Genomic DNA, 144,179 nt, shown 5'->3' on the forward strand with positions numbered 1-144,179 from the left:
GGACCTCCTTTGCTGGGGCTCCCACTGGCCGCCAGGGGTACCATTTCCTTGAGCCCCTCTAGATCTTCTCCCTGGCTGTTTCTCTTGCTGGCATCGAGGGGGGCCATCCTTTGGGATCTTTTTCGACTTTCTTTCTGCCTGGGGCCCCCACTGGCCCCCAGGGGTACCATTTCCTGGGCCCTCTCTGGATCTTTTTCCTGGCTGTTGCTCCTGCTGGCATCAAGGGGGGCCATACCTTGAGGTCTTTTTGGACTTTCTTCCTGCCTGTGACTCCCACTGGCCCCTAGGTGTACCATCTCCTGGGGACTCTCCTGATCTTCTTCCAGGGTGGGACCAAGGGTAACCACCTCCTGGGATCTCTCTGAACCTTCTTCTTGGTCGAGGTTCCAGCTATCCCCAAGGGGGACAACCCACTGGGGATTCTCTTGACCTTCTTCCTGACTCTGGGTCCAGCTATCTCTGAGTGGTACCTCCCCCTGGTGCCTCTGTGGATCTCCTTCATGGCTGTGGGTCCAGCTATCCCCAAGGGGAACCATCCCCTGAGGCCTCTCTAGACCTTCCTGGCTAAGGTTTCCGATGTTCCCCAGGGAGACTGTACTCTGGAGGATCGGAGGACCTCCCTCCTGGCTGTAACTTCTTTGGTTCCACAGCGGGGCCACTTCTTCCTGGAAACCCACTGTAGCACACGGAACAGGTGGGTAGATCCCCAGAGGAGGCAACTGAAGTGGGACTACTGTAGCTTCTGCATCCATGGCTAATGCTGATGGCAGAGGTGGCAAGAAAGGGACCCCCATTGGGAGTGGTGCATGGAATGGGATTGGGTATGGCACCAGCATTGGCAGAGGGGTTTGTATGGTCTGAGCCCAGGGACTTGGGGGTCCTGGCATGTAGAGAACAGCTGGGGCTGGTACCTGGGCCTCAAAATATCGCCTCCCAGGCAATCCCATGGCAACCATATCTCTCTGTGGCTCTGCATTCAGGGGCCATGCCATAGCACCAAGCTGCTCGGCTTGAGGTCCAGTTACTATTTCATGGGCCAGTGGGATGCACTGGGCCGACCTCTCCGCCTGGAGCAGCCGCCCGCGAAGCACATCACACTCCATGAGCGCCTGCTGCAGGGTGATGCGTGTGAAGCGCAACTGTGTGGCCACGTCCTCTCGAGCCTCACGCATCCGCTGTAGCTCGGAGGCCAGGGCCCAGGCGGCGGTCTCCCGCTCCTCCATCTGTTCCTGCAGCCTCCGGATCCGGCGCCCCTGCTGCTCCCGCTGCCTTGCGGCCCCGCGCACGCCCAAGGCCAGCGCGCTCCAGGCGCAGGCTCTCTGGTGGGCGCGCGGCACCCGCGGGTCGGCCAGGACCCCCCGAAGCCGGTCCTCCACCTCACTCCACGGCCGTGAGCGCAAGGCCGCGTAGAACTCCGGGCCGCCGCCGTTCAGGAGGACTTCGTTGTTGATGAACCTGACCACCTCGGCGTGACGGAACCCGCTGGCGTGGTCCCCGAAGTCCACTGCCATGGCCGCCGCGGCCTAGCTGACCCCCGCCTCACGGACTCCGCCGCCCCTGCCGCCGCCAGTGAAGGTAGGTCCGCCCTTCACCTCCACACTCAGCCCTACTGAAGTCCTTTCCCAGTCCTGGCCTCCCTTTGGGCCTCTTTCCGCTGACGACCTTGCTTTCCTCACAAAGAGTAAAGCACACGCCCTCACCACACCAACCCCTACCAGGCAACGGTGGTAGACGTCACAGAGACAACCTCTGAGTCACCACGCAAGGCCTCCTGGGATTTACTCCCCTCTGCAGGGCGCCCCCTACAGAGCGAACAGGCTGGATGGCTGCACTGTGGGCACTGCCGTGAGCTTCCAGAAGAATTTGTTTCTAGGAACTTCGAAAGGACAATACCCAGCATCGTGAAATGAATTCCTAGTTGGGTGGTAGAGTTGCATACATGGGTACAGTTCTATCCTTATCCCAGTTCCCTCTCCCATAACTCTTAGGTACAACTTCAAACCTTCAATACACTCAGTCACACTGTCTATACACTTACCTTGTCATCCTGTACAGATGATCTTGGAGTCCCTTTCATTAAGAAAATCCAAGGGGACCTGGGTGGCTCAATGGTTGAGGGTCTACCTTTGGCTCAGGTCGTGATCCCCGGGGTCCCGAGAGCAAGTCCCACATTGGGCTCCCTACATGGAGCCTGCTTCTCCCTCTGCCTATGTCCCTGCCTCTCTCTGTGTTTCTTATGAATAAATAAATAAAATCTTTAAAAAACAGAAAAGAAATCCAGTGATTGAGCCATGAATGCCCTGAACTCTCCTTATAAATTCATGTTTACTTGATCAATTATTCTCAGAAGGTGTTTCTCTTCTTCTTTTAGAGTAGATGTTCCCCTCATAATCTGGGTTTTCCCTATAAGAAATGCTGGAAAAGTGCTTTAAGCTGCGCTAAATAATAATTGGTATCTACATGAAGGAATAAAGCTACATACTAAAGGTAACTACATAGATGAATACAAAAAAATAGTACTCGTGCATTTTATGACTCCTCTTTTTGTAATATATGATTTAAAGGATGACTACATAAAACAATACAAATCCGTCTTTATGGGTACACAATGTATAAAGATGTATTTTGTGGCAATAACAATGTAAACTGTATAGGATGAAAGATTTTGTACACTAATTGAAATTAAGTTTGTATTAATCTAAAATTTGCTGTCATGAAATAACATGTTAATTGTAATCCCTAGAACAAACACTAAGAAAATAACTAAAAAATATGCAGAAAAGGAAAGGAGAAGGAAATAAAAATTGTTACCAAAAAAAGGAATCAATGAAACATAAAAGAAGGCAGTAGTGGAGGAATTTGGGTAGAGGGAGATATAATATAATTTTATTTTTTGAAATATTTATTTATTTATTTGAGAGAGAGATTGGGGGGGAGGGGCAGAAGGAGAGGGAGAGAGAGAATCTCAAGCCCACTTCCTGCTGAGCAGGGTCAGCCTTGGGGTTTGATCTCATGAACATGACATCATGACCTCAGCAGAAATCAAGAATCAGACACTTAATGGAGTGAGCCATCCAGGCCCCCCTGATATAAGACATTTTTTTTAGAAAACAAATGGCAAAATGCCAGAAGTCCTTTGCTATCACTACTTATATTAAATGCAAATAGATTACAATTTATAGGCAGAGATGAATAGAATAGATAATTTTTTTAAAAACGTAATCCAAATATATGTTGCACTGGTTGAAAGTAAAAAGATGGAAAAGACTATTATTTGATGCAAACAGTAGCCAACTGAGAGCTCGAGTGGCTCTTTCTTCAAATATCAGACAAAGATTTAAAATGTAAAAAGGAGGGGAATCCCTGGGTGGCTCAGCAGTTTGGGGCCTGCCTTCAGCCCAGGGCATGATCCTGGAGTCCTGGGATGGAGTCCTGCAACCAGTTCCCTGCGTGGAGCCTGCTTCTCCCTCTGCCTGTGTCTCTGCCTCTCTCTCTGTCTCTCATGAATAAATGGATAAAATCATTTTAAAAAAGATCTTGCTTTCAATTCTTTAAAAAATAAAATATAAAAAGGGATAGATCATATAATGTTAAAAAAAGGTCGATTCCCCAGATGGAATTTATCTTAGGAAAACAAAAGTGGCTCAATAAATGAAAATCAATTAATATAATATACCACATTACTAGAATGAAGGAAAAAACCCATGTGGTCATCTAGTAGATACCAAAAAAGAAAAAAAGCATCCAAAAACATGCAACACATGTTCATGAAAAAAATATCTCAAGAACTAAAATAGAAAGGAACTTCCTCAACCTGGAAACAAGCATTTATGAAAATCCAACAGCTAACATTATGATCAAGGGTGAAAGACTCAAAGTTTTCCCCACTAAACAGGTGCAGACAAGAATGTCAGTTTCACCATTGCTGTTCAACAGTGTCCTGGCACTTCTGGCCAGAGCAGTTAGTCAAGAAAAGGAATAAAAGACATCCATATTGGAAAGGAGTAAGTAAAACTCTCTATCTATCTCTGTATAGAGACACATGAGAGGACATGATCCTTTACATAAAATTTTGCCAGGAATCCACAAGAAAGTCACTAAAACTAATAAATCCAGCAAAGTAGTGACATACAAGACCAACATGTCAAAATTATACCAGCAATTCCATCTCCAGAAAAATTAAGAAAATAAGTCCATTTTCAATAGCATCAAAAGACAAATATTTAGGAATACACTTAACCAAAGAGGTACAAGACTTACACACTGAAAACTACAAAACACTGTTGAAAGTAGTTAAAGGAAATCTAAAAAATAGATAGACATCTTGTGCTCATGAATCGGAAGATATATTATTAAGATGGCAACACTCACCAAAAGTGATCCACAGATTCTATGAAATCTCCATTAAAGCCCCAGTAGCCTTTTGCTTTTGCAGAAATGTAAAAGCTGATCCCAAAATAACATGAGCAAGGGACCCTAATAGGCAAGATAATCTTTGAAAAAAAAAATAAAGTTGGAGAATTCACACTTTCTGATTTCAAAACTTACTACACAAGGCTACAGGATCAAAGCAGAGTGGTACTAGCATAAAGACAAGCAGATCAATGTGATAGAATTGAGAGTCCATGAATAAACCCATGCATCTATGGTCAATTGATTTCCCACAAGGTGCCCAAACCTTTCAATGAGGAGGCAATAGTCTCCAACGAATTGCTCTGATATAACTGGAGATCCACATGTAAAAAAAAAAAAAAAAAAAAAAAGAAGGTAGACTATTACCTCACCCCATATACAAAAATTAGCTCAGTGTTTGTTTTGCTTGTTGTTGCTGCTTGTTTGAAGTCATTGCTTTAGTTACTTCTCTAAATGATTTTTGTAAAGTTTCTAATTTTTTTATCATATATGGCCACTGAAGTCTGTGTTTCATTAGCTCAGTGGTCAGCTAATGTATTGACAGAGTATCTATAAACACCTGAAGCCCCCAAATATTTTTTTACAGAAATTTTAAAAGCTCCCCACTCTTTGAAATTTGCCTCTATGTTGGGACACTCCTGCAATGCATAGACAGGCCCTTTACGACACTGATTTCACCTTTACTTCCTGCTTGTGCAGAGCCCGAGGGTCTAGTGGTGAAAGTTTGGGATCTTCTCTGAAGATTAGGCCTTTTCTGACCATGCCTCCAGTCTTGGGTACATGCTCTTAAAAGCCCTCATTTCTGGGGCATCTGGGTGGCTCAGTCGGTTAAGTACGGGACTCTATCTCGGCACAGGTCCTGAGCTCAGGGTTGCGAGATCGTGTTCTGCATTGGGCTCTGCACTCAGCGTGGAGTCTGCTTGTCCCTCTCTCTCTGCTCCCCACCTCCCTCTCAAGTAAAAATAAATAAATAAATAAATGCATACATACACACATAATTTCTCCTTAACAAAAAAAAGCCCTCCTATCCCCCACATGCCTTCTTTCTCACTCTCTCTTCCCAGCCTTTTTGATCTGTCTCTTGTTTGTCCTGTTAGCCCTTTCCCCAGGCTGCTATGGCCAATTCTTTTGCTTTTAAGTGTTTTTTGGCAAATGCCATCTGGGCAGCTGCCCCAGACCTGGAAACACTCTGTGCTGAGCAAAACAAAGGCAAGCCCTTGTACACCAGTCCTTCAGAAAGCCACCAGACAGATGGAAATGCACAATCATGGTTCTTTGAGAATGAAGTCGGTATTGCTCCCTTGGGTACTTTGCAACCTCTAGGGGTACAGGCTGTTGGGTTCATGGCCACCTCCAATCTGGTATGTGGACAAGGGTAAGCAAATTATTGAAAACATCAGGAAAAATAATTTTTTAAAATAAAACATCAGAAACCTCTCTTGCTGCAAAGCACCTGCTTCTTTCATTAAGCTTTGTACTGGTTGTTGGAAATTTTCAACTGGACTCCAGAGTTCTGTAAAAGTTGACTCTGACAGGTTTTGCCACATCATTGATGGAGGGATGGAGCCCTGGGGTTACTGATTTTACCCTTTTTTGTATAAAGAAAGTTATCATAGCCCAAAAAAGCCATCAATATTCCAAATAAGATGAATTTTATCTCCTTGTCATCTCTCACCCATCCTTGCTGCTCAGCTGTCACCTCCTCCAGGAAGACTTTCCTGACCACTCCACAACTAATACCATAGTTAGTTTTTTTAATTCTTCTTTCTCATCAACTAGACTTAATCTCTTGAGAACAAACACTGTATACTTCCATTTCTGGATCCCTAGCACTTAACACAGTTCCAGGTACATGCCAGTGCTTATAAATGCCAAAGAGAGGAGACAACGGAATCATGAAAGATGGGGAAAGGGAGAGAAAGGAGGAGAAATGGAAACTATTCCATGATTCTTATAATCCTGGTTAAAATTCAGACTAAAACCTATAAGGCAATATCCTTGTCATGCTTTTAATCCAAAGAAAAGTAATTTTTTAAAAGAGACACACACATCCCAAAAGAAAAAAAAATCACCATATCCAAACCAATGCATCTATTTTTAGGGGAAGTGCTCTCATACAATGTTAAACTTCATAACACCTTCAAGCTATTCCTAAATTAATGCAACATTTCATAAATGCCAAGATGTTTTAAAATTATTAAATCTAAGATACTTTTGACCTTCAAGACCTTTATGGAATCAATTTCCATTGTTAAAACAGGAAGGTGATATACAATGACCTATAGAGTGAGATTTTAAAAGTAACCTGAGTTATCATTCTTGATGAAACAATGATAATACGCAAATACCACCACATTTTACTTTGCAGGTGTGCAAGTTTGCAAAGTGTGAATATATGTTTACAAGAGAGCAGAACAATTCAATTGCATAAATTAATCAATCTGAGAAACCACATTAAAAACATAGCTAATTTTTACATGATTTTCAGTAAGTTCATATACTTTCAATTTTAGTATAACCTCTGTCACAAAGGTTTCATAACAACTTTAAATGATAATCATTGATGATAAAGGAAGGAAAATAACATTTTAAAATTCATCATTTTAGTATGTATCTACGCTTGTGGAGATTTAATCTCCCAAGAATCAAAGGTGGTAAATAGAAAAGAGAAAAAGCATATACAGTAAATATAAGCTATATATGCTGAGTACTGAGGAACAGTTTTATACTGCTTTAGGAAAATTTACACCTTTTATTACATTTGCTTTCTTTTCTGGTACTATGCACCCACAGTGACCTCAGCAATATAGCTGCCCAGCAGATGCCAAAAGAAAAAAAAGGAGGCACCTGGGCAGTTAATCTCAGAAATACTAGAGTCACATTCCCTGAATTTTTTCCCCCACGTGAGCAGAATACACCAGTCGGAAACCATAGTAGATAATCAACACAGTGTGAGCATAGCTGAACACAATGTCACATTGTAAGTAAATATAACTTACAATCGATTTCATCTAACCCATATTGACAACACACATAGTTATTATTGGGCATATGGTAAAATTAGCCATGAAGAGAAAGTGGATCTCATAAATTCATTTTATGCAGACAAACTGGATTTTTGTATTTCCTTTCCCCTTGTTAGTTCTCAAGTATCTGTAAGCAACATCACCACTGAACATTTTCACTGGAGTCATTCACAACTCTAAGTCTTTCCAGCCCCATTTCCGCCACAAACACACTCATACACACAATCTCTTACATCTGCTCACATTCCAGGATGCCCTGGAGAACTTGAGGAAGTGAAATGGAGACTGGGACATTGAGCTTCAGCAGACTGGCAAGTCATGCTTGGATTGCTGCACTTGGCAGGGAGTGCAAGGACGGACGAGTCATTGGCCAAGTGTCTTGGTGTGAAACAAAGAGGAATGGACTATGGTCAATTGATTTTCCACAAGGTGCCAAAACCATTCAATGGGGAGGCAATAGTCTCCAACGGATTGCTCTAATATAACTGGAGATCCACATGTAAAAGAATCCCCTAGGATCTGAGAGTCTGAAAGTTGGGGCAGAAAGTTGGGGCTGAAGCAGAAGGGCAGGAACCAACTGGGTAGCAGATCTGTGAGCAGCTGTTTCTTTCAGGCCAAGCACAAGCTGAGTAGCCCAGAAAAACTGGGGGCACAGTCTTTGAGAAAAATCACTGGGCTAGACTTGGAAGAAACAGAATGATCCTTTTGCCCCAGCCATTCTTAGAAATAGCTTACCAATAGCACCACCTCTGAAATACATTTATATCATTAATATAAATTAATGTATACTATCATGCAAAAGGACTACTGTTCTGGTTTTTTTGCTGTTGTTGTTGGTTTTGTTTTGGGGGTTTTTTTGTATATTTTTTATTGGAGTTCAATTTGCCAACATATAGCATAACACCCAGTGCTCATCCCATCAAGTGCCCCCTCAATGCCCATCACCCAGTCACCTCAATCCCCCGCCCACCTCCCCTTCCACTACACTTGTTCGTTTCCCAGAGTTAGGAGTCTCTCATTCTCTGTCACCCTCACTGATATTTCCCACTCATTTTCTCTCCTTTCCTCTTTATTCCCTTCCACTATTTTTATATTCCCCAAATGAATGAGACCATATAATGTTTGTCCTTCTCCGATTGACTTATTTCACTGAGCATAATACCCTCCAGTTCCATCCACGGTGAAGCAAATGGTGGGTATTCATCGTTTCTAACGGCTGAGGAATATTCCATTGTATACATAGACCACAGCTTCTTTATCCATTCATCTTTCGATGGACACCGAGGCTCCTTCCACAGTTTTGATCTGATGGCAGGGAGGAGACTTTTGAGGACACTGGGTACCTAAAGGTCAATAGGTGATAGCTAACGATGGAATACACAGGAAGAGGTAAGGTCATATTCTGTTTTTCACAAGTGAGGGCGAGATGGATGAGCCCAACCCCACACCATCTCACAGCCTCTTTTGAAATGCCACTTAAGGTATCCATTTTCCACAACCTTTGTTAGTCTTGCTCAAGTGAACTACATTTTGCTATTAGAAAGGAATGGGGGGACGCCTGGGTGGCTCAGCAGTAGAGCATCTGCCTTCAGCTCAGGTTGTGATCCCGGGATCCGGGATTGAATCCCACATCGGGCTCCCCATGGGAAACCTGTTTCTCCTTCTGCCTGTGTCTCTGCATCTCTGTGTGTGTGTGTCTCTCATGAATAAATAAATCTTAAAAAAAAAAAAAGAATGGGCAACAAGGAGAGCTAGTAGGACTTTTTCCAAATCTTCCTAATTTGAAAAGGACAGGCCCATAAAGAGATTGATAGAAGAAATAAGTTATCCTTCCAGACTTGCCTCAAGTCTGAGAAGAGAGGGTGGTGACTTCTTCACAAACTCTGCCAATGCCTGGATTCCACACCCCACTGCTGTCCTGTTTTCCACGAGGTAGTGGCAAGGAAGACAACTGACCACTTTCTGGAGGTGTCACCCCATTCTCTGGAAATTTGGGACTAGAGTTTAGAAGAACTCAGATCATACAGTGCTTTGTGCCAGGTGACAGCACTCATTACCCACTAACCTAATAAGCACAAACTCACACAAACTCTGCAGGGGAGATGGACCCCATACCCATCAGAGCAGCTGTAAAGGCCACATTTCTGCCCAGTTCTCTCTGCCCAAGTGCACACTCAGCACTGAGCCCTCACCAGAGATGTGAAGGAGAGGAAGAAAATTTCCTCTGTCCAGGATTCTTTTGGCTGGCTGAAGAATTAAATCGATATGCAACAGTTACAGGGGAAAGAAAAAACCCAAAGTTTCATTACCTGCACATGGAGACCCAATAATGAAATTGAGACCCAAGGAATTGAGACCCAAAGAAATGACCAAGGCAGGCAGGTTTTATACATTTTAGACAAAGAGACAATAAATTTGTGAGGAATTGACAGGACAAAGAAAACTTGTGTTTGGGAGCTTCAATTAGTAATGAATTTTAAGCAAAATTTGGGCTAAGGTAATAAATTAGTAAAAAGTAACAAGGTTTGTTTATACAGACGTCTTGGCTCTAGATTCCCCCTCTGTGGTGATAAAAATGTCTCTCTACCTCCTGGTACAGGGAGGGGGGGACCTTTCACATGAGAGATTTATGTCCTGCTTTCAGGGAGACAGAGGAGGTCCTGAGTGTTTCTTGCATAGGCTCTTTTTAAAGTAAACTTAATTCAAAATAATCATTATGTCATTGTAGTACATTTGGGGGCAGCCTGCCCTGGGCCCCTATGGATGCTTCTGCTCTGAAACACCACATGTCATCTCTCTCTGGAATGCACCTGTTTCCAATGCTGTTGATACTTTTCTTGATGGTCACTCATAGTAACAGCTATGATTTAAGGAGTGCTTACATGGTGACTATGCAAAAAAAATGTATGTATCACCTCATTTAATCCTCAAAATAACTCCATGAATTATAGGTACAATTATTATCTCCTTTTACAAATAAAGAAATTGGGGCTCATAAAGGTTAAGTAATTTGTCCAAGCTCACACAGCTGGGAAGTGGTAGATTTAAAATTTTTATCAACACTTTGCACACTTGCTTTAGATCCTTTTAAGAAATTTAATGTTAGTGATACAACTAAAGCTCCCCTATATCACCTTTTCTCCCTCTTTTGCCTCCTCCTTCTCTTTCCAAGTTTGTGTATATACTCCTGTGTATGCTTTTATGAATATATATTTATTCATAAACAAGATAGTATTATCTGCAGTAAATAGTATCAACTTTTTTCAAACTTGCATTTTCCACTTTCCATGATGTTTTCTATATCTTTCCATGTTAATAACTATAAACTAGTTCATCCATTTTAATAGTTTAAGAGTCTGCTGGTATTTATCTGTATGTGCTTTGAAGTAGAATTTTCCCCATGCATGCACCTCCAGCATTATTATATATTGCTAAATTGTTCTCTAGAATGGTCTTATTTACCAGTTTACATTTCAGTCTTATTACAAGTACAGAATTCCTGCATTCCAGAATTTACTGAACAGAGTCATCTTAAAAATAATAGCATAGTTGAAATAATCAATGCTTAAGAGATAGGACAAGATAGCATTCCCAAGCCTAAATATCCTACAAAATCACCCAATAGACTTATAAAATACATATTTCCAGGACTGGCCCCAGACCAAATGCTCTCTAGGTGATCCTGATGAGGTTGATCTGTGAACAAGCATTTGTAGACCACTGGTCTCAGCTACATTCTGACCATATATTATTCCAGATTCTTTTCATCTTTAACCTACACGTTAGACTATTAGAAAGCAACACACATGGCTGCACTGGCTGCTCCTCCTTGTACATTACCATAAAATATAGGTTTGGCTTTTATAAGGTATATCATAGAAGAACTGTATAAGATTGGGCTGGCTCAGTCAGAGGAACATGAGGCTCTTGATCTTAGGTCATGAGTTTGAGCCCCATGTTGGGTGTAGAGATTACTTAAATAAATAAATAAACTTAAAAAAAAGAACTGGGAGGAAGGAGGGTTGAAATTATGTAATTCTGTTTTATTCTGCTATATTCTGTGCTAAGATCTGTAACTAAATTAAGAAAAAAAATAGTCTTGTTTTAGTTACCCCAAATTTACCAACAGCAACCAGACAAGGAAAGGGGAACAACCTTACACTGTAACCTTTCAAAAGAAAGAACCAAAGAAAAAGAATTCTGGTGCTCCCAAACCTACCTCCCTTCCTATACCTAATACTGAAGAAAGGAGGAGTGTTTACAAAAACCTTACAGCTTCCACAAATTTTCTTCAATTTGTAAAGACAAGGCCTAAAAGGGTGAGTAGGAATAAAATTGCTTAATTTTTCTTGAATCACTTTTAATAAGTCATATTTTTCTAAGAATTTTCCAACTTGATCAAAGGTGCCTATTTGGGTATTTATAATATATCTCTTTAATGGTTGCAGCATATGTATGATGTATAATTTTTCATTTCTAACATGAATTATTTAGATCTTTTCTTTTTTTCTTGATCAGTCTTGCTAGAGATTTGTGTTTTATCAGTCTTTTTGAAGGAGCAACTTTGATGTTGTTGGTCCACTTTTGTATTACTATTTTTATTCTATTTCAATAACTTATGTTCTTATTGACAATGTTAAACATCTGAACCCTGTACTCTCTCTCTCACTTGTGGACCACTCTGCCTCATGTATGCCAAGAGTAGACCCACCTCTACCCTTCCTCAATGCCTCAGAAAAGATTCATTTCCATCCTTCCTCATGACTCCCATAAGATTTACCCACATTTCCCTTGTTTACTTGACTCTACAAAACCCCAGACCCTCTTCCTTTTCTTAGAGACATTCCTCATTAAGGGACACTCACCTGATTGCAATAGCATGAATAAAATTATCTCTTAATTGTCCAACATATTTTGTCTCTCACATCAGCTTTATTGTTTTCTTCCTTTTACAATATTTAGACTATTTTTTAATTTTTTAAGAATTTTTAAAAGATTTTATATATTTATTCATGACAGACACAGAGAAGAGGCAGAGACATAGGCAGAGGGAGAAGCAGGTTCCATGCAGGGAGCCCGATGTGGGACTTAATCCCAGGACTCCAGGATCACACCCTGAGCTGAAGGCAGACACTTTCACTGAGCCACCCAGGTGTTCCTGGACAATTTTTTTAATGTAATGAGCCTAACTCTTTAAATTTCAATCTTTCTTCTTAATATAGACATTTGAGACTAACTTTCCTTCCAAAAAAAAAAAGACTAACTTTCCTTCCAGGTACCACTTTAGCTGCATCTCATAAGTTTTGATATGATTATATATGGAGAGATAGAGTTGTATATATACACAGTTGTATATTAAAACATATATATATATCAGAGTTATATATATGTATCAGCTATATATAGTAGCTGTGAAGTTCAAAGTATCTCCTAACTTCCATTATGATATCTTCTTTGATCCAAGGATTATTCCAAAATCTAACTCTTAATTGCCCAAATATGGGGATTTTCTAGATGTATTTTTATTATTGATATCTAATCTAGTTGCATCAAGATTGGAAACTACATTCTTTATGATTTCAATTATTTGAAATGTGTTAGGAGTATCATTATGGCCCAGCTCATGATGATATCTGATAAATGTTTCCTGTATACTTGAAAACAATTTTTTCTGCAGTTTTTGATATAGTACTATAGATATTTCATTTGCTGAAATTTGTTCACTGTACAATTTGAAAAAAAATAGATAACATTAGATTATAACTCAGAGAATAAAATAAATACACATGAGTACATACTGATATGAATAAATGAATAAATATATAAATGGGGGAGAAGGAACAAATCTCACATGCAAAAGATTTTGAAATAAATTATGTAAATATTCCACTCTAAAGGAAGGGGAGCATAAGTCCCCACTTCTTGAGTGTGGACTTTGACTTAATGGCTCAATTCCAAAGAATAGAGTGTAGAAAGGGGAAAATAGTACCTTGACAGTGAAAAAACCTGGCAGACACTATCTAACCCAAGCAATTAGAATTAACATCACCAGAGGAAAGTCATATTGAAATCACATAACCTTTAGTATGATGCAATGAGATGGGTACTTCACTTCTATGGAATTCTTTCCAAAAACGCAGAACCTCAGGGAAATTGAGATTTCAATCATGAGAAAACATCACATCAAAAAAATCCAAACTGAGGGATATTCTACAAAATACCTGGCCATTTAAAATTAGCAAGGTCATGAAATACAAAGGAAGACTGACAAATTGCGACATTTTGAAGGAAACTAAGGAGACATGACAAATGAAGGTGTTATTCTGGATTGGATACTGCAAACAAAAAAGAACATTCGCGGAAAACTTGGTGAAATGTGTTTAAGTTCTGTACATTAATTAACAGTCAATGTACCAATGTTAATTTCTAAGTTCTTACAAATGTACTAGTTAGTTAAGATGTTCATATTTGGGGTACCTTGGTGAGGAGGACATGAGAACTCTCTATCCTATCTTTGCAACTTTTTTATATAAAGTGATTCCAGAATTAAAATTTACTAAAAACACATTTATTCTTTTTTGTCTAAATTATATTTATGCATATACATACACATGGACAGAGAGACAGAGTTTTTGTTCTGCCTATATTGTCAATTATTGAGAGAAGTATGTTGAAATCTACCACTATGATTGTGGGTTTGGTTCTCCTTATAGTACTCTCAATATTTGCTTTTAAATTATGAGGCTGTGTTATTGTGAACATAAACATTTTTAATTGTTATATCTCTTGGTGAATTGAAACATTTATTTGTAAGAAGTTTCCCTTTTTATCTCTAGTAATTATTTTTACCTTAAATTCTATATTGTCTATTAATAATAGTTAGCTTCCATGCTCTTTACCATTTTTCCCTTCATTTTTTTTAAAGATTTACTTATTTACCCATGAGAGAGAGAGAGGCAGAGACATAGACAGAGGGAAAAGCAGGCTCCTCGCAGGGAGCCTGATGTGGGACTCGATCCCGGATCCTGGGATCAGGCCCTGAGCCGAAGGCAGACACTCAACCGCTGAGCCACTCAGGTGTCTCTTCCCTTTATTTTAAAAAATTGTTTAACTCAATTAATTAACATATAATGTATTATTGGTTTGAGAGGTAGAGGTCAGCAATTCATCAGTCTTATATAATACCCAGTGCTCGTTACATCACATATCATCCTCCTTAATGTTCATCACCCAGTTATGCTGTCCCTCACCCCCTTCTCTCCAGCGACCCTCAGCTTATTTCCTATGATTAAGAGTCTCTTATGGTTTGTCTCCCTCTCTGATTTTGTCTTGTTTTATTTTTTCCTCTCTTCCCCTATGATCCTCTGTTCTGTTTCTTAAATTCCACATGAGTGGAATCATAAAATTGTCTTTCTCTGATTGACTTATTTTGCTTAGCATAATATCCTCTGGTTCCATCCACATCATTGCAAATGGCAAGATTTCTTTTTTTTTTTTTTTTGATGGCTGGTAGTAGTACATTGTATATCTATACCATGTCTTCTTTATCCATTCATCTGTTGAAAGACATCTGGATTCTTTCCATATTTTGGCCATTCTGGACATTCCTGCTATAAACATTGGGATGCAAGTGCCCCTTTGGATCACTACATTTGTAACTTTGGGGTAAGTACCTAATAGTGCAATTGTTGGGTCATAAAGTAACTCTATTTTCAATTTTTTGAGGACCCTCCATACTGTTTTCTAGAGTGGCTGTACCAGCTTGCATTCCCACCAATAGCGTACGAGGGTTTCCTTTTCTCCGCATCCTCTCCAACATCCGTCATTTCCTGATTTGTTAATTTTAGCCATTCTGACTGGTGTGAGGTAGTATCTCATTGTGGTTTTGATTTGCATTTCCCTGATGCAAAGTGATATTGAGCATTTTTTCCCATGTCTGTTAGCTATTTCTATGTCTTCTTTGGAGAAATGTCTGTTCATGTCTTCTGTCCATTTCTTGATTGGATTATTCTTTGGGTGTTGAGTTTGATGAGTTCTTTATAGCTTTTGGATACTAGCCCTTTATCTGATGTGTCATTGCAAACATCTTCCATTCTTTAGGTTGCCTTTTGGTTTTGTCGACTGTTTCCTTTGCTGTGCAAAAGCTTTTTATCTTGATGAAGACCCAATAGTTCATTTTTGCCTTTGGAGACATGTCTAGCAAGAACTTGCTGTGGCCACGGTCAAAGAGGTTACTGCCTGTGTTCTCCTCTAGGATTTTGATGGATTCCTATCTCACATTTAGGTATTTCATCCATTTTGAATTTATTTTTGTGTATGCTGTAAGGAAGTGGTCTAGTTTCATTCTTCTGAATGTTTCTGTCCAGTATTCCCAGCACCATTTGTTGAAGAGACTGTCTTTTTTCCATTGGATATTCTTTCCTGCTGTCAAAGATTAGTTGACCATAGAGTTGAGGGTCCATTTCTGGGTTCTCTATTCTGTTCCATTGATCTATGTGTCTGTTTTTGTGCCAATACCCTACTGTCTTGATGATTACAGCTTTGTAATACAACTTGAAGTCTGGACTTGTGATACCTCCACCTTTGGTTTTCTTTTTCAACATTACTTTAGCTATTTGGAGTCTTTTCTGGTTTCACGCAAATGTTAGGGTTATTTGTTCCAGCTCTGTAAAAAATGCTGGTGGCATTTTGATAGGGATTACATTGAATGTGTAGATTGCTCTGGATAGCATACACATTTTAACAATATTTGTTCTTCCATTTCATTAGCATGGCATGTTTTTCCATTTCTTGGTGTCTTCCTCAATTTTTTTCATAAGTGTCCTATACTTTTCTGGTGCAGCCACTCTGGAATCAGTATGGTGGTTCCTCAAAAAGTTAAAAACAGGGATCCCTGGGTGGCTCAGCGGTTTGGCGTCTGCCTTTGGCCCAGGGCATGATCCTGGAGTCCCGGGATCGAGTCCCGCATCGGGCTCCCTGCATGGAGCCTGCTTCTCCCTCTGCCTGTGTCTCTGCCTCCGCCTCTGTCTCTCTCTGTGTCTATCATAAATAAATAAATCTTAAAAGAAAAAGAGACATACCTATTTAAAAAAAGTTAAAAACAGGACTATCCTATGACCCAGCAATTGAACTACTAGGTATTTATACAAAATATACAAAAATAGTGATCCAAAGGGGCACATGCTCTCCAGTGTTTATAGCAGCAACGTCCACAATAGCCAAAATATGGAAAGAGCCCAGATGTCCATCAACAGATGAATGGATAACGAAGATGAGATATATATATATTGTTGAATAATATATATATATTAAAAGAACAATCTACTGATTGGAGAAAGCATGATTGGAGGCACTTCAGTGGCTCAGTCAGTTAAGTGTCCAGCCCCTGGTTTCAGTTCAGGTCATGCTGTCATGGTGCTGAGATCAAGCCCCATGTCAGGCTCCATGCTTAGTGGGGAGTCAGCTTAAAGATTCTCTCCTTCTTCCTCTACTCCATGTGTCTCTCTCTCTCAAATAAATAAATTAATCTTTAAACAAATAGTTGAATTTCATACACATAATGCTGAACAAAAGAAGCCAGAGTACTTTCCTATAAATGATTCCATTTACATGAAGTTCAAGACAAGCAATGTTCTTATGGTAATGTGGTGAAAATTTGCAGCTCCTACCATCAGGAGGTAGAGTTTATTTCTCCACCCATGGAATCTGGGATGGCCTTGTGACTTGTTTTGACCCAAAGAATATAGTGGAGGTAACATTATACAGTTTCTGAGCAATTTGCTGTTGCCTTCTGACTGCCCTGAGATGTCCATGAAAAGCAGCCCAGTCTAACCTCTTAGAGGGTTAAATACCCATATGGAGAGAGAGGGGCCCAGCTGACAGCCAGCACCAAGCACAAGACATGTGTATGAAACCATTTTGGAGTATCCAGCCCTCGTCAAGCTGCCAAATGACTGCAATCACATGAGTGACCACAGGTGAGACAAGCAGAATTGCCCAGCTGAGCTCAGCCTAAATTCCTGACCCACAAAATTATGAGCAAATAAAATGGTTGTTAAGGTGCTAAATTTTAGAGTGGTTTGCAATAGAAAAAAACTGATACAGTGTTTGAAGTCAGATTACTGGTTATCTTTGGTGGGTGGGTATTGACAGAAAGAGCATATGACAGCCTTCATCACATCCACCAAAAAAGTCCTAATCCTTGGAACCTAATATGGAATGTGATAGGTCACCTGGAAAGGGACAATTAATGTTGCAGATGAAATTAACATTACTAATCAGCAAACAGGGAGATTATCCTGGACTATCCAGGTGGGCCCCACATCCTTATGAGTGGAAGTGGGAGGCAAAAGATTAGAGTCAGTGGGAAAGGTGACTACAGAGGTATGATCAGAAAAATGCAATATCTCTGGCATTGAAGATGGACAAAGGGAACCACAAGGTAAGGAAGGCAGGCAACCTCTAGAAGCTGGGAAAGGCAAGGAAATAGATTCTCCCCTACAGGGTTCAGAAGAAACAAGCCCTGCCAATACCTTGATTTTAGCCCTGTGAGAGCCATTTCAAACTTCTGATAACAAATTTGTGTTGTTTTAAGCCACTAAATTCGTGGCAATTTGTAACAGTAGCCATAGAAAGTAAAGAAGCTAATCTGAATCTCCTTACAGCTCTTAGGGACCAGCAATTTCATTTCACAGCCAATGACTTCCTCAGGTGGTAAGACAGTCCTAGTCCCTGCACGCTCATTCTACACTGGCTGCTACAAGCTCATTGTTAGTCCTGCCACCATCGCATTCATTCTTCTCCATTCAGCACCAGGGCCAGAGCACCAGACCAGCCTCTCTTTAAATTGTTGCTAACTTTATTTCATGAGTCCAATTACCTTTCCTGGCATTAGGCCTTGAAGAGGGCCACTCTTCTCTACCTTGATAGATCCTCCTAACTCTAAATCTCAGGACAGAGGGGTTGGTCGTGTAAGTGTATTCCATCCTTGGACTTCTGCTCCAGACTTCTGTACATCTGTCATGAACATCTTCATAACTGACATGGCCACTTGAAGACCTGCTGCAGGATACCTTTCTGACTGCCTGCATGGAGAGTGACTGACACATCATTTCTCTGAAGAGGAAAAAATATAATTATCTCAGAACACCCTACTACATATAGAACACTAGTGCCTGGGGATATTAATAAGTGTTACAAGAAAGAGGAGCTATATAGCCAAGGATCTTTGTCAAACTGAGTTTAAAAAATTAAATTTTTTCTGAGGGATTTCTTAACTCACTTAATGTGCTAAAGGACATTACAACTCTCCAAGGTGGGGGCTGAAGAAAAGGTAAAGTATACAGTACTTCACAAACCTATTTGACAAGGGACCTCTTTTCTCCTAGGGATCTTGCAGGACTAATTTTCCACAGAAAGTTTTGGAAGCTGTTCTCCTAAACCAATGAATCCCATACCAAGCTGAACCTTAAGTTTATCTCCTTTTCCATTGAAACATAACCATACAAGCAAGCACACACCTAGGTGACAAGACTTCCTTTGTCTAATTCTTCCCTTCCTCTGCTCACATACATGTTCTATACAGAAGGACAGGAACCTAGGGAGTACTATTCAAATCCATGCTCATGAGGAGGGATGATGATGATGGTGATGACGATGATGATAGCTAACATTTATCAAACACTTGCTCTGTGCCAATAAGCACTGTTCTAAGCACTTGTCACATATCATTTTATTAAATACAATGGCTACTTTAAAGAATATCTGGCATTTGTAATGCAAGGATTCTCAATTTATAGTTGATAAATCTCAGTGGACACAGCTGATGGTAAACTTGGCATTTTTTGTCCCAGGCTAGCAGCATTTACAGTGGCACATATCCACCCAAGCACCCAAGGGATTAAAGAATTCCTTTTATACACATAACAAACAAACCAAAAAAAAAAAAAAAAAAACCACCTTTCTAAACCAACAGTGAACAATTGACAGCTTGAATGTAAATCTGTTGGGGATGAAGTTGAAACACCTGGCACTTTTTCCATTCAAATATACATCAGCAAGTGACTGATGATACTGCTGTTCAAGAAAACTGAGATTTGTTCTAGAAGCTAGGAACTGACTGCTCGAGTGAGCTCTAAAGCAAATGCTGGGGGAAGTATGCTCTCAGCCTTTGAAGTTATTCTCAGGTCATAAAATATTTCTGTAAACACATGTAGAGGATCTTCAAGTAATGGAACACTGAACAAAAAAAGGGGAGTTCACTAAGTTTTTTATCTCTTAGCTTAAAAAGTAATAATAAAAGCCAATATGATTGCTCTCACTCCCACATAAATTGCTTCAGAAACCAAATTTCTTCAGGCCTCTTTAGCTTGTGGATACTAGAGGTCCTATTAAACATAATCACCAAACTTTGCTGGTTCTTCCATTCAGTGCACCCAACACCCCAGTTTCTTTGGTTTAAGGGCCCTCCAGAGTGTTTCTAGATGTGCCTGAGGAGTAAGCATCATCTATTAGCACCAACAACTCTAACCAGCTGTCTAATCAGCTACCAAGTGTTTTCTGTTCTCTTGTTTCCACCTCCCCTGCTCACCCTCTCTGCTGGGCATCATGGCATCAGCCAGGCACCACTGTCCTCCACCAGGTATCTTCTGCCATTTCTTACTGAAAGAGGACTTCAACTACCTCTATTTTGACCTTAAACTTTCTAATCGATTAAGTTCATTCCAGCTTATCTCTTAACTCAAGCAAAAGACCCTGCAGAAAAGCATCTCATAATAGGAACTAAAATTGCTCCCTCAAGCAATAAGGATGGCCCTGAGCGAGCAAGACCCTGAGTGACTGATCCCAAGACAATGATCGACCTGACGTTTCCTGCCCCCCTGCACGTATCCATCAATCTTTGTCCCACATTTTTTTTATGTAAACCTGGAGGGATTTTCATCGCTTTGGAGACAGTCTTTGAGACTTTAGTCCACTGCCTTCCTGGTGGTGGCCTCTCTGAAATAAATCCCTTTCTTGTTTCACCACCATTCATTTCTCTCTGCCTTTGGATTTTGGAATGGCTGGGCCTGGTTTATTTAGGACTCCCAGAGCCAGGTGCTCTTGTACCCCTCAGCCCCAATTACACTACCAGGCTCCTTGATGTCTCACTAAAGCTGAAGCACCGGAATCTAGAAATGTCACCTCTATAGGATGTTCTGAGGACAAATGGAGAAGGAGGCTGCTTTTGCTCTATAATCTTTTTTAGTGGAAGGAGGAAGAGTGGGTAGTATAAGTGAACTAAATCTTCATTATTCTTTTTTTAAAGATTTTATTTATTTATTCATGAAAGACAGAGAGAGACAGAGAGAGAGGCAGAGACACAGGTAGGCTTCCCGCAAGGAGCCCAATGTGGGACTCGATCCCAGATCCCAGGATCACACCCTGAGCTGAAGACAGACACTCAACCGCTGAGCCACCCAGGCATCCCAAAGCTTCTTTATTCTTATTGGAAGCATGCAGATATCACTTTCATCATAGACTCCTGAATGGGAGCAGATTTTGCCACTCCAAAATATGCCTCTTTGGCATAAGGATTATTTTCTCCTGGTTATTTTTAAGAAACAGCAGACACAGGAAAAGCTGGGCAAATGGAGTAGAAGTTACCCTTTTGTGAGGGAAATTTACATTTATAAAGGAAATCATTCTTTGTAAGAATATCTCCTTCTGTACCAAGAAGAGGAGAGTTACTTAATCTCTAGAAACTCTTAACAGTGGAGAAGGCAAGGAGTTAAATTGGCATAACAACCACACTCTCATTTACTGTGATTTTCCTGGTAACCTCCCAAAACTGGTCTCCTCAACAACCCCAAAATCTACTTTTGTCTTTAGCTGGTGATGGTATTTAAAATGTTGGCTTGGGGGGATCCCTGGGTGGCCCAGTGGTTTAGCGCCAGCCTTTGGCCCAGGGCATGGTCGTTGGGTCCCGGGATCGAGTCCCATGTCAGGCTCCCTGCATGAAGCCTGCTTCTCCCTCTGCCCGTGTCTCTGCCTCTCTTTCTCTCTCTCTCTCTCTCTCTCTCTCTCTCTCTCTGCATCTCTCATGAATAAATAAATAAAATCTTTACAAAAATAAAAAATAAAAATAAAATGTTGGCTTGGGCCATTTTGGGGAGTTATTCAATATACCTGAGTATGTACCATGTACACAAGAGGTACATATATTATTAAGCTTATGTTTGTTTTTCTCCTGTTAATCTGTCTTTTATTACAGTGTTGTGTTAGCCAGGAACCTAGAAAGGTTCTTTTTCTACCCCTGCACTGCTCAGTCTCACATGTAAATGGACAGGAACACAAATTTGGGTGATTTTTCCTTAAACAGGAGTTCCTGACCTTTCTGTGTGCCATGCACACCTTTGGTGGTCTATTGAACTCCATGAATTCTTTCTCAGAATAATATTCTTAAATGTATCAAATAAAATACATCAGATTACAAAGGAAACCAATTACATTGAAATTGTTATAAAACTATTTTAACACAAATTTTATATGGTAATGCAGCTTTTTATTAACACATTAAATAGATGATCTAGCAGCAAGTATAACAGCACAATAATTCAAAATAGTGCATGAGTAAATAATATTTTGAGACATCTGAATAAAATTGCAATGTGATATAAAAACATCTGTGATTCCTATCCATGACAGAGTCACAGATACTGCTACTACCATGGTGGTTTGTTGTCTATGCTCATAATTAGGAGAAATGTTAAATTTCAAAGATGTAACTGTTTTCCTTTCCAAGTTCACAGACCCTGTGAATTCTATTCCTGAACCCCAGGTTAAGAATCATAGCCTTGGGGTACCTGGCTTCTTCAGTCAGTAGAACATGCCACTCTTGATCTCAGGGTCGTGAGTTCAGGCCCCACATTGGGCATAAAACTTACTACAAGAAAAAAAAATCACTGCCTTAGAGTAAGTTCTCTTCAAGGAGTCTGAAGGGAAGGAAAAATTCTTCTGTACCCTCAAGGTCTTCCAACCAGAATAAGAATTCAATTAACATGAGACAGATTAACAGGAGAAAAAAAACCCAAAGTTTTATTACATGTGTACAGAGATCCAAATATGAAACTGAGACCTAAAGAAATGACCAAGGCAGACAGTTTTTATCCTTTCTAGATGAAGTAATCATACATCTGTGAGGATTTGACAGGACAAAGAAAACTATGGAAGCTTCAATTAGTAAGGACTTCTAAATAGAATCTGGGCTGGGGTAGTAAATTAGTAAAAAGCAACTAGGGTTCTTTATATAGCCTCCTAGGCTCTAAATTTCCCATTTCTGGTGATAAGGATGTCTCTACCTCCTGGTATAGGAAGGGTACCTTTCACATGAGAGATTTATTTCCTGCTTTCAGGGGGACAGAGGAGGGTCTGTGTGTCCTTCTTGCACAGGTTGTCTGTTAATGTTGCCAGGTGAACTGGGGATTCCCTGGGACCTCTCGACACAGCCCATCTCAAAGATGTTGCTGAAGGTTCTTGGTTTTGTCATGAGAAAGAATTCAAGGATGGATATAACACAATGGATGAGCAACACAAGTGGGAAAGTTTGTTAAAGCAAAAGTACACTCTTGAGATGTGAAAGTTGGTGAACTCGAGAGAGGAGTGAGCCCTGGGGTTTGGGTTTCTATGTCTTATTGATAGTTGTTAACTAGAAGGTGGAATATTCATTACTCGGGGCATGGATTTCTTGGAAGCAAGGTTTCACACCTTTTCTTCCTTATTTGGTCAGGGATTTCCTGTCAGGGTACCTGCCATCTTGGGCCTGTCTGGTTTGATCTGGCTTCTTACAGTGTGCTGCCAGGACAGGCCTTTGACTTTCGCAATAGCTGGCCATGACTTCATCTTTGCTGGCCTCCAGGTATCCTGTTAGAACCTAACTAACTGCCTCTAACATTAAGTAATTTTTATTTAAAATAATCAATATGCCAAAGTGGTCCATCTGGGGCTGCCTGTCTTGGCCCCTACAAGTCCTTGCAGGGCCCCATACTAAAAGACTTATAGCTACCCATCCCTGCAGCTCATTGCATAAGCCCAGACAAATTCAGATCCCAGCCAGGACTCAAGCTGGGAACCTACTCTATGTAGACAAAATGTTTTTTAAAATAGATGAGTCTAGGGGCAGCCCCGGTGGCACAGTGGTTTGGCGCCGCCTGCAGCCCAGGGTGTGATCTTGGAGACCTGGTATCGAGTCCCACATCGGGCTCCTTGCATGGAGCCTGCTTCTCCCTCTGCCTGTGTCTCTCATGAATGAATAAATAAATAAAATCTTTAAAAAAAAATAAAATAGATGAGTCTATTATTAAATTATTTCTAGATAATCAAGAGATCTTATTGACTCAATTTTAACTTGGCATTGCTTCCCAGGCCCCACAATCCCCACCAATCCACCTACCACACTGTGACAAGAGTGATCTTTTAAAATGCAAATATGATCCTGTGACTCTCCTGCTTAAAATACCAGGCTCTTCTGGCCCTGTCACTTTAAAAAAAAAAAAAAAGGCATTTCATAAGCAGATTCCTAAATGTTACCCTATCTCCCTCCCTTATCCAGCTGTGATTTATACTACAGTGATTCAGAATCACTGAACTACATGTACTTACCCATATATACCTACATTTGTACACACTATTCCCTTTTCCTGGAATGTCCTCTCACCACACCCTTACCTGGCAAATTCCTTCTTGGTTTTTAAAATCCAGTTCAAGCACTAACTCCACTGAGAAAAGGTGTCAGGCCTTTCCTGGCCTCCCTGGGAAGAGTTTATTGCTTTCTCCTATGTGGTACCACTCACTGAACCTTGACTATACATATAGTGTGGCACTTATATAAACTAGTTTATTGAATGAGCTAGACACAGTAGGGTGTAAGCAGAAAGCAATATAATTCTTTCACACCACTGCTTCACACCACAAGCTCTGTGGAATCATTTTTCCCCACCCCTGCATGAAATTTCAGACAGAGCTCATACCTTTTTCAGTCACTCTCAGATATTAAAAAATAGTTTTGTTTTTTAGGCATTAAAAATTCCAGTCCAGTCTGATATATCACAGCTTTAATCCATCACTTATTTCCAAGTTTCTCTCCTTTCTCAGTTCCACCAGGAAACTTGTAGTGGGGAAAGGATAGCGAGCATGGGTGGCTTTCCCCCTCATCCATTTTCTCTTCTATCCTTTCTCCACCAATCACTGTGCTGCTTCAATCCCTGCCTCTAGGGTTGGAGAACAGGGAAGGACTATAAGGAAGAGCCAAAACAAGCTTTCCGTTACTGGTTCTGTTTTCACCTGGCATTGGAGAGTGCCACAGATGTCCAAAGCTGTTATTTTCTCTGGACAGTTACTTGGAACTCCCCTGTCACTGAGGTTCTCTCACCTGCAGTTCCCTTGATGTGAGTAACATCTACTCTGGCTGGCCTCTTTCAACACCTCTGTCCCTGGTTTCTATCAGTCCCTTCTGTTGGGGTCATTTCATACCTCTGAGTAACCTTCCTAGAGGATATCCCTTATAACATGACCCAACTCTAAATTCCTACCATGCTGACTCTTTATGGCCCCTGGGAAACAGACAGCTTTGCCCATATGTTGGAGAAGTACAGCTTCCTGCATACGCAGTACTCTCTTTCCTCTGTTGTCACAGGCTGATTTAGCCATAACCTCTCTCTTAAGACTTTGTTTTCAGATGTAAGTCAGTTGCCAATTCATGCAAATGTCAGTCTCCAGGAGATACACATCAAGCCTTTAGTGGTTCTCTTGTAGCTTCATTTTCACTTAAGGGAGTGGGAAGTGTCTCCTTCACGCTCCCAAGAGCAGAAGAAACTCCAAGGCATTCTCACAACTCTCTTCAAAACCATCCTCTCTACCACCTTCCTCCCAATCAATATCCTAGCTTCTCTTTACATGTCTTTGGAGTAAGTAATACCCTAAGGGGTGACATCATATTTTGGAAGTTGTCCTTTAGCAAATTCTATAAAGATGGTGTATCACCTCTCTTTAGAAAATGTGACTCCCTTGTTTTCAGCTTTGAATTCTTATCTAAAACTGAAACAGGAAAAGTCCTATTTTAATATCTATTGCATAAGACTGCATCCACTACTACACTATGAGTTTCTTGACACCGGGAAATAAGTTTCATTCATTTTTCCACCATTAGCACCTAGCATAGTACCTGGGACAGGAAAGGTGTTCAAAACTATTTGTTGACTCCGGTTCAAGATGTTAGACAAGGTACATCCTCACAATCCCTCCTAGAGTCCATTAAAATAAAAGCACAGGGATCCCTGGGTGGCGCAGCGGTTTGGCGCCTGCCTTTGGCCCAGGGCGCGATCCTGGAGACCCGGGATCGAATCCCACGTCGGGCTCCCGGTGCATGGAGCCTGCTTCTCCCTCTGCCTGTGTCTCTGCCTCTCTCTCTCTCTCTGTGACTATCATAAATAAATAAAAATTAAAAAAAATAAAATAAAATAAAATAAAATAAAATAAAAGCACAGCAGTATATAAAGGAATAAACCTCTAACAGGAAAAAGAATGAGATAAAGGTGAAGATATTGCCAATAAGAGATCCCAACACATTTCTGGGAGAAGAAAAGTGGATGTGAGTAAGTTGGCAGGTGAAACAGACGGATAAAACCACAGTCTAGAATATGTTATGAGGAAGCTACGGAGGAAATGGAAGCCAGCCTGCCAGGCAGAACCCTGGAGATACTCTGGGCTCTGAGTCAGCAAGTACAGAAGGGAGCAAAAATGAGAGGTGGGGATTTAAACTGGGGAATTAATTGAATATTTGTAAGACAAAACAGCTGCATCAGTCTCCACCACTATCTTCCTCCCCAAATCCTTTGCCCAGAGTAGTAGTTACTAGCATTTGTCAATAAGCAAAAAAACATTTTTTTTAAATTAGAGGGTTTTTAGGGGCACCTGGGTGGCTCAGTCGGTTAATCATCTGCCTTCAGTTCAGGTCATGATCCCAGGGCTTCAGTTCAGCCTGATCCCACATCAGGCTCCCTGCTCAGTAGGGAGTCTACTTCTCCCTCTGTCTCCACCTCTCCACCCGGCTTGTGTGCTCTCTCTCTTTCTCTCAAATAAATAAATAAAATCTTTTTTAAAAATGTGTAGAAGATACACACACACTCTCTCTTGCTCGGTCTCTCAAATGAATCAATAAAAATCTTTAAAAAATAAAATAGAGGGCTTTTAACTGAAAAAAAAATTGAATGCCATGGAAAGAGTTAAGACTTTTAGTTTGGATATTGGCTTCTCAAAGAAATATCCTTTCTCACTGGGCATTTAGAGGGCCCATTGCCAGATAGCTAATTCTCAGCTTACCCACTGTAAAACAAGCCTTGCCGAGCAACCAGTCCTTCCTGTCATCATAAAGACTTCCCTGTCAGAATTCCCAGTCAGCCATTAGAGGAAAGCTACCGGGAAAACAGACCTCCTTTACACAGAAAGTAGATCTGCTTTCCAAAACAGCAAAGGAAAAACTCACATCTGCTACTTAATAATTTTTCTTTAAAAACAAATGAACAGGATAGTGACATCACCAAAAATGGTGAACTATAATAGGGAACTACATCGCTCCATCCCTCCACAAAAGCAACTAATGAGCTAGCAAAAACAGAATCAACTTTTGCAGAACTCTGGAATCTACTCAAAAACATAAAACATCCAGGGAAGGCTTGGCAAAAAAGAAGTAGCTGCTATATGCTGAGAGATAGATGTAGCATTTTAAATTGCCTGCCTATCATCCCCCACCTCCAGATTGGCAGCAGCTCTGAGACTGGTAGCCCACATTACTGCAGCAAATTGTTAATAACAGAAGGAGCAACCAAACCTACTCTCAAAGACTTGTTATTGGCTATTTCTACCTGTCTGATGGCTCCCTGAAGAACAGACACAAGGGCTTGCCTTTGTTTCACATGATTCATTGTATTCTCAGGACTGGAACAACTGTTTAGGCCCAAGTATTGCCACAGCAGACTGTGTCAAGGGACAACAGGTAAGACAAGTAATAGACATGCCAAGACATATGGGAAGGAAGGGGTTATAAAAAGGGCTATATGTGGGTATAATGGATTTTTTAAAGCTCCAAAATATTCCAGGAAATTGAGAAAGTCACACACATTTCCAGTCCTGAGTACATGCACAGATATTGAAGACCATAAACTTTCACTTCTGACTCACCTTCAGGTTCTGCATAAGTATGAAGTGAAGACTAAGGCAGAATTGTAAACAATGTGGCTAAGCTTTAAAGGAGTGCCCAGGACAAAGCCAGTGTATCCAGAATGGCAAGGATTTTTTTTCTTTCTCTGGCTACAGGCAGTTAAAGAAACTGTCAAAACACTGACTGACCCTTGGACTTCATTGGCCACACACAACAAGGAATAGAGTACTTACAAAAATTGTTTAGAAAAATCACTTAACAAACAACTATAACTTATAACTTCAGTAGTAACAAATGAGAAGGGGCAGGGGAAGGAAGAGGCAGGGGAAGGAGAGGGGGGAAAGAGAGGGGGGATCAGATCTTCACGTGTACCACATTAATATTCAAAATGTTTTCAAAGTTTTCAGCAAAAAATTTCAAGGCATGAAAAGAAGTATGGCCCAATCCCAGGAAAAGATAAAATCAATAGAAATTGTCCTAAGGAAGCTGAGATTTGGACTTACTAAACAAAGACTTTAAATCAAGTATCTTAAATGTGCTCAAAAAGCTAAAGAAAAATCATGAACAAAGAACTAAAGGAAACCAAAAAAGCACTGTATTATCAAATAGAGAATATAAAATAAAGCAAAAAAAAGGATTAAAAAGAAACAAAATAGAAAATCTGGAACTTAAAGGTACAATTAGTAAAAAAACAAAAACAACTTCACTAGAGCAGTTCAACAGTAGATTTCAGCAGGCATCAGAACAAATGACAGAACTTGAAGATAAGTGAATTGAAATGATCCAGTCTGAGGAACAGAAAGAAAAGGAATAAAGAAAAATGAACACAGACTAAGGGGCATGTAGTATACCCATTAAGTATACCAACATAAGGACAACAAGAGTCCCAGAAAAAGAAAAGAGAGAGAAATGAACAGAATGAATATTTGAAGAAATAATGGCCCCAAAATTCCCAAATTAGGGGTGCCTGGCTGTCTTAGTCACTGAAGAATGCAACTCTTGATCTGAGGTCATGAGTTCAAGTCCCATGTTAGGCATAGATCTTACTTAAAACAAATTTTTTAAACTCCCAAATTAGATAAAATACATGAATCTGAACATCTAAGAAACTCAACAAACACAAGTAGGATAAACTCAAAAGAGACTCACACTAAAACATATGATCAAATTGTTGAAAGACACACAAAAAGAGAATCTTGAATCAGAAAGAGAAGTGACTCATTATGTATAAGGGATCCTCATAAGATCAACAGCCAATTTCTCATCAGAAACTATGGAGACCAGAAAGCAGTGCTATAAAATATTTAAAGTGCTGAAAGAGGAAAAACTTTTTCAATCAAGAATTCTATATTTGGCAAAACCATCCTTCAAAAATGAAGTCAAAATTAAGATATTCACAGATAAAAGCTGAAGGAGTTCATTGATAGTACATCTGCCCTACAAGAAATACTAAAAGGTGTCTCACAGGCTGAAATGAAAGCACACTAGACAGTAACTTGAAGCCCTATGAAGAAATAAATAACACTGGTAAATGTTCTTTACATACAGAGGTAAATATAAAATCTAGTATTCTGAGTGAGCACTTCCTCCTTTTTCCTATATGATTTAAAAAAATAAAAACTACTAGAACTCATAAATGAATTCAGTAGTCACAAAATACAAAATCAATGCACAGAAATCTGTTCCGTTCCTATACACAAATAATGAAGCAGCAGAAAGTGAAATTAAGAAAGCAATCCCAATGACAATTATGCCAAAAACAATAAAATATCTAGGAATAAACTTAAACAAAGAGGTGAAAGACTTGTCCTCTGAAAACTATAAAACACTGCTGAAAAAAATTAAAAATGACATAAAGAAATGGAAACATTTCATACTCATGGATTGGAAGAGCAAATATTGTTAAATGTCTATACTACCCAAAACAATCTACCCATTTAATGAAATCCTTATCAAAATACCAATAGCATTTTTCACAGAACTAGAACAAACAATCCTAGGATTTATATGGAACCACAACAGACCTTGACTAGCCAAAGCAATCTTAAAAAAGAAAAGCAAAACTGGAGGTATCACAATTCCAGATTTCAAGTTATATTACAAAGCAGTAGAAATTAAAACTGTATGGTATTCGTAGAAAGTAGACACCTAGATCAATGGAATAGAACAGAAAACCCAGAAATAAACCCACTATATACCCCATATATACAATTTTTGTACACAATTGAAGCCAAGTTAGTATTAATTCATACTGGTTTGTTATGTGTTTAACATGTAACCACTAAGAAAATAACTAAAAAATATACAGAAAAAAATGAGAAAGGAATCAAAATGGTACACTAAAAAAATCAATTAAACACAAAAGAAAGCAGTAATGGAGGAACTAGGGAGAAAAAGATATAAGACATATAGAAAACAAGTAGTAAAATGGCAGAAGTCCTTCTTATTCAATAATTGCATTAGATATAAAAGAATTAAACTCAGCAATTAAAACATGGAGATTGTCATAATGGATTAAAACACATGGTCTAGCAATATGCAATCTATAAAAGACTTACTTTATATCCAAAGACACAATTGATTTGAAATTGAAAGGTTGGGAAAAGATACTCCTTGTAAATATTAACCAAGAATGCTGGGGTGGCCAAAATAGTCTTTAAGTCAAAAATATTTATGAGACAAAGTACTCTATACATTGATAAAAGAGTCAATCCATCAAGAAGATATAATTATTATAAACATAGACACATCTAACATCAGAGACCCAAAATATAAGAAGAAAAACTGACAGGAATGAAGTGAGAACTAGTGCTACAATGATAGTTGAAATCTTCAATATCCCTTTCAATAACGGATAGAAAAACTAGACAAAATATCAATAAAGAAACACTAAATACCAACTAGACCTAACAGATGCATACAGAACATTCCATGCAAAAAGAACAGAATATATAGTCTTCCCAAGTACACATGAATATTCTCCCAGATAAACCATATGTTGGGCCACAAAAATAAGTCTCAATAAATTTGAAAAGATTAAAATCATATAAAATATTCTCTCTGACTGTAATGAAATGAACCTAGAGATTAGTAACAGAAGGAACATAGGGAAATGTACACAGCTGTGGAAATTAAACAATATGCCCTCAAATAATCCATGGGTCAGAGAAGAAATCTCAGGAAAAATTTGAAAATATTTTAAGATGAATGAAGATGAAATAACAACACACCACAACTTAGGAGATGCAGTGAAAGGAGTGTTCAGTGGGAAATTTATATATGTAAATACCTACATTAGAAAAGAAGGAAGATCTCAAATTAATAACAAAGCTTTCCACCTTAAGGAATAAGGGGGGAAAAGAACAAACTAAACCCAAAGCCAGAAGAAAATAACAAATTTTACAGCAGATATAAATTAGAGAATATAAAAACGATGGAGTAAATTGATGAAATCAAAGTTGGTTCTTTGAAAAGATCAACAAAATGGATAAACCTGGAGTGCCCAGGTGGTGCAGTTAGCTGGGCACCTGACTCTTGATTTCAGCTTGGCTAATAATCTCGTGGTCATGGGATTGAGTCCCACATCAGGCTCCACACTCAGCATGGAGTCTGCTTAGGTTTCTCTCTCCCTCTCCCACTGCCCCTCCCACTGCTGTCTCTCTCTTTCAAAAAAATAAATATATCTTTTAAAAAATGAATAAACCTTTAGCTAGACTAAGGAAAAAGAGAGAAGATGGAAATTACTAAAATCAGAAGTGAGAGTAGGAACATTACTACCAACCATACAGAAAAGATGCTCAACATCAGTAGTCATTAGGGAAATGCAAATCAAAACCATGAGATACCACTTCACACTAGGACGGCTGCAATCAAGAGAGAAAATAGCAAGTTGTAGCAAAGATGTACAGAGATTAGCATCCTCACACATTTCTGATGGGACTGAAAATTGTGCAACCAGTATAGAAAACAGTTTGGTAAGTCCTCAATGATGTTAAACATGGAATTACTCTATGACCCAGTAACTCTCCTCCTAGAAATATACCCTGAAAAACTGAAAATGTATGTTCACATAGAAACTTATAACAAATCTTCATAGCAGCATTATTCAAAATAGCCAAAAAGTGGAAACAACTTAAATGTCCATCAACTGATAAATGATGAACCACACAATGGAATATTGTTCAACCATAAATAGAAATGAAGTCATGATACCTGCTACAACGTAGATGAACTTTGGAATCAAATGCTGAGAGAAAGAAGCCTGATACATAAGGCCCCATATTATATGATTCCAGTTATATGAAATATCTGGAATAAGCAAATCCATAGAGACAGAAAACAGATTAGTATTTGCCTGAAGCTTGGGAGAGGGGAAATAGGTAGTTACTGGATAATGGTATGAGTTTTCCTTTTGGGTAACAAAAATGTTCTAGAACTAGCTAGAAGTGATAGTTGCACATTTTAAATGTACTAAATATCAATGGATTATATAATCGAATGGTAAATTTTATGTCAAGTGTATTCTTACCACAATAAAAAAAATGGGCAACTAAATCAAATGAGCAAAACTAATATTACCATGGATACAATATAGAAATAAAAATAAACTATGGTATTCACAACCATTTGGTGAACTGCACAAACATCATTTGAAATAAAAGAAACCAGACACAAAAGAATACATGCTGTATGATTTCTTTTATATAAAGTCCAAGAAGAAGCAAAATAACTTCAATGTTGGAAGTCAGGACTGATTATTTTGAAGGAAGATGAAGAGTAGGAATTGGGAAGAGATATGATGGAAACATTTGGGATGCTAGTAATGTCTTATTTTTTGACCTGGTGGTAGTTATGTGGGTATATCAATTTTGTGACAAATTTATAATCATTTTACTTTTTTTCTGTCTGCTATATTTTAATAAGTCTTTAAAAAAATTTTAAAAACCTAACATTACTGGGACACCTGGGTGGCTCAGTGGTTGAGTGTCTGCCTTTGGCTCAGGTTGTGATCCTAGGGTCCTGGGATCGAGTCCTGCATCAGGTTCCCCATAGGGAGCCTGTTTCTCCCTCTGCCTATGTCTCTGCCTCTCTCTGTGTGTCTCTCACGAAAAAATAAAATCTTTTTAAAAAACCAACATTACTGGTAATGGGACAAGACATCATGTGCCCCCTGATATAATGCACTGAGGACACATAATTTCTATGTTATTTCCACAAAAAAATGCATAACTTGAATTTAATCATAAGGAAATACCAGACAAACCAAAATTGAAAGAAATTCTGTAAAATACCTGGTTGATACTCTTAAAAAATGAACTGTCGTATGATCCAGCAATTCCATTTCTGGGTGTTTATCCAAAGGCAATTAAAACACTAACTTGAAGGGCACCTGGGTGTCTCAGTCAGTTAGTTAAGCATCCAACTCATGCTCAAGTCATGATCTCATGGGTAGTGGAATGGAGCCCTGTGAGGGACTCTGTTCTCATTGGGGAATCTGCTTAAAAATTCTCTCCTTTGGGGATCCCTGGGTGGCTCAGCAGTTTAATGCCTGCCTTTGGCCCAGGGCATGATCCTGGAGATCCGGGATCAAGTCCCACATCGGAATCCCTGCATGGAGCCTGCTTCTCCCTCTGCCTGTGTCTCTGTCTCTGTCTCTCTCTCTCTGCCTCTCATGAATAAATAAATAAAATCTTGTAAAAAAATTATCTCCCTCTGCCACTCCCCCCATTCACTTTCTCTGTCTGAAATAAATAAATCTTTTTAGAAAAACACGAACCGTGTTTATTTCAGAATTATTTACACTATCCATGATATGGAAGCACCCTAAGTGTCCATCAATGAAATGGATGTGGTATGTGTACACATGCGCGTATGCATGCACGCGCACACACACACGAATTCAGGCATAAAAAAGAAGGAAATCTTGCCATTTGGGACAACAAAGATGGACCTTGTGGGTATTTCACTACATAAAATAACTGACAAAGAAAGACAAATACTGTATGATCTCACTTATATGAGGAATCTAAGAAAAAAAATCCAAACTCATAGATACAGAGAATAAATTGGTAGTTGCCAGAGGCAAGGAGTTGGGGGCGGTAGGCAAAATGGGTGAAAGAAGTCAAAAGGTACAAATTTCCAGTTTTAAATAAATCATATGTATGTTAGATAAGCTTTATTCAGGCATGAGTTATATTACTGTTGGCTGTGAATTCAATGTTAATGAATCAATAATATAAATTAAAGTGCCTTTGAACAGAGACACACATAAAACAAGGTTATGTATTGATCAGTTGATGAAAATACTGTGGCCAGAGGCTCACAGGAACTTACCCCTGTATTTCCCAAGAGCAATGGTTCAGAAGTCACTAATTCAGTGTTCGCAGTGATTTTATACAGTATAACTACTGCAAATAATAGCAATTATTCCATTACAGCATTGATCACAAGTTATAAGTATAAAGTATATGCTTATTTATGTAATTTTTAAGTGTCTGTTTTTAAGGAAAGTCATGGGATGTAATTTATAGCATGGTAACTATATTTAGTAATATTGTATTATATATTTGAAAATTGCTGAGAGTAAATCTTACAAGTTCTCATCAAAACAAAAGGTTTATAACTATGTGTGATGGGTGTTAACTAGACTTATTGTGATCATTGCACAATATATACAAATACCAAATCATTATGTTGTACACCTGAAACTCATATAATGTTATATGTCAATTATATCTCAATTTTTAAAAGTGTCAGCTCATAAAAGGCAAAAAAAAAAAAAAAAGACTGAGGAACTATCACGGATTACAGGAAACTAAGGACACTTGACAACTAAATACTTCATTTAGCTCCAGGATTATATCCTGGACCTGGAAAATGACATTAGTGAGCAATTGATGAAATTTGAATGAATTATGTCAATGAGATTATTTTATCAATATTAATTCCCTGATTTTGATCATTGTACAATTGATATGCAAGACAATTACAAATATACAAAAATGTATAGTACTATTGTTACATTTTTTAAGTTAGAAATTATTTCAAAAAGAAGTGCTTTAAAATTTTTCAAATTAAACAATATGAAAAAGCAACCAAGAATCCTAGTCAGGAATCTAGGCTTCTTTTATCTTGTTGCCTCATCCTTTCCTGGGTGCTTATCTCATATTCCAAGTTGGTGCCCTATCACATACATCCATGTTGCAGGCATTGGAATGGGTGAGTGTAAAGATGGAGAAAGGAAGGGTATGAAGGGTGCAAACTGGAACTTCCAGGTATCACTTTCACTTATTTCCCATTGACTAGAACTTAGCTATATAGTCACAGCTACCTGCAAAAGGGCCGTGGAATATCCTTAGTTGCCCATCTAAAACTTAGGGGGCTTATTACTGTTTTAGTAGAGATGAATGGAAATTGAAGGGAACTAGCAGTCTTGGTCATGGCCTGATCCAGAAAATAGTGCACTTGTCTTATGAGAGCTGGAAAAAAAGTTTAGTATTATGGCTGTGCAGCAGGCCTTGGGAACAACTAGTCTAGATCAGAGCAGAAAAACAGGCATGGCAGGAAAAAATGTGGCCTCAATTTAACAAATGGCATAATGAAAAATTTGGAAAAAAATTGTTACAAAGGTAAATAGAATTAAAAGAAAATTGCAATGCTACTTTCTTGGTGTAATTGAAGGTGACTTTTATGCAAAAAAAAAAGCTATTATTAAATGGGTTTAATTTCGATTGGTTACAGTTAGAATTTTAAAACAGGTTTCTCTTGATTTTTTCATTTCAATTTACAAAGTTATTCTACTTATTAATCAGTCCAATTTATAACTTGATTAACTAAATGCCCTTAAACATTTAAATTGCATTTTCAAGTGTATTTAATTTTCTTTTAAATATTTTAAATGTCCCTAGCAAGCACTAAACAATTAAACAAGTTAATTAGAACAGTACTTAAACAATTCTAGTAAATATAAGAAATGAAATGTATTAATATGGGTGAATCTTAAGTCTGCATAAATGTTCTAACATATATCTTCCTCAGTTTATGATGGGGTTTGGGTCTTGATAAACCCATAATAAGTTGAAAGTACTGTAAGTTGAGGGGCACCTGCGTGGCTCAGTTGGTTAAGCATCTGCCTTCCGCTTGGGTCATGATCTCTGAGTCTTGGGATCAAGCCCCCACATAGGGCTCTGCACCCAGCAGGCAGCCTGCTTCTCCTTCTGCCCCTCCCCCTGCTCGTGTTCTCTCTCTCTCTCTCTCTCAAATAAATAAATAAAAATATTTTTAAAAGTATTGTAAGTTGAAATGCATGTAATACATATAACCTACCAAACATCATACTTTAGCCTAGCATACCTTAAATGTGCTCAGAACACTTACAGTAGCCTACAGTTGGGCAAAATCATCTAACACAAAGCTTATTTTATAATAAAGTATTGAATATCATGTAATTGACCAAATACTGTACTAGAAGTGAAAAATAGAATGATGGTGTGGGTATGGAATGGTTGTCATTGTTTCATTTGTTGATCCTCATGATCATGAGGCTGACTGGCAGCTGCAGCTTGCTACCACTGCCCAGCATCAGGAGAGTATAATACTGCATATCACTAGCCCAGGGAAAGATCAAAAGTCAAATCTTGAACTACAATTACTACTGAAGGCATATTGCTTTTGTACCATCATGAAGTTGAAAAATCTCGAATAAAAAATAAAAATAAAAGAGAAAGTAAATTTAGTAATTGTGAATGAGCTACTAAAGCACTTGATGAGGTGGACAGGAGAAAGCACAACCTGTAACCTAGCAATACCATTGTTAGTTTAAAAACCCTAGAGAATCGGGGCAGCCAGGGTGGCTCAGCAGTTTAGCGCCCCCTTCAGCCCAGGGTGTGATCCCGGAGACCCAGGATCGAGTCCCACGTCGGGCTCTCTGCCCGACGGAGCCTGCTTCTCCCTCTGCCTGTGTCTCTGCCCCTCTCTCTCCATGTCTCTCATGAATAAGTAAATAAATTAATTAATTTTAAAAAAAACCCTAGGGAATCTCTTGCATTTGCACATAAAGAGACTAGTATTTCATTGCTGGAGTGCCTAGGTGGCTCAGTCAGTTAACTGTCTGCCTTCAGCTCAGGTCATGATCTCTGGGTCCTGGGACTGGAGCCCACCCCAGGGCTCCCTCCTCAGCAGGAAGGGGGAGCCTGGTTCTCTCTCTTCCTCTGTGCACCCCATCATGCACATTCTCTCTCTCTCTCTCTCTCTCTCTCTCTCTCTCAAATAAACAAATAAATAAAATCTTTAAAAAAAGAATGCTCATTGCTCTACTTCTTATAATAACAAAATTTAAGGGGCACCTGGGTGGCTCAGTCAGTTAAGCATCTGCTTTCATCTCAGATCATGGTTCCATGGTCCTGGGATTGAGCCCCATATCCCATATCAGGCTCCCTTCTCAGTGGGGAGCCTACTTCTCCCTCTCCCTCTGCCTGCTGTTCTGCCTGCTTGTGTTCTCTATCAAATAAATAAAATCTTTTTAAAAAATAATAAAATTTAAGAGCCACCTAAGTGACCACCAGCAGGAGAATGGGTGAATAAATTGTGATACATTCATTCAGTTGAATACTACAGAGAAGTTATTACTAGAGCTACATGTATCAAAATGGAAAATTTCACAAACAACATTAAGCAAAACAAGCAAATTGCAAAATAATAAATACAAGATGATGCTGCTTGCATCATTTTATTTTATTTTATTTTATTTTTTTTTTTGCTTGCATCATTTTAAAAAGGAAAAGCAATATAGATATATATATAGGGGCACATGGGTAGCACAGTCAGTTAGCATGTAACTCTTGGTTTTGACTCAGGTCATGATCTCAGGATCTTGAGATCGAGCCCCATACATGCCCAGCATGGAGTCTGCTTAAGATTCTCTCTCTCCCTCTCCCTCTGCCCCCCCACTCTAAAATAAATAAATCTTTTCTTAAGTATATATATAAGTATATATATATACATATATGCATGGAAATGTTAAATATATGTAAAAGTATATATATATATATATATATATATATATGCATGGAACGTTAAATATCAAGTTCAAGTTCAGAATAGCAGTTATCACTGGGGAAGAAAGAGGGAGGGCAATAAGACCTTGGAAGGGTATAGAAGATGCTTCAGCGGTAGTTATTTTTTGAAAAAATTAGAACAAACAAAATTAAATGTTTGTTGCATGAATTCATAAATGTGCACATCCAATATGCTGATATTTGGTATATTTTGAGTTTTATCTTGAGGTTTATATTCACAAAGATTTCATGGCTAATTATTCAAGGTTATCTTCAGTCATGTCCTGTTTATTCATCAAAATTTCTAACCTGAATGTCTAGGAATGGCAAACAGGCATTTATTTCTCCTACTAATAAGGTTTCCAAATACAATCAATTAATTAGGATATATGATTTGCATCTTATAGACCTATAAAAGCTATAACTAAATAGCACTGTCATTAGGAACTAGTACCTCAAATGATGAAGCAAGTATTGCTAGGGTCGTAACTGTTCTGCATCCATTGTAGACTGATGATTTGTCTATGGTGACAATGGATGATAAATGATAAAGGTGATAGGGATGTGGAAGAAATCCAAGCTAAAGATAATAAAGTGAGTGGAACAGAAAGGCAACTTACTCTAAAAAAACAGCTAACTATAATCAAAAGTTGGATTGGCTCAGTGATTTCTAGGTTTTATAACTAAGCATTTATCATTATTTTTTAAACTCCACTTTTACTTAAAATTCCTATAGGAAACAACCCCAAAACATCCAGGAAAATAGATAGACAACAGGAAAATGGATAAACAAATTGCCATTTATTTATAAAATGAAATACCACATGCCAAAAAAAAGAATACACTATTGATATGCAAAAAACATGAATGAATCTCAAAAACATGCCCAGTGAAAGAATCCAGACATAGAAGAGTACATACTGTTTGATTCCATTTAAATGAAGTTCCATAACAGGCAAAACTAAACTATGGTGGCATAAATTAGAGCAGCAGCTGTGGGCCAGGAAGGATTTACTAGAAAGTTGCAAAGAAATGTTATTCATTTTGATTGAGGTAGTGGTTACACCCGTGTATACATTTAAACCAGATGCATTTTATTCTATGGAAATTATCCTTCAATGAAGCCAATTTTATTAAAAATCTCTACAGGAAAATAGCATTGTAATTATGAGTCTGAAAACTCTTTAGTGCCTAGATCACAAACTGGCAGCCCACAGATGTGTTTTGTTTAGACTCAATTATTTCTTAACTGAATTAGCTGCCAACCTTTGGAAGTTGACATTACAGTCCAGCTTCTCCTGAAAAACCTTGACATGTTTCAATACTAGACCAACATTTTTGTATGACCATAGTTTGCTCATAAGCTGTCCACATTATACAAAGCATGTACTATCCATTCTCCACCACTCCCACAAGTGGACATTGTCTTACATTAGGCCAATTTCATTCAATCTGTATTATCTGCCTAGTGCCTATGCACATTTAAGTTAGGTACCTCTGCTCTAGCCCCACTCTACTTCCATTTTGCCATTGGAAAACCTGTTTTGGGGATGCCTGGGTGGCTCAGCGGTTGAGCACCTGCCCCTGGCTCAGGGCGTGATCCGCAGTCTCAGGATCGAGTCCCACATCAGGCTCCCTGCCTGGAGCCTGCTTCTCCCTCTGCCTACATCTCTGCCTTTCTCTCTCTGTGTCTTTCGTGAATAAATAAATAGAATCTTAAAAAAAAAAAGGAAAACCTGTTTTGTGCAATGAGACTTTTTTTTATAGCATGATGTTTCTCTGGAATGAAACTATTAAGTTATGGCCAAGCAAATTATTACAAGAAATAGAAATAAGGAAATTGAAGAGAAGGAAATGGGAGTAGGGAAATTGGGGAGAACACACAGTGTATTTGTAGTGTTAAAAGGATGCCTCAATGAAAAGATTTGATAGCCAGTTGGAAACTCAAAACTGGGGTTCAGGAGTGGTCAAGTCTAGACATAGGGACTTGAAGTTCAAATTGAAGTAACATTTCTTGAGCACCTATCATGTCATAGTTACTGTACCAGGAACTTTCACAGATGTCACCTACATAGTTCAAGACACAGAAGTGAACTCAATTACTAAGAATGGACACAGAAATGAGCAAAGGCTGAAGACAATCTGGTGGAAGGAATGTTCAAATGTAAAGAAAGGGTTTTAGAAAAGATGAGAATTGAGGGAACATTAGACAGTAGTGGTTAGAGATGGGAGAGCAAGAAAAAGCAGTGCACAGTGCCAGATGCCAAGAGAAGAGAGAATTTAAAGATAACAATGCAATTATTACATAGAGAACAAGGAAAATGAGAAACAAGGGAAGGTCATTTGGGCAATTAAAAGGTCGCTGGTGAGAACAGACTTGAATGGTTTCAGTAGAGTGCTGAGAATGGAGATAAGACTAGAAGAGGTTAAGGAGTAAAGGGATGGTTAATAAATAGGAGAAGCAAGTGAGAGGGGATGATGGAACCTAAAGGAAGAAACAATCCTAATATCTAAAGCCCATAAGCAAAATTCTTTGGGCTATAGAATACTTCATTTCCACATCCATCTCCTTACATCTCTGCTCCAAGGAGCTGGGGACAGAATAAGGAGAAAATATAGACCCTGTCCCTACTCTCTTAGAGCTCACAGTCAAGTGAGATGGTACACCTACTTTGAAGGTAAGATAAAACAGAAATGCAAAGCAAAAGGTTAAGAAAAAGAAGAAAAAGGAAATAAAAAAGACAGTTATAAAATTAAAAAACAAGGATAAAAATGGAAACCTTCCCAGTTATTTTTTAAATCATGATCCTTATTCCAAGCTGATAAAGATAAAACATGTACAAACACATACACACACACAAACATAAGACCATTTTATTTATGAGTATATGCGCAAAACTTGCATATAAAGTACCAGCAAAGTGAATCCAACAGTACATAAAAATAATAATATGAATAATATGAAATATGGTTTATTACAGGAATATAAAGATATTTCAATATAATTAAACCTAACCACATTATTCATCACATCAGAGCAGTAAAGGAAGAAAATATTGTGTTTATTAACAAACAGCAAAAATACTTTTGAGTAAATTCAATTTTTAAAAACAAAATGAAAAATCTCTTAATAAACTTGAAATAGAAGGATGTTTCTTCATTAAGATTAAAAAATGTTACTTAATCCAGGAAAATTCATAGCAATACAGGTCTACCTCATGAAGAAAGAAAAAATGTTAAATAAACAACCTAACCTTATACCTAAAGGAGCTAGAAAAAGAACAACAAGCAAAACCTAAAGCCAGGAGAATGAAGGAAATAAAGATTAGAGCAGAAATAAATGATATAAAAACTAAAAAAAAACCAGTAGAATAGATCAATGAAACCAGGAGCTGGCTCCTTGCAAATAATCAAGAAAATTAATAAGCCTCTAGCCAGACTTACCAAGAAAAAAAAGAGAAAGGACTCAAGTAAATAAAATCACAAATGAGAGAAGAAAAATAATAACCAACACCACAGAAATACAATTATAAGAGAATATTATGAAAAACTATATGCCAACAAATTGGACAACATAGAAGTGGATAAATTCCTAGAAACATATAACCTACCAAAACTGCTGCAGGAATAAACAGAAAATTTGAACAGACCAAATACCAGCAAAGAAATTAAATCAACAATCAAAAAACTGCTGGAGTGCCTGGATGGCTAAGTTGGTTAAGCATCTGCTTTTAGCTCACATTGTGATCCTAGAGTCCCAGGATGGCCCCAGGCTCCCTGCTCACTGGGGAGTCTGCTTCTCCCTTTCCCTCTGCCCCTCCCCTCACTTGTATATTCTCTCTATATATCAGATAAATAAATAAAATCTTTTAAAAAAAAATCCCAAAAAACAAAAGTCCAGAGCCAGATGGCTTCACAGGCAAATTCTAGCAAACATTTAAAGAAGAGTTAATATCTATTCTTCTCAAACCTTTCTAAAAAAGTAGAAAAGAAAGGAAAACCCAAACTTATTCTATGAGGCCAGCATTATCTTGAAACCAAAACCAGACGCCACAAAAAAAGAGAACTACGGGCCAATATCCCTGATGAACATAGATGCAAAAATCCTCAACAAAATACTACCAGACCAGGAAGCCAGGGTGGTTCAGCGGTTTAGCGCTGCCTTCAGCCCAGGGCCTGATCCTGGAGACCCAGGATTGAGTCCCACGTAGGGCTCCCTGCGTGGAGCCTGCTTCTCCCTCTGCCTGTGTCTCTGCCTCTCTCTCTCTCTCTGCATCTCTGTGTCTCTCGTGAATAAATAAATAAAATATTTTTTAAAAATACTACCAGACCAAATCCAACATTTCATTTAAAAAACCATTCACCACAATGAAGTAGGATTTATTCCTAACTTGCAAGGGTGGTTTAATATTCACAAATCAACATGACACATCACATCAATAAGAGAAAGGATAAGTATCATATGATCATTTCAATAGATGAAAAAAAAAGCATTCAACATACTGGAAGTACTAGCCACAGTGATCAGACAACAAAAAGAAATAAAAGGCATCCAGATCAGTAAGGAAGAAGTAGAACTTTCACTATTTGAAGATGACACAATTAAGACTCTAACCCCACCAAGAAACTACTAGAACTGATAAATAAATGCAGTAAAGCCACAGAATACAAAATCATTGTACAGAAATCTGTTACATTTCTATATACCAATAATGATGTGCAGAAAATGAAATTAAGGCAGCAATCCCATTTACAATTAATAATTGATTAATTATCCCAAAATAATAAGATACCTAGGAATAAATCTAGCCAAATAGTTGAAAGACTTGTACTCTGAAAACTATAAAACACTGATGAAATAAATTGAAGATGACAAAGAAATGGAAAGACATCCCATACTCATGGTTTGGAAAAATAAATATTGTAAAAATGTCTATACTGCTCAAATCAATCTACCCATTTAATGCAATCCTTATCAAAATACCAAGAAAATTTTTCACAGAACTAGAACAAACAATTATAAAATTTGTATGGAACCACTAAAGACCCCAAATAGCCAAAGCAATCTTGAAAAACAAAAGCAAAGCTGGAGGCATCACAATTCCAGAACTTAAGTTAGGTTGTTAAGGTTATAGTAATCAAAACAGTATGGTTCTGACACAAAAATAGTCACACAGATCAATAGAACAGAATAGAAAATGCAGAAATAAGCCCACTATTATATGGTCAATTAATCTTTGACAGAGAAGGAAAGAATATCCAATGGGGAAAAAAGTCTCTTCAATAAATGGTGTTGGGAATACTGGACAGCAACATGCAAAAGAATGAAACTGGACCCCTTTGGCAGCATACACAAAAATTAATTCAAAATGGATAAAAGACCTAAATGTGAGCTAGGAAACCATAAAAATCCTTAAGGAAAGTACAGGCAGTAATCTGTCTGACACTAGTCATAGCAACTTTTTTCTAGATAGGTCCCCGACGCAAGGGAAACAAAAGCAAAAATAAACTATGGGGATAAAATAAAAATCAAAATAAAAAGCTTCTGCACACCTGAAGAAAACAATCAACAAAACTAAAAGGCAACCTACTGAATGGGAGAAGATACTTGCAAATGACATATCCAATAAAGGGCTAGTATCCAAAATATATAAATAACTGACACAACACAACACCCAAAACACAAATAATCCAATTTAAAAATGGACAGAAGACATGAACAGACATTTTCCAAAGAAGACATCTGGATGTCTAACAGACACATGAAAAGATGCTCAACATTACTGATCATCAGGGAAATGCAAACCAAAACTACAGTGAGATATCATTTCACACTTACGGTTAAAACCGAAAATGCAAGAAACAAGTGTTGGAGAGGATGTGGAGAAAAAGGAACCCTCTTGCACTTATGGTGGGAATGCAAACTGATGCAGCCACTGTGTAAAACAGTATGGCAGTTCCTCAAAACATTAAAAATAGAACTATTCTGGGACTCCTGGGCAGCTCAGTGGTTAAGCACCTGCCTTTGGCTTAGGGCATGATCCTGGAGTCCCAGGATTAAGTCCCACATCAGGCTCCTTGGATGGAGCCTCCTTCTCCCTCTGCTGTGTCTCTGCCTCTCTCTGTGTGTGTCTCTCATGAATAAATAAATAAAATCTTTAAAAAAAATAGAACCATTCTATGATCCAATAATCATACCACTGGATATTTACTCCAAAAATACGAAAACACTAATTCAAAGGGATACATGCATCCCTATGTTTATACTGGCATTATTTACAATAGGCAAATTATGGAAACAGCCCAGTGTCCATGAATGGATGAATGGATCAAGAAGATGTGGCATTTATATGCAATGGAATATTACTCAGCCATAAAAAAGAATGAAATCTTGCCATTTGTAATGACATGGATGGAGCTGGAGAGTGTAATGCTTTTTGTTGTTGTTGTCGTTAGAACAACTCTGCAAAATAAAATTCCGGTTTATTGTTGGACAGCATTGTTTCACACATATATCAAACAGGCAAAAAAAAATAAACAGCAACTTCACAGACAAAAAAGGAAAAAAGAAACCTTTTATCTTTGGCCTTTTTAACCATCTCATACAAACCAACTACTTAGAGTACAGCTAAGTACATACACAAAAAAAGTTACTAGAATGCTCAGAATAAGGTTTTTTGTTGTTGGTTTTGCTTTTTTTACGAGGTGTTTTTTCTCCTTTGAGATTATAATGAACATGGTCACACCACAAGTAAAGTCAGAAGTAGGACAGAGAATGCTCTGAAGGCTGGTTTGATCATCCAAGATCATTAAAAATGGCTGGTCCCCAACAATGTGTACAAAAATATAAAATGTAAATAAAAAATACAAACAAATTTCCATTTTTAAAGTACTTCTAAGAAAAAAAAAGCAGGGCCTTGGAAGCTTTTGGTTCTTTTTTCCTCCCCTGTTGCAAATTCACATTGTGGTTTTGGTTGGGTGGCAAGAGTGTGTGTCATCTGCGGGTGGCGCTGCCCTCGTTGGGCAGTCAGGCGGGATTCTACTCGAAGGCGACCACGTTTAGATTCTGAGATGGGAAGTGGAGGGTGAATAGGTCATGGTGGTCTATTTTTTGTTGTTAAGTTTAACTTTTCCTTTTTTGCTGTCTAGTCATCCTCATCAGTCTTCTGCTTCTTGGTGTCCACGTTGTCATCCTCATCATCTTCAGTGGCCCATTTGCCTGTAGCTGCCTCAGCTTCCTCATCTTCATCTCCATCCTCTTCCTCTCCATCACCTTCCTCCTCCTCTTCCTCCCCTCCTTCCTCCTCTTCTTCATCTACCTCACTGTCAGCCTCCTGTTCCCCATTTGCCTTACTAGCATTCCCATTAGCAGGTGTGTCTCTTCCATTCTCTGCCTCCTCCACAACTGCCTTCTTTTCCTTTAAGTCCTTGGTGGTGATCTCGGAGCTGGTGTCCTTGGCTGGGGCACGCTGGTGATCCGTTGCAGCGGATTGAAAAGAGAGCAAGAGTTCCAGGACTCCAGCGAGAAAGCTGCGGGAGGCCAAGGGGGCGGAGGTGGTTGCAGTGAACTGGAAGCCCGACTGGGAACAATGCAAAGACGGCTTTTCAGAGCAGCCAGTGGGGGCCAGAGAGTGTAATGCTAAGCAAAATAAGTCAGTCAAAGACAATAACAACACGATTTCACTCATATGTAGAATTTAAGAAACAAAACAAAGGAATAAAGGGGGAAAAAGAGAGAGAGAGAAACAGACTCTTAACCACAGAGAACAAACTGATGGTTACCAGAGGGGAGCTACCTGGCAGGATGGGTGAAATAGGTGATGGAGATTAAGGAGTGCCCTTGTCCTGATGAGCACTGAAGGACTGAAATAAAACATTCAGGGAGCCTGAGTGGCTCAGCCATTGAGCCTGTCTGTGTTTGGCTCAGGGTGTGATCCCAGAGTCCTTGGACCGAGTCCCACATCTGGCTCCCGCGAGGAGCCTGCTTCTCCCTCTGCCTGTGTCTCTGCCTCTCTCTGTGTCTCTCATGAATAAATAAATAAATAAATAAATAAATAAATAAATAAATAAACCTTTTAAAAATAAAATAAAAATAATTCAAATAAAAAAATAAATGGAATATCAAAAAAAAAGTTTCTTAATTCAAATGCCCATATCTTACTTAAGGATAAGACACTGAGAGCATTTCCTTTAAAGTCGGAGGTAAAACAAGAACTCCCCCTACAATCAGTATTATTAACATTTTCTAGGAATGCTATCAATAAAATACAAAAACTTAATTAGAAAAATGATTAGAAAGGATACATAATTATAATTCTTATTAATTATATGTTTGTCTTCTTAGAAATGCCAATATAATCAATCAACTGAAAATCTAAGAAAGTGGCTGTATACAAAAAAAATCCACAGCCTTCCCAGTTAACAGCAATAACCCATGAGATAATATGATATATGAAATAATTGGAAATAATCTCACTAAGAAGTACATAAGACCTATTCAAAGAAAACTCCATGAATAAGCTGAGAGATTTTAAAAATTAGAATAAATGGCCACAAAGTGCCTCAATAATAAGCATAAGGCTGATCATCATAAAGATGTTGGTTCTTGGGATGCCTCAGTGGCTCAGTCAGTTAAAGCATCTGCCTACAGCTCAGTTCAGGATCCTAGGGTAGGGAGCCTGCTTCTCCCTCTCCCTCTGTCTGCTACTCTCCTATTCTCTGTCAAATAAATATAAATATAATTAGTTAATTTTAATTAATTAAAATCTTTTTTTTAAAAAAAAAGATGTTGGTTCTTCCCTAAATTATATCTGTAAGACAATTTCAATCAAATTGATAGAGGAAAAATTAATTGTTCTATTGGAAAAACAAAATAAAGTAAGAACATTTTTTCAAAGTTGATATCAAAATGAACTCCAAATGTATTCAAGAGTTAATTTCCTTTGTTAAAAAAAAAACCTGTAAGAATATTTAAAGCATTGTAAATATAAGGTGGAATATCAATCTACTGTCAGGATAATAAAGGACTTCCCAGCATAAAAGCAATGGGGGAGAAAAGGAAAGTATTGATAGTTAAATACATAAAGGCCACAAGAAAGATAATAAACAAAATGAAAACAGGAAAGATTTCAACAAATACGATGGATAAAGCATTCATATAGAAGGACTCTTACTGAACAAGAAACATAAACAGATAAGTCACAAAATAAGATACACAAATGGTCACTCAGCATGTGAAAATAATATTGAGGCTTATCATGATCTAAGAACTAATCAGATCATCTCCTAAAACTCTTGTCAGCACTGAATATTACCCATTTCCTCTCCTTTTTTTTTTTAAACATTTGCCGGTTTGATAGGAGAAAAAAGAATAATAATCTATCTCATGCACTGCTGGTTGCAGTATAATATGGTATAACTTCTGTAAAACAACTTATCAATATGTATCAAGAACCTTTAAAAATTTTTCTCTTCTTTTACCCAGAAATTCCTTTTCCAAGAATCTGTCTTAAGGAAATGATCAGATAAATGGACAGATATTAGATATTTATGTTTAAATTAAGATGACATTGTAATTTTTCCTCCAAACCAGAATACTTTTGAGAGTTAAATAAGGCATTGTTAATAATTATTCCAGGACAACAGATGTTTAACAGGGCTAGTCCCAGGGAAATTGGGTCATATGGTCATAAATAGTTTAAAGCCAGGGATCTAGATGCATTAGAAGAAGCTTAAAATGTACAAAGAAAGTGCAAAGGTTAAATAAAAGTGCATCCATATGATAGACTAGTCTGGAACTAATTAAAAATCATGTTTCAAAATGCATTTAAATATAATGCTGTGTGTATTTTTAAATTAGGATAACAAACCCTATCTAGTGTGATTCCAAGTGTCTAGGAGTGCCTCACTGGCTCAGTATGCGACTCTTGATCTTGAGATTGGGAATTCCAGCCATTGGGTATAGAGGTCGCTTAAAAATAGAATCTTAAAAAAAAAAGCAGTTTAGTTCCTTGGGGCACCTGGCTGGCTGAGTCAGAAGACTCTGTGAGACTCTTGGTCTCAGGGTCGTGAGTTCAAGCACCACACTGAGTGTAGAAGTTACTTAAATAAATAAAGCCTTTTGTAAAAAGTGGCTAAATACCTTTATGGTGTAGAATGTAAACATTCCTTAATTACCTATCCAACATCTCACCCCCTTGTCCTCTTCCTAAAAGCATCCCCATTTCCCCCTCTCCTCTTGGCAGTATCTGTGCATGGATGGGTAGTATTAAGTCAAGAGCCCAAGGCAGTCACCCAGCAGCAGTTATTACCTCATATTGGCCCAGTTGGAGGAAAACTTCAAAGCCTGCTGTGAGTCCCCAGAAGCTATGCACCTTTTCCCTCAAGATTTGAGCCATGAGGGAAGCTGGCCCCTTAAAGAGAGCAGCCAAGAGACTTTCAGAGAAATTTAGCTAGAATCTGATCACATGATGTTAGAAGCCTTCATTGCGTTTAGACTTTTCAATTAACAGAAACCAAAAGACATTTGTAGAGCTAGTTTTCAGTGATGTTTCTGTTACTTGCAACCAAAAAATCCAACATGACATAAATACATCATAGTAGTCTTCAACCTGAACTGTACATTAAACTCACCTAGGGAGCTTCTAAAAATACCCATGCCTAGATCTCATACCCAGAGATTGACTCAAATGTTCTGGGTGTGGGATCCTGGCACTGGTATTTTTTTTTAAACCTTCCCCTGGTGATTTTAATATGCAGTGAAGGTCAAAGACTATGAATATATTATACAATATACATATTAGGTATATATAAAAGGTTGGAAGAAAAATACATCAAACAGGTAAGAAAGATAATTCCTGAGTATTGAGACTGCAGGGTTTTTTTGTTTTGTTTTGTTTTGTTTTAGGCAATGAAACAATGGTCCTAGTTCTATAGAAGTATCATCTGTCTAAAAAGCATGCTATACAGGCTAGAAATGGTCAAGAATACACAATCTATGTGTGGCATCTCCATGGGCAGGTTTTTTTTTTTTTTTTTTTCCATGGGCAGGTTTTACCTATGGTATTTGTATACATAAATGTTTAATATAACAGGATTTTTATTATATACAACTGTCATAGCAAATAATAATTCTCTTTGTATCTAGTTCCAAAATATAAATGTTTTTATTAATACTCAATGTATTCCAGTGTTTATTTGTAAAATAGAAATTTGTTTAGAGAATATAGAAAATTCATATACATATTATAGATCTATAAATAACTTATAAAATGTATATTCTATATAGATTTATTCTTATTTTATAATATAATCATTATAATTTATAATTTTTATAAATATGATTTGTAATAAACAGTTTTTTAATAAAGTATGAATTTTGCAAATATAAATGTATTTCACAATATAGATAGCATATAGCTTATTTATAGAATAAATTTCTGAATATAATTTCTAAAATAAATTATTTTATAAATGGTTACTAGAAGAGGGAGAAAGGAGATTATTTTGAGGCATTTCTTTTTGGATACGTGGTTTCCCATTTTGATCTCCAGAAATGAAAGTTTTGATCACTAAGAAAAGAAGAACCTCCTCATTGTGTATGCTTCAGTGAAGTGCACACCTGATGAGCTCACAAAAGTTTTAAAGCCATCAAAACTAGATTCGCTGTAGAGACTCACTGAATAACAGATGAGTGTGAAACTGAGGCACCTGTTACTATATTTAACTGCTCTGTTCCTGGCACACGTTCTAATAGTTGAGCCTTTTTCAATTTGCAATACCAACACATATAAGGCAGGACAATATCTCATCACTTCTCTACAATTTTGAAGCTCATTAAAAAATATATTGTCCAAAAAAAAAAATATATTGTCCAAATTATCCAGCAATTATTTTTGTAGTGCATCCATAGAGTGAGACATATTCTGATAGCATGTCAACCAAGTGTCAGGCCTTGTGAAGGATACTTGGGAATTATTTAAACCATTCTGTTCAGTTGGCCAGGTTTATTTTCTTATAAGTTTTTTTTTAATTGACCATAAACATTTGCTATTTATGAAGGCTCCTTCTGGTTCATCGGACCAGGTCACCAGCACAGGTGCTTGACTTGCTGGGTGTTTATTCAATATAGTCAACAATTATCAAGTTATTTAAATGGGAGCTATGGAGAAAGACATCTAGGATAAAGAAAGCCCTGCTTCACTCTACTTCCAATTATAATTTAAACTGGCAGGTATTTTTACCCACTCTGATTCTTATAGAATTGTCCCCTTTATTTTTTCAAGAAATTAAAAATGTCCATAAAACTTCAGAAGATAATATAACAAATATATATATTTCCATTATACAGAACTGAGGCCATTAATATTGTCATCATGCTTCAAGTTTTTACACACACACATGCACAGAATGTTGCACTGCAGCCACTTCACATTTAGTGTCAAAAGCTGTTTGTTAAATTTTCAGCAATTTTGAGAGCTGATTGCTAAATCTTTGGTAGCTTAAAATTGGCGATGGTGGGAGTATCATTCCTTGGAAATCCACCAATGCCATAAATCAAAGTTTTTTTGATTCCTGGAGAGCTAACTGTTAAACATTTATCAGCACACTAGTGCTCATATATAAAAGAGAAAAAAGCAGGCTCCCTGCATGAAGCCTGCTTCTCCCTCTGCCTGTGTCCTGCCTCTCTCTCTCTGTGTGTGTCTCTCATGAATAAATAAAATTAAAATCTTTTTTAAAATTATAACAAATAAATAAATAAAAGAGAGAAAAGCTTACAGGTAAATTTAGTTCATCTTGGCCCACACTCGCAATCCCATTATCCTTCCCCCTCCTCAGAGGCAATCACCATCATAAATTTGGTGCATTATTCCAGAACATGGTCTATACTTTATTTTTTTTAAGATTTTATTTATTTATTCATGATAGACACAGAGAGAGAGAGGCAGAGACACAGGCAGAGGGAGAAGTAGGCTCCAAGCAGGAGCCTGATGTGGGACTCGATCCCGGGACTCCAGGATCATGCCCTGGGCCAAAGGCAGGCACTAAACCGCTGAGCCACCCAAGGATCCCCGGTCTATACTTTAAATGTATTCACATGCATCCATGAACAACAGAGTATAGTTTTGGTGTATTTCAAAATGTACATATACTGCAATTCACATCTTCCTCTTGACATTTTGTTGCAAATGGATCTAGATCATTCTTTTTATCTACTATTTAGAAGTCAACCATCTAAACATACCTGATGTTATCTATACGTGATTCTGTTAGTGGACACCTAGGTGGTTTCCAATGTTTTGCCATTAGAAACGATGCTAAAATGAATGGTCCTTGTTTACACATACACATGTAAAGTTTCCCTGGGCTTATATACAACAGTATAATTGCTGGGTCGTATGCATGTTGTCAAGTTTATGAGATATTGTCAAATTGCTTTCTCAAGTATGCAAAACCAGTTTATGCTCCTACTTAACAGGAGGGAATGTGAATCCTCTTTGCTCTACATTCTAGCCAACATTTGGTACTGTCAGACTTTAATTTCTGTCAGTCTGGTAGGTGTCAAATGACATCTCATTGTGATTAATTTTTGCTTCCTTGACTACTAATGCAGCTGCCAAATTCTTTTTTCCAATTTGTCGGCCATTTGTGTTTCCTACTCTATAAATTCCCTTTCCTTTGCTCATTTTTCTTTTGGATTGCTTGCCTTCTTATTGATTTATAGGAGTTCTCAACACACTCTGGATACTAATACTTGTCTTTTCACTTTGTTTATGGTAAGCTTTTGTCTTTGTTTTTTGGTGTTGGACAGGGTGAGAGGCAGGTACGTTTAGTCTCTGTGGGCTTTTTCAGGATGTAGTCTGTGGGCCTGGTGGTCAGAGAACGTGTTTTGCTTGCCCAGGGTGATAGCTAACCAAAAGACATAGTTCCCAAGAACTTCAACTTCTGGCTGGCAGATCTAGAAACTATAGACTTACTATCTGCTCCAGCCAAACTGAAGGTTTTTTTTCAATTGCTCCTCATTTTCTTCCCTCTAGGCCCTTTCACATGCTGTGGAATGCTCTACATGCTCTCACATGTGTGTCCCCAGAACACCTTCTACTTTCTCTCAATTAGCACTTACCACACTGCACTGCAGTAACCTGTTAGCTCATCTGTGTCCTCCACTAGACAGTGAATGCTGTGTGAGAAGAGAAGGGTTTTTTTTCTGCCTTTGTAGCCCCAGCACCCAGTGGAAGGCTATCAAGTCTTTGCTAAAAATAAGTTTGTTGAATAAATGAGTGAGTGACTACAGTAAGACAGGGGCAGCTATATTGAAGGTCAGAAAATGTTTCATTTATTCACCCAATGACAACCGTCTAGCACTTGCAGAGTCCTGTTAGTGATATGGATGCTCCCCTCACCAAGCTCACAACCAGTTGAAAAAGACTTATAACTGCCAAGCACAGTCCACCAACCTAAGTGTCCTAATGGAGAGAAGCAAAGTAGTGTGAACATGCGGGGGAGGTACACGTATTCCAGCCAGCAAGTGGGAAGGAGTTTGGAAAAATATCTCTCTCGAAAATGGCGATAAGCCAAGAAGAGATGATTATTTAATAATTAGTCCTTTAATTAAAGTGTAAATGAAATCCTCTCCAGCAATCCCAGGGGCTGCTATTTGGCTTTCTTAGAGTATGTCAATAAATTAGTTTGACCAGGTGGTGTTTTTCTTCCCCTGGGTTCAGGTTACAGCAGTACCTATCAGGGAATTCCCAGTACGTACCCAGCCATGCACCTCGGCTTTGCTCCTTGAGTAACAGAGGAAACACTGTTATTCTCGTCCTCACCCCCAAACCTGGACTCTCCACCAACCCTCTGCAGCCCTCTCTTGCCTCCAGGCTAAAATGAACACAGTTGCCCCACTACGATCTGTTCCCTTTCCGTGTTTCCTTGGTGGCAAGTATGTACTAGGCACTGGCTATGCCCTGAGAACTGAAGAATTAGTAGAAGTCAGCCATCAAGAATCTCAGGGAAGAGCTTTCCAAGCAGAGAAAAGAGCTAGTGCCAAATCCTCATGGTGAGATAAAGTCTGGAATGCTCTAGAAATTGAAAGAAAGCCAGAGAATAATAAGTGATGGTAGAGTAGTACAAGATGATGCTATAGGGATGGGCAAGAGAATGCCACTGGCAGGCTTAAAGTAAGGACTTGATAGGTTTTCCACTACTTAAAAAAAAAAAAAAAAAAAAAAACTTCTATGGCATCTATCAGTTCTCCCCATAAAGGTGGGGTTGAATAAAGTGTGTCACCTAGTCCTTAGGGAGGATCTATATCCTTAGGGAGGGCCTGTGCACAGTTGGGGATTTCCAGGAGAAGCCCATAGAAAATAAAGTTCTAGGGGATGCTCAAAGGAAGACAGCAGTCTAAGGAAAGCAACGTTAGAAAGCCCAAGATGAGGAGACTGAGGGACATGCTGCTCAAGCTCTATCATCCTCTCTCTCTGGCCCTGGTTCATCAGCTCTTCCTGAATCACATTGCAGAGCTTATTCCAGTCTCTATCCCCAGAGTAATCAGCATCCAGGCATTGAGGCCCAGATTGGGCCAAAGTGACATACACAGATTGGAGCAAGCACAAGTTTCTTTGTGAGTTGCTGTCTGGGACTCAGGTGTGCACACCTGCAGGGGAACACTCTGCACTCCCAGGGCAAGGGACAGCCCGCACATGGCTCATTAGGAGGCATTTCAATGGAGTATTACATCATCGACACAGCGTAGCAGCCTCCTGGGTCCTTTTTCTATTATTCAAACATGTTTCCTCTCTTCTCCCCTTGCCTCCTTCTGGGGTCCAGGAATCTTCTTTTGCACATGGTTTCCTTCCTGAAAAATCATTCTTACTTATTTTCCTGGAACTAGAGAAGAGTTGGAAGGTCTGACCCTTTCCCTTCCAGGCTGTGCGTCTCAACTCTTAAGGCCTCTGACACCACAAAGGTGTTAGAAACAGAGGGAACGTCTCTTCACTCTGGGACCAGAAATTCTGTCAGAACTTGGCTTATGATTCTACTGTGCTCACAAAGCCTGCTGTTTGCTTGAAAACAGGTTCCTTGCTCAGGACCTGATTTCCTGATCTCTGGTCTATTTAGAGATTTGGGAGCCTATGTCACGGGTGGCCATGTTTTGTAGCCAGCTGAACTCTCTAGACCAGGACAGGCCCAACAGCAAGGTGAAGTACCCCAGGTTGAACAGCCCAAAGAACCAACCCTCCTCTCGGGACACCTGGGTGGCTCAGGGGTTGGGCATCTGCCTTCGGCTCAGATCATGATCCTGGGGTCCTGGGGTCGAGTCCTGCATGGGACACACTGTGGGGAGCCTGCTTCTCCCTCTGCCTATGTGTCTGCCTCTCTCTGTGTCTCTCATGAAAAAAATAAATAAAATCTTAAAAAAAAAAAAAGAACCAAGCCTTCTCTCAAAAGGAGCTGGGGCTTGGCTGTGAGAAAATGTGCCAGAAACCTCTCTGAGACCTCCTCTGAACTGAAAAAAAGGCAAAACCAGTCTCTAGGGGTTTCTTTCTTTCTAGCTGACATCCATCACCGGAATAACCAAGCTCACACTATTTACCAATGAAATGTGATGTTCAACTCAAACAATAAAAGATGTTTATCTATATTCAATTTTAGATCTCCTAACATAGACAGGATTATATTTCATCAGGTCATTTTTTTAAGTCTGCATAGCTCCCTCCAACTCTTTCTGGATTTGATATGAAGCCAATACTTTTCAATACTGCTTGGGAAAAACAAAGAGGAAGCCTGAGGGACAGCAGTGGGTCAAGTATGCAGTTGTGTGTGATTCTATAGATCTAAAATTCTACCTCACCTCTGCCTCTAACCACTCCATCTGCTGGGAAGACAGGCACCAGGAGGAGAAAAATATAGCTGTATCCCCAAAGCATAAACGACCCATTTGACTTTCTCTTTCTTACTTATATAAAATAACTTGGTCCAATACTAATGGAAATGCTACCTGTACACCAAAGCCTTCTTCTTTCCATAAAGAGCTGAAAAGCCAACAAAATCCCCAGCATGAAATTTGAGATCATGCAAAAGAGGTTTCATTTCAAAGCCCCTTCAATATGGAAAACAAAAGCAAAAGAAAGAATTAAATTCCCTTACTACTTACAGTCCATTGACAAGTCCTTGAAACAGGTAGAGTGACATTCCTCTAGGGACTCAACTGCCTGGATGTTGACACTTTGCCAAGGGCAACAGGCAATATTAGCCCGACCCACAGGGATCCTGTGAGTCTTCTTTAACATATAAAAATTCCTGGGGTGCCTGGGAGGCTCAGTCAGTTAAGCATCTAATTTTGGCTCAGGTCATAATCTCAGGGTCCTGGGATGGAGCCCTATGTTGGGCTCCCTGCTCAGCAGGGAGTGTGCTTGTCCCTCTGCCCCTCCCCCTGCTCATGTGCACAATCTCTTTCTCTCTTTCTCTCAAATAAATTAATAAAATACTTTTAAGGGATGCCTGGGTGGCTCAGCAGTTGAGCACCTGCCTTCCGCCCAGGGTGTGATCCTGGAGACCTGGGATCAAGTCTCACATCAAGCTCCCTGCATGGGGCTTGCTCTCTCTCTCTGCCCATGCCTGCCTCTTTCTCTGTGTCTCTCATGAAGAAATAAATAAAATCTTTAAAAATAATAAAATAAAAATAATAAAATACTTTTAAAAAACATAATTCCTTTGGAAGCTCCCTTTATCTCCACCCTCCCCCATACATGCTAGGAATCATTCTCCAAGCATATGGTCCACTGACTTACATCTAAAAGGTCTTACGACTGAGTTTTTACTAAACAGTAATAAATGACCTATTCCTAAAAATAGCTAGCCCCCTCAGAATCCTGGAGCCCTTGTTTCCAAAATTCCTTAGAGACTTATGCTCTACCTACCCCCTTCTCAACTTGTAAGTAGATAGTCGGCCACTCTTCACGACCCCAGTGCAGCCCTTTCTGTCCACGCATCTTGTTCCCATGCTTTAATAAAACCATCTTTTTGCACCAAGGACGTCTCAAGAATTCTTTCTTGGCCATCGACTCTGAACCCCAACATTTTTCTACATCACCTTCAACCTGTTTTTCTCTTCACAGGCACATTTCTTCCTGTCCCTTTATACACTCACACATTCTCATAGTTCCCTCTAAGAAATGTGTCATGATAGAGAAAAGTTATCAAGATTGTATCTTTTTCCAGTTTTATTGAGTTATAATTGACAAATAAAATTGTAAGATATTCAAAATGCTCATCGTGATGATTTGATATATGGGTACATTGTGAAAGGATTCTTCCCATTTATGTTAATTAACATATCACTAATATTTATATACATGTATATATACACATTATACCTATATAAACATTTAATTTCTACTGTCAGCAAATTTCAATTATACAATACAATGTTATCAACTATAGTCACCATGTTGTACACTAGATTCTCAGACCTTATTCATCTTATAGCTGAAAGTTTGTCTTCTTTTCCTCATCTCTCCCTGTTTCCCCCAGTTCTTGGCAACCAACCACTTTTCTACTCTGTTCCTATAAATTTGTTTTTGTTTTTTTTTTTAGATTCCACATATAAGTGATACATGCAGTATTTGTCATAATTCCTTCTAAGAAAACATATCCTAAAAGAGAAAACTTGTCAAGATTGTATTATAAAGGAGTAGAGAGAGACAACTAAATTTTAACTCTGAGCTACTTGGGTCTTTCACTTACTTCCAGGTCCCTTCTAAACCCTCACTAAAAGAGGAACAACTCATTCTTTAAAAGTCTCTCCCAGGCCCAAGGTGCTGAAGCACTTCTTCATTTGACTAGTCACTTCCTCATGCCAGCTAGTCACACATGATTGTAACACTGGATGTCATCACTCAGGTCTAACCTCCAGCTGGCCTTGAAGGTGAACCATCCTCATGTCCTATGGCCAGAGGCATGACAGCTTTTGATATAAACCTAAAAACTAAAGAATAGATACTAACTTACCCAGTGAAAGAAGAGGAGACATCCCTGGCAGAGCCTAAATTAGCCCCTGTCTTTACATGGGAAAGGCAGAAGGACAATCCAATAGAAGATGCCTGCCTGTGGAGAGCTAAAACTAGTAATTGCCACCATTTAGGGGCTCCTGGGTGGCTCAGTCAGTTAAGCATCCAACTCTTGATTTGGGCTCAGGTCATGGTCTGAGGATCCTGGGATTGAGCCCTGCATTAGGCTCTGTACTCTGTGGGACATCTACTTGAGGATTCTCTTTCCCTCTCCCTCTGCTGCTCCCCCTGCTCATGCAGCGCTCTCTCCAAAATCAATCTTAAATAATTGCCACCATTTAATGAACACGTTCTATGTGCTAGCAACTTTGAATACATCATCTCATCTGATTTTTAGAGCAACCCTATGAAAGAAACTGAACTTTTAGCCCCTCATTTTACAGATGAGAAAACTGAGGAAATAAAACATTAAATAATTCACTCAGGTCACACACAGCTCATTTTTTGAGGCAAGAACCATGTTTTCCCAGTCTTTGAGCACTCCTCCCAGGCCTGCTGCCCAGCCCAAAGAGTTCCAAATGTCCCCAATGATCACTAGTTATGGCTAACTTTGATTAATGCAGGAGAGGATGGGAGACCTGGGCCCCATCTGCTTTCCATCCCTTCTCCCATGGCCCCAACAAAGCTCCTCAGAACTCTCAGCACTCCACGAGACACAGGATTTTTTTTTAAGATTTTATTTATTTATTTGAGAGAGACAGAGAGACAGAGACAGAGAGAGCATGAGTGGGAGGAGAAGCAGAAGAAGAGAGAGAAGCAACTCTGCTGAGCAGGCAGCCCAGACACTGGGCTTAATCCCACAACCCTAAGATCATGCCTGAGCCAAAGGCAGATGCTTAACCCACTGAGCCACTCAGGTGCCTAGAAATACCATTTTAAAAACTGGACAATTCTACTTCCCCCATTCTGCTCCTTTCTCCTTTGGTTGAGCCCTGTTGGGTCTGCTTAGCCTTTCTTTTTTATTTATTAAGTTGAAATTCATATAACATAAAATTAAACATTTCAAAGTGAACAATTCAGTAGCAATGAGTACATTCACAATGTTGTACCACTACCTTCTCTATCTAGTTCCAAAACATTTCCATCACTCCAAAAAGAAACCCCATAACCATTAAGCAGTTCCCTCATTTCCCCAGCCCCTGACAACCACTAATCTGCATTCTGTTTCTATGGATTTATCTATTCTGGATACTTCATATAAGTGGGATATACAATATGTGAATTTGTGTCTGGCTTGTTTTCACATAGCATGGTTTTGAGATTTATCCACATTCTAGCATGTATTACTACTTCATTCCTTTTTAAGGATGAATACTATTTCATCATATGGATGTATCATATTTTGTTTATCCATTCATCCATTAATGGACTTTTGGGCTGGCCTCACTTCTTCAGTCTCCTCTTCTTACATTCATAAAAGTCTTTGGGTCCCATCTGTCAAAGCAAGTGTAGCAGAACCATGCAATCTGTAAAAAAACGAGAGTCAACTTATGGGAACTCTGGACCTGAGCTTGTACGATCTTTTAAACCAGTGGTTTTTCAAGTGGGGGCAATTTCACCACACACCCTCTGCCACCCTGGGGACATTTGGCATTGTCTGGAAGTATTTTTGGTTGTCACAACTGGGGGTGTGTTAGCATACAGTGGGTAGAGACCAAAAATGCATTCAAACAATCTATAGTTCAAAGGACAGAACCCACAGTAAAGATTTGTCTGGCCCAAGGGGGAAAAGAAAGGATGAATGAAAAAGATTTTTTTAAAAGGAATTATCTGGCCCAATATGTTAATGACAAAGTTGAGAAACTCTATCAATTTAATCTGAGATCAGCTGACTTGCCAGATGTTCCAGAGAGATTTGATAGAATGGACAACTGTTCATAGATCTGATCACTTTGACTCTCTTGAAACTACAGTTATGTATAAAACTAGTTTCATGGATTTGACATACATGTACTGAGCACCTATTTATCAGACAGACTCTGGCTTGTCTCAAAATATTCACAACCCGAGTTTCATATGAAACCATTATTTATATATCTTCTACATGAGATGTCATAAAGCTAACAAATTTGCTTCTTAGGAGTATGAGGTTTTTGGTGCTAGTCTTTCAAATTGTGGAAACACTAAGAAACCAGTTACTACATCTATAGTATATTGTGTTAATATCATTTCAACACAATAAACCATCTTATTTAATTTGGCATGCCTCAACTTATGCATTCATACTTCTGTGGCTTAATGCCCTGGGCCTCAGCTAATTGTGTAAGGTTTCACAATGGGCTTTACAAATTTTAAATCTCATCTTTTTAGGCTGATTCTTTCATTTCTTTTTAAAAATTAAAAAGTCTGGCAACCCGGTGGCTCAGCGGTTTAGCACCGCCTTCAGCCCAGGGCCTGATCCTGGAGGCCCAGGATCGAGTCCCACATCGGGCTCCCTGCATGGAGCCTGCTTCTCCCTCTGCCTGTGTCTCTGCCTGTGTGTGTGTGTGTGTCTCATGAATAAATAAAATCTTTTTAAAAAATAAATAAGTAAATAAAAATTAAAAAGTCATGTTCTTTCTTGCCTTCTCTTACACTTATTTTTTTTAAGATTTCACATATTTATCTGAGACAGAGAGAGCGTGCTTGCATGAGCTGGGTGAGGAGCAGAGGGAGAAGCAGACTCCCTGCTGAGCAGGAAGCCCTATGCTGGTCTCAGGACTCCAGGATCATGACCAGAGCTAAAGCTTAACCAACTGAGCCATCGAGGCACACCACTTTTGTTTATTTTTGTTGTGGTAGCTGACTTGTGTTTTGAGTTTTTGTTTGCTTGTTTAATGACAAAAGGAAGAAATTCAATGGCAAGGAAGAAGGCATTATATGAAAACCTACACTGTAGGGGAACCTGGCTGGCTCAGTCAGTAGAGCTTGCAACTCTTGATCTTGGGGTTGTGAGTTCAAGCTCCACATGGAAGGTGGAGATTACTTAAGAATTAAATCTTTAAAAAACCCTAAACTGTTAACACAGGACATGTCAAAACTGCCTCTCCACTCTCCACCCATTGTGCAAGGCAATTACGTAAATGGGTCCCTGGGAAATACAAAATGTCAACATCTACCACCTCCCACCCCATACCACATTGGTTTGTGATTAAGAGGAAATCTTGATTGTCTAGGCTTTGGTGTTATGGTGAAACAGGTAGTTGGTCCTATTGAGATTTATTTTACTGTTGCCATGGGAAATTAAAAATTAAATCATAATATTAAATATTTTCAAAAAGGTTAGGTAGGCATGTTTGATTTCTTTATGGCTCTATTGAATGTCAGAGGCTGGAACATTCACAGAGGACTGACAGTGAAGAATGATGGTATTTATAAAACAAATGTCATTAGGTTTACCTTTGAAGAAGATGGATTCTTGACTTTACCTAGAAAATTATGCAAAAACTAATTCCTATGATAAACTAGTTTTTCCCCACTAAGGTCGTTAGTGTTAACTAACAGATTCTAGATTGTCTACTTTAAAAACCATCACAACAAAATACATCTAAAACGATAAATGAGTCCTAATATGGGGTTTCTTCTAAGCTGGGTATATATGTAGGCAGGGCCACAAAACCTCAGTAGGCTCCTGAAGAGCTCCAGCTGGCTCACACAGCTGAGACTATCAGTGAGGTCTTCAGCAAAACAATAAAATTGTTCTTCAAAGCCCAAATCTCAAGTTTCTATATTCCTTTTTTTTTCCCTCCCAGAGGGAAAGGTGAAAGTCAGCCACTACAGAGCCTGGCCCAGTGATAAAGCCAAACCATTCAACAAGGCTGGTCACATGAGGTGAAGGTGGACATCCCAAGGAAAGGTCATTCAGCTACAGCCTGTGGAACCTCAAAATGAAAGCAAATTAGTCAGAGAGTATGTGTGTGCATGTCTTTACTATAGGACTTCTCTGCATCTTTAATACCCTAAGATGTACTGTGACTAAGAAAGAAGATAATTTATTCTGAAAACATTATTTGACCATTTATCAAAGTATATTCATATCCTGTGAGACCCTATGGTTTCCTAGAACAGAGTTTAGGAAATGTTGCCACAGGCATATATATCCGGAAATCAGCAAGGCATCTGATAATGTTCCTATAATATTCTTGTGAATAATGCGGAGTAATAAGAACTGGATAAAAACTTGTAGGGCTGCTAGATAAAAATCCAGGATACCAAATACTGCATGGGACATACATAGATTAAAAATTATTCATTTTTTATACAAAATTCAAATTTAAATAGGCATCCTGGGATTTTTGTCTGTTTGTTTCTGTTAAATCCAGCAACCCTACACTCCTGATGAGGCTCATGAGTCTCCTGACAAACATGTTTTTTTTCTGTCTTTACAAGATACATTTCATTCTCTTTTTTTTTTAAAGTAGGCTCCACACCCAGCATAGAGCCCAATGTGGGGCTTGAACTCACAGCCCTGAGATCAAGAACTGAGCTCAAGAGTTGGACACTTACCTGACTGAGCCACCCAGGAGCCCCAGTGCATTCCATTCTTAACCATGAGCCATAGTCCAGATCCTTCTCAACATTATGAATGTGGTCAATTGTTAATTTCCATTCTCTGCCCAAGTCATCCCTTTTACCCTATGAAAGAAAATAAAATGTTACCTGTACTCCAAGTCCTTCAAGCTTTACATCTAACTTTAGAATCACTAAAGAGCTAGTTCAGTCTCGTTTGATGATATCATTTATTCCCGTATGAATCAGCAGATGTGGATAGAGGTCAGTGAGCTCAACAAATCTTGGCTGAATCTGTTTTGGGGCTGTACACTCCAAAAAGGAACATTATATCGGTCCTGCATTGCCCTCTGTCCTCTTCATTCATTTATTGAACACACAGCTCCCAACCACCCAGAATGTACCAGGCCCTGGGCTAAGCATTGGGTGTATACAATAGCTGAACAAGGTCAGCTGACATGGTCCCTGTCTGCACAGAGGTTACAGTCTAGTGTGGAGAGAAGAGGGAGAAAAATTAAACAAGTAAATAAACTAGATTATCTCACATAGTGGTGAGTTGCTATGAAAGACATCAGAGGAATATGACCCAGACAGTGAGTAGGCTGGGGGGATGCTGGTTACATTAGGTGGGACAGTCAAGGTAGTCTTCTCTGAAGAAGTGCTATATAAGCTGAAGAGTGAAAAACTACAAATTCAACATGCCAAGAGCCAATGGAGGAGCAATCCAGGCAGAACACAGGCCACAAACAGGCCCAGAGTCAGGAATAGGACCAATGCTGGCACAGCCTGATAAATGAGCCCCATAACCCCCAAGATGTCAATTCTCACCCCATTGCTCTTTCCACTGAAGAACAGTAACCTCAAAGGCTAAAGTGAAGGAAATAGTACCAAAAATAGGTCCTGAAGGAGCAGAAAAGCAAATGGCATTTGACCTCTACTGTCATTTAATACAAGAGAGAAAACACAGAGGCAATGGCTGGAGAACAGTTCTTTTATCACATACAGCCTTTATTTTCAAGGAAGTTCTGGAAGTTCTCACCTCAAACCTACTGTGATCTTTCAGATTGCCTCTCCCTGGCTTGCTCCTTGGGGAAAATATGCAGCAGTGTTTTTTGGACTCAGCACACAAACCAGATGATTTGGCTCTGAGGAATGGAATAAAAATTATTCTCAAATCATTTGGGGAACTTTCCCTCCCTCGACTGGATAGCGAAAACAGCAACAGCGATTAGTCCTCAAATTGCTTTTAGGCTCATCTTGGGTTTGAGCTTTTCACATTTATTTCAAAAAGACTCCCAAATTACCTGCTTTCTGATGTAACAGAATGATCAACTGTTTTCTCGTAGTTTGGTGTGGTTTACTATGAAGTTGCTAAAAGTGAAGGCAGCGGCCAACTGAAAACTTAAGTGTCAAATACCACAAGAGATGTAGACTGACTAATGCAGGTTGTTTCAGAGTGGTATTTACGAAGTGTAACACAGTGAATGTAGGCCAGATATGGAAAAGATAAACTAAGATTCTGCATGTTAATGATGTATGCATAAAGTTACTTTAGCTTTCAGATAAGAGGAAAAGGTGTTAAGACTGCTAAAAGGTACTTTAAGGGAAGTTTCGAATAGAAGAGAAGAGATTGGGGGATCTTCAGAAGACTGGCTGGGTGTTTTCCAAGAACCCTTTTGGGGCAACAGCAACCTAGTGAATTTCCCATGGTCTGATCCCAGGAGCCTTACTTTGTCAGCATACCCAGAGTAACTCAATTTCCAAAAGTCTCCCCATTGTTCTTTCAACAATGTTAATAAGAACCTTCTATGTGGCAGACTCTGTGTTCTAGGCACTAATATGTAATGGTGAGCAGTACAGACATTAACAACGCCCTTTTGATGGGTGCATTCTTTCTTCAATTAGGTCAGTACACTACAACCCAATTATCTGATTTCACTGGTCCATGAGATCACATAACTTTTAGTGACCTAATCTGAGCATTCATCCTACTTAACCACAGAAAATCTAGTCTTCTACCAAATTCCCCTCCCTGGGACTTTTGAGAGTCCCTAAAGAATACTTACATGTTCCTTATACCCATCCTAGTTATCCAATACAGCAGGTATTCAGTAAATTGTATGAGTGAATGAATTATGATAATTCTTTACATTTAGGTTTACAAAGCACTTCATGGTTCTTTCACCTTAATTAATCACTTAATATGCACACTGTAGAATACATGACACTATAGGGGATAACTCTCCCTGACTTCAAGTGGTTCAAATCTCATCTGTGGAAAACAAATATATACATATGACAGCTAAGAATCCAAATGAGCAATATGGCTAGTGAGAATTGCAGAAGAATTCAACGGGGCATTTAGTAGCTAGGCAATGGTAATAGGAAATCCTAACTTAGCAAAAGGAAAAGATGAGAGCTGGGAGTTGTACATCGTGCTTAGAGCCCAATGGTAAGACCCATCTGGCTGAAGCAGAAGGCATGGAAGGAAACAGATTTAGATAGGTCAGATGGAACCAGGTTAAATGCCAAGCCTTCAGTGCCAGGTTCAAAATGGGAATTAAGGAGTGCACTTGTCATGATGAGCACTGGGTGATGTATGGAAGTGTTGAATCACTATACTGTGCACCTGAAACTAATACAACACTGTATGTTAACTATACTGAAATTAAAATTTAAAAAAAGTTTGAGCTTCAGTGGCAAACAGGGAGGAGTCATTTTTGATTGGTGTTTATGCAGAGAGAAGCATAATCACTACCATGGTCCTGGTAGGGGTTGAAGGAAAGGACAGAGTCAATATTTCAAACTTCACCGATAAAGAGAAAAAGGATACCACTGATAGAAATGGGAAGATGAAACTTATTTTAATATATGAAAAGAGTTATTGCAACAAGTTTTGAGGTTAGAAAAAAATCAGAATGTCTTTCCAAAATAAATTATGTTAGCAGAGAGAAGGAAATAAATTAGTTGAAAGTATCTAATAACAGGTTGCAACTAGATTCCTAAATCAACCTTGTCCTGACAGGTCTTTCCCACTAATTATATTCAATTCAACAAATACTGAGCACCTAGTATATACTTATCTGTCAGGCACCGTGGGTATAGGAAAGAAGCACAGAGCACCTAGCACTGTCCCAATCATCAGGAATTAACAATCAGATAGATACTGCTGTCATTATTGAGTACCTGCCAAATGCTAGATTTCTTGCTAAATGCTTTCCATGAATATACATCAATTTAATCCTCTCAACCACCCTGAGAGGTAGGTATTAGTGTCTTCATTTTGTGGATGAAGAAACTAAGATTCAAATAAGATTATCAAAAAAATGCTAAAATTATTTGCCCTGGGTTACAGAGTCAGCAAGCAACCGGTGGAACCAGGATTCAAATTAAGGTCTGTGTGTTGTCTTTGCTTGTAACTACTGCCCCATTATCCAGGGCTTACATGCATAAAACAATTAAGGAACAATACCAGATCAAACCACTCGGCACTTCTCATTCTTCTCTGTGGTCCTGTGTGCTTTGTATGACTGAAAGCAGGTTCATAAGGGGAATGAAATGTGCTATAGAGTATTATCTTGAGACAGTCTTTTTGGGAACTAAAGCTGGGTCAAGCTGGAAATAGAGAATGCACAAAATTTCAATCCCTCCACACCACGATTCATTTCTCCCTCTCTGATTATTGACCTACAGTCATTCTCTAGTGCATTTCCATCTCTACTCTTTCACCTTGACCTATCTTTAGACCTCCTAGATATGTAGCCTTTCAGTGTTCTATCTACTTTGAGCCAAGGATAGAACATACAATACTCACAGAAGTGGGGCACGAGGGTAGCATGTCCTTTACCTAAATATCTGTTCTCTCGGCCAGGCTCTTGATAAGACTTGAGGCAGGGCAGCCTGGGTGGCTTAGCAGTTTAGCACAGCCTTCAGCCCAGCCCCGGGATTGAGTCCCCTGTCGGGCTCCCAGCATGAAGCCTGCTTCTCCCTCTGCCTGTGTCTCTGCCTTTCCCTCTCTCTGTCTCTCATGAATAAATAAAATCTTTAAAAAAAAAGACTCAGGGCAGATAAATCAAGGTTATATTCACTATCAAGCAACTGAAGCAAGTAGGTGGTCTAGTTCAGTGGCCTCCAATTTTTTTAAAAGATTTATTTTAGAGAGAGACAGAATACAAGCAGGGGGAGGGGCAGAGGGAGAGAACCTCAAGCAGACTCCCCACTGAGTGGGGAGCCCAACATGGGTCTTATTCCCACAACACTGAGGTAATGACCCCAGCCAAATCCAAGAGTCAGACAGTTAACCAACTAAGCCATCCAGGTAGCCCAGCCTCCACAGTTTTAACTCAATCAGTTAAAGCACAGAACAGTACATACTCCAAATAAAAGTAAATATAAATTTTTTAAAGATTTTATTATTTATTCATGAGAGACACAGAGAGAAAGAGGCAGAGACATAGACAGGGAGAAGCAGGTTCCCCATGGGGAGCCTGATGCAGGACTCGATCCTGGGATTCCAGGATCATGCCCTGAGCCAAAGGCAGATGCTCAACCACTGAGCCACCCAGGTGTCCCAAATATATTTTAAAATCATACATGCATACAATTATACCAATATATTGCTTACATTATGATAAAAACATGAATTTTAGAAGATGAGAAAAGATTAAATCAGTAGTATTTAAAATTAAACTATTTTTTTATTAATGGCACAAAAATAATTTTGCCCTCACTTGAAAGTATTATTCAGCATGATTTATTAATGAGAATAATATGACTTAACATGGTTCCTTAATTTTTTAAGTCTTATGATACATCCAATTGAAGAACTGGTTTTAAATTTAGGTGATTTTGATACTAGGTTTTAATGGATATCTTGGTTGAAAAAAAGAGGTGACAAAGGCACATAGATCCAAACAGAAGAAATATATCATTGTCTGTGCTTAATATATCATCAAGAATGTTTTTTTAATTTCATACTCCAATCATTCAACAATTTTGTTGTAATTTGCCTGGTAAATCCCCTATATTTCCCAATGTCCATCAGTTACACCTGCAAACTAATCAGCAGGTGGATAGCTTAATAGTTTGAACAAATGGGTCAAATTTTACTAAAAGTCTTCAATTGAAAAAGTTTTAAAGAGGTTAGAGATATTTTTTCCAATTTTTAAAAATTATACATATAGCAGAAGTTTTTAAGTGACAAAGCAAAAAAGTCATATAAATGATAAAAAATGGATACTGAAAAATGTTTCTATTATTTTTTAACTCTCTAAAAGTCTTTATTTTTAATTCCAGTTAGTTAACATACAGTATCCATATTTAAAATACACTTTTTTAAAACAGTACTTTTCACTCATTAAAATTCACCTTGAAGGGATAGATTAAGTCTTTTTTTTTTTAACTAATCTTCTGGGTATCATACTATTGCCAATTACTTAGCAAGTAAAAGCCAGCAAATTTGGAATAATCTTTGTTTGAAAGAAAAGAGTTATCTTTAAATTCAACAACTTTCAAAATCTTTTCCTCAAGATAACTAGTGAACCCTCTGGGTGGTACAAAAGATTTCCATGGTCACTCTCCTTACAAAGTATTCAAGAATATTCAAAAAAATTCTGTTATTTGAGATACAAGCCATCACCTTCTCCCTGCACAGGTAAACCACAGTTTGTTGCAATATATTGAAAGCAAAACAAGTGAGGCCACTACTGAGAATCACAAGAAATTGTGAAACACTCATTCTTCCTTCATGGTGTTAATGGGCATATGTGACACATCTAACCCAGAGATCCAAATGAGTTGGCAGTGTCAATTGGCCGATTAACCATTAGTAAGGCTTACTTTCTTTCTTTTTTAGATAAAAAATAAATGTAAATTTTAACGTTTTCCCCACACCCAAAGAGATCATCTTGTACACCCCCTGCAGGTCTATACATCTACCACTTTAGAGACCACTGGTCTAGGTTACTGATTAAGTGCAAACCATGAACTCTGAAGCCAAGTAAGTAGGTGTGTAGTAGGGAAAGCATTTCATTAAGAGTTCAGAAGCTCCCACAGTGTATCAACCAGGGGAAGGCCATCCTAGGTCTGCTCAGAAGTGGGCTGAAGGAGTAGCTAAGACAAAATAGGATCAGTGGCTACACTTAATACTATTCAGTGCTTAAAACAATGTTTTCAATTCCATACTAAGACATACTTGGGAAAGTAATAGATTTCTTTCTGAGGAAAGCTGATAAACAAAAAAATTTCATGTAGAATACAACACATCTAAAACTTATATGAGTAATTGCTAGCATTTCTAATGCTTTCTGGAGATTTAAAGCAGTCTCCTACTTCCTAAGTTGCTTACCTAGGAAGTAAATAGAGTCTCATCTCCACTTTCTACATGATGAAACTGAGGCCCAGAGGGAAGACTTCACTTGCCCAAGGTGCACACCTACAAAATGGCAAAGCCAGGCTTGGGATAGAAGTATTGCTACTCATTTTGGCCCCCAGCCTATCATGGCACATAGCAGTGCCATCCTGGGACCGGCAGTTCAATTCTGACACAAAACTATTGAATCCCACTTCAGGAACTCCTTTATTCCTCCTTGGGTCCCAGCCTTCAAATTTTAAACCAAATGTCCTATTCTGGCTCCCTGACTTCCCAGACACTAATAAATCCCCTGAAAATGTACACTTTGCAGTCTGTAATCCTCAATCCTCCAAGGACTGGGAGCAACTCTGGAAATGTACTTAGTGCATACCACCATGTGCAACATGGTGTGTTTTCACCTACAGTGTACACTTGTGCTTATTCCTCCTACCAGACCATAAAGGGCTGCAATGTGGTCTATGGTCCATGCATTGCAGGTATGCAATGGCTCCTCTTAGTTACCCCCCAAAAGCCCCTAAGACTGGGAGGCAATGCACAGAGTAGGAACTACAGCAAAATTTTATCAACTATGACATATGTGGATAGAATAAAGGTGAAAATATTAAAATTCCTTTGGCTTTAGCACTTTGAAACTTAATGTAGCATCCTTCATAGAACTAATTTGTTCTTCAAGGCAGCTTATTAATGGAAAAGAGAAATGGAATATTCCTTAGAGAATAATTTCAGTAGAGATGAAGGTCAGTTAGCCTTTCCTTTAAAAAGTGTTAATAGCTCAACATGGCGCAAAGTAGCATGGCACACATTTAGCATATTTACCCACATCATTTTCATACATATGGATGGATATATACATATGTGTAGATTATATATGCATGTGTGTACATGTATGTATATATGTATATGCATGTAAATGTGTATATGTATATACACATATGTATATATATTTGAAAAATAACATGGAAAAACCAGAGTAATTATAATGATTAGAGAAGCTATAGAGCATCAAAGAAAAATACGGGTTAAACTAACAGTGCAAATCTGGGCAAATTAACTCTGTGTCAGTTTCCTAATCTTTAAAATGGCAAAATAACTTCTACCCCCAATGGATTATCAGCAAGACAAAATAACTAATACTTGTAAAACCTTAGCAAACTGCCTGGTAATTACTAGGCACTCAAAAATTGTTCGCTTTAAAAAAATAATGATAAGCTATTATTATCATTATTCAAAGAGCAAGAAGCCTAAAGACTTGGGGCGTCTGGGTGGCACAGTTGGTTAAGCGCCTGCCTTTGGCTTGGGTCATGAATCCAGGGTCCTAGAATGGAGCCCCACATGGGCTCCCGGCTTAGCAGGGAGCCTGCTTCACCCTTTCCCTCTCCCCCAACTCGTGCTCACTCTCTCTCTCAAATAAATAAACAGAACTTTTTAAAGAAAAAAAGAAGCCTAAAAACTCATTTCTTCTGGAGTGAATTGACAAAAGCCTACATTGTGACTACAAAAAGCTTTTTCACCTGGAGAAGACTTGAAGAGTGTGGTCCAATGGTCTATGAAGGGATTTCAAGAGGACAATGCTGAAAGTTCTTTTCATTGTAAGTGGAACACTGACCAAGGGAAAAATGGGCAAAATTGAAGTAGGAGAGACAGGGCTGGAAATGAGAAAGTTTCTTGACTTCTGAGGACATGGAACAAGCTACTGAGAAAGATGGTGGAGTCTCCGACCCTAGATACCAACCAAAAGTTATAAAATACCCACCTGTCCAGCAGAAAGCAGGTCTCTGGTCCTAAGTATTCTATATGAATCTTAAATACATCATATACCTACCAGCAGTAGTGAGAAATTTTCCATCATCAATCTCCAGGGAAACCATACCAAAACCCTGGCTTCTGCCTTTGACAAAGCTAATTCACACGACCACAACAGTAGTGCTCTGCCCTGGCACCATAAAGATCATAATCCACAGGTACATCTTCCCAGCACCATTATCACTTTCACCTTTAAATGTCATCTGAAGAGATTAATGGGCACATTAAAATTTCCACCTGCAAATGAGCAAATCCAATTTTTTCAGATGACTCAAGCTGAGAAATAATCTGAATTTTCCAGCCAACACTGAACTCAGAAAAGCCAACACCCACACCCACATGGGGTTTTGTTAATTTTCTCTACCCCAAACCAATCTGAAAAGTACATTTCTTTCTGAACACAAAAGGCTCAGTTGTAGAAATGATCAAAGGGAGATGGGATTGTGACATAAAATTAACAATTTTATGTCAAAGAGGTATCAGTGTATGTGCCATTAGTTCTGGCCCTAGATTTTGAGCTCTGTGACACTCCTTCTCTGTAGATCCAATGCTCCTTCTATATTCTGGAGGTTAGATGAGCTTCTGGACTGATTTTACTTCTGCATTTCAAATAGTGGAATCCAACATTTATTGAGACCCTACCCATCTTTGCAGCTTCTTAGAGTACATTTCTCTCAATTTCAAAAGAAAAAAGAACTGTGTGTGTTTTCCCAACTTAGTGAGATATTGGATAAATTGCTAAAAATAGCTTAGAAAAGGGACTCAAGAGGCAATTTTGTTTTTTGAGAAGTAAAGTCAGTTTTCAGGATGCAAGACAGTACCATACCTGGGGTGCAGAGTATAGAGGACACAAGGAGGAAGCTTTGCTTTTCATTTCACTTTATTTGCTTGCAAAGGGTAGTGCTTCCAGCTCTCATCATGAACACACTAGACAGTTCTGCTTCTAACCTAAATATCTGGGTTATGTCTAGAGAAGTGACAACTTCTCTAACGGCTAATCTCTCCATTCATGTCATGGACTTCACACTCATAACTTTGCCCCCACTTTCTATGGGGACTAGCTAGAGGGTGATTAAGAAAGCCTTTTGAGATGTTCAGGCCAAGAATGCCTCAGAGGATCATACTGTTGATTGATTCTCAACAAATCTCCGTGGTCAACCTGCACATTGAGTGATATGAGAAGTTTAACACATTGGAAAATAAACCACAGCAGACACCAAACATATAACTAATAAACTGATATGTATATGTGCACTAAATACTGCTATTCTAATCTATATGGGGCCAGGTTTGCAGAAACACGTGACTCCCAGCATGCACACACGGATACACACACACACACACACACACACACACACACACACACCTAACCTATCCCACGGGTCCCATGCTTCCCTCCAGTTATGCTAGGCTAATTAGATAAACTGTTTCAAAGCAAGGCTCTGATAACTATTTCCAGCTTACTGTGTTGGTGTCCCTTCCCATCCAGCTCCCTATATTTTAAAGATAGAAACAAAATATTATGTGTTCTGTAGCCTTTTTCTAAAGAAAGTTCAGGCCTTGCGGCCAGCCTGTAGGGGAAGAATCTGGCAAAGGAAGATCCTTTCCCCACACCCTACAAATCACGAGGCTTGGGCAAATGCCTACTCCCTCGACATAAAGCTGGCTCCAAGTCTAAACACACACATATGGTGTCCAGCTGCCTCTCACTTCAGAGTCAGAGACTTGGCCTTCCTCTTGTCTTCCCCAACCTACATTCCATCACCTCCTCATAGATCACTGATGGGAGCCATATGTTCAGAATTTACATGTACTGTATTCACAATGGAAAAATCTAGTCAGATTTCTGCAATAGATATCTGGATGTCAACTTCGTTACATTTCTCTGGACATAGAGCAAAGCCATTTGGCAGTCATATGTCTCCCCACATCTTATAAAAAGTAAAATAATTTTTTGTACTTAAGCAGACCTCCTTGACTATAGATTCTGAAGACTTTTGTAAATATTCTCACAAGCATGTGATTCCCTTTCATCTGTTTAGGCTAATATATCACTTTCAGAGGTGAAACTTAACTCTTTACATTTCTAAACACACATCCCAATCTGTCCTCACACAGAAAAATATACACACATACAAGTAGTGTATCTTTCAGTTACAAAAGCCTATATTCTAGCCCAGACAGATGCTTCTCCATCTCCTGCTCTGTGCCAATTTAGCACTTGCTTGTACAGTGTCTTATATGGTCTTCTAATTGCTTCCGATGTATTAAGCCAATCTTACCAACCATATTGTAGCATCCCTGAAGCCCTTCCTTACATAGCCCACAGAACCTACCACACTGGGGAGCATACGGTAGGAACACTAAAGGGAATGGATGAATCATATTAGTCTTCTTAATCTATTCTCTTTAAATATTAGGGAGGGCATCTTAAAATAAAATCAAGGCATATGGTTGGGAGGAAAGCGTGATAGCATGAGAGAGTTTTCTGGGGAGATGATTACATGAATCAATACATGTATTAAAATTCATAGAACTGTACACTTCCCCCAAAGACAATTTTCCTGTAGCTAATTTTTTTAAGACTTTATTTATTTCCTCATGAGTGACAGAGAGAGAGGCTTCTCCCTCTCCACAGGCAGAGGGAGAAGCAGACAGGGAGCCTGATGTGGGACTCGATCCTGGGACTCCGGGATCATACCCTGAGCCCAAGGCAGACACTCAACCACTGAGCCACCCAGGCATCCCCTGTAGCTAATTTTAAATTTTTAAAAAATTAATCAAAGAAGTGAATAAATTTCTTTGCATACTATTTTTTCACTAATCCTAAAACTTACTCTAACCCTTGTTTCCTATCCAGAATTGAGTAAATTGTTTCTTTCCAATCAGCTTGAATTTCTTAGAGTCAAGTTCCCTGAAACACAGTTTAGAAATCTAGGACAATCATCACATAGTTTTCAGATACCTCTGTTCTTGGATAAAGGCTATCTTCTGAATCATGCCAGATGTTACAATATCCAAGCAGATCAAAGAAAACTGGAGGTCTAAGAAATCTATTAAAATGACAGAGCATGGACTAGAAGCTATTCCAAACCCAGTACTTTTTTCAATGTACCATGGAGGTCAAATAATATAGGATTCTTCTCTGTATATGTTTACAGCTTTCCTCATACCACCAAGGATTTGAGACAACTTATAATAAAATATATAATAAATTACATACAGAAATAGTATTAACTAAAAACCAAGACCAAGGAAAAAAAAGCAAGAAAGCCAGAGGGAAGAGTAAGACAAATGTATTCAAGCCAGAGAGTCCTACTTGGTTAATAAAAGAGCTGCAAATCTCGCTCTGAACATCCCGACAACCAAAGCAAAATGATCATGTGGAAACACATGATCATTTACCAGATTTGTATTGTCCATGAGGAATAAAAGCATACCAGTTCCTCAGGATAAACAGTTTTTCCTAGTACTTAGTTCTAAAATTTCTCACATGGGGATGTCATATAGTGGACACTGGACAATAAAATGAATGAAGTCTTCAACAACAGCCTTATTATAATATATTTAATTAGTTCTGCAGGATTCTAAAAAACATTCTGTAAAAAATGTTCCTGGGTCAAACAAGTTGTGACTTAAGTAAATTAACTGCCCTACTCTGAGACTCAGTTTCCCTATCTGTGAAAATTAGGTGTTAAACTAGTTGACCTCTTAATTCCCTATCAGCACCAACATTCTTTGACCCTGTGACTTAGTACATTTTGTTTTTCCACCAATTTATGTGATCCTTTCCAATCTGTTTACATTGTATCTATGTATGGGGGATATATCTTCAGTGTTCTAGGGAATTCAGTTTCTCTTCTCCATCCTCAAACAAAGCCAACCTCAAATGGAGATATAACTGGTAGCTTGCAATCTGATATAGTTATTTATGATAAGGGGATCCCTGGGTGGCTCAACAGTTGAGCGCCTGCCTTTGGCCCAGGGCGTGATCCTGGAGACCTGGGATCGAGTTCCACATCAGGCTCCCTGCATGGAGCCTGCTTCTCCCTCTGCCTGTGTCTCTCATGGATAAATAAATTTTTAAAAAAATCTTTAAAAAAAAGGGCTCCACACAGCCTCCAGACAACCCCCTCAAAAAATTAAAAACAATAAAACCTTCTCTGTAGGCCTTGATACCAGAAAGTATGTTCTTCCTTGGCCAAAGAATAGGAGAAAGGAAGAAAAAAAATTATTGACTATCCACTAAGTGCTAAATACTTTTACATGGATTTTATCCCATGTATATTATTTGCAAGAACCCTATGGATTAGGTATTATTTTTTTTTAAAGATTTTATTTATTTATTCATGATAGTCACAGAGAGAGAGAGAGGCAGAGAGACACAGGCAGAGGGAGAAGCAGGCTCCATGCACTGGGAGCCCGACGTGGGATTCGATCCCGGGTCTCCAGGATCGCGCCCTGGGCCAAAGGCAGGCGCTAAACTGCTGCGCCACCCAGGGATCCCTGGATTAGGTATTATTATCCCCATTAGTAAACTGGCTTGTGGTAGATTTATATTCTGTTAATTTAGCTAAGCTGGAACTAGGGTTTCTAGAATTCCCTTCTCTATTCCAAATAGTTCAGATTTAGCATGGGCCATGAGAGAGATTTTGTATGAAATATGAGAAGTAGAAGTTAAGCAGTGGCCATCATTTTCTTATACCCAGATGGTAAGGGCAGGGCACCAGATGCCATGGCAACTTAGACATATTGTCTAAAAAAACATCCTGGCTCTTGTTTTTGGTGTTTTGACAATGTCTGAGCCCCTCAGCAGCCACTAAGCCTCTTCCTTCAGCTCATCTGAATTTGAGGGTAACACATATAGGCCACAACTCCTCCTTTCCAATGGGATCCCCTTCTTCAGCTTCTCTGACTCAGAGCCCAGGTGTGTATTTAGCTCCATAATGAAGTATACTACCTTCTCCTGCAGGACACTCCCATCTTTGACACTGGAACCTTAGAGGTTATGAGCTTGTTCTCATGCACTCCAGCTGGTCCTCCTCATAAGTTCTAGTTTGACCCTGCTTTCTCCTACTTCATGTTCATCTTTCCTGACTCTATGTCCTGCTGACTTCAAGTCCAGCATCAGATGCAGAAGCAACAGTCTGATGTGAACTATTTCATCAGTTCCCACAGTCGTATAAGGTCAAATCCCCAAAATAAATTTTTTTGTTTTATTTATTCCTGATGGCTCTGCTCCTCTGACTGATACAAGGCTCAGTGAAGTAACATCATGTGCCCAAGGTCACAAATATGGGAGCAGAGTTGTAAATTAAAATAAGTTTATCTGACTCCAAAGCCCATGCTTAATTGCTGAGGTAAGGAATTTGCTGTTACCTAAGCTCTGATGAGAACTAGCACTAATTTTTGAGGGAGACTGTAAGCAAATATACTCACAATTCCAAGCTCCCTTCTTGCTTTATTTCATACCATAGAATTTATCATCATTTAACATACTATATATGCATTGAACTACTATATTTTGTTCATCGTCTGCCCAGTCCACTAAAATATGAGCTCCATGAGGACAGAAATGTGTGTTTCTTTGATTCAGTGATATATCTCCCATACCCACAAAAAGATTTTGCACATAGCAGATGAGCAATAAATATGGATAGTAGAATGAATGGAACTGTCATACCAGCCAATAGGGACAGCACTTTGAGGTAATAAGAAACACTGAAAGAATCCAAATTTAATTGAAAAAATATAAATTTTCTGAGTATCGATCTCTTAAAAGTTAGTGGTGAGAACAAAGGGTGTTCATGGTATTGAGAACTTATCAACATAATAAAAAACCACCACTAATAATGACAAGAACCTAAACAAATGTATTGTCTATGATAACCTGTCACCTCTGACACTAGTTCACCTACATAGTGTAGCTACATTTGTAAATATCCCTACTTGTAAACCAGTCATTGTTGACTTCTGGCCTTTATCTCCTGAGGAAACAACACTTAGAGGACAATAGGAAGAAGCACAGATACCAAATTATAGACCATCATAGGTAGAAGTACTTCAAAAATAATCTTTCATTTTACAGGTGAGGAGACAAAAGCCCAGAGAGAAAGGACTTCCCTACGGTCACACAGCTAGATCTAGATCTGAGTCTCCTGCTATCTAGAATCAAATCTCTATTGTGACTTCTGTAAGAAATAAAAGGAGAATAATAGTATTTACCTAGTGCTTGGGTGGCTCAGTCAGGATCTTAGGGTCGCGGGACTAAGCCCGAGTTAGGCTCCCTGCTCAGCAGGGAGTCTGCTTGTCCCTCTCCCCCTCTCTCTGCCCCTCCTCCCTTCTCTCTTTCTCTCTCTCTCCCCTCCCTCCCAAATAAATAAATATTTTTTAAAAAAGAATTGACATGAGAATTAAATGAAATAATCCATGAAAAACACTTAACACAGTACCTGGAACGTAGTACACACATTAGTGAACTCTCCCTGCCAGAAACGCATATATACACCACATCACAACACACACACACACACACACACACACCATAACCATCAATATAATCTTTCCTCTTTCCTCCTCCTTTGACTATATACACAAAACTCACATCATCTAAAGCTTTGCTACTTATTTTAACTATCTTTTGTGATGATGATTCTGGAAACACTAAGAATCTAAGGAACCCCAATAAAAATGCAAACTTTAGAAACAGGGACACTTATTTGCTGAACAAATAGATTCATAGCTGGGTTTCTTTAAGGAGCATATTCCACTGGCACATTTAAAATTGGAATTGTTTACCAAAAGTGCATTTACTGACTACCACTTCAGGATGAGGAACAATGGCAGAGTTCCAGGCACACCTGCATTCATTTCAAGCCATCTGGAAAATTCCCTACATCCTCATTTCCCCCAGTGTAAGTTTGATGGTCCCCATGCTGTTGTCTGCCCTCCAAAAGTTGATGAAAAGGAAGTCACTTTTCAGAGGGGAGTTCTACTCTGAAAAGACTTTAGTAGAATCTCTACTAAATAGAGCATTTTGCTAGGAGATTCCTGAAGACACAAATAAATTAAATGAGGAATGAAGGAGGGATTAGCAGTAGAATTTCGAGGTGGGGGTAGTAATACAACACCAGCCGTTTCCTCAAATATCATTCTGTAGATGAAAACATCTTCAGCCATTTTTTAAAGCTAACTCTTTTGGAGTTATCTTGAAGATGTTGCTAGAAAGCTGAATATGCTCTCTGCAATCAGTGAAGTCTGTCCAGAAAACCATGGTAAGAGCAGATGCCTATCTTATACTTTAAGGGCAAGACTGAATTCATGTTCCTATTTCCAGTCATCAATCACTAGCAGTCTGTCCCAAAAGACTGTCCTTCTCCACATGTATCAAACATAAGTGCTTTTCATCTTGTGTTTCTTTCTAGGGTCTTGACTGGCAAGGGGAACTCAAATTCTGAGCAGGCACTGCTGCACTCCAGTGGCAGAGCAGAAGGAAAAAAAAGTGAGGCTCAAATCCAATTCCCAGGCCATCCCATGATCATACAAGCACTAAAGCCATCACTAGATCTTCTCAGACACCCCTAAAAGGAACCACTGCTGCTCTTTTCCATAATTCTCTTTGGACTCAAAACTTGCTATGTGACAAGCATCCAAGAGAACTAAAGACAGATAATCAAGCCCACCAACCACATTCTAACTATGGGCCAGCCTCCAGTCATTAAGAACATTTGGTTTTCAGAAATTTCTTTTTAAAGCATTCTTCACATGACAAAAAATACCATAAAATAGATTTTTTTGGTCATAATACATAAGAGCTGTGGAATCTCAAAAAGCTGGGTTGGAATCCAAATTCTATCATTTTCTAGCTGAGCATCCTTAAACAAATAACTTAATCTCCCTAAATTTCAGTTTCTTCACTTATAGCTAGAGATAATTACACTACTACTTCGTGAGACTATTGTGTTAAACAACATAATGTTACAATGCGTACCATTTACTTCATAATACCATAATACTTCAGTAGAGACTGTGATATTGGTTATGTGACACTGGGATTCAGTTTTACTTCTAGGGTCAGTCACTTGCCCTCATCAGGATATATAGATGGGAGCAGGGAGCCAGAGTTATGGCAGAAAGAGTCACATTCCAGAAGTAATGACCACAAGTGCTTCTGTTACCTATATCTCAAACACAGAACCACCTATACTTTGTTAATTAGCATAATGAATGTCAAAAAATGGCTTTCATTGATGAAAAATAGTGGCTTATTAACTTATAACGAGGCTATAGCTGGTTAAAAAAATATTTTAGACATATTCTCTCCTTTGCATGAGACTCTAGGGAATCCTGTAGCCTGTCTGTACCCCTAGAGAAAGACTTGAAAATTAATACCTAAAGAGTCCTATTCCAGCCATTGCTTAAAAATTTCTTTTGGTTGTCTAATGTCTGCTATAAGGCACAAAAATCCTGCTTGTAGGAGGGATGTCACTAGAAACTAGAGGGCTCCCCACCTAAAAGTAACTAATGACTTTCTAAAAACTGCCCAAACCAACTTTTGAAGAACTCTTTAATATAAAATAAAAAACTGACAATAGCCAGGGAAAGACTTGAAGAAGGAAGAGGCTGCTTTGTAGTAAGAGAACACTGTTATTCTAAATTGCCTATCCACCACTCCACCCCACAGATTGGCAGTGGCTGTATAAACCACAGCCTGCACCCTTGATGCAGATTGCTAGTGCCAAGGAGAACAATATGGACCTCATTCTCCAAACATGGGGTATTAACCCATCTGGCATTTCCCTTAAGGACTAGAGCAGGGCAGCCCTGTGGCTCAGCAGGGCAGTCCTGTGGCTCAGTGGTTTAGTGCTGTCTTCAGCCTGGGATGTGGTCCTGGAGACCTGGGATCGAGTCCCACGTCGGGCTCCCTGCATGGAGCCTGCTTCTCCCTCTGCCTCTCTCTCTCTCTCTCTCTCTCTCTCTCTCTCTGTGCCTCTCATAAATAAATAAAATCTTTAAAAAAAAAAAAAAGGACCAGAGCAAAAGCTACCCTTTGTTTTGTCCAACTTAGAATTCCCAGTGCTCAGGGAATTTCCCAGGCAAAAGCACTCAAAAAGGTACACATACCTTTGTAGCAGTCTGGGAAAAGGAATACTTGGGAGGCCAAAAAGCCTGGAAAGGAAGAGATTAGAAAAGGAGCTACATGTGGAAATAAGGGCTTTTAAAAGCTCCTGTGCATATCAGGAATCCAGGAATGCACACACATGCCCTTTGTGGGATGCATATTCAGGAAAGGGCTGAGAAGGCCCTAAGCTTTAACCTCTGGCTAGCCTTCAGGCTCTGCACAAGTTGAAAATAAAGACTAAGAGTTGTAAATGGCTTAGCACTGAAGGAGTACCTCAACACAGAACCAATCTGCAAAGACTAGGAAATTAGTCCTTTTTCTTTATTTTCTCTCCTTACCACCTTTTGTTGGCTATAGGCATTTAAGGTGACTCTGTCAAAACACCGGCTGACCACTAAGCTAACAAAACAGAGACTTGAGGAGCCACAGATGATAAAGAATATATAGGCTACAAAAATAGTTTAGAAAAAACCACAACAGGTAACAACAACAAATTTAGGGAAGGGTAAAGAATCTGATTTCTAGAATTGCCACATTGTAATATTCAAAATATCCAGTTTTCTACAACAACAAAAAAATTACCAGGAATGCAAAGATACAAGAAAGTAAGATCTATCTATAGAGAAAAAAATTAATTGAAACTATGCCTTAGGAAGACCAGGTGTTGGACTAAGTAGACAAAGACTTTAAGTGAACTAACCATCAAATATGCTTAAAACCTAAAGGAAACCATGGGCAGAGAACTAAAGGAAACAAGCAGAACAATATCTCGACAAATAGAGAATATCCATGAAGGGATAGAAATTATAGAAGAAAATAGAAGCTGAAATGAAAACTTTACTAGTAGGGTTTATCAACTGAAGCACAAGAACCAGCAGAAGAAAGAATCAGTAAATTTAAAGATAGATCAGTTGAGACTACTCAGTCGGAGAAGAAAGAGAAAAGCATGAAGAAAAGTGAACAGAGAGCCTAAGAGACTTGTGTGGACCATCCAATGCCTGCCAATGCATGCATAAACAGATTCCTAGAGGAAGAAGAAAGACAGAAAGAAGCACCAAAAAAATACTGGAAGAAGTATTGGACAAAAACTTTCCAATTGGATAAAAATATGAACCTGCACATCCAAGTCATGATAAATCAAAAGATCTCCACACCAAGACACAATAGTCAAATTGTCAAAAGACAAAGAGAGCAGTAAAGGGGGAATTTTTAAAATACTTTTCTTGGGATCCCTGGGTGGCGCAGCAGTTTGGCGCCTGCCTTTGGCCCAGGGCGTGATCCTGGAGACCCGGGATCGAATCCCACGTCGGGCTCCCGGTGCATGGAGCCTGCTTCTCCCTCTGCCTGTGTCTCTGCCTCTCTCTCTCTCTCTCTCTCTGACTATCATAAATAAATAAAAATTTAAAAAAAATAAAATAAAATAAAATACTTTTCTTATGTAATCTCTATACCTAATGTGGGGCTCAAACTCATGACTTCAAGTTCAAAACTTGCATGTGCTACCAACTGAACCAGCCAGGCACTCAAGAGCAATATTTTTATACTACTGAAATTTAATTAGTATTAATCCAAACTTGATTAGTATAAAGTTAAGATGTTAATTGTAACCTCCAGTAACCACTAAGGAAAATAATTTTAAAACACACACAAGGTCAGCCCGGGTGGCTCAGCAGTTTAGTACCACCTTTGACCCAGGGTGTGATCCTGGAGACCCAGGATCGAGTCCCACATTGGGCTCCTGCATGGAGCCTGCTTCTCCCTCTGCCTGTGTCTCTGCCTCTCTCTTTCTCTCTGTCTCTCATGGATAAATAAATAAAAACTTTAAAAAAAAACACCCCCCAAAAAACCCCTGAGAAATGAATAAAAATCATATGCTATAAAAAAGTCAATTAATCATAAAAGAAGGCAGTAATGGAGGAATCAAGGAACAAAAAAAAAGGTCTACCTCAACAACCAAAGGAGGAAAAAAAACGTGAAAAAAAAATGGGCAACGGATCTAAATAGACATTTCCCCAAAGAAGATATGCAAATGGCCAACAAGCACATGAGAAGATGCTCAACATCATTTAACATTAGGGAAATGCAATTAAAACCACAATGAGATACTACTTCGTACCCACAAGATGGCCGTACATCCATCGACAGATGAATATCTGATAAAGATGTGGCATACACACACACACACACACACACACACACACACACAGGAATATTACTCAGCCATCAAAAAGAATGAAACCTTACCATTCGTGACACCATTGATGGAGTGACAGTTTATTATGCTAAGCAAAGTAAGTTAGAAAAAGACAAATACCTTATGATTTCACTCATATGTGAAATTTAAGAAACAAAACAGTTGAACATAGGAGAAGGGAAGGAAAAATGAAATAAGATAAAAACAGAGGGAGGCAAACCATAAGAGACTTTTAACTATGGAGAACAAACTAAGGATTGCTGGAGGGGTGGGGGATAGGGTAAATGGGTGATGGGTATTAAGGAGGGCACTTGTTGTAATGGGCACTGGGTGTTGTATGTAACTGATGAATCACTAAATTCTACCCGTGAAACTAATAGTTAACATATAGTGTTAACTAACTTGAATTTAAATAAAATCTTGAAAGCAAAAAAAGAAAAAGAAACTGGCAAGTGTTGGCAAAAATGTAGAGAAATAAGAACCCCCATATATCACTGGTGGGCACGTAAAATGTCGCACCCAGTGGAAAGCAGTTTGGAAGTTCCTCAAAAGTTAAACAGAATTACCATGTGACCCCAAAATTCCACTCCTAGGTATACACCCCAAAGAACTGAAAACAGATACTCAAATACATACACGTGAATGTTCACAGAAGCACTATTCATAATAGTTAAATGTAGAAACAACCCAAATGGCCATCGATGGATAAAAATGTGATATACCTATACAGTAGAATATTACTCAGTTATAAAAAGGAATGACACACACATACAAAAAAGGAATGACATACTGATCCATGCTACAACGTGGATGAACCTTGAAAACATACTAAGGAAAAAAGCCAGACACAAAAAGGCCATTATCGCATGATTCCATTCATATGAATCTTCCAGAATAGGTATATACATAATGTAAGTAGATTAGTGGGTTTCAGGGACTGGAAGAGTGGGTAGGGGAGAAGATGAGTGGGGAATGACTGCCTCATGGGTATAGGGTTCTCTTTGAGCATGATGAAATGTTCTAGAATTAAAGAGTGGTAATGCTTACACAAAATTGTAAATGTACTAAATGGACCAAATTATACACTTTTAAATGATTCATAGTTCATTTTATATGAACTTTACCTTAATAAACAGAATAATTTTTTAAAACTCTGCTTCTGAAATGTGGCATATTGTGGTCAAACCTTTTAAATGGCAGATTGCTGAGACATCATTATCAAGCTTACAGTATAGATAGTATGAACTGTTTTGTCACTGCCATTAATGAATGTTAATAATGTTACATTAACATTATTACATGTAATAACCATTAATGTGTATGACAAAATTTAGTCCAAGATCTTGCTTTCATTGTAACCCCATAGGCATATTGTGAAAAAGCAAATAACCCTCACTCATCTCAAACTTCTACTCCTTTGCCAACTACCATTATCTCCAAACAAACATAGATAAAATCAAATTCATTAAGGCCAGTTTATAATACACGGTATGTGTTCAAAGAATGTGGTTATTAAATTCAAAATGAATTTAATAATAGCTCATTAGCATACACAAGAACAGGAGAAAGGGAGGAGCTAATCAAGAGAATCTCCAAATAAATCACATATGTATCACCAGACAAAGTAAAATCATATGGAGTACAACTTTCAGAAGCCCACTACCATCACCACACATGCCAAACTACAAACACTGCCAGGAAAATGGTTGGGAAGCCATCAAATATCTTTAGGTAATAATATAAGGCTTATGCTTAATCATAAAGGCAAATTTGCCAATTCCCACTGGTTAAAGAATGATCCCTTGAAGCCAGATTGTGTTTAAATTCCATTTAAAATAATACATCCGGGGATCCCTGGGTGGCTCAGCGGTTTGGTGCCTGCCTTCAGCCTGAGGTGTGATTCTGGAGTCCCGGGATCAAGTCCCATATTGGGCTCCCTGCGTGGAGCCTGCTTCTCTCACTGCCTGTGTCTCTGCCTCTCTCTCTCTCTCTCTCTCTCTCTCTCTGTCTCTCATGAATAAATAAATAAAATCTTTAAAATAAATAAAGTAAAATAAAATATCCTTCCATTTGTGAAGGCTTTTCACTTTCCGAAGCATGCTCACGTAGCTAATTATCTTAATCTTTCCACAACAACGTGACATAGGTAGGGCAGGCATTATTCCTATTTTAGAGATGAGGAAACTGAGGCACCATGCAAGAGAGTAACTTGGCTAAAGGTACAGACTGAGGTCTTCTAATTCTCTGCCCAAGACTTTTCTTTTTCAAATGAATTTTCAGTTATATAGATGCAGGTTCAAATGTGTTCCAGGCAAGGAGAGTATCACAATTTGAGACAAAGAACCAAACAATTAAAACAGAAAAAAAAAAAAACCAAACAGTGTGAAGCCACAGAGCAAAATACATGATACATATTTCTCCATTGTTCACACTTTTCTTCATCCCCATTTGCAAAATCACCTTGCAACAACTTTGGTAGCATTCAGAAAACAGCCAAATACAGATTCAAATGAGAAAATCACCCCACCCTACCGGAAGCCATAGCCATTAGCCTTTACCACTGAATGCATGCTCAGAGCTACAGTAAGTCAGGCTTCTACTTTGCCCCTAGAGTCAAAGCCGTAGAAACTAGTATGGAGATAATTTCTATCCAAGTAAGATCACCTGCAACTCTGCTCCAAAAACCAAGCATGGAAGCTGCTAACTGGAATGGAGCAAAAAGGAAGGAACTCCGCACAGATGTTCCATCTCTTTAAGCTGTAATAGTTCCTACTATAGTACTTTTAGCTTGTGCTACTTAATACTTACAAAATTGGCAAGCATCTCTGCAATACCTTCTATATTAGCTCAGTGTACAATAAAATTCAGAAGGGCATGAGAGAGAAAAACGGCAAGTACAGTGCCTGCACTTAAGAGCTTTATAATCAAGGTGGGGAGAAAAGATAACTATATTCATGAAACAGGCCAGAGTAGAGGGCATTAGATAATAAAAGGCTAAGTTCTGTAGTAAACGAGGAGGCAATGTAGGTGGTCAGAAAAGAGGCAGGGAGATAAAGAAATTTTTAAATCCTAATCAATAACCCTGAGTTAGAAACTAACTTTCCCACTTTACAGATGAGGAAACCGAAACTCAGAAAGGTTATGAAAAGAAAGAAAGGAAGGAAGAGAAAGGTTACACAAATTGCCAAGGAAACAGGTGGTAAGTGGTGGAGTCAGGAGTTCAAGGAAGTTCTGTCTGAATTCAAGAGGATTAGAGTAAGCAGAGAAAATCTCCTGGAGGTGAACCAGACCTTAAAAGATGAGAAGGGGTTGAAATTTGAAGGACCTTGAAAACAGGCAAAAATTTGGCAACCATCAAAAGGCATCCTGTGGAGTTACATAATGAAGGCAGTATGTTAGGAATATGAGTCTACGGTGATATGCAGAATGACCTAAGAGAGTGAAAGACTGGAGTCAGGAAACCAGCTGTGAGCTGTTACAGAATGCACGCATGTAATGCTGTAGGGCAGCCTAAACCAGGATAGAAGGGGATATAGTGGAGTAGAATTAAAATATCTCAGGAAAAAAAAAACAGGGTGAGGTGACTTTAAAATTGGGGTTAAAGGACATGGATAAAAAAAGATCCCAAGAATTTGACCCTGAAATACCCTGAGAAATGCTGGTACCATGTGATGGAAATAATGTCATTGGGAAAGGAAGCAGGCTGAACACTTGGTTTGGAACAAACTGAGATTGAGGTGTGGACAAAAAAATCCAAGTAGAGATGCCAGGAGACAGTTGAAGAAATAGGTCAGGAGCTCACATGAGGTCAGAGCCAGAAGCGGCAGTCTCCACATAGAAGGGCTAGTTGAAATCATGAATGTTGATTAGTTACTGTGGCAAGCATTGTGATTTGCCTACCAAAAAAAGCTATCCCTCATTTCTTGTTTACAAAATCCTATTTTTTTTCCTAGAGCAGACACACATGTTCTGAAGGGAAGCCGGGAGCTCCTGTGCTCCAGAGGGAAGAATCAGAGGGACTGGTGTAGGCCAGTGGTTCTCAACCTTGGTTGCATAGAGGAATCAACTGAGGAACTTTAAAGACATTGATGCCTCGGTCCCACAGGCAGAGATTCTGACTTAATTGCTCTAGGATATGCCTGGGCACTGGCTTTTTAACAGTCCTCCAGATGATTCTCCTGTGTGGCCAAAACTGAGATCCCCTGGTCTAAGCCAATCATGGCAGTTTCATTCCCCTCGTCAGTAATTGATTTAGGTAAACTTAGGCGATGGTCCTGAAGGGAAGTTGGGAGGGGGCATGGAAAGTAGATTTTTCTTTCATAAATGCACTGCAGGAAACCAATTTGCAGTTCTAAAAGGAATATGCTAAAGATAACAAGCAAAGAGATAGAAAACACCTGGGTTGTTAATGCACTTCTTGAGCCACTGAACTGACCAATTCTGGGTCTCTCTACCCTTAGATATCTTGTTATAAGAAATAATATTTGTCCTTGTTTAAATCATCTTGAGTTTTCTGTTACTTGCTGCTGAAAGCATCCCAACTGGAAATATATATAGATGTCTCTGCTATGACTTTCCATAAAAATATTTCATATACACTTCAGATATGAAGTATTCATTGATTTCCTGTCTGTCTCCCTCCCTAGTTTTTGAGTTCCCAGAAGACAAGGATTGTGTCTAATACATTTCTGTATCCCCAGAACACAATATAAGTGTCCAAACATGAATACCTAAACATTAAAAAAATGTTTGATGGATGAATGAAAGAGTACATAAAGAAAAGGAGAGTATCAATGACTGTGTCTTCAAGGGAATCCACAGTTAGGATGAAGAAAACAAGAAACCATAAAATATAGGAGAGATGTGGTCAAAGGGATAGAAGAAAAACTAGCCTAAGACTGGGTCACAGAAGCCAAAATGTTAAAAAATTTAATAAGTGAAGGTAGTCAGTGTCAGTGGGGACAAGAAAAAAAATAGGAGTGAAGAAAAGGCTACTGAGATTTGGTAAGAAAAAGATACCTGGGAACCTCTTCTATGTATTTTCCCAAGCAGACCCAAACCCTCAGGAGGAATTATCTCTCAATAATCTAAATTACTCATCTTCTGCAATGGAATCTCTGGCTTATAATCAGGTGCTTCAGCTGAAATTACTATTCTTAGTCAATGCAGCATTAATGGAATCTCAATCACTCTGTTCAGTTTGGTTTCTGGTAATGTCATTGGGCTTTGGGGACCCTCATACCCAAAGGAAACTCCGTCAAGGTCGAGAGTTATTACCATCATCCATGAAACAAGGCTAAAATAGCCTTAGAGAAAGAAGGTATCAAGTGTTCTCTGCAGGAAAGTGAAGAACTTTGGGTGTCAATTTCTTCAAACACAGCATAGCACCTGTCACAAATACATCGGGTAATATGAAAAGGTCAACTGCTTGCAGCCTTACTTTCCTGCTCACTAGTAGACAGGGGGTTTCCCAGGGTGGCAACATTCTCATTTAAGATATTCTGGAGCCCTAATTTCCATTTCAAATGATAGGTTATCTCTACTTTTGATTAAACAAGTAACTTTAACCCGTTGACATGGACTCCTTCTGCATTATTTTGGTGTCTGAGAATGATATGTTTCTGGGAAGGTGTCTTGGGGAAAGTCCCTTTCTTCAGTACACAAGCCCTTTCTCTTCTTCCAGCCAGGAGCTTTTGCCACTGCCCAAGTAGAAACCAATAGATCTTGTAGGTACTAAGTACCCTCTGAGAACTCTGTGAGATCTGTGGGAGCCCATTCTAACCTCTAAAAATGTAGCTAAGGAAGGTCAGGAGCTCTCCAAACCCAATGAAGTTTAACCTCAGAATAGTAGGATTGTATGAGCATGTTTCATACCACAGTCCAGTGTTTCCCACTGTTCTCTGTGGTAGGTAAAATGACACACACACACACCCCCCACCAAAGATGTCCACATCCTAATCCCCAAAGTCTAGGGGACATGTCACATCACATAGCAAAAAGGACTTTGCAGATGAGACTAAGTTAAATATCTTGAGATGAAAAGATTACCCTGGCTCCCTGTGACTCGGGTTTGCCCTCCAGCCACCCGGAGAAGCTGGCCACCCCAGCGGTGTCCGGGCTGTCCCGGCAGGTGCGGTGCTTTAGCACGTCTGTGGTCGGCCGTTTTCCAAGCTCGTGAGGCTACCTGTTCAGGTATATGGTATCGAAGGTCGCTATGCCACTGCTCTGTATTCTGCTGCATCTAAACAGAATAAACTGGAACAAGTAGAAAAGGAATTGTTGAGAGTAGCACAAATCTTGAAGGAACCTAAAATAGCTGCTTCCATTATGAATCCCCACGTAAAACGTTCTGTGAAAGTGAAAAGCCTAAATGACATGACAGCAAGAGAGAGGTTCTCTCCTGGCACGTCCAACCCGATCAATTTGCTTGCTGGGAACGGTCGCTTGAACAATACCCCTGGAGTCATTTCTGCCTTTTCCACCATGATGAGTGTCCACCGTGGAGAAGGACCGTGCACAGTGACCACCGTCTCCTTTGGATGAAGCCACTCTTACTGAACTAAAAACGGTCCTGAAGAGCTCCCTAAGCAAAGGCCAAGTACTGGAATTGGAAGTTAAGGTTGATCCGTCAATCTTGGGGGGAATGATTGTCCGTATTGCAGAGAAGTATGCCGAAATGTCTGCAAGAACCAAGATTCAGAAGCTGAGCAGCGCCATGCGGGAGGTTTTCTGAAAGTATTGATTTTCTGTCAGTGAAAATTCCTAAAACTTGGAGCAACAATAAAATGCTTCCTGAACAGAAAAAAAAAAAAAAAGAAAAGAAAAGATTACCCTGGATCATACGGTTGGGTCCAATATAATCACAAGAATCCAAAAAAAAAAGAAAAAAATTCACAAGAATCCTTGTAAGAGTGAGGCAGGAATGTCAGAGTCAGAAGATGTGATGACAGGAGTGCGGAGAAGGAGAGGAAGAGGGATTTAAAGATACTAGCTGCTGGCTTGGGAGATGGAAGAGGAATATGGATGGCCTCAAGAAGCTAAAAAAAAAGCAAGGGGACAGATCCTCCTCCAAAGAAGGGACGTGGTCCTGCTGACACCTTGATTTTAGGACTTCTGAACTATGAAACTATAAGATAACACATTTGGATTGTTTTTAAGCCACATAATTTATGCTAATTTGCTACAGCGACAATAGGAAACTAATACACTTGCCATCATGACTTCCTCTGAATAATACAAGTAGGCAGTCAGATAAATACAGTCTCTAGCCTTCTTTTGGAAATTCACAGGGCACATTGCTTAGTTCACTAAAGGCTCCAAGAAGTCCTATGGAAAAGAAGCCTATTTAAGTTTAACTCAGTATTGAAAAAACTGGTTAGCTGCAACCATCAATTATCATATTGCAGAGCCATGTTCCTTTCTCGCCGGTTTGAGGTAAGGCCGCTGGTGACTGATTGCATAGTAACTTGACTGAAGCTGAAGATAGATGTGTTAACCAAAGAAGAGGTTAATGTTGAGATCTAGACGGCAGTGAGTCAAAGAACAAGAAACTCTCAATTTGTTGCCCAACTGGCCCAGGAAAGCTCATTCTCACATACAAATATGAGTATTTGGTCTCTGCCCTCTGATCTATCTCTAGGATGGGGCTATCATAGGTGGATGGCAGATGCCATTAAGATAATACCAGAATGGAATGAACAAATCACAAGACTAAAATGGACAACATAGGAAATAGACAATGGTATTGTAATAGTGTTGTATGGTGACAGATGGTAGCTCTGCTTGTGGTGAGCATAGCATAACGTATAGAGATTTGAATCCCTATGTTGTACACCTGAAACTAATGTAATAGTGTGCAACTATATTCAAAAAATTATTTTAAAGATAATCCAAGGAGGTCCCCTAGTTCTCATTCCTTGCTCCCTAAACAACCTTCTATTATAAAGCTTCCCTTTTGAGTCTGGCCATGCCAAGTCCAATCTGATGAATAGGTCTCTGTACCTCTAGAAAATGAATAAAAAATGGAACTCTGGCTTTGTATCTTAATCCCTTGTGATTTCGATTTGGTTAGCATGAGTCCATCCCCATGAGATTACTGACCTCTAAATATCTTTGACAAAACTCAGTCTCTGAGCCTAACTAGTAGCTGACTAAATTGCCAGATAGACAAACTTTCTTACTGACACCTCTAGCCTGCCTCATTCCTCCAATTTCCACATCCTCTCAGTGGCAATTTCTTTCTCTGTAACAGCTCTGTCATCACACTTAGGAAAAGGTCACTGAAAATGTGTTCAGTTGATGGAGCTCACCTGCAAGATGAGGTCCAACAGTATTGCATAAGAGCAAAAAAGGGCTACCAGGGCAGAGAACAGGGGACAATCTGGGACAGATGTGAAGATCCTCCCTTCAGACTGATGCAACGAGTATAAATGAAGCTAACACATCCATTACCCACACTGAGAGGGTGGAGGTCAGAACAGAGATAACAAATAGCACCATGTGCCAGTTCTTATCACTCGGGAGAAGCCAGGTGGAATGAGGAGTTAAGGTTTTGCAGACAGCTATTGTCTTCCCAATGCTTCATTTCTAGGACTTTTCCTTTCCCTTCCTCCATCTGCCTGCCTGGTATCAGTGGGAACTCTGTGTTCCTGCAATGTGACTTGCTGCCCTCTGTCCATGGTTTTGTAAATCCCTCACTTATGAGTTACATTTGGTTAGCAAATGTTGATCCCCAGGAGACTGAGTCCAGGCTTGGACACCTAACCCAAACTGAGCTAATAAATTCATTCCAATGGGATTTTTTTTTAATTAAAAGAGAGATCAGTTTCTCTCTCTGGATGGTCAGTTTCATCAAATGTGAAACTTGGGTGGTATTAGACACTATATTTTCCTCCATATGGTCTAGAAAGAGAAAGCTGATCTAAAGGAAGAAAGAAGAGTGAAACACAGATACAAAGAGGTACAGGAGCAAGTGGTAGAGGACTCAGGACGTATCCCAGGGTCCCAGTTCATCTCTGAAGACCACTTACATTCAGGAACTTGGGTTTTGTAAGACATCTCTGAATCCGTACTAAAAAAACAAAATCTCCTTTTCGTTTAATCTGTAAAATTGGGGTGCCCCTGGGTGGCTCGGTCAGTTAAGCATCTGCCTTTGGCTCAGGTCGTGATCCCAGAGTCCTGGGATCAAGCCCCCGAGTCGACCGGCTCCCTGCTCAGCAGAGTCTGCTGGTCCCTCTCCCTCTGCTCCTCCCCCTGCTCATGCTCTCTCCCTGAAATAATAAATCTTTTTTTTAAAAAAAATCTGTAAAATTGGGATTATATCTCTACCTTCTATGGTTGAATTAAAAGAGTCTGTAAATTTGTAAATTTATAAAGCCTTTAAAATGCTACCTGGCATATAAGAAGTGCTACATAAAGATTTAAAAGTTTTTTGTCACTTGCAACCAAGAATGCCCTAATCAATAATTGAGGGGGTACAAAGGACACCCCCAGGATCAATGGGAAAGAAGGCTATGATCAAATAACAGTGTCTACCATGAGAGCAAAAGGGGGAGGCAGCAACATATATATAATGCATAAGAAGTACATCCCACTTCACCAGCTCCAAGTACAAATTTAAATTGCTTTTACTGTTTAAATTACCATGACTGAGTTTTTCTATGTCCACACTGACAGGAAATTAAGCCCTTATCTTGAGGTCCCTTAGAATACAGGGCATCTGAGGCACCTGGGTGGCTTAGTCACTTAGTCGGTTAAGCAACTGACTCTTGATTTCAGCTCAGGTCATGATCTCAGGGTTGTGGGATTGGAGCCCAACATCAGTGTGGGACCCAGGAAATTTAACAAAAATCCCCTACCCCTGGACAAGCAGAGCAGGACTGACTCCATTTTGTGCTGGGCCGGCCTTGTGCTGACCTGCTTATTGCTTAGGGCACTGCCCCGCCCTAGTCAAGCCCAGGGCACACCCTAACCAGAAATCCGGCTCAGTGATAGACCAGTTCAATGGATGCTTTAGGGTAAAATGTAATTCAATCGGCCACCTGCGAGTGGACCAACAGGACTGTGCAACTTTGCGTATCCCATTGGCCACTGGCCCCTATAAGGCTGCTACGCCTCTTAGTCTCGGGGTCCAAGTCCCTGCTCCGCTGTGTCGGGTACACTTGGACCCAGGCTCGAGCTTGTAATAAACCCTCGTGTGTTTGCATCGGTGTCGGCTCCCCAGTGGTTTCTCGGATTCGCAATCTTGGACACAACAATCAGGCTCCATGCTCAGCATGGACTCTGCTTGTCCCTCTCCCTCTGCTCCTCCTCCCACTTGTGCTCTCTCTCAAATAAATAAATTAAATCGCTGGGCAGCCCAGGTGGCTCAGCAGTTTAGCACCACCTTCGGCCCAGGGCTTGATCCTGGAGCCAGGGATCGAGTCCCACATCGGGCTCCCTGCATGGAGCCTGCTTCTCCCTCTGCCTGAGTCTCTGCCTCTCTCTCTCTCTCTTTCTCTGTCTCTCATGAACAGATAAATAAAATCTTTTAAAAAAATAAATCTCTAAAAAAAAAAAAAATACAGGGTATCAGGCAGGGACTATCCCTGAGACGACTATATATGCTTCACTGCTAGGCTGGATTATGTCTCGCAAGGACGATGGAACATTCTTGTCCCCAAACAAATGTTTCAAGATAAAATAGACCCAGGCTCTTCCAACTATTACATGCGCAATGGATCTTTGCTTGTGGCTTAAAGTTGGCTCCAGGAGGGACTGTGTTGAGGCAAATTCTGTAGCAGTGGCTTCAAAGATTTGGCAGCAGCGTATCCTAATACCCTGCACCACAGACCTGCAGTGCCCAGGCCAGCCACCAGGTCCTGTCTCCTTCTATCCTCATAGTACTTTTTATCTCAGGAACTTTGTTGCCCTTTCCCAATCCCTAGAATGGGCCAGGATCACCCTATCCACCCCAACATGTTACAATAACTTTGAATGTCGAATAGAAAGGGTCAGGATCTCAGTCAGAAATTCATGAACTCAGGGGGCCTGGGTGGCTTAGTTGGTTAAACAGCTGCCTTCACCTTAGGTCGTGATCGCTGGGTCCTAGGCTGAGTCCTGCATTGAGTCCCGCATTGGACTCCCTACTGAGCAGGGAGTCTGCTTCTCCCTCTACCCCTGCTCCTGTTTATATTCATTCTTTCTGTCAAATATATTAAAATGGAATGGAATGGAATGGAATGGAATGGAATGGAATGGAATGGAATGGAAAGGAAAGGAAAGGAAAGGAGGAAGGAAGGAAGAAAGAAAGGAAGAAAAAGAAAGAAAGAAAAAGAAGAAAGAAAGAAAGAAAGAAAGAAAGAAAGAAAGAAAGAAAGAAAGAAAGAAAAGAAAAGAAAGAAAAGAAAGAAAGAAGAGAACAAATCTAAGACCTGGATCTCAGTCTCAAAGAAAAGTCCTGGTACACCTTATGCAAATTCCCCTCATTCCCTCCTGACAGCTGTCAGTGTCCTATGGGAATATAATGCTTTATATTTTTGTAACTAAAGGGCCATTTCCATAACTTGCCCAGAGGAAAGGGAGAAAGCCTCAAAGGAAATCTATGCCTTCACTAAAAACCGCCAGTAACCTCCAAATGGTAGCTTCCCTGCTTAAGAAATAAATAAATGGGGTCCTTCTTCACTGGGATCCACAACACAGATTTACCATCCCTGGCTAGAGAATAGAAAGATATTGGCACCTAGAAGGGAGGAAGGCAGAGTAGTCAAAGTTGATGGAATCACAAACAAGGCTAGAAGCAACAAAGCCACACAATTTTGCTTATCACCAACCTAAGACAGTCAAGAGGGATTATTTCTAGGGATTTCACCCTAGCAAGCTGAAAGCAGAACAAGTGAATACACATTCTTTGAAGGAGCACCTGGAGGGAGCCCACAGAACCAGCTGCAAGAGGTCAGTGAAGCTCTCAGCCTGCTTATTATCAATTTGGCAACAAGAACTTCATTCCCATTGGATCTATTTATTGAAGTTGTGCTAGAGCAGTTGTTCCCAATGCGCGGTCCCCAGACCAGCAGCAGCATCACCTGGGAACTGGTTAGAAATGCAAATTTTCAGGCACCTCCCCAGACGTGCTGAATCAGAAACTCTGGGGGTGGCAACCAGCCATCTGTGTCTTAATCACCTCCAGGTGATCCTGATACAGGCTCAAATGTGATTACCACTTCAAATAGTCTAGATCTATTTGAATCAACAAGCTCTGTGCTTTGTGCTGGGGTTGCCAGATAAAACACAGAATGCCAAGTTAAACTTGAATTTCAGATAAACAACGCTAATTGTAATGTAACTATGTCCAAAATATTGCATACAATATATTACTCATTTTTTAGGTATTTATAAAAGCATTTGTTGTGTATGTGGAATTCAAATTAACCAGGCAGGGACGCCTGGATGACTCAGTGTTTGAGCATCAGCCTTTGGCTCAGAGCGTGATCCCGGGGTCTGGAATCGAGTCCCACATTGGGCTCCTTGCAGGGAGCTGGCGTCTCCCTCTGCCTACGTCTCTGCCGCTCTGTGTGTGTGTCTCTCATGAATAAATAAATAAAATCTTTTTAAAAAAAAAACTAAGGAAAAAAATAACAGGTAATCCTGTATTTTTGTTTGCTAAATCTAGCAACCCTAGGTGGGGGAGGAGACCCCAGAGAGGATGATGATGATGGCACAATCTTAGGACTTGAGGGCCACAGAATTTGCCATCCCCAAACTATGCCTCTTCAGCATAAGGATTCTTTCAGGCTAATTATTTTCAAGAACTACAGATGCATGGAAAGCTCTGAAAAATAAGAAGTTTCCCTTTTGTAAGAGACATTTACGTTTATAAGAGAAATCTCCATTTGTAAAGGGTGTCTCCCTCTCGGTATGGGAAGAGAAGGAGGACTCTAAATCTCTAGAACTTATCAATGGAGGAGGCAAGGACATAGGCCTGCATAACAAATCATACTCTGGTTTACTGTGCTTTTCCTGAGAGCTTCCCATTAACTGGCTCCCCCTACACCCAACATCTTTTGTCTTGTGCTGGAGATGATATTTAAGGTCTTGATTTGAGCCATTGCTGGGAGTTACTGTTTTCCTGGGTCTCCCACGTATACAGGAAGCATATATGTTATTAAATCTGTTTGTTTTCTCCTGTTAATTTGTCATTGTATTACAGGGGGGCTCAGCCAAGAACCGAGAAGGATAGAGGGAAAATAATTTTTCCCAGATCATTTGGGTGAGCAAAGCTTTGACATAGAGAACAATCACAAAGAGTGTGTACTTGGGAGTGTAAAACTTAGATCTCAGAGGAATTCTAAGCAAGTGCAGAGCAAAGGGGTGGGCTGCAGGATAAACCAGAAAAGAATCTAGGAATTGGATTTGAGTTCACAGTTTAGACTCCAGGGGTCCTAGCTGCTGTAATTTCTGGCAGTGAGACTTGGTTTTGTTTTCTTCTCTCTGACCAAACTCCTGCCGTGTAGCCATAAGTCACATTTGTGTGAATTAGAAAAGAAGTGCTCTTTCCTTGGGTCACCTGGGAGCAGAACTTGGAGCATGGATCCCGGGCTGGAGTTCAGCCCTCTCAGCTAGGCACAAGCTATGCAATGCTTTGTGGCAGCTCTGAGCCTACTGCCCTCGTGACGAGTCTGCCTATTTGCTGGCTAACTTGGGCCGCTTCCAATTGCTTACACTTGTCTGCTTTGTTTTAGGGTCCTGGCCATCAATGAGGGCGGCCCCTGCCCCCACCACCACCCGAAGCTCGGTTTTCTAAAGCCGTGTTTGTCAAAAGCATCCGTGTGCAAATTCCTTTGTTCATAATGGTGGCATTCAAGTTGAATTGTGCATGAAATTGTCTTGCTAAAGAAGCATCTTTCTCCATATAAAAGGGGGCAAGAGAAATTGAAGGATCTGATTAGTTAATAAGAATTCTGAGTAGTCAAATTCCAAATTAGCATAAAACAATTTCTTGTTCAGAGCACGTGCAGCTCCAGAGTAAAAGAATTCTTTTCTTCCTTTTTTGTTAAAGCATTTTGTTCTAAAATAGTATAATCACAATAAGACATTCCAATGTGTGAATTATAGTATATTAAGTCATGACTAATTGCATTGATTTGCATTCTGGGTTTTTTAACATCTGTGTGGTAATTATCCTAATCCAATTTGTTATGCAGAATACAATCAATGTTATGTATGTTAGTGTTTAGAGCCCCTGACACAATTTCCTGTAATAAAACAGAATGAAATACAAAGGTAGCTCAGGTGGAAAGACAGACACATCTTTTATAGATATCAAGCTCCCTTTCTTTTTTTTTTTTTTTTTTTTTTTTCAAGCTCCCTTTCTTGATCTCCCAAATTAGCTGGGGCTGGGGGCCAGTGGATCAAGCAAATTTAATTAGCATTTTAAAAGGAGGCCCAAGAAAAGAGAGAAAGAAAGAGCATGCGCAAGCGTGCTGAGCTCCTGAGAAAGAGCGAGAGCAGGCTGTATTAAACCTTCAGGAAGACTTTTTTCTAAGAGGCTGTGGCTTTCAGAAGCTGCCAGAAATAATGTCCTGACCTCACCTGATAATGAGGCAATGGGACCGTGTTCTGCTGACACAGTGCTATTTCAGTAAGGGTTGCATCTTACCTGAGGGTCTGGGTTTAGCTCTAAGCCTTTCATTTTTCTATCCTTTTAGGAAAAAGATAGGACCCTGCCTAATATCTCCCAGAAAGTCCTAGGAATCTGGGGCATAGACAAATATCTGAGCTGCTTTTAGGCACAGGCAAAGAAAGCAGCTATGTCTGTGTAATTTGTAGGGATACTAGAAAACCTTACCTCCTAACACCTTCAGACACACACATATACGCACGCACCCTTGCTGCCCTCCTCCCTACCCCCGCCTGACCCCCAATATCTGAATCTCCTACTTTGGGGACATCCAGGCCTTTAACTTCTGGATTTGTCCCCTTTTAAAAGAGGCCAGACTGCCTCATCAAAAATAAAAACCTTAGAAAGCAGTACCTAACCAGCCTCTTTCAGAAGGAAGAAAAGCACCAGATGTCTGGAGGGGCAACAAAGGCCCTGGCTCAGTTGGTGGAGCATGCTACTTTTTGATCTTGGGGTTGTTAAATTCAAGCCCCACATTGGGGGTAGAGTTTACTTAAATTTTAGGGGAGCTTGGCTGGCTCAGTAGGTAAAGCATGTGACTCTTCATCTCAGGGTTGTGAGTTCAAGTCCTACATTGGTCAGGCAGCCTGATGTGGGAAACAAAGGCAAAAGAAAAATCTCCTTGCTACCTACAGCCCATTGACAAGTCCTCGAAACAGAGTGACCTTTCTCTGGGAGCTCAGCTGCCATGATGTTAATTCTTCGCTAAGGGCAAAAGGCAATCTTAGCCTGACCCCCAGGATCCTCTAAATCTACTTTAACATCTAAAAATCTCTTTGGAATTTTTTTTATCTCTAAACCCCACCTCAAGATATGTTGGCAGTCACCCACCCCAAGCATAGCACCCACCGATACCCATCTGAAGGGTCTCATGACTAAGGGTTTTACTAGACAGTAACAAATGACCTTTTCCTAACAATAGCTAGCCCCCTCAAGGTCCTGGAAACCTTGCTTCCAAAATTCCTTAGAGACTTATGCTCTCAACCCCACCCCTCCCAACTCACAAGTCTGTAATGGGCCACTCCTCATGACCCTGGTGCAGCTCTTTCTGCCCTGGCGTCTTGTCCCTGTGCTTTAATGAAACCACCTTTTCACACCAAAGACGTCTCAAGATTCTTTCTTGGTTTCGAACCCTAACATCTTTCCTACATCAGAGCCTACTTTAAAAAAAATATATAAACTTAAAAAATATCTTTAAAAAAACCTGAAAGGCCAGGGTGGCAGATATTATGAACAATATTCATTTACTTTGCCATTTTGCTGAGTATACAAGTCCTGGTACTCTCCAGGGGTGCAAGGAACCCATACCTATGGAAAAAATGAGCAAAGTAGATATGGGAGCCCCTCCCCAGCAACCAGTTCTCATGTTCTTTCTCCCTCTTGGTCAATCCATAGGGTAAAGCTGCGGGTCCCTGACCTGGCTGATAATGAGAATCACCAAGAGAGCTTGTTGAATATATACTCATCAGTTTGGATTTAGTAGGTATGGGATAGGGCCCAGGCATAGGTATTTTTCATGCTGCTCCCCAGGAAATTGTAGTGGACCACTGCATGGGGCAACCACAGGCATCAGCACAGGTTTCCCAGCAAGTGTGTCCACCTAGGCAACTGGAGGTTAGTGGCGCAGCAAATGGCAGACTTAATGGGCAAAACTCGGCCCCAGCCGATTAAGCCTGAGAAAGATTCTCTCTTCCATTGAAATTTAGTCAGGCTCTTCTAAGCCCTCATTTCAACTAGGCCCTGACCTTGGTCTGTCTTTAGCAAAGAATCCTGCGAAGTCAGTTTAGCAAAAATCCCCCCCCACCAGAGATACCTTATCACACTTGATATCTGATCAAGTTCCCCATCCTTGATTTTTTTTTTGAGATTTTATTTATTTGAGAGAGGATGAGTGGGGGGTGGCAGAGTGGGAGGAGACTCCCCTCTGAGCAGGGCTCCACAGGACTCAGACTGGGGCTTGATCCCAGGACCCTGAGATCATGACCTGAGCTGAAGGCAGCTCCTTAATGGACTCAGCCACCCTGGCTTCCTCCAGCCCTGTTTCCTAAGTCCTTGGCTTGCCTTTAGCAAAAATCCTGTTATGCCAGCTTAGCAAAAATTCCCTCACCCTTGATGCCTGTCTTAGTTAGCTTGGGCTGCTATAACAAACTACCATAGATTGGATGGCTTAAACAAATTTCCCACACCTCTGGAGGCTGGCACATCCAAGATCAAAAAGTTGGCAGGTTCAATCCCTGGTAAGAATTCTCATCCTGGCTGGCTGCTAGCCACCTTCCCACTGCATCATCATATGGGAGAGAAGGGAAAGGAGAGAACGATGGTCTCTCTTCTTCTCATAGGAATACTAATCCCATCATGGGAGCTCACCCTCATGACCTCATCTAAATAATCACCTCCCAAAATCCCCATCTCCAAATGCCAACATATGAATGGGGGAGCAGACACAAACATTCACTCCCAAACAACATCTAATCAAATTCACCTAATTTTTCGTCCACTGACCTCATCACTCTGCTCATTGGCTAATAATCCCCACTTGTCTTTGTTAGGAGTTGAGTCCAGTCTCTATCTCTCTCCCTTATTGCAATAGTCTTGAAGAAAGTCTTTTTTGCCATTTTAACAGATGTCAGAATAATTTTTCTTTAACAGGCCCTTAAGGGAAAAAACTGTCTCCACCAGACACTAGGGCTCCATTTAGCCAACTACTCTCTAGTTAGTCAAGACCTGCTTCAGTCCATTAGGCAGGACCCCAGTGGCTCCAAGCAGGTGCCTAATATATAAGCAGGAAAGACTCTGCTAAGGATTGGCAGTTCTTGATGGGAATTTGTTGGCAGTACCTGAGAACAAAGGTGTGAGATTCTCATCATTCAAACAAATATTTACTGAGCATTTACTCTAGGTCTTGTCCTGCGCTAGGAACTGGGGAATAAGACTAGGCCCCTTTGCTCTCAAAGCTCATACAAAAGCAGGGAAGGCAGACAGGTAAACAGACAATTACAACACACTTGAAGGCTGTGACCCAGCTTATTGTAACCATTTGCTGGAAGGTGAGAAGCCAGCAATTGCAATTAATTGGCACAAAGTCTTCCTTGGATCACACTTCTGAAGTGATCCCTTCACCTTGTTTACCCCTGCAGAGTTGCTCCTGCCTCCTGCTTGTCTAACAACATCTCAGAGCAAATTTTTTTCCAAGAGTTGCCTTCTAACCCCCAGCACACTGACCCTTTCATGGCTAACCTCTACCTACAAGATAAGCCCAAACTTATTAATGTGCCATTTCAAGCACTCCATGGTCCTCAAAGAATGGTTCTGTCCCCATGAGCATGGTCAGTCATCAAGACATGCTGGACATTATCTTGAATGTCAGAAGACAGGGTAGTGCAGAACATTCCCTTGATTCCTGTGTCTACACTGTCATCGATGGACATTGACCAGTGGCAAAAAATAATAATGCTGGATGGGTCTTCTGACTCCAGAAAAATGAGAGGGATCAAGCTTAGAAAGGGAGAGCTAAAGAACAAATGTGAGGCAAAAGAAAGCCCATGAAGCACATCAAGCCAGCTGTGATGCCTGCCCTTCCCAGAAACCAAACTTCTACACCATCTCCCAAAGACCCAATAAAAGACACAGCAGGATAAGCAACTAGAAGCTTTGAGAAATAGAAGGCTGGCCAGATATGTGGGATTTCAGTCAGGTGCCACTGAAACACTACCTTGCAAAGAAAGCTTGAGGCTTCTGCCTCCATCTCCTCACCATTAAAATGGAGATGATACGGCCAGTCCTCCCTCCTCAGAGACAACAGGAGAGACAAAAGACTTGAGAATGTTCTGTAAACTGTAGGTGGCCATTCTGGTATGAGGGCTTGTTATTACTATTCTGATGGGCCCTGTAGGGCATATTGAAAAGGTTTATAGCAATACACATGAGGGCAGCGGGTTGCTTCCAGGAATAGGAACAAAAAGAGAAGATAACACTGACTCAGACATGGGCTCTCCAAGTCACCTCTCACCCAGGCACTTGGTGGGGTAAAGAGCCTCTGCCACCACCCTCCTCTACCCCCTATCAATATGGCAACAAAGTACCTGCTGTATTGATCACAGATGCCAAGACCTAACCACACATAACCACTCAGTGGCCTCCCCTTTCTTTTTAAAAGCTTATCAGCATTCTCAAAATCCTGGTCCTGGCATGCCCTGAGAAACATCCATTTCTGAGAGGCAACCTGCCTACAAGGAGTCTTTGCAAACCTCCCTTCCTTCCTGAATCTGAACCTGTGAGAAATGGCCACAGGCTACAGAGAGGACTAAGTGTGTCTGGCAGGTCTGCAACTTTTCAACAAACTACTCCACCCATCAAAATGTCCCCGCCCACACTTATCTCAGTACCCTGGGGGGAGAATGGGCAACACTGCCCCGCTGATGTGACATATGGGCCAACAAGTAAACAGCACACTCCCTCTGAAGGGGAGGAGGCATCACAGACTCCCTGCGAGTTGCAGAGGGAAATTTATTTTAGGGGTGGCAGGGCATAGAGCCTTGTCAACTTCCCTATAGATAGCCATCTGCTAGCAAGGAGGACCCTGCTTTGTTAGGCCTCTGAAAACCCACAAAAATCTCCTAGGGTAATCACTGTCAATCAGTTGGCAGCTGGCCCCAGCCCTGGGGAATTTTGTGGGAATGCCTATAAATCAGTGTAGCAGAGGAGAACTGCTGCAGAGTTCTATTCTATGGCTCTTATTTGGAAGCTCCTTTACTTTTTTTCTCCTCTGGTAAACAACACCTCAGACTGATATGGTAAGGGCCAAGGTCTAGAGACAGAAGTATCAAGGGGCTAAAGGCCAAATACCCCCTTGGCATCTTTTCTTTCCCTGCCATGGCTTGGGGCTCCTGGTGGTCTGCAGGCCTAACACGAAGTCTGAGCAGAATCTGGGGCTCTTCGAAAATCCAAGCATCAATAGGAGCCCGAGGTCAGGTGGGACTGGGGGAGGCTGGTGGCAAGGGGTGGGGGTAGAGTGGGCGGAGATGGTGGTTAGCAGAAGAGGCTTAGGTCAGAGTTTAAAGCCAGACTTAGAAAGGGCTGAACATGCTATCCTGTTCACAGATCAAGCTAAAAAGGGGAATGGACAGAAAATTGGAAACAAAGATAAATGGAGACCAACCCAAGAACATAGGGAGATGTACTCAGATTGTCCTCTGAGACAGCCATACCATCTCAATGCCTTTTAACCTATTAAATGCACAGAATCTAACCCAATGCTATGCAATATAACTCTCTGTGATGATGGAAACATTCTATAAATGCACCATTCCATATGGTAGCCACTAGTCACACATGGCTATTAAGCCCTTGAAATATGGCTGGTATGACTGAGAAACTTAATTTTTACTTTAATTTTAATTCATTTAACTGTAAATAGCCACATGTGGCTAGTGGCTACCATATGGACTGCACAGGCCTTAGAATTACCACACACTCTGGGATCAAATCCTAGCTCTGCCTCTTGTTGGCTGGGAGACTTTGGAAAACTACTTAACCTCTCTGTGGCTCAGTTTATTCATCTGTGAAATGGGAATAATAAAGGTTCTCACAGAACTGTTGTGAGGATTATATGAGTTAATGTGTGGAAAGTGATTAGAGAGTGTCTAGTGTATAATAAGGGCTATAATTGCTATAATTTTTTTCCAGTTGGAGACACTCCATAGAATGCCTCTGCCTTCTAAGAGAAGAAGAGAATAAAGGAGAGAGACCCTTTATTGCTACAGAGACAGCAAGTGGAATCTTGCACTCTTCCTAAGCCAGACATTACAAGAGATGCAATTCAAATCATTGCCCTCCTCGTGAAATGCTGAGAACAGTGTGTATGATGTAAGGTGCAAGAGGCCATGCTCAACCCTAATCACTGTCTGGATCTAGTTCCTCATCACAGACACACAGAATACTCCTTGTTCCAAGCACATCCAGTTACAGATATATGAGAATTCTGGCTGATGTTACCATCCCCAGCAGTGGGAAAGACAGGGAGGGGTAGCCATGGTGATCTGAATCTGAGTCTCAGCCCAGTCATTAACTTACAGGGTGAGATTAGGTCAAGAACTTACTCTCTGTGAGCATCAGTTTCTCCATCTATAAAATGGAGGTATATTAATTACTATCTTCCAAGATTGGTGTGATGATTGAAGAAAATAATATAAACAAAAGCACCAGATTAGCCAAAACACAGATCTGCTAGATTTGACCAGCACAGTGCCTGGTAGCTGCTATTTCTATCCATACCTGTATGTTGAATGAGAACCAATCCAAAGCAAATAGTAAGTGAAGTTATTTCACAAGCCATCATCAACAACCCTCTGAGCACAGCTGGAGATAAGGAAGTCTACTTCCTATTGCCCAGAGAGGTGGACATCAATTGTAAAGCCCAGGCTAAAACCCAGTCCCACTGCCTCCTAGCCCCAAGCCAGGCAGCACCACAGAGTCCCTTCAAATGGCCTGCTGACTGCTAATTTCTGATGGGGTTATAAAGTGTTTTTTTCATCAATCACTCTCAATGTAAGAAACAGAAGTAAAAGTTACTTCATTAGAAGCACTCACACATAACTGGATACATTTACATATTAAGCAGGCAACTGAGACTCTAATCTTTCTATTTTATGTACAGCTGTAATCATTACTCAGCATCACAATGCTTGTTAAATACCCAGGGTACTACAGAGAACTCTCAAACCTTTGCTAAGTACAGGTGACGATTTGAAAGTACTCCCATTCTCAAGCTGGATGCAATCTCCCCTCAGCATCCCTTGCACCCTGGTGACCGTGTGCGCAGGTGCCCCTTGAGCTCATTCAAATCACCTTAAGCATAGACAGAGATATGACTACAGGTCTCTTAGATCCCTGACGTTTAGTGTGTCTGATTAGGTAACTAATATATACAGGGAGCAGATCCCTGTTGTTTTGTACATTGTGTCATTGGTTTGGAAGTGAAGCAGAGAAGGGATACAGAAAATTTCAGAGCTCTGAGCAGCAGACAGACTATTTGAGAGTCCAGCGCCATCTGCAGTTGTCAGTAGTGTGGCTTAGCAGAGCAGAGGAAGGCACAGTGAATGCCTCAGAGAAATCTGCCCTTCTTATAACGCTGTTGCCTCAGACCGACTCTAAATTCAGCCTCTCTACTTGAAAAATAACTCCAATTCAAAACTGAATAAATACTAAATGTGACAAAGACATTATAAGAGAACTACAGCCCAGTATCCTCATGAACATAGACAAAAAAAAAATCTCAACAAAATATCAGAAAATCGAATTCAGCAACACATAAAAAGGATAATACCTCATGACTAAGTAAGGATTATCCCAGGAATGCAAGGGTAGTTAAACATTTGAAAATCAATCAGTGTAATTTATCATCAAGAGGATGAAAAATAAAAACCATATATCAATTCATGCAGAAAAGGCATTTGACAAAAATGCAAATCCATTCATGATGAAAACTTCAGGAAACCAGAAATAGAAGGGAACATCCTCAATCTGATAAATGGAATCTATAAAAATCCTACACCTAACATCACACTTAATGGTAAAAGACTGAACTCTTTCCCCCTAATAGCAGAAACAAGACAAAGATGTCTGCTCTTGCCACTTCTATTCAACGCTGCATTGGAGGTTCTAGCCAGGGCAGTTAAGCAAGGATAAAGAAATGAAAGACACAAAAATTGAAAAAGAAAAAAACCAAATTTATTTACAGACATCATGATCATCTACCCAGAGAATCTCAGAGTGTACCAAAAAGTTATAGAATGCATGAGAGTATAGCAAAATTATAGGACATGGGATCAACATACAAAAATTAATTGTATATCAATTGAAAACATTTATTTATTAGAGAGAGAGAGAGCATGTGTGAGTGGGGGGAGGGGCAGAGGGAGAGGGAAAGAGAATCTCCAGCAGACTCCCTGCTGAGTGCAGAGCCCAACACAGGGCTTGATCTCAGGACCCTGAGATCACGACCTGAGCTGAAATCAAGAGTCCGATACTTAACCAACTGAACCACCCAGGCGCCCTGAAAATTGAAATTTAACAAAAAGGACAATTTACAACAGCATAATAAAAATGAAATACTTAGGGATAAATCTAACAAAATATATGCAAGATTTGTATGCTGAAAACTATAAAACACTGATGAAATAATTAAAAGAGATCTAAATAAGTGGAGAAGCATACCGTATTCATGGATCAGAAGACTTAATAGAGTTAAGAAGTCAGTTCTCCTCAGATTAGTCTATAGAGTCAACACAATCTCAATCACAATCCCAGCAGGCTTCTTTGTAGGAACTGACAAGCTGATTCTAAAATTTTTATAAAAAAGCCAAACCATAATTTAAAGTAACAAATCTGGAGCACCTACCCTATCTGATTTCAAGACTATAAATCTATAGTAAACAAAGCAGTGTGGTACTGGCATAAGGCTGCATATATAGATCAATAGAACAGAACGGAAAATCTATAAGTAATCCCACACATATATGGTCAGTTGATTTTTGACAAAAAGGCAAAGACAACAGAATGGCATAGGATAGTCTTTTCAACAAATGGTAGTGGGACAATTTGATACCTGTATGCAAAAAAAAAAAAAAAAGAACCTCACCCCTTACCTTATATCATATATAAAAATTAACTCAAAATGGATCATAGACATAAGTGTAAAAGCTGAAATAGAAAACTCCTAGAATAAAATATAAGAGAACACTCTTTGTGACCTCTGGTTAGGTGAAGATTTTTTTATATGTGACCAAAGGTATATATGCGATGGAATATTACTCAGCCATCAAAAAGAATGAAATCTTGCCATTCATGACACCATGGATGGAGCAACAGTGTATTATGTTAAGCAAAATAAGTCAGAGAAAGACAAATACGATATGCTTCCAGCCATATGTGGAATTTAAAAAACAATACAGGTGAACATATGGGAGGGGGAAAACGCAGAGAAAAAAACCATAAAAGACTCTTAAAGATAGAGAACAAACTGAGACTTGATAGAGGGAGGTGGGTGGGTGAGGAGTATTAAGGAGGGCACTAATCATATTAAGCACTGGATATTATATGTAAATGCCAGATCACTGAATTCTACTCCTGAAATTAATATTGCACTGTATGTCAACTAACTAGAATTTAAATAAAATTTGAAGACAAAAATATGATCAAAGAAAGAATGAATATTGGAAGAAAAAATCAACAGATAGAGTTTAATCAAAATTACAAACTTCTGCTCTTTGAAAGACAGTGTTAGAGGCACCTGGGTGGCTCAGCTGGTTGAGTGTCTGACTCTTGGTTTCAGCTCAGGTCATGATCTCAGGGTCATGGGATCAAGCCCTGCATCAGGCTCCGGGCTCTGTGGGGAGTCAGCTTGGAATTATCTCTTTCTTCTTCTGCCCCTTCCCCTGCCTGCTCTCTTTCTCTTACATAAATCTTTAAAAAACAGAAAGAAAGGGTTAGAAAATGAAAAGGTAAGCCACACACCGGGAGAAAATATTTGCAAAACACATATCTAATAGAGGACATGTCTCCAGACTACATAACTATATAAGTCAAAACTCAATCATAAGAAAACAAACCCATCTAAAAATTGGGCAAAATTTTTGCATAGACACTTAACCAAAGAAGAGATAGATATAGGTGGCAAATGAGCACACTGAATGGGCACAAATTACATGACCCCAAAATATGTCACTTGGATTATTTTGATCTGAAGGCAATCAAGACCTAGCAGAGTCAAGAAAAACTTTTCCTTTTCCTTTAACTATTTAAAGGAATTTAGATATGGGGCCTGGCTCAGAGAGAGAGAGCTATTTATTACCAGAGATAATTTTTATCCAAATGACCTATCTGTATGGCAGGACAAACATTTAATAACCAAACATCTGCTCCTTTTATTGTCCTGTGAATTACCCTCCCTCCCTTTGAAGCCTAAGGCACCTATCCCATCTCTTAGCTCAAGATGGCACACAAGCCTCAAATGCCTGTCTTTGAGCCTCTTGTGTCTGTTGGGCTCCTGTACATATGAAATTATTTTTTTTTCTCCTGTTAATCTGTCTTATGTCAATTTAATTATTAGACCAGCTGAAGAACTTAGAAAGGTAGAAGGAAAATATTTCCTCCCCAGTAACATGAAAGGACATTCAACATTAGTAGTTATTAGGAAAATGCAAAGTCAAACCACAATGAGATAAAATACACATCTATTAGAATCCTAAAATTTTTTAAATTGACCTTATGCAAGTATTAGCAAGCATGCAGAGCAACTAGAACTTTTATGCATTGCTGTTGGGAATTCAAAATGGTACAGCCATTTTGGAAACAGTTTGGTAGATTCTTTTTTTATAAAGTCAGATATACACTTATCCTATGAGCCAACAATCCAATACCTAGGTATTTACCCAAAAGAAATTAAGATTTATGTTCATGCAAAAACTGTACATAAATATTCATAGTAGGTTTATTGTCACTCAAAGCTGGAAACAACCCAAGTATCTATGAACCAGTAAATGTACAAACAAATTAATAGTACATCCATACAATGCACTATTATGTGGCAATTAAAAAGGAATGGACTAAAATATAGATGAATCTCAAAGGCATCATGCTAAATAAAAGAAGTCAAACCCAAAAGTTTATATATTGTATGATTTCATTTACATAGCCTCCTAGAAACGTCAAAACTGTGGGAATAGAAAATAGATCAATGGTTGCCAGAGGTTGGATACAGGGGGAAAGAACTGACTGCAAAGGGGCACAAAGAACTTCCTGAAGTAATGAAAATCTTCCATAGTGGGTTTGTGGTGACACAACAATGTACATTTGTTGAAATTTGTTAACCTGTTTTCTTGAAAAAGGAGAATTTTACAGTATGAAAATTATACCTCAATAAACCTGACTTTAAAAAATAGGAATAAAAAAAAATAAAAATAAATTTAAAAAAATAGGAATCAGGGATCTCTGGGTGGCTCAGCAGTTGAGCACCTGCCTTTGGCCCAGGGTGTGATCCTGGAGTCCAGGGATGGAGTCCCACATCAGGCTCCCTGCATTGAGCCTGCTTCTCCCTCTGCCTGTGTCTCTGCCTCTTTCTCTCTGTGTCTCTCATGAATAATAAATAAAATCTTTAAAAAATATATTTAAAAAAAAACAGGACTCATACTAATGACCCTGTGGTAGAGAAGGGATCTACCACGCTTGCTTCCTTAGCTTTATAAGTGAACCAAAGGAGAGTTCATCCACTCGATGCATAGCAAACCAATAAAAACCAACACAGAGCTTTTGGAAGAAAGATAGGTGATTTATTTGTGGTATCACCCAAGAGAGCGGGGAGCTAATGCTTAAAAGTCCCAAACTCCCCAGTGGCTTGCAAATGAGGGTTTTTAAGGCCAAATTTGAGAAGGTGGACACAGTTGATTGGAAGCCCATGAGGTCATGCTAGCGGGTGCTCTGGTGCCACTTTGTGAGAACTGGAATCTGAAAAACATCTTTAATTTTTATGTTAGAGATTTCATTAGGTACATCTGGTGATTGTATCTCTAGGGTAGTGCTGATTAACTACTTGTCCTACAGGTTCATTTGAATGATAAACAAGCATTACTATCTTTTGAGCCTAGGCCTCTGTGTTCCTTGGGCAGTCCAGCTGGGCCTTGGGTGATGTGTTCATTTTTCCGTCTGAGCTGGTGAGATGGATGCTGACTTCAGCTTGTCTTCCACACAGAAGGGTATGCGTGCTTGGGCGCGGGGAGGGGGGGGGTAGTGTCTCCCATTCAGGAAGGAGCCCCCCTCCTTGCCTTGCTTGCCAGAAAGCCAACTTCTGCAATTTGGTAGCAGTTGGGCAGATACAGTTTAGGGAAGAATGGGGGAGCGGGGGAGTGAGCATTGCACAGTAGTTTAGGGCACAGGTTTGGGTTTGGTTTTTGTAATTAAAATTTTAATTTTAATCCCAGTATAGTCAACATACAGCGTTAGATTAGTTTCAGGGCACAGGTTCTGACATCAGACCAACGTGAGCTCAAATCCGAGCTCTGCTGTATCCAAGTTGTGTGACCTCGGCTAAGGCAATTAATGTCTCTGAGCCTCAGTTCCCTCCTTTCTAAGACAGGAGCAACAACAATACTCCGTTATTTCGCAGCCTACCTGCCAAGTTCCCATACACAACCACAGCTGAAAGTGCCTGGCACGCACGTACGGCACAGCGATGAGATAACCTGGGAGGTGCTGTGCCTGCAAGTGCTTGATAAGTGACAACCATTCTTATTCCTAATCAAAAGATCGTGTGGGGTAGTAGTAGGAGAGCGGCCCGGCTGATAGGAAAGATGCGTGGGAGGCGTTGGTGCCTCCCACCCGCAACCACATTCACCTCTCCACTTGTGGCATTACCCATTCCGTGGGCGACCTACATTCTGGAATTTCCAGGACAGCCGCAGTTCCAGCCCATCCGTTCGGGGGGCCACGCGTCAGAGTTGGGGAAATGGGGGGGGGGGCTGTAGTTACGGGACACATTCCAAGCGTCTCCCACACCCACCTTCTTCATTTCTCTTCTTTCGTCTCCCCATCCCCGCGGATTTGCTCCGACTTCTTTCATATGAAATCAAACGGAACTAGAAGGCAAACCTCCTGGGCGGGGGAAGGAAGGCAACAAAACCCGCCACCTCTGCGCAAGACATCTGGACGCCGAACAGACGCGGTTGAGCGATCACGGTTATCTGTGTTCCGGCGATCCGCCTCCCTTCCCGCCTCGCTGCCTCATCCCTCCCCCTCCCCTCCCCCTCTCCTCCCTGCAGGGGGCTAGGGTTGAAGGAACACTGGTTCTCCCAGCCGATCAACTGGCACCGAGAGGAAGGCAAATGAATTATTTCGGTTCCGCAGCAAGCGCCAGCGTGGGTTTTTCCGGCGCGCGCCCCCCCCCCTTTTTAATTAATGAACAATCTGGCCCATTGGTGCTCCCGTAGGTATGCAAAATAGCTTCTTCATTTGAAATCCCTGTTGTTGAATGTACTCCGTAAGGCACAATCACATCGCCGCCCCCTGTTTTGCATAAGAAACCGCTGTTTCCAAGATAAGAATCTTCTCGTTTAGCAGTCATGAGCTCATCCTCCTTCCTGTGCATTGTGGCTCCTGCTCCTTTGAGTCAATACGCAGACAATGGCCGCCTGCGCCGCCTCGGGCCCCCTCTGCCCCCCCCCCCCCCCACCCTACCCCCCGCCCCGGCGCGGAAGGCACAGGACGCCGTGGCCTCCGGAAGCCTGCCTGGGCAGAGGCGACCCAGGCTCTCTTCAGGCCTCAGATGTCAAGAGGGCAAGAAATAAGAAGGTCGGGCCCCTCTAAAGCCGACCCTGGGAAAGAGACCCTGAATGGCTTGGGGGGTGTGGCGGGGGGCGGACAGGCGGTGCCCTGGGAAACCTCGGCACCGGGAGGGAGGCACCCACAAGGCGCAGAGCTGCCCCGCCTCCCCTCCTCTGTCCCCGATCTGCGGACTGCATCCTGTCCCTGCCCTTTGGCTTGGAACAGCCACGCCCGGCGCTCAAACCGCACCAAGGCTCCGCGCCGATCGGAGCCCACGGAGCCTCGGGTTCTGCCGGATCCAAACGCGTCCGCTCTGCACGGAGGGAAGCCGAGGCCCAGGGTGGGCAAGCAACTGGCTTGACACCAGCTCCCTGCAGAGGTGGGTGCGGAAACTCCAGCCTCGCGCCCCGTGTTCCACCACACACGGCTGCCTCTGGAGGGAGTGAATAACATTTGTGTACAAAGCACTGAGGAAAGACACAAGACAGGAGATTAAATGAGATCACGGTAAACTACAAAGCCTATACAAACAGTAGGGGTTTCATTGTCAGCCTCCTCGTTTGTAGGAGATTTTTTCAAAAGATCCAGGAGAATAGCAGAATTTAACCTTTACCACTGTGAAAGGATTCTGCAGAAAGCAGTGACTTTCCAGACAAAATGTATGTAGTCACTTTACCTCCGGGAATGGGGCTACGGGGTTGCGTCAACTCGGCGCTCATTATTTCCCCTTTGGGGAGAGGAAATAATGCAACAAAGAAGCCTTACTCTAACCATAGATAAGCACCGCGTATCCAGAAGGAAGCCAGGTGCAGGGAGGTCCACAAGAAATGGGAAAGACAAAGGCCATGCCTTTAGAGAGGTTACAAGCTGGTCGATAGGAACTTTTGTCTCTGCAATTTGATCATAAACCCCTTCAGGGCAAAGCCCGGGTATCCTTGGTAACTTCTGGCAGAGAAAAGCTCACAGTAGGGTCTACTCTCTCCTTGCCGATTGGTTGGTGGTTGGTGGTTGGTGGGCTGGGATAAGACCTGCGCGGACTCTGAAGTTTTCCCAGCATCGCTTTTTCTCCATGTTTGATACAGAGGAACCTTTATTACATTTCAAATACTTCCTCTGGGGCCCTGAGAAAGCACCAGTGATTCCCAGTATGGTTAGCCCTCTGTGGCTCTCAAGATGAGAGGGAGGCATTTTCCTCCTAGGCATCAAAAAAAGTCCTATTTCAATGCCACGGATGATATGATATTACTGAGTGAAAGCACAGCATGAAAATCGGGACCGATTCCCCTCACCTGCCCATCAGTTTTAGGCATCAGACATGTCACATCCTAGATCTAAAAGGAGCACTAGAGCAGAAGGCAGGAGACAGGTCTACATCCTCACTTGGCCCCTCATTAGTTGTGAGATCCTGGCAAGTCACCTCTCTTCCCTGAGCCTCAATCTCCTCATCTGTAAAATGAGGCACTGACTAGACCAGTTTCCTAAACTGAGGGTTGGAAGTCAAAATCTTTTCAAATATGGGGATATGAGGGAGTGAGGACTGAGTACCTGGTGGTGAAAAGACAAGGACCAGTAATACATTCAGACAATGGAATGCCATTCAGTGCCCCTCAAAATGAGCTAGGAAACCATGAAAAGACATGGAGGAATTTTAAATGCATATTACTAAAAAAAAAATGAAATTTAAAAATTTTAAAAAATAAATGCATATTACTAAGTGAAAGAAGCCAATCTGAAAAGGCTGCATGCTGTAGGATTCCAACTACATGGCATTCTGGAAAAGGCAAAACTATGGAGACAGTAAAAAGATCAGTGGTTCACGGGTGTGCGTGTTGGGGAGACAGATGAATAGGCAGAGAACAAAGGATTCTTAGGGCAGCAAAAATACTCTGTATGAGTCTTTGCCCAACATAAACTATGGACTCTGGGTGATGATATGTCAATGTAAAGTCATCAGTTGTAACAAATGAACCACTCTGGTGTGGGGCGGGTGTTGATAGTGGAGGAAGTTATACATGTGTCAGAGCAGGGAGTGTGTCAGAAACCTCTGTATCTTCCTCTCAGTTGTGTTGTAGACCTAAAACTACTCTATCAAATAAAGTCTTTAAAAGAAAAACACAAGAACCACTGGACTGGATGACTGTTTCTAATTATATTTCACGATCCTATAAAGTCCAATTTTTGTTCTTGGGATCTGCTTTAAAAGGAGCCAGGGTGGGGACAGTCCCGGTGGCTCAGCGGTTTAGCGCCGCCTTCAGCCCAGGGCGTGATCCTGGAGACTCGGGATCCAGTCCCATGTCGGGCCCCCTGCATGGAGCCTGCTTCTCCCTCTGCCTGTGTCTCTGCTTCTCTCGCTCTCTGTCTCTCTCTGTCTCTCATGAATAAATAATAAATAAAATCTTAATATAATAAAATAAAAGGAAAGGGTGTTTCCTGTTTGAAAAAAAAACCCACTTCCAGTTAATTCTGGCAAATGGCACACATGCACTTAGCTCCTTTCTGAGACACCACGAAAAAGACAGTAAAGGAATTAAAAGACCAAACAACATGAGGACCAAGGAAACAGGAGGAGAGGCTACAATAGGCAAGACGGCGCACCCCCACCCACCTCCCACAAAATGTGGAAACTAAAAACTGGATAAGGGAGTAGTAAGTGACTTAGCAGAGTAGAGAAAGCTGAAACCTAAGGAAGATGTTTGTACTACAAACCCCAAAAGGCTCAGGAATTGAAGGTACCGGGCATCTCTGAAAGTAGTTTTGGTATGCAGTTGAATTCAGGATGATTGATTGAACATTTTTAGAAGGAACAATTAGTCCCCAGATCCCTTCCTCCGTCCTGGCAAAAGATAGGACACTTAAACCAAGCACAGCTGAGGGCCCACTGAGATGCCATGCAGAAAACTGGGATTAAGTTGAAATCTGCATTCTGGACATTGAGACCTCCAGTCCCTTCCCTTGGCTCGGTTCCCAAAATACGGACAGCCAGGTTTACACTCTCCGAGCAAGAGGTTGGAAGATTCTGCTCTAGGAAACTGACTGAACCCAGAGAAATAAAACAGAGATGATACTGGAGAAGTAGGCAGGGTGTCAATTGTGGGGTCCTGTAGGGTTTGGGGATTTTAGGAAGTCATCCAAGGGTTTTCAGTAGGAGAAAAACAAGATCAAGTTTGCATTTCTTAAAAGATGTGGATGTTCACAGACGGAGGTTTGATCGTGTTAAGACACAACTGCTTACCTTCCTTCTTCATCTTCCTGCCAAAACTTGGAGGAGTCAGTGGCAGTGAAGGGGGCTGCAACATGGAGACACATCAGTGATATTCCTGCTGGTGCTGGAGGGTGTAGAGTGCTATGGAGGGGGACAAGAGGTGCTATATAGAAAGATGTCAGTAGCCTGCCCACTTGCACCCAAGGACGTGGATGGTAAGGAGAAGAGGAAAGCGGCTAGAGACAAATTGGAGGTGTGTCTATTGGTGCCCAAAGACACGGGGTACTGAAGCACTGTGAGATGCCTCAGGGCAGAGCATTGGCAAGGTGCCTGCTGATACCTGAGGATGCAGTGTGCTAGTGGCAAGGTCTAGGGGTGGCAGGTGGAAGAGAAAGCTAATGTGGTTTGAAGATTGGTTAATGAACTGAACAGATAAGTGAGGATTATAATAAGTGCCAGGTTTCTCAGTGTTGGAAAAGATACCAAAGACATGGAAAGGAGCAAGTCCAGGCTGAATCCCAAGATTCTGAGTTGAAACTGGAGGTTTTGATATGAACACATGCTTTTTAAATATATATACTCAGAGAAATAGAGAAATAGTTATAGGTGTGTGTGTGTGTGTGTGTGTGTGTGTGTGTTGTAGGCCCTCTCACAGACCAGCTCTGGCTACAAGAGGGGCTAGAAGTAATGACAACCCATTGGCAATGAAAACACCAAGTGCTCAAATCATGGTTTTTTTTATACCACCCTCCACTAAAGGAAATGCTCAAAGAGTAATAGGAACATGCCAAAAGAACACAGATATCACCTTGAAAGGGATTCCCAATGGTCAAATCAGGGACAATGTGAGCATCAAAATAAATAATGATGGATTATAACCACTTATATAAAACAGGAATCCATGAGTCCACATCGATATAAACAAATCAATGAATGAATAAATGGGGGATGGTCAGACTGTATTTTACAAAGATACCCACCACGATATATTCTGTGCTACCTGGTGTTCTTACAATTCGATGTTAACAATGTTAACAATTTTCCCACTAGGGGTGAGGGCTATGTCCCTTCGCCCTGAACTTGGGTGGATACTTGCGACCCCTTCAACCACAGAGTACAATGAAAGTGAAGCCACATGACCTCTGAGATAGTATCAGGAAAGGGCCATGCATTTCCCAACTCAGTCTCTCAGGGTGCCTGCTATTGAATCTCAGCCACAATTCTAGAACAGAATCAAGCAGCCACATGGAGAGGCCTCCTGCAGGGTGTGTGGCTGACAGCCCTAGCTGAGGTCCCAGCCAAAAGCCAGCACCAACTTGTCAGCCATGTGAGTGAACCACCTTGGAAGCTGATACATCACCTTGCCCAGCTGCAGATTCATAAGCCAGATAAATGTTGTTGTTTTAGGGATCCCTGGGTGGCGCAGCGGTTTGGCGCCTGCCTTTGGCCCAGGGCGCGATTCTGGAGACCTGGGATCGAATCCCACATCGGGCTCCCAGTGCATGGAGCCTGCTTCTCCCTCTGCCTGTGTCTCTGCCTCTCTCTCTCTCTCTCTGTGACTATCATAAATACATTAAAAAAAAAATTGAAAAAAAAAGAAAAAATAAATCCATTTAAAAAAAATGTTGTTGTTTTAATCCACTAAGTTTAAGAATAGTTTGATACACAGTCATAGATAGCTGGAGCAGGGGAGAATCCCTTGTCTTCCTTATAGGACAATGCCAACTGTAAACATAGGCAGACTGATGGAAACAGAAAATCACCCTGGGCACCATGACAGTAGTGGTTGATTGAGGAAGCCAAGGGTGGTGGCTGGAGGATTGATGAGGAACAGGACATTGGCATAATCTGAGAATATCTCCCCACAAAATACTAATTAATTACAAAGAAAAAACATGGTGTCTTTAGGGGGGGAAAACCTGCAGACACCAACATGACCAGGTGATCAAGGTTGACCTCACCAGTGAGAGGACTGGTTGGCACTGTGTGCCCTCTGATGTGAGGTACCGAGGGGAGCATAGCACCATCTCTGGGATATTCCTGCTAAGAGAATGTGACCTGAGTCTAGTCCTGAGGAAACACACGTGGGTCATCCTACAAAATGTAAAGTCTGGGGTTTGTAAAACTGCCGAGGATCTGAAAGATCGAGAAAGACCACAGAACTATTTCAGATTGGAGGAGCCAGAAGAGATTAAACAACTGTATGCAACCCAGATGGAATCCTGGACCGGGAAGGGAAAAGAAGCATCGCTGGGACAGTTGGCACAATTTTAATGAGGTCTGGGGACTGGAGGGAAAATTGGTCAGCGAGCACAAGTGCAGTGAACTGTTAACAGTGAGGAAATTAGGCGAAAGGGATATGGACATTCTCTGTGCCACACTTGGCTTTTCTGTAAGTTTGAAACTATTTCAAAATACATTATTTTTTAAAACCACACGGTTGCTTATATTATTACCAAACTATTTCAGATCAAAGTCTCATTGCTTAATTTCAACCACTCAACCAAGTCTATTCTTCAAGGCAAAGAGGTAAAGCCATTCATGCCTAACCCCAAACCACAGGTATGCAAATCACATTGCTAGCCAGGCCCTGATTCATACTGATTCACCAACATTTCCATGCCCAGTACTGCATCAGCTCGTCAAGTCCAACCAAGAAGGCAGGGTTGAGGCCTGTGCTTCCAATGCTGCAGGTGCTCATTGCACAAAGCAGCCCCACCCCTGATGTGATGCAACAGAGGTATTCCTTTGTGGTGATAGTCTTTATCTGTCATCTGTGAGTCTCTGGCAAAACTGTAACTTCTCTCTTCGATATCCTTCTAATTCATTTTCTGCCTCATTCCTCCTTTTGTCACCTTGTTCTCTGCTCCTGATGCCCTGATGGCTATGGGGGGTATTTTGAGTCTTACCCTCTGTTCTCTGCTCCTGATGCCCTGATGGCTATGGGGGGTATTTTGAGTCTTACCCTCCCTGGTTAGCATCCTACATGGAAAGCCTTCCCTGTCTTTCCCCAAAGTGTCCTGCCCCTCAACGTGTGAGTTTTAGCATGACGATATCCAAATAGTAAGTAACCATATGAAAGAAATTAAACACAAATAATTAGAGAATACAAATAATTAGACAGAAACTAATAATTAGAGGATACAAATTAGATTACAATGTGGTAGGCTTATTTTAAATTAGTGCCAGTCTTTGTGCAGCATAATGGTAATATATATAAAATATATACACATATATGTATATATTTCTAAGAGATTTTATTTATGTATTTTACTGAGAGAGAGAGAGAGAGAGAACAAGCAGGGAGAGTGGCAGGCAGACGGAGAGGGAGAAGAAGGCTCCCCATCAAGCAGAAAGCCCGATGTAGGACTTGATCCCAAGAATTTGGGATTATGACCTGAGCCAAAGGCAGATGTCCAGCTGACTGAGCCACCCAGGAAATGGAAATATATATTAATGATCATGAAAATACTCGTGCCTTGAGTCATGCATTTTGATACAATTATCCTACTTTTAGAACGTTTCCCAGAAAGATTTTTCAAGGGGCACCTGGGTGGCTCAGTGGTTGAGTGTCTGCCTTTGGCTCAGATTGTGATCCCGGAGTCCAGGATAGAGTTTCCACATGGGGCTCCCCACAGGGGGCCTGCTTCTCCCTCTGCCTATGTCTCTGCTTCTCTTTCTGTGTCTCTCATGAATAAATAAATATTTTTCTTAAAAAGATCATTTGAAAGATAAAGTGTGTTATTTGCAATATCAAAGAGATGTACCTATATAAATGTGAGATATTCATACATTCTTTCAACAAATATTTACTGAGAACCTACTATGAACCAAGTATATAATAGAACAGAGTAATGTTTAGGTTTTACAATACATTGACAAAATGAAATGTTACATAACTGCTAAACCACTAAGTAGTAATACAGGAAAATGTTTATGAAATTATGTAAACTAGAACACCCAATTTTATATACACTATGTAAAACTATATATGAACTGTAAATTATAATAAATCCAGAAATGTCATTAGATGCCTAAGTATCTCATTTAAATACTCACAGAAACTCTAATATTATTGCCCCCATGGTACAGATAAGGAAACTGAGGCTCATGGGGATTATGAAAATACAATATTAGAATGTTGGTTCCACAAGTTAATGTTCTGTCTGTCTTGTTTACTGCTGTATAGCCGGCATCTAGAACAGCACCTCACATAGAGCAGACACTCAATAAATAGGTCTTGACTGCCTGAAGTGACCTAACCATGCTTTGGACCCAGTGCACCTGTCTGAGAAAATATCTTCATTCAAATAAGGTAGACCCACCAGCACCATTGGGGAAATGGGTTGTTAAGATGGGTTTGGGTAGCTTCTAAGCTCTTCATTGTGTTGTGAGGGCCTCCCAGCCTGTCCTCTCCTTTCCTTTCTCTTTTACTGCCTGCCCTCTGGTGGAGGTTCTGATGCGTAGCAGGAGGTAGGAAGAAGGCCAGGATCATTGCTGCCTGGACAGATTACCTATGGCTTATCTGTATGTGACTAACAACCAATTTTGTCAGTTTCTCCATGATATGGAAACAGCTGCTCAGGTTTTCACCAAATCTGGAGGCTACATTTGAGGTGGTATGACTTAGAATACATTATATCGACAATATATTACTTCGAGCACTCTATAGGGCACCTCGGTTATTATTATTTTTTTCCCTTCGTATTGAATTGTGTGGCTCATCACTTTCAAGACATGTAGGAGTTAAGAAATTTACACTTTATGGGGCACCTGGGTGGCTCAGTCGGCTAAGCGTCTGCCTTTGGGTCGGGACATGATCCCAGGGTTGGGGATGGAGCCCTGCTTTGGGCTCCCTGCTCAGCGGGGACTCTGCTTCTCCTTCCTCTATTCTCGCTCTCTCACACGTGCTAACTCTCTCTCAAATAAATAAAATATTTTTTTATTTTTTTAAAGATTTTATTTATTTATTCATGAGAGACACACAGAGAGAGAGAGAGAGAGAGGCAGAGACACAGGCAGAGGGAGAAGCAGGCTCCATGCAGGGAGTCCAATGTGGGACTCAATCCCGGGACTCCAGGATCAGGCCCTGGGCTGAAGGCAGGTGCTCAGCCGCTGAGCCAACCAGGCGTCCCTAAAATCTTTTTTTTTTAAGATTTTATTTATTTATTCATGATAGACATAGAGAGCAAGAGAGAGGCAGAGACACAGGCAGAGGGAGAAGCAGGCTCCATGCAGGGAGCCCGACGCGGGACTCGATCCCGGGACTCCAGGACCACGCCCCGGGCCAAAAGCAGGCACCAAACCGCTAAGCCACCCAGGGATACCCAAATCTTTTTTTTTTTTTAAAGAAATTTACATTTTATTATTGTGCTTAACTGTCATGAAGTAGACATTCAAAAATTTTGAATGAATAAATTCATTATTCTTCAAAATTATTAATTTTTATTTTTCCTTGTCTTTGAACACAAAGAAATTAAATACCACAAAATTTATCTCAAAGGCTTTAAATAAGTATTAGTTTCACATCACCAAGAACATTATTAAATAAGAATTTTTGCAAGACACACCCATGTGAGGGCCAGTTGGAAAGATTGGCTCTTTTAAGGGCAAATGAACATGAACGTGCGACGAGAAGAATGTTTGGTGGAAGATCAAGAGACTGATGTTCTTTCACAGGCAGTTGAAACCAAAGTCCAGTTCAAAGAGACATTTGGCTGCGGGTTAGGAGATATGTGAGCTATGAATTCAGATGCTTCTGCAAGAGAAAATAGTGCTTTTAAATTTGAGCTCCAAATCAATGACGCCAAAGAATCTACACCAGTTCTCTGTCTGGAATCTGAAAGGAGAGCCTGAATGTTCCAACGAAAAGGTCATGTTGGAGCCAATTACTAAGCTCCTGAAGTTGCTAAAATCATTATTAATGGAACAGCACCCAGAATTCCAAGATCTTTAAGATAATATCAGAGCTTAAACTGTATATTTCAACAGTGTGCAGTAGTGAGGAATCAGTATTTAACTCTGCCAAACCACTTGTCCCCTCAAACTACCCCTTCATCTTTTAAATGCCTGAAATGCCACTTATCTTACCCACCCCCACAGCTATTAATAAATCATAAGCACAGATGCCTCAAATAATCCGCGTTGTTCTGTGATGGGGCTGTTTCTCATATGGGCAACACCATGTAATGTGTTCCTGAGTGATTAGTAACAGGGATCTACTCAAACGTGCTCCAGAATATAACACTATGTATGATCTCTAAAGAAACTTATTACAAAGTTGAAAATTTTTACAGCTCTGAATTAATTATTTCCATTAGAGAAAAATATTACAATTCCAACATTCATGTTTTTATTAAACTTTATTTAATGATAGTTAATTTTTCTGTTGCTTCCTAGAGTCTCATTTTTTTCCAGGCACTGAGCCTGTAGATTTAGCTCCCAGTTTTTTCTTTTTTAAAATTTTATTTATTTATTCATAAGAGACACAGAGAGAGAGGCAGAGACACAGGCAGAGGGAGAAGCAGGCTCCATGCAGGGAGCCCAATGTGGGACTCAATCCCAGGACTCCAGGATCATGCCCTGGGCCGAAAGCAGGTGCTAAACCACTGAACCACCCAGGCATCCCCCAGTTTTCTTTCTTACTGACGAAGAGACTAGCATATAAAGCACTTAGAAACTTCCCCAGTGACTAGCACAGTGCACATTGCTCAGCAAATAGTAAAGACTTAATATTTGCTAAATGAATGAAAAACCTTTATGAACTGGGGTTTTTGGTTGTGAATAGCAAAATTCAATTCTTGCTAACTGGAGAAAAAGAAGAATTATTTGAAGGATACAGGGGCGCGAAAAGGTTTAAGAAAAGCCTGGAAACTTTGAAAAAAAAAAAAAAAAGCCTGGAGAACCCAGATCTTCAGAAACCAGGATCCAGAAAGTATTGAGCAATAACCATTTGAAGCTTCATCCAGCCTTTTTACCATTCCACTCATGAATCAAATTTAAAAGGAAGCTTCTAATTGACCTAGATTGGGTCCACAACACTGCTCCTGAGCTAAGAGAGGAAAGGGTGTCTTAATTAATATTCCTGCCTCTTTATCCAGTGTGTGTATGTGTATATATATATATATATAGAGAGAGAGAGAGAGAGAGAGAGAGAATTTCCCAAAATGAAATTGGGGTGCTGTTGCTGACAGAAGGTAGAATGGATGTAGGGAAGGAAGGAAGGAAGGAGAATGGAAGGAAGTATTTTTCTAAAAGCTACATAAGGAAATACTTAGGAAGAAAGGACTTAGTATAAAAAAATCACTAAATAATATTTGATTTTATTTTTTAGATTTATTTATTTTTAGAGAGAGTAGGGAGAGGAGCAGAGGGAGAGAATCTCAAGCAGACTTCCTGCTAAGCACAGAGCCCAATGTGAGGCTCGACCTCATGACCCTGAGATCATGACCTGAGCTGAAATCAAGAGTCGAACATCCAACTGAATGAGCCACCCAAGTGCCCCCCAAAAACCCACTAAGTAATATTTCCTTAGAGGTTGGGCTCCTGGGACTCCCCACAGGGCACAAGTCATAGACTCCAGAACACAGAAATTACTTTCAAGGGGGTATTAAAGTGAGAAGGCCTTTGCTATTCACTATTAATCTAATGTAAAGAACTGAGAGGAGGCCTAGTTTTTCAGAAGAGTTGATAAAGTATAAAAAGTGGGCAGGTAACAGTGATCCTCACCATGTGCAATTTCAGTAGAGACGCAGAGTAGACAAGAGGCTGCAATCTGAAAGACCCAGTCATGGTCTGAAATTTACTTAATGATCTATATATTTAACAACACTAACCACTCTTGGGCTTAAACTTACTCATCAACAAAATGGAGTTAATAACACTTGCTTCACCCAATGTTTTAGGGTGCTCCAGAGAAACAGAAAAGAACTAACAGGGTGTGTGTGTGTGTGTGTGTGTGTGTGTGTGTGTGTGTAGAAGAGAGAGAAAGAGAGGGGGAGGGAGAGAGAGTTTTATTATAAGAAATTGGTTCACACACTTATGGAAGCTAAAAAGTGCCAAGATCTACATAGTTGGCCAGCTAGATCCCCAGGAGAGTCAAGGTATAGTTTTAGTCTGAATGTCAGTAGGCTCAAAACCCAGAAAGAACCAATACTTCAGTTTGACTTCAAAGGCAGGAAGAAACAGATGTCCCAGCTTAAAGGCAGTCAGGCAGGAGAAGCTCCATCTTACAGGAAGAGCAACCTTTTTGTGCTATTCAAGCCTTCAACTGATTGGGCAAGGCCCACCCACACCGGGGAGGGCAATTTGTTTCTGTCTGGAGAACCCTGGCTAACACCAATTTTGGTACTGAGAAAAGGAGTGCTACTATAGCAACTAACTAAAAATGTGGAAATGGTATTGAAACTGCGTAATGGGCAAAGACTGGAGCAGTTTTGAGTTACAGGCTAGAAAAAGCCTAGCTTGCCATAGAAACTGATGGTAGAAGTATGAATGTTACAGGTGATTCTGGTGAGAGCTCAGGAAGAAAAGAGGAGAGCTGTAGACAAAGCCTCTATATTTTTATAGAATATATAAATAACAGTGAACAGAATGTTAGAAATATCAATATTAAAGTCCATTTTGTTGAGGTCTGAGACAGAAACGAGGAGCAGGCAATTAGAAACAGGAAGAAACGTGACCTCTGTTATAAAGTAGCAAAGAATTTGGCTGAATTGTGATAGAATTTATGGACAATGAAACTGGGTATTTAACCGATGAGATTTCCAAGCACGGTGTTGAAGGTGTGGCCTGTGGCCTGGGTCTTCCTGACTGCTTATAGAAAAATGCAAGAAGAGAGAGATAAATTTAAGAAGTCATTAAGCAAAAATGAAGCAGAATTGAAGATTTGAAGAATTCTCACCCTGTCCATAAGGCAAAAAATGGGAAAGCACACTTTGAAGAGAACATGAAAGGTGTGGCTTGTTCTGGAATTAACAAGCAGAAACACGGCCAGTTCCCACTAAAGTGGGGATGGAAACCACAAAATGAAGAAAGGCTGTTGAACTTCTAGGATCCTACAGGAAGGTGCCCTAGAGCTATCCAGCTGCACATTGGGTTATCCCTTCAAAAAAGAAAAGGACTCAGGGACGCCTGGATGGCTCAGTGGTTGAGCGTCTGCCTTTGGCTCAGGGTGTGATCCTGGGGTTCTGGGATCGAGTCCCATGTTGGGCTCTCTGCAGGGAGCCTGCTTCTCCCTCTGCCTGTGTCTCTGCCTCTCTCTGTGTGTCTCTCATGAATAAATAAAATAAAATCTTTTTTTTAAAAAAAAGAAAAACTCTGAAGGTGACTGAAAGATCATCGGGGGCCACAATTGCCACCACAAGCCCAGGGAACAAAATTGATTCCTCCTTGGTTTTAGAAGGTTGGCCCACCTCTAAAGCTGCAACAGATCAGGCTGCTACAACCTAAAGCCTTTGGGGCCAGGACCACACAGCCGGGTCTTGAGGATGAGCCCCCAACCCGCAGAGCCACAGGGACTGGAACACCACCTGACAGGACAGAACGTCAGGGGCAAGAGCACAGCCTAGGGATGTGGGGACAGCACTGCAAGCCCCCCCTTGGTCTGGAAGGCAGGGCACCAAGCCAGAAAGGATTGTTCTTAAGACTTAAGGTCTAATGGAATTTGCCTGGCTAGGATTTTTTTTTTCATAGTTTGAAGTCTTTGTTTAAATTCCAGTTAGTTAACACACGGTGTCATATTAGTTTCAAGGATAGAATTGAGTGATTCAGCACTTAGATACAACACCCAGTGTTTATCACAAGTGCCCTCCTATTCCCTATCACCCAGTTAGCCCATCCCCCCACCCGACACCCCTCCAGCACCCTCAGTCTGTTTCTACAGTTAAGAGTCTGTTTTCTGGTTTATTTCTCTCTTTCTTCCCCCATGTTCATTTGTTTTGTTTCTTAAATTCCACGTATGAGTGATATCATATGCTATTTGCCTTTCTCTGACTGACATATTTCCCTCAATATAATAGACATGTCATTCTTTTAAAATTTAAATTCAATTAATTAGCATACAGTGTATTATTAGCTTTAGAGGTAGAGTTCAGGGACTCATCAGTCTTGTATAACACCCAGTGCTTATTATGCCCTCCTTAAAATCCATCACCTGGTTACCCCATCTCCCCAATCCTCCCCTCCAGCAAACCTCAGTTAGTTTCCTATAGTTAAGAATCTCTTATGGTTTGTCTGCCTCTCTGATTTCATCTTGTTTTATTTTTCCCTCCCTTCCTCTATGCTCCTCTTTTTTTTTTCTTAAATTCCATACATGAATGAAATCATATGATAATTGTATTTCTCTGATTGACTTACTTCACTTAGCCTAAAACCCACTAGTTCCATCCACATGGTTGCAAATGGAAAGATTTCTTTTTTTAATCACTGAGTAATATTCCACTGTATATACATACCACATGTTCTTTATCCATTCATCTGTCAGTAGACATCTAGACTCTTTCTGTATTTTGGCTATTGTGGACATTCCTGCTATAAACATTGGGATGCAGGTGCCCCTTTGGATCACTACATTTGTATCTTTGGGGTAAGCACCTAGTAGTGCAATTGCTGGATCATAAAGTAGCTCTATTTTTGATTTTTCGAGGAACCTCCATACTGTTTTCTAGAGTGGCTGTACCAGCTTGCATTCCCACCAATAGCATACGAGGGTTTCCTTTTCTCTGCATCCTCGCCAACATCCGTCATTTCCTGATTTGTTAATTTTAGCCATTCTGACTGGTGTGAGGTAGTATCTCATTGTGGTTTTGATTTGCATTTCCCTGATGCCAAGTGATGTGGGGCATTTTTTTATGTCTGTTGGCCATTTATATGTCTTCTTTGGAGAAATGTCCGTTCATGTCTTCTGCCCATTTCTTGATTGGATTATTTGTTCTTTGGGTGTTGAGTTTGATGAGTTCTTTATAGATTTTGGATACTAGCCCTTTATCTGATAAGACATTTGCAAGTACCTTTTCCCATCCTGTAGGTTGTCTTTTGTTTTTTGTCCACTGTTTCCTTTGCTGTGCAAAAGCTTTTTATCTTGATGACGTCTCAATAGTTCATTTTTGCCTTTGTTTCCCTTGCCTTTGGAGACATGTCTAGCAAGAACTTGCTGTGGCCACGGTCAAATAAGTTACTGCCTGTGTTCTCCTCTAGGATTTTGATGGATTCCTTTCTCACATTTAGGTATTTTATCCATTTTGAATTTATTTTTGTGTATGCTATAAGGAAGTGGTCTAGTTTCATTCTTCTGAATGTTGCTGTCCAGTATTCCCAGCACCATTTGTTGAAGAGACTGTCTTTTTCCCATTGGATATTCTTTCCAGCTCTGTCAAAGATTAGTTGATCATAGAGTTGAGGTCCACTTCTGGGTTCTCTCTTCTGTTCCATTGATCTATGTGTCTGTTTTTGTGCTAGTACCATACAGTCTTGATGATTACAGCTTTGTAATACAGCTTAAAATCCAGAATTGTGATACCTCCACCTTTGGTTTTCTTTTTCAACATTTCTTTGGCTATTTGGGGTCTTTTCTAGTTACATACAGATGTTAGGGTTATTTGTTCCAGCTCTGTGAAAAATGCTGGTGGTATTTTGATAGGGATTGCATTGAATGTATAGATTGCTCCAGGTAGCATAGACATTTTAACAATATTTGTTCTTCCAATCCATGAGCATGGAATGTTTTTCCATTTCTTTGTGTCTTCCTCAATTTCTTTCATGAGTATTCTATAGTTCTCTGAGTACAAATCCTTTGCCTCTTGGTTAGGCTTTTTCCTAGGTATCTTATGGTTTTTGGTACACTTGTAAGTGGAATCGATTCTTTAATTTCTCTTTCTTCTTAGACATGTCTCTCTTTGTTTACTTCTGATTTCTTCCTTTTGGAATGGGAATGTCTATCCTATGCCTGTCCCACCATTGTATTTTGGAAGCAGGATAACTTGTCTGGTTTCACAAGTTGATGCTGGAATAAATTAAGACTTTGAGGCTGTTGGGATGAAATGTATGTGTTTTTCATGTGAGAAGGACATGCATTTGAGGAGATCAGGAGTGGAATATTATAGATTGAATGTTTGTGTCTCCAAATTCCTATGTTGAGGCCCAACCCCCAGTGTGGTTGTATGTCCAGATAGAGTCTCTAAGGAAATGACTAAAGTTAAGTAAAGTCATAAAGATGGGGCCTTGATCTGACAGGATTAGTATCCTTATAAGAAGAGGCACCAGGGTCTTTCCTTCCCCACTCCTCTTTCTCTCTCTTCATGCACACACATCAAAGAAAGGCCATGTGAGCACACAGGGAGAAGGTAGCTATCTACAACCCAAAAGAAGAGTCCACATCAGCCACCAACCCCACTGGCACCTTGATCTTGGAGTTCCAGTCTCCATTACTGTGATTTTAAAAACTTCTGTTGTTTAAACCACCAAGTCTATGGTATTTTTGTTTTGGTAGCCCAAGCAGACAAATATATCCACTATGAAAAAAATGTTGAGATAGTCAAATAATTTAAGAGATACAAAAGTACCTTTTAGGGAGAAATAATTAAAATAACTGCATAGGTATAAATATTATTTTTCTAGCTATAATTCAAATAAACTAAACTATCAATTGTTACATAGGAATGTCTGAAAGACCTAAGTGTGAAAGACTACTACATTTTCAATGTTATTATCAAAATATGTATAGGGAACATTTCAAATTAGTGGGGAAAGCATGAATTATTCAATGAGTTGTATAGGAGCCATTTGGAAAAAAATAAGTTAAACTCCCACTTGATGCCAAACGTATAAAAATTCCAGACTCTTTTAAACCCTACATTTAAAAAATAGCTTAACAGTATTAGAGGGATATGTTGAAAATGTTTTTATAATTTGGGGATAGAAAATATCTTAAGTTTCAAATTCAGTAACCATAATGGAAAAGATTAACGATCATACTAATGGAGGATAGTCAGAAGAAAGATAAGCAGGGGCAAGAGCCTCCCCCATCCCGTCCTAAGGAGAAACTACCCTTAAAAGGAAAAAGACTCCATCCTGTTATTCTACACCACCCTGGAAGGAGCCCTCTACCCTTTCCCACGGGAACAACTACCTGATAGGTAGATAAGCATGTGGACAAAACCTGATTGGGTGACAGGTGCAGGGAGGATTAATCAGATTAAAACAGCCCACCAACTATCTCATAAAAACCCTCAGACTTAGAAATTCCAATGGCAACCCTCTTGGGTCCCCTCCCTCTTCAGGAGCTTTGTACTATTGCCCAATAAACTTTGCTTTGCTGCTCACCACTCTTCATCTGGTCTACCTCTTTCTTCATTCTTCAAAGTGGCATGACCAAGAATGATGGGCACTAAAAGAAAAGAAATCCTGAAACAACACTATGTAAAAATTTTCAAATTCTGTATAGCAAAATACAACACAAACAAATTTAATGGATAAGCAACAGACTGGGAGAAAAAATTTGCAGCATATAAAACAAAGGATTAATAGCCACCAGATAGAAAGAGTTTCCAAATTAATGCAACACCAATTATACAATAGAAATATAACCAAAGAATATAAGCAGGCAATTCTTTTTGTTAAAGGGTTAATACATTCACAGTGTTGTGCAACCATCACCACTACATAAATTATAGAACATTTCATTATCCCCAAAATGAATCCATACATATTAAGCAATCATTCCCTCCTTCCTGAAGTCCCTAGTAATCATTAATCTACATTCTACATAAATCTATGATCTATATAAATCAATGAATTTACCTATTCTGGACATTACATTTCATGTAAATGGAATCATATAATATGTGACTTGTGTCTAGCTACTTTCACTTAGTATAATATTTTTAAGGTTCATTCACATTGTGTCATGTATCAGTACATCATTCATTTTTATGGCTGAATAATATTTCATGGCATGGATATACCACATTTTTTTATCCATTCATAACTTGGACATTCAGTTTGTTTCTACTTTACAGGTATCATGAATAATGCTGCTATTGGTGTACAGGTTTTTATGTGAACATATATTTCTAATTTTTTTAAGTATAAATTTACCTAGGAGTTTACCTAGGAATGGAATTGCTGGGTCATATGGCAATTCTATGTTTAATTTATTGAGGAGCTGGAAAACTGTTTTCAAGAGCAGCTGCACCATTTTACATTCCCACCAGCAATGTTTGAGGCTTCCTATTTCTCCACATCCTTGCTACATCTTGTTATTTTCTGTTGTTTATTATAGCCATCCTAGTAGATATGAAGTAGTACTTCTTTGTGGTTTTGATTTCCATTCTCCCAGTAACTAATGATGTTTAGCATCTGTTCATGTGCTTATTGGCTATTTGTATATATTCTTTGGAAAATGTCTATTCCTTAGCCCATTTGAACTGGATTGTTTTTCTTTTCGTTGTTGAGTTGTAAGAGGTTTTACATATTCTGGATAGTAGACCCTTTTCAGACATATGTTTTCCAAGTATTTTCTCCATTCTATTGGTTTTCTTTTCACTTTCTTGATTGTATTCATTGAAGCACAAAGTTTTTAACTTTTTAAAAGATTTTTTATCTATTTATTTGAAAGAGAGAGCATGAGAGAGAGAGTCCACAAGCCCGGAAAGAGGAAAAGGAAGAAGCAGACTCCCCGCTGAGTAGAGAGCCCAACACAGGACTTGATCCCAGGACCCTGGGATCACAACCTGAGCCAAAGTCAGATGCTTAACTGACTAAGCCACTGAGGTGCCCCCAAAAGTCTTTAATTTTAATGAAGTCTAACTTTTCTATTTTTTTTCTTTTTTGCTGGTGCTTTTGGTATCATATTTAAATAATTGTTGCCTAATTCAAAGTCGCAAAAATTTATACCTATATTTCTTCCTAAGAGTTTTATAGCTCTTACATTCAGTTCTTTGATCCATTTTAAGTTTATTTTTGTACATGATATATGGTAGGGGTGCAACTTCATTCTTTTGTGTGTGGATGTCCAGTTGTCCCAGCAACATTTATTGAAGATTATTTATTTCCCATTGAATGCTCTTGGTGCCCTTGTCAAAAATCAATTGACCATAATGTATGGGTTTATTTCTGGATTCTCAAATCTATTCTTTGGGTCTCTATGTGTATACTTATGCCAGTACCACATTGCTATGGTTACTGTAGCTTTGTATTAAGTTTTGAAATTGGAAAATGTATCCTCCAAAATTATTCTTCCTTTTCAAAACTGTTTCTGCTATTTGGGGTCCCTTGTAATTCCATATGAATTTTAAAATTGATTTCTCTATTTCTGCAAAAAAATGTCATTGGGATTCTGATAGAGATTGCATTGAAACTGTAGATCACTGTGGGTAGCATTGCTATCCTAACAGTATTAAATCTTTCACTCCATGAATACAGGATGTCTTTCCATTAGGTCTTCTTTAATTTCCTTCAGCAACCTTTTTTAGTTTCCAGTATGTTTTGAACATCCTTGGTTAAATTTATTCATAAGTTTTTTTCTTGTTGGTAGTGTAAAGGAATTGTTTTCTTAATTTCATTCTCAGATTGTTCTTTACTAGTATATAGAAGCAAAGTTGATTTTCTTTTTCTTCTTCAACAGGCTCTATGCTGGGTGCAGGGGTGAATTCATGACCCTAAGATCAAGACCTGAGCAGAGATCAAGAGTTGAATACTTGGGATGCCTGGGTGGCTCAGCGGTTGAGCGTCTGCCTTCAGCCCAGGGCGTGATTGGGATCGCTGCATGGACCCTGCTTCTCCCTCTGCCTGTGTCTCTATCTGTCTCTCTCTCTGTCTCTGTCTCTCATGAATAAATAAATAAAATTCAAAAATAAAGATTTGGGCGCTTAACTGACTGAGCCACCCAGGTGCCCCGTAAAGTTGATTTTTGTATGTTGATCTTATACTCTGCAAATTTGTTGAAATTTATTAGTTCTAATAATTATTTTGTGCATTCTTCAAAGCTATCACATATAAGATCATGTCATCTACAAATAAAACTAGTTTTACTTATTCAATTTGGATGGCTTTTTTCTCACTTCATTGCTCTGGCTAGAGCTTCCAGCACAACGTTGAGTAGCAGTGGAGAAAGCAAAGATCCTTGTCTTCTGTTTGATCTTAGGGGACAAGTTTTAAGCCTTTCACTCTTGAGTATTATGTTAGCTGTAGGTTTTTCATTGATACTTTTTATCATATTGAGAAAGTTTCTTTTTATTCCTTGTTTTTTGAGCGTTTTTCTCATGAAAGGGTATTGGATTTTGCCAAATGCTTTTTACTGCATCAACTGAGATAAGTTTGTGGGGTTTTATCCTTCATTCTATTAACATGAGAGTATTAATCAACGAATATTCTCTAATACAGTGTATGGCATTGTATAACATTTATATGTTAAAACCATCCTTGTATCTCTTGCATAAATCCCACGTGGTCATGGTGTATAATCCTTTTAATATGCTGCGGGATTCAGTTTGCTAGTACTTTGTTGATGATTTTTCCATCTATATTCCTACAAGATATTGTTCTATTCTTTTCTAAAGTGTCTTTGTCTGTGTCTGGCTTTGGTGTCAGAATAATACTTGCCTCCTTGAAATAGTTAGGAAGTATTCCCTACTGTTTCATATCTTGACTAGTTTGAGAAGGATTGTCTCCTTTCTTTCTTTCTTTCATGACCTTTCTGAACTAATTTTTAAGGTCTATATTCCTGATGGTCACTGAATTCCTCATTCCATACACATAGTGGTCCGTTTGTCCTTTTCTTTAAGATTTTATTTATTCATGAGAGACAGAGAGAGACAGAGACATAGGTAGAGAGAGAAGCAGACTCCATGCAGGGAGCCCGATGCAGAACTCGATCCCCGGACCCCGGGATCATGACCTGGGCTGGGGCAGACGCTCAACCACTGAGCCACCCCGGCGTCCCAGCTTGTCCTTTCACAGAGAATTCCTTAAATGCCTGTAATAACCACAACAAAACCCCCAATCTCTGAGTCCTTGTGGAGGGCTCTGTGTGTGTTGTAGTATGCCATCAACACTTAGGTAGTTGACAAGTCAGCCTGAGCTTACTTGCACAGAGCCTGGAGATGAGCCATATGTGAGAGCTTATGGCCTTCTCAGGACTTTCTTGAGCATGTGCACTGTCTTGGGCATACATGTGGCCTTCTAGATTTCCAGGAATATATAGCAGTTTTTTTCCCCAAATTAACTCATTTTCCAGCCTCTCCTCCAAAGCCTTTCAGTTTTCCATTGTTTGCCCTACTGTTATCTCTTGCTCCAGGCAGCAGCAGCTAAAACATTTGTCTTTCAATATTTTCAGCAAATAGCCCCACCTCAGCTCTGAGGGAGTTCCAAGTTAGGTAAAATAAAGTTAAGCCTTTTGAGCTAATCCTTTAGGGGTGATATCAGGTCAAAATTAGCCACAATTCTTTGAGAATAAAGTCTTTTCTACTCCCTTCAGCACTGGGTACTTATACCAGGAATGTGGTCTGTTGCCTTTGTCAAGCTTGGGAGTGCGGATGGCTACCAGGGTAAGTTTAAATGGTATGAAGCTCTCTTACTGAGGTTTAGATAGTTTCTTTTTTTTTTCTTTTTCACATTTTTATTTAAATTCTAATTAGAAAAAAATAAATTCTAGTTAGTTGATATATATTGTGATATTGATTTCAGAGATATAGGGTTTTTTTTAAAGATGTTATTTATTCATGAGAGAGAGAGAGAGAGAGGCAGAGAGACAGGCAGAGGGAGAAGCAGGCTCCATGCAGGGAGCCCGATGTGGGACTCAATCCCGGGACTCAGGATCACACCCTGGGCTGAAAGCAGGCGCTAAACTGCTGAGCCACCCAGGAATCCCCATAGATATAGTTTCTTGATTGAGCATTTCCCTGGTTGTTGTAAACATTTGGATTATTTCCAGAGTTCTGAAAAACTTTGTACTGACAGTTTATCCTTTGCTTTTGTGGAGAGATGGACTTTTGGAGTTCTCTATTCTGTCATTTCACTGATGTTTCAGGCAATTGGGTTTTTTTTTAAAGATTTCATTTTATTTTTTAAGTAATCTCTATATCCAACGTGGAGCTCAAACTTACAACTTTGAGATCAAGAGTTACAAGCTCCACTGACTGAACCAGCCAGTGGCCCCCGGCAATTCTTAAGATGAAAAATAGATGTGGGGCATCTGAGGGTCTGACTCTTGATTTCAGCTTAGGTCATGATCTCAGTGTCGTGGGATCGAGCCCTGCATCAGGCTCTGCACTCAGTGTGGAATCTGCTTGTCCTTCTTCTTCCCACACTTGTGTGCTCATGTGCTTTCTCACTCTCTCTCTCTCTCCCTCTAAAATAAATTAATAAAACCTTTTTTAAAAAAAAACCTTTTTAAAAAATGAAAAATAGGTGACTGTCACCTCTCTAGTTATTAGTGAATCACTGCTTAAAATTAGATTTCTTTTCATGGTCCATCAGTTATTAAAAATAAAAAAGACTGAGAATATCTAGTATTGACAACAATATATAAGAAAAGAGGCACTCACATGCTATTGGTGGTATAACTTTTAAATGCAATTGGTAATATCTCTTAAATTTTTCAATATGCATGCCTTTAGATACAATAATTCCACTCCAAGGAATTTAACTTATGGACACACACACATGTATGAAGATATATCTACAGGGATAGTTTTTGCACAATATAAGTAAAAATCTGAAGACCAACAGGGGTGCCTAAAAGGGAGAGGTTAAGTAAATTATGGCACTAAACAGCCCTGCATAGCCCATATACCCTATGGTAACAGAAATTCCATCTTAACATCATTGTCAATTGGCTTCTTCCCCTGCCCAAGTCTTGGATGGAGAGGACTAATGTTCTTAGCTTGTATGGGTGGGTAGTAGGGGAAGGAGTTTGGGACTTGGAGGGGAGCACAGAATCAGACAGCAAAACTGCAGGCAGCCATAGAGAGGGAAGCAAGGAGCTGGAGGTAAATTTCTTGTCTCCAGTATTCTTCTGATCCACTCTCCTCAGATTCAGTCCATGAAAGCAAATGATAAACCAAGATATGTAGTATGACCCCATTTACCTAAGTGAATGTGCGTGTGAATTGCACACACACACACACACACACACATTTATGTATGGATGTATGTAAGTGCATTTTAAAAGAACTAGATGGGGGCAGCCCGAGTGGCTCAGTGGTTTAGCGCCGCCTTCGGCCCAGGACGTGATCCTGCAGACCAGGAATTGAGTCCCACATCTGGCTCCCTGCATGGAGCCTGCTTCTCCCTCTGCCTGTGTCTCTGTCTCTGTCTCTCTCTCATGAATGAATAAATTAAAAAATCTTTAAAAAAATAAAAAGGGGGATCCCTGGGTGGCGCAGCAGTTTAGCGCCTGCCTTTGGCCCAGGGCGCGATCCTGGAGACCCGGGATCGAATCCCACATCGGGCTCCCGGTGCATGGAGTCTGCTTCTCCCTCTGCCTATGTCTCTGCCTCTCTCTCTCTCTCTCTCTCTCCCTCTCTGTGTGTGTGACTATCATAAATAAATAAAAATTAAAAATTAAAAAATAAAAAGGTAAAAAATAAATAAAAGAACTAGATGGAAACACACAAACTAATAACCATAACTACCTCTAGGAAGTGAAAGGGGGAATGGGGAAGGAATAAAGAAGTCTCACATTTTACTATATGTAACTCTATGTTATTTGAACCTTTAGAACAGGAGTGAATTTCCAAAAAAACATCTAAATTGAAACCTTGTTTAAGATAAGTTTATAAACAACATGAAAGCAGACTGGGAAGGGACATTGGTAGCAGTCGCATTTCTCTAGCAACAACAAGCACAGTTAGCAAATGCCACAGCTCCGAGTAAACATATAGATTACAATCTCAAGAGATGAGAGTTGCCCAAGTCGACAGAGTGAGTTAGTGACAGTTAACACGTACAACCCAGGTCTCCTTAATGCAATAGGAAAACTGGATTCCCAAACCAGAGAGAAAACCTGAAATGACAGTGGGAATCAATGAACTACTGAATGTGAGAAATGTGCCAGAGGTCAGTTGCATCTTATGGTGTTCTCCATCTCAGTGAATGTGGAAAAAAGCCCAGAGGCTTGTTATAGACCATGGAATGTATTGAGTTGGAGGTGTTCAGAAAGAGGTTGTGGCAACTTTGCCTTCTATGAGGCCTCTAGTGCTTGTACCTGTCACTTAGAATTCCCCAGGAAGCTGTTTGACAATCATAAGAGGAAATTAAGTACTTTATCAGTATCTGTGGAGTCCTTGACTTGAAGAGAGTCCCGTGCCATGTTTAGCACTTAGAAGCAGCAGTAATAAGCTTTTCTCACTCTTCAAGGTATACTTTTTTTTACTAATTGCTTTACATGGAGAAGCTAGGGAGAGGTAGCAGAATCCAACTTTGGCTAATCTGAGTAAAAAAATAATAATAATTTACTAGAACAGTATGGTCAGTGGTATACTGCTAAAATGTTTAACAACTAACTGATCCTTCAGAACAGCAGCAACAACAAAAAATCTGATTTTCCCATCAAATACTCCCAACTATAGCCTATTGCAAGCTACCAGTGTGACATCATCTGGCTCACAAAACCTCTAAAAAATTAGTGTGGCCCTCAGAGCTGATAGGGAGAAGTTCATAGGATAGAAGGGAAGCAGAAGGTCAGCAACCAGGTGGTACCATCTCCATGGCAAAAACTACTCAAAGATATAGTCAGATCACCACCACATTAGCCTCTCTATACAGTTCTCTGTATTGCTTTAACCACTTGTCATAGGTTTTATGACCTTTAGGGGAAAAGTCACTCATTCACTTCAAGACCCACAAACTATGTAATCCAAAATTAATGCCCCTGACCATACTGCTACATCTCAAAATACCCTTAGCTATGGGCCCTAGTTCATACCAACAAGCCCCAACTTGCAAGCTTTCTTCCTACTGGCTCCTAAACTATACAAAATGTGTTTGTACTAGTTTGAGGCAATGGCTGAATTCACAGCTTCTTACTTTTTTTTGTCTTTAAAAACCCTTCATTATGGGAAATTCACACATACATACAGAGGTATAGAGAATAGGGTGATGAGCCCACATTCTCAATAATCATCAACTTGTGGCCAATTTTGTTCCATCTATATTTTCCCTTTTTTATTTGGAAGAAAAGCATCACAAGGAAGATTAGAAGAGTGGTTAAGACAGCTATTTGGAATTGGACTTACCTAGTAAAATAATTAATAGTTAAGATTTTAAGAGTAACTATGGGTAGGGTTCTTTACATAAATTGTCTCATCAGATCTTCACAACAGCTCTGCTAAATTGGCATTATTATCTACTTTTCAGATGAGGAAATTGAGGCCAGGAAATGTTGAAAACTTGGCCAAAGTCCAAAAGCCTTGGCAGAGTCACAATGTAAACTTGGAAGGATATAAACTGTGTTGTACTCAAAATGCTAACAGTGGTTGCCTCTGAATAGTAGAATCATGAGTCTTTATTCTCTTCTTTTTCTGTTCATTTTCCTTATTTCTCTATAACTAAAATTCCTAGGTAGCATATCAATGCAGATATGCCAATGGGGGCTTGGAATTTTTTTCTCCACAGGCTCAACTGGTTTGCTGCCAACACACCCCCCTGAAGTAGCTTCAAGAAGACCCAATTAAACAAGCTTCCGGACTTTGTGGTGTCTTTGAGGCTTGGAGTAGAAGTGAGCCCAACAGTTATCATAGAGCGATTGCTACCATGTTCCCAAATGTGGCCTGAGCTCATTAAACTTCATTCAAATAAACAGTACATCCCAGGCAAAGAAGTAATCACCCCCTCACTCTTCTGCACCAGTCTGTGTACACAACTGAACCCAATCTGACTACATCCAGAATACTGACCAGTAGAATCATTAGTATAAAACCATGTTAATCAGTCAATTACTATATACCTACTTCGTGCTGGACCTGAAGACACAGTTCCTGCTCTCAAAAAGATGACTCCAGTGAACCATAGAACAGCTGAGGGAACTGGGAAGTATGTTTTGCCTGAAAAAGAGATAGCTCCAAGGTAGAGGGGAGAGAAGAGGTCAAGTAGAGACTAAGGCTTGTTTTATTTATTTTTTATTTTATTATTTATTCATGATAGTCATAGAGGGAGGAGAGAGAGGCAGAGACACAGGCAGAGGGAGAAGCGGGCTCCATGCCGGGAGCCCGACGCGGGACTCGATCCTGGGACTCCGGGATCGTGCCCTGGGCCAAAGGCAGGTGCTAAACCGCTGAGCCACCCAGGGATCCCCCAAGGCTTGTTTTAAACTCTTGAAAGGAATGTTGTATAGGAGAGAAATCGACTTGTTCTACACTATTCCAAGAGGCAGAGTAAATTCATACCTTGAGAATGTAGCAAACATGGTCCACAAAACAGCAATGTGAAGGGCTATCATTGGGAATTTGCTAGGCCTCCTGTGATGGGATAGAAATAATTGAGGAAAAGTGAACTGGATTGAGCTGATGGTACCGGGGACCAACTAGGCTGGAAGGCATGTGGTGAACATCTCACCTTTGTCCATGCGGCATCTGCTTCCCCTGCACTTCATATGATCCTCTTGTACTGCCAATCACTAGCCCCCATTTCCTTAAACACAAGGGTGGGTAGGTGACCCAGGAACCAGAGCTCAGGGCTGGCCCAGCAGCAAGAGTGACCTCAGGAAGAGTCTCAGAGTACCGGCTACAACCATTGATTTGCTTCTGGCCTTTGGTTAGGGTAGATCCTTAGAGCCTGGTGTAGAGTTAAGTTTGTAAATAAGAGACTGGGTGATCCCCTAGTAAATGGTCCCAACTTAGGGAGTGCATGGGTCAGGGTTTAATTCAAGAAGCAGAGCCACTAGGAGTGGCATTAGAAACTATATATATGTTACATGAGTTTGTTACAGAGATTTGACATTACAGCCCTACCTCGTTTTATTGTGCTTCTCTTTATGGTGCTTTGCCGATATTGCTTTTCTTTTACAAAATAAAAGTTTGTGGTAACCCTGCATGGAGCAATCTACTGGTGACAGTTTTCCAACAGCATTTGCTCATTTTGTGTCCCTGTGTCACATTTTGGTAATTCTTGCAGTATTTCAAAGTTTTTCATTATTATTATATTTATTGCAGTGACTTACAAAAAGCTCAGATGATGGCTAGCATTTTATAGCAATCAAGTATTTTTAATTAGGGTATAGACATTGTGGGGCAGCCGGGGTGGCTCAGCAGTTTAGTGCCGCCCTCAGCTCAGGGCGTGATCCTGGAGACCTGGGATTGAGTCCCACATCCGGCTCCCTGCATGGAGCCTGCTCCTCCCTCTGCATGTTTCTCTGCCTGTTTCTCTGTCTCTGTGTCTCCCATGAATAAATAAATAAAATCTTTAAAAAAAGGTATAGACATTGTTTTCTTAGACATTATGCTATTGCACGCTTAACAGATTACAGTATAGTATAAACACAACTTTTATATACACTGGGAAACCAAAAGATTTGACTCTCTTTTTTGTGATAATTCACTTTTTGCAGTGGTCTGGAGCCGAACCTGCAATATTTCCAAGCTGTGCCTATATAAAATTGTGGGAGCTGGGGGTTGCCCAAGGGGCTCAGTTGGTTAGGCATCTGACTCTTAGTCTCAGCTCAGGCTTTGATCTCAGAGTCATGAGTTCAGGCCCCACTTTGGGCTCCATGCTGGCCATGGAGCCTACAGAAAGAAAGAAAAGAAAGAAAAGAAAGGAAAGAAAGGAAAGAAAGGAAAGAAAGGAAAGAAAGAAAGAAAGAAAGAGAAAGAAAGAAAGAAAAGAATGAATTGTGGGAGCTGGTAAAGTAGTCTCTGGGTCTCCATGATGCCTCCACACATACCTGTCCTGGGACTTGGGGAAGCTGAAGAGAGATCCAGGAGCAGGTGGAGCCATTGCAGCCCCAGCCATTGCTTCATAGGAATGAGGTGAGTCACTGGATCAGCAATATGTATGAGCTACAAAATGGCTGCTGCTTCATTTCCACCTTTCAAGGCTCAAGAGCCTTTCCTGTGGCTCACCCCAATGGGAAATAGATAGGAAAGGAGATTCTCGGGAATGTGGTTCAGTCTAGCCAAGTTAACTGCTCCGAGAGGACAGAGGTAGAGGCTGGGAACTAGGAACAGTGTGATGGGTAGAAAAAAGCCTAGAAGTTATGGGAATAATTTTCAAACAACCTGAATTATCTAATCATTGTAATCCTTAGTCATACATCATAAACCAGGAAGCGCCTCAGCTCTGGATGTGTTCAGGCAGAGACTAATGGCCAGACTGTGGAAGATCTTAAATACCAGTGAGGATCCACACTGTGTTTTTAGAACAGTCACTCCAGTAGATGAATTGGAAGAGGCAAGACTGAAATGAAGACTAGCTAGAAAGCTTTTTCAGGAACATGGGGTAAATATAATGAGAACAGGAATAAGGACAATGGTGGTAGAGGTAGCACAGGAAGAATGAATTTGAGAGACAGGTGGAGGAAAACTGGGGAGAACTTAGCAGCTGTTTTCAGCTGGGGCAGTGTATTTGATGCCTATGGTGGCCTTAACAAACTGCCACCAACTTAGTGGCTGGAAACCACAGAAATTTAGTCTCTTACAGTTCTGGAAACCAGAAGTCCAAAATGAATCTTATGGGATAAAAATCAAGACATTAGCAGGGCTGGTTCTTTCTGGAGATTCCAGAGGAGAATCTGTTCCTTGTCTGTTTCAGCTTCTTGGTGGCTGCTGGTATTCCTTGCCTTGTGGCTGTATTACCCCAATCTCTGCCTCCATGGTTGCAATGCCTTCTCCTCTTCCATGTCAAATATCCTTCAGCCTTTTAAGGACACTTAGAGTTATATCAGACTCACCCACATAATTGAGGATAATCTTCCTATTTCAAGATTCCTTTTTTTTTATCAAGAAACAAGTTTATAAACATTTGATTGTTAATTCTCACAACTTTCTTGTGAAGACAGTTAAACAACTTACTCGTGTTATAGACACAGTCATCCAAGGCTCCATACCTTCATGAAATAGAAAAGAATATCAACATTTTAAAAAAAATATATCAGGCTTGATTAATATTTTTAAATAATAAGGTTCTTTTGGGGCACCTGGCTGGCTCAGAGACCATGTTACTCTTGATCTTGGGGTTGTGAATTTGAGTCCCACTTTGAACGTAGAAATTACTTAAACTTTTTTAATAATTAAAAAAATAAGGTTATTTCAAAAATCACTTATGAAACACATTCACTACCTATATTTGAATATATTCATATATATATTTGATCAAAAGTTGATCAAAGCTCAAAAAAATAGGCTGCACATTGGGGAAGGAAGTCTTTTTTTTCCTTAAGTTATTTTTTATTAAACTAAAATTAACATATAGTGTTATATTAGTTTCAGATGTACAATATAATGAGTCAATAATTCTATACATTACTCAGTGGTCATACTTTTTAATTTATTTTTTATTTGTTTATTTTTATTATTTTTTTGGTCATACTTAAAAAAAATATGTTATGTATGTATTTGTCAGAGAGCCAGAGAGAGTACAAGCAGGGGGAGAGGCAGAGGGAGAAGCAGGCCCCTGCTGAGCAAGGAACCCAGCACAGGACTTGATCCCAGGACCCTGGGATCATCACCTGAGCTGAAGGCAGATGCTTAACTGACTGAGCCACCCAGGTGTCCCCATTACTCAGTGCTCATAACAATAAATGTACTCAATCCCCTTTACCTGTTTCACCCATTCTGCCACTCTCCTCCCCCGTGGCAACCACCATTTTGTTCTCTGCATTGAAGAGTCTGTTTCTTATTTCCTTTTTTTCTTTGTTTCTTAAATTCCACATATGCGTGAAATCATACAGTATTTGTCTTTTCCTGACTGACTTACTTCACTAGGCATTATATCCTCTAGATTTATCCATGTTGTTGCAAATAAGATTTCATTCTTTTTTATGGCTAATACTCCATTGTATATCTATATCACATCTTTTTTTTTTTTACATCTTCTTTATCCACTCATTTACAGATGAACATTTGGGTTGCCTCCATATCTTGGCTCATTGTAAATCATGCTGCAACAAACCTAAGAGTCCATATGTCTTTTCAAATTAGTGTTTTCATGTTCTTTGGGTAAATACCCAGTAGTGGAATTGCTGGATCATATGGTAATTCTATTTTTAATTTTTTGAGGAGCATCCATATTGTTTTCCACAGTGGCTGTACCAGTTTGCATTCTCACCAACAGTACATAAGTTTTCTCCACATTCTCACCAACACTTGTTTGGATTTTAGTCATTCTGACAGATATGAGGTGATATCTCATTGTGGTTTTGATTTGCATTTCCCTGATGATTAGTGATATTGAGTGTCTTTTCATGTGTCGGTTGGCCATCCATATGTCTTCTTTGGAAAAATGTCTGTTCATGTCTTCTGCCCGTTTTTTTTCTTCTTCCCATTTTTTAATTGGATTGTGTGTGTATGTATTGAGTTATCCTATTTCAATATTCTTAATCACATCTGCAAAGTCCCTTTACCATATAATGTACCACAGGTTGCAGGGATTAGGCTATAAGATCCCAGAGGAGAACAGCAGGGTGGGGTAGAGAGTATGGAGGAGTAGAGTTTGGATGGGAGGAGAAAGTCTCCTTCTTTAAAAACAAGAGGTAATAAACGGGAGAAAGGCATTTATGCAAAATAATTTTGAAATGAACACGATATGTTGTAAGATCTCACTTTGGACCACCCCAATATTATCAAAATGGAAGGTGAAATCATCAGTGAGGAATGTTATTGAGAGTGAGATTAAGATTTGAGGAAAGTAAATCATAAAATGTCAGAACTGAAAAGGATGTTGTAGAGTAGCCCATTGCCCTCATTTTACAGATAAGAAAATGGGGGATTCAAGAAAGGAATACATTTGCTCAGATTACCAAAGTAAATAGAGTTTGGTTCAACTCATGCAAGATATATTCATTGAATGTTGACTCTATGCCAAGCAGACCTTATTCTAGGTAATGGAAATACAGTGAAAAACAAGGAAGACATAGGACTTCAGTGAGGTTTTAGTACAGTGGCAAAGACACAGAAGTAAGCAGAGTGGTAAGTACTATGGTGGGAAGAGCTTAAATTGCTTAGGGAAAGCATAGAGGAAGAAGCATGTGAGGTAACAAGAAATGAATAGCAAGATTGATGAGCTGATATTCCAGCCCAGCTGAGGGCAGTGACTTGGCCATTGACCCAGGTACCAGTTTCATGACCTAAGTGGTATTTATAATTCCAGGGAGAAGAAAAGAAGGCAACTCCCAGGACCTTAACTCTGGTTCCAACATTCCTTTGTACTTGGCTCTTTCCCTCATGTTCCCCAGACAGGCCAGACCATGGGAGGAGCACTTCAATGAGTCAAGTGATCAACTGGGGGATTAAATCCTATAAATCTGAACACACTAACAAATAAGAGAAAAACTCAGAAGTTTAGCTCTACTTTTCCAAGGATGCCCAGGACTGAAGAAGCTGACAGAGCAGGGATTAGTTGTGTGAAGGTGAGGTTTACAATGAGACTTCAAGTTCACAATCGACGCAATCAAGAGATTGGTCAGCCCACTTTGTTTCACTATTTGAATGTGCCATCACATCTCTGTTAGGGCCAGTTGTGCTAGAAGCCAATAATAGCTTAAGGCAATTATGTTTTGGCAAAGAACACATTCCAAGTGTACAAAAATATATATACCACTTTTTACCTTGAAGTCAAATAATTACATTTCCATTAATTTTCTAATTAAACGATCCCTAGCCCTTCAGCTTACCTATCATTAGAATATGCTTCTTCACTTTTTAGGTTGCCTCCACTCACAAGGATCCTATGAATCTCAGGGGGTGCATACTCATTTCAAAAGGTCAGTACTGGCTTCTCTTGCCTTGAGGAAAGAAAGTTGGAAGCCTGCTCAGTCCACCGAGGAAATGTTTTCTTCAGCTGTTGTCCCTGTTGCTAAAACACAGCATTGCTAGGAGTCCAGCAGTCTAACCCCATCCTGGGTGCCATGGTGGTTGAGGCATGCATTGGCACAGAAGCTTCTCTAAGTATTGGGGGTAGTAACAGAAGGAATGTTGTACTCAGCTGTGGGCGGGTCACACCACCCGTAGGCCTCAGTCTCAAAGCCTGGCAGACCTGGATAGCGCCAAGCCTCCATTTGCACTCAGATGAAGAAACCAAAACACTCTGGAACTCTTTCTCTTGAGGACATGAGTACAGTTTCCCAAAGAAAAGAGTGGGAATGCTAGAGAGGCTGCAGAACAAATACTGGGGGGACTGGAGAGAGGGAGGTGGAGAGAGAGAGCAAGAGTGCTAGTGAGACATCCCTCTTCTAAAGGCCTAAAATGACAAGATTTCCTACCATCTCCTTGTGCAATTCTAGTGAAAGATTTAATAGATAAAGCAGAACTTCCCAACTGATGGCCCTGACACGCTGGGGTGTTGTCAGTACATTAGAAATGGGCACGAGTTATTGATCTTCTTGGTGTTTGGGGCAATCAGGCAGGACTTAGGGGAGCCAGAGCCCCCAGACCAGTCACCACCAGCTGCTAGCAGCTGAAGTGGATTTTCTTCTTTTCAAAAGACAGACCCTATAGATCAGAATCTGGAATCTGCCCTACAGTCTTCACAGCCAGCCAGCACGAAGGGCACTTCCGCACTCACTGCTCCACTGCTTCATGCTGAACATACAGAGGAGGTGCTCCACCACCAGAACATCAATTTGGGGGAGACAAGGGGACACAGTGAGGAGGGGGACTGCGGGGATAGGGGGTGCAGCTCCAAGAAAGAGACTCAAATTCACATATCACATACTTAGCATCTGTTTGCTGTGCCCTTTCAGTTGCACCCCATTTAGCCACATGGTGACTACATGTGTATTCTGCAAATTGTAGCATCATCATTATTTTTAAATACTGTGCTTGACATAAAAAAAATTTGACTGGATTTGAAATCTGTTTGTGTCATCAAAAGATATTTGATCATAATATTTATCAATAAGAGAAAATGACTCTTTGAATACACTTCAACTCTTGCAAATTTTGAAATGATTGTAAAACAAGGCTTAAATTGTCTTTTTTAAACAGTTTTTATTTATTTATTTTTTAAATCTTATTTATTTATTCATGAGAGACACAGAGTGAGAGAGAAGCAGAGACAAAGGCAGAGGGAGAAGCAGGCTCCACACAGGGAGCCCCACGTGGGACTCGATCCTGGGTCTCCAGGATCACACCCTGGGCTGAAGGCAGTGCCAAACCGCCGAGCCACCAGGGCTTCCCAACAATTTTTTAAAGTAAACTCTATGCCCAACGTGAAATTTAACCATTGATATTTAGAATCACATGCTCTACTGACTGAGTCAGCTGGGTGCCCCCAGGTTTAAATCATCTTTATTCTCTTTATCGACTACTTGTGGGAACAAAGTTTCTTGTCAATGTTGACCATGAAGAATGCAAAGAGTCATCACCAAAATCCTGATAGGGAATGGTATATAATCTCTTCAAGCACAACATCTGATATAAAAAGTTATATGGAAGGGGAATGCCTGGATGGCTCAATCGGTTAAGCACCAACTCTTGATTTTTGCTCAGGTCATGATTTCAGGATTGTAAAATGGAGCCCCACAATCTGGGTCACACATTGGGCATGGAGCCTGCTTAAGATTCTTGCCCTGAAATACAAATCAAAACCTCAATGAGATACCACCTCACACCGGGGAGAATGGTGAAAATTAACAAGGCAGGAAACCACAAATGTTGGAGAGGATGTGGAGAAAAGGGAACCCTCTTGCACTGTTGGTGGGAATGTGAACTGGTGCAGCCACTCTGCAAAACTGTGTGGAGGTTCCTCAGAGAGTTAAAAATAGATCTGCCCTACGACCCAGCAATTGCACTGCTGGGGATTTACCCCAAAGATATAGATGCTGTGAAAAGCCAATACACCTGCACCCCCATGTTCATAAGAAGCAATGTCCACTATAGCCAAACTGTGGAAGGAGCCCCGGTGTCCATCAGAAGATGAATGGATAAAGAAGATGTGGTCTATGTATACACTGGAATATTACTCAGCCATTAGAAACGACAAATACCCACCATTTGCTTCAACGTGGATGGAACTGGAGGGTATTATGCTAAGTGAAGTAAGTCAATCGGAGAAGGACAAACATTATATGGTCTCATTCATTTGGGGAATATAAAAAATAGTGAAAGGGAATAAAGGGGAAAGGAGAAAAAATGAGTGGGAAATATCAGAAAGGGAGACAGAACATGAGAGACCCCTAACTCTGGGAAACGAACAAGGGGTGGTGGAAGGGGAGGGGGGCAGGGGGTTGGGGAGACTGGGTGACGGGCACTGAAGGGGGCACTTGTCGGGATGAGCACTGGGTGATATGATATATGTTGGCAAACTGAACTCCAATTAAAAAATAATAATAGGAAAAAGATTCTTGTCCTGCCTCCCTTTGCCTGCCCCCACTCTTTCTGTCTCTCTAAAAAAAAAAAGGAAGCTAATGTTTTTCATGAAACATTTCTGAAAATATTTTATGTATATGTTTGACACACGTTTAATATTTTCTTTAACCTTTTGTATTTATTTTTCTTATAATTATATGACATGAAAGAGTAATGGATGTTGGCAGTGAGTCTCATATGCACATCTTTTATTTTCCCCCAGGTGTCATACAGATGTTATCACTTTCCATTTGTGTTGTGATATAAAGGAGTCAGGAATCATATTAAGATAAGAAGAGAAAGAGAGTTGCTTAAAGCAATTTACTAATCAAGACTTATTTAGTTGTAAGTGGCTCAACTACAATTAGTTTAAGCTGAATAAGCAGCGGGGGTGGAAGAGTACATTTATTGACCCAAGAACCAAAAATGTATCAATGGCAGAGAGGGAGCTGGCCTCAGTGATGACTGCTTGAAGGAATGCAAATACTGTTAGCTTGCTCTCACTATCTCAATTTCCATTTCTCTATTTCTCATTGCTGCTTTTCTTGGAATGTTTCCTTTTCTACCTCCTCCTGTCAGATTTTCTACATGAGGCAGGGAAGAAGGTTTTAAAGAGATCTGAGTTTATATCTTTATAACTTGTGTACTGTATTAGTAGAAAAATTCTGGGGAACAATTCTGACTAGCCCACTTTGGGTCAGGTGGCCACCCCTTGACCAACGGTACAGGATCTGTTAGCAGAATAGTCGCTGAGGAATTAATGACTCTTGATAGCATCAAATTTTTGTTTCCCAAAATCTGCATTGTAGTTCTGTGTATCTGCAACCTAGAAGGAACAAGCTTGGAGGATTTCTGGAAAGGAATCCTATCAGCTTCCAGATTACCTTCCAGGATTGCAGTTGTTACAGGGCTGAGGGGACACAAGTCCTTCCTGGGTAGATTATTAAGTAAAGCCACCAAATAGCTTTAGAGGGATACTACAGATGGTAAGATGGCTCCTCTAGCATGACAGATTGCAAGATTAACAACTCTGATTTCTCCTCTGTGTGGAAGTAAGCCCCATGCCACACCAGGGTATATCAATCAGGTTGGGCTAGGATCTGCTGAAGTAACAATCCTCAAATCTCAGTGGCTTAAAATAACAAATATTTATATCTCATTCATTCTTCATGTCTGGCATAAGCTGGCAGGGCCTCTGCTCTTTGTGATCACTCATGAACCTAGTCTGAAAGAAAGAGAATGCTCCAGAGAGTCTATCATTGGTAACTAAGTGCTCTGGTTTAAAAGTAACATATCACTACTACTGTCCTATCAGCTTGGGCTGCTATAACAAAATACCATAGACTGTGTGTCTTAACAGAAATTTATTTCTCATTGGGAAGTCCAAGATCAAGGTGCTAGCCAAATTGGTTCCTGGTGAGAGCCCTCTTCCTGGTTAGATGGGTATCTTCTTGTTGTAACCTTACACGGCAGAGAGTGTCTCTCATGTCTTATTTTCTCCTTCTTCCTTCTGCTTCTTCTTTTTCTTCTTCTTTCTCCTTCTCCTTCTTCTTTTTCTTCTTCTTCCTCCTTTTTCTTCTTTCTTCTTCTCCTTTCTCCTTTGGTTGTTCTTCACTCTTTATTATTTTTTGTGTCTCTTCCTGTAAGGGCACTCCCATTCCTGAGTGCTCTACCCTTCATGATCTAATTACCTCTGGATACTATCACATGGACTTCAGTATATGAACTCTGAGGGCACATGAACATTCAGTACATAGTAACTCCTCACAAATCACAGGC

The 144,179-nt window shown here is 40.1% G+C and overlaps 1 protein-coding gene, 1 long non-coding RNA gene and 1 pseudogene across 4 annotated transcripts in view; 1 reads left to right on the forward strand and 2 right to left on the reverse strand.

Annotated features, from left to right (window-relative positions):
* TEX13D (TEX13 family member D) overlaps nucleotides 1–1,728 on the reverse strand; it is a 13,408-nt gene extending 11,680 nt beyond the window's left edge. For all 3 annotated transcript variants that reach the window (XM_072816874.1, XM_072816875.1, XM_072816873.1), the window contains exon 1: nucleotides 1–1,728. This exon is cut by the window's left edge and continues 539 nt beyond it. In XM_072816874.1, the coding sequence (XP_072672975.1) occupies nucleotides 1–1,511 (1,511 nt within the window). In that variant the 5' untranslated portion in view covers nucleotides 1,512–1,728.
* Nucleotides 1,729–55,891: 54,163 nt separating this feature from the next.
* Nucleotides 55,892–108,174, reverse strand: LOC140628365 (uncharacterized). The gene is made up of 3 exons (XR_012026637.1): nucleotides 107,944–108,174; nucleotides 61,241–61,369; nucleotides 55,892–58,221 (listed from the first exon to the last, which is right to left on the reverse strand). It is a non-coding gene; the product is annotated as an uncharacterized lncRNA (long non-coding RNA).
* LOC140627796 (ATP synthase subunit O, mitochondrial pseudogene) lies at nucleotides 82,929–87,530 on the forward strand (annotated as a pseudogene).
* Nucleotides 108,175–144,179: the final 36,005 nt, after the last annotated feature.

This window comes from Canis lupus, chromosome X, assembly GCF_048164855.1.
Source record: "Canis lupus baileyi chromosome X, mCanLup2.hap1, whole genome shotgun sequence".
NCBI classification, from domain to species: domain Eukaryota; kingdom Metazoa; phylum Chordata; class Mammalia; order Carnivora; family Canidae; genus Canis; species Canis lupus.